The sequence below is a fragment of the Eriocheir sinensis genome, chromosome 11, assembly GCF_024679095.1.
Source record: "Eriocheir sinensis breed Jianghai 21 chromosome 11, ASM2467909v1, whole genome shotgun sequence".
Lineage (NCBI taxonomy): Eukaryota > Metazoa > Arthropoda > Malacostraca > Decapoda > Varunidae > Eriocheir > Eriocheir sinensis.
The window spans coordinates 14,963,808-15,107,986 of record NC_066519.1 but is presented as its reverse complement, the minus strand read 5'-3'; the positions used below and the strand labels follow the sequence as shown (position 1 = coordinate 15,107,986).

The window sequence follows — 144,179 nt, the reverse complement described above, 5'->3', positions numbered from 1 at the left end:
GAGACCGTAGCATATTATAATCACGTCTAATGCGGAGGAGATGAGCACCAATGTCACACAGAGCTATGTCGTGTGCCCTCAACGTAACTTTACATGACTTTGAATGCGTGAACTAACTTTATATAGGAGACAGTAGTATATTATAATCACGTCTAATGCGACGGAGATGAGCACCAATGTCACGCGGAGCTATGTCGTGTGCCCTCAACTTAACTTTACTTTAGGTGAGGGAATTTGCTTTGGATACGAGAGAGAAGTAAATCATAATCACTTCTAAAGCACCGTTTAAATATGGCTACACTTACATGGTTAAAATATGGCTTCACTTATACGGTTTAAATATGGCAACACTTACACGGTTGAAATATGGCAACATTTACACGGTTGAAATATGGCAACACTTACACGGTTGAAATATGGCCACACTTACACGGTTGAAATATGGCTACACTTACACGGTTGAAATATGGCCACACTTACACGGTTGAAATATGGCTACACTTACACGGTTGAAATATGGCTACACTTACACGGTTGAAATATGGCTACACTTACACGGTTGAAATATGGCAACACTTACACGGTTGAAATATGGCTACACTTACACGGTTGAAATATGGCTACACCACACGGTTGAAATATGGCAACACTTACACGGTTGAAATATGGCTACACTTACACGGTTGAAATATGGCTACACTTACACGGTTGAAATATGGCTACACTTACACGGTTGAAATATGGCTACACTTACACGGTTGAAATATGGCAACACTTACACGGTTGAAATATGGCAACACTTACACGGTTGAAATTTGGCAACACTTACACGGTTGAAATATGGCTACACTTACACGGTTGAAATATGGCAACACTTACACGGTTGAAATATGGCTACACTTACATGGTTAAAATATGGCAACACTTACACGGTTGAAATATGGCCACACTTACACGGTTGAAATATGGCTACACTTACACGGTTGAAATATGCACCTTACACGGTTGAAATATGGCTACACTTACATGGTTAAAATATGGCTACTTACACGGTTGAAATATGGCAACAATTACACGTTTGAAATATGGCTTAACTTACACGGTTGAAATATGGCCACACTTACACGGTTGAAATATGGCTACACTTACACGGTTGAAATATGGCTACACTTACACGGTTGAAATATGGCAACACTTACACGGTTGAAATATGGCTACACTTACACGGTTGAAATATGGCTACACTTACACGGTTGAAATATGGCTACACTTACATGGTTAAAATATGGCAACACTTACACGGTTGAAATATGGCAACACTTACACGGTTGAAATATGGCAACACTTACACGGTTGAAATATGGCCACACTTACACGGTTGAAATATGGCTACACTTACATGGTTAAAATATGGCAACACTTACACGGTTGAAATATGGCCACACTTATACGGTTGAAATATGGCAACACTTACACGGTTGAAATATGGCAACACTTACACGGTTGAAATATGGCAACACTTACACGGTTGAAATATGGCTACACTTACACGGTTGAAATATGGCTACACTTACACGGTTGAAATATGGCAACACTTACACGGTTGAAATATGGCAACACTTACACGGTTGAAATATGGCTACACTTACACGGTTGAAATATGGCCACACTTACACGGTTGAAATATGGCAACACTTACACGGTTGAAATATGGCTACACTTACACGGTTGAAATATGGCAACACTTACACGGTTGAAATATGGCAACACTTACACGGTTGAAATATGGCAACACTTACACGGTTGAAATATGGCCACACTTACACGGTTGAAATATGGCTACACTTACACGGTTGAAATATGGCCACACTTACACGGTTGAAATATGGCTACACTTACACGGTTGAAATATGGCTACACTTACACGGTTGAAATATGGCTACACTTACACGGTTGAAATATGGCTACACTTACACGGTTGAAATATGGCTACACTTACACGGTTGAAATATGGCTACACTTACACGGATGAAATATGGCCACTTACACGGTTGAAATATGGCTACACTTACACGGTTGAAATATGGCTACACTTACACGGTTGAAATATGGCTACACTTACACGGTTGAAATATGGCTACACTTACACGGTTGAAATATGGCTACACTTACACGGTTGAAATATGGCCACACTTACACGGTTGAAATATGGCTACACTTACACGGTTGAAATATGGCAACACTTATACGGTTGAAATGTGATTCCACTTGTAAGGAAAGCGGCGTTGAATCCCCTCCCCTTGTAACACGAATCCCCTCCCCTTGTAACACGAATCCCCTCCATTTGTGACGTGACGTGCCTCAGAGTCACGCTTCCCCCGCACTAACGTGAATCCACTTACAATAATGGAAGGGTAATCCCCGCTAGTGTTTCGCAAAGCAGAGGAAACAACTTGGTCGAAACTATACGTATACACACACACACACACACACACACACACACACACACACCGTCACTGAATATTTTAAGACACTCCTTCTCTCCTTCTCCCCCCCCCCCACAAAAAAAAAAAAAGGAACTTGCAGTGGGTCTTGAAACTGCAGGTCTGGCTCATGTTACTGCCGAGAGAGAGAGAGAGAGAAGAGAGTTTGAAGGAGAAAGGTTGAGAATGAGGAAGGTAATAGAGAGGAAGGGAGGAAGAAAGAAGGAAGAAGAGAGGGAAGGAGAGGAGAGGGAATAACGGGGAAGGAAGGTAATAGAGGAAGGAGCGAAAGAAAAAGGAAGAAGGATGGCGGTGAGGGACGTAGAGAGGAAGGAAGAAGAAAAGGAAGAAGAAGAAGAAACTGGGGCCATTGCGACAGAGAGAGAGAGAGAGAGAGAGAGAGAGAGAGAGAGAGAGAGAGAGAGAGAGAGAGAGAGAGAGAGAGAGAGAGAGAGAGAGAGAGAGAGAGAGAGAGAGAGAGAGAGAGAGAGAGAGAGAGAGAGAGAGAGAGAGAGAGAGAGAGAGAGAGAGTCTGAGAAAGGCAACAACCCACGCCTGAAAAATCTAAAAATGTCAACTCTTATGAAAACTCTGCACAATGATTTGAGGTTGTGTCGGCTTTGAGCAAACGCCTCCACGCTGCCCGTCACACCGTTGCCAGATTATCGTACTCAGAGCCTCGTATTTACCGGTTTCTGAGCCATAGCTATTGCCAAAAGACAGCAATAATTAACCATTTTAACGATAACTATATATAAAGGGAGTTATTGGGGACAAAGAGGCAGTTGTTGGGTCGGAAATGGGAAACACAAGAGGCTGCGTACGACAGTCAGGCAACGTTGGCCCGTCATCCCTACAAGATATATGAAGCTTGATCCTTTAAACCCAGCATCCAACACTCGCCTGGTATCACTGACCCACAAGCAATCAACACACTCCTTGTTTCTCGGTCTAGCACCACTTTTTTTTTTTTACAGCTAAGGAGACAGTTCAAGGGCGTAAAGAAAAAATATTAAAAAGAAAGCCCGCTGTTCTGTAACCCCTTTTAATTGCATCTACATCTTCCAGTTCCAGTTAGACTGAGACGTGTATTGCATGAGTTCAAATAGATGAGTCTTTTGTTTGATGATTTTTCCGTAAGTAGTTTGTCCTCTGTCATTTTTGTGTGTATATAAAAGGGTGTTCTGGTACTTCACTGTGTTTTGTGGATATGGTTGTGCTCTGTTTAGTGTACGAGTCAATATATTAGTCTTGTTTTTATATTTTTCCGTAAGTAGTTTCTTTCATTAGGAGCGTATCAGGACACCTCTCCTCTTAAAATTGACCTCTTTTTTTTGTCCACTTCTCTTAACTCTTTTTATAGGAGAACGTGATCTGCGTTTTTTTTTTTTTTCATTATTTTCCTTTTTTTTTTTTGCCCTTGAGCTATTTCCTTTACTGTAAAAAATATTGTCGGTATTCTTTTTCCTGTGTATATAAAAAAAGGTTTTCTGATACTTACTTCACCGTGATTCTTGCATATGGCGGTCGTTCGCATGGATAGGTGTGTCTGATGTCTTCGTCCTCTGAAAAAAAAGTGACAGGAAGAGGAAGGGTTTTTGGCCTCTTAGTAGTTTGGGTCTTTTAATCACCGAAAGGTAGGTAGCTTGTATGATAGGTAGAACGATGTAGGTACTCAATATCTGCCACTATGTTTATGTAAGGGTTGGATGGTTAATCGGAGGGTAGTTGCAAAGGACAGGTAACACGGAACAAGCTAAGAAGTGTTTGTTAAGCTATATATCGTATGTAGACTTATCCTGACCTCCATTTTTGTCAAGGAGTGTGTCTTGGATATAGGTAAAAAAATTCTTGAGACCTTCTGTGGCATGTTTTAGCACCTTTTTTTCAGGCTTATCGGGGGCTCAGAGTCACGTCACGACATTTGAAGGTAAGTTAGCTACCATGAACCATTCCCATTAACCATTACAAAGAGAAATGGCGGTGAGATCTCAGGTGCGCATTTTCACTCCGTTATGACTTCACTTCGCGTAAATGTTTCGGCCTAATCGTATGTAGATTCTGACCTCGTTTGTCCGTGCGGCGTGAAACTTGTGTTGTTCATTGTGCAGTCTTGAAAAGAGAGAGCGATTACCATGCACTTGTCGGAGAGTATAAGTCTTTAGGTAGGCGGTGGCTGAGTGGTAGCGTACTGGGCCCACATTCACCGTGTGATGGACGACGCGGGTTCGAATCCCCACGCTACCACCTCGGATTTTTCAGTCACCGCCGAGTGGCTTAAAACTACCCACATGCTGTCCTGAAGACCACCCATCAACCCGGACTCTAGAGGAAACCGTCCAAGTGAATCAAGGAGTTCCCGGGGTCATCATGAGCCAAGAGAAGATGGCACCACTATAAACACTTGCCTGCGCCATGACGGGCTGGGGCCGACTACCATCCAGGCCCCTCAAGAGAGCCTACCGGCGCAATAGGTGTTCACGTAAAAAAAAAAAAAAAAAAAAAATCTGATTACAATTCTCTTCTCGGTAATGATCAGGGTTACATATTTAGCTCCGGAGGTATTATTTGCTTTCCCAGGGCAGCTTGAAGGCGAGAGGCAGCAGCAGTAGATTGAAATTAGCCTTGCCTCCAGTCCATGGCTTGCAGGGAACAATCAGAATAACAGCGTCAGTTATTGCACGAGAGAAAAAAAAATATGCATAAAAAGAGTTCATTACACGCAGGTAATTGAAATGCATATAGTACATGGAATTAAAAGTCAAATAACACGGCGCGCGGCATGCTCGTATCGCAACCCACACGGAGGGAAGCATAAAAAGCGTAACTGTTAACATGCAACCAACCTGCCGACCACTCGTGTTGCAGGGAGTAAATTAGACGGTTTGATTCACCCATAACTCTAACATATAATTTCCAGCAACATATTTTCCTTGGATGAATATATATTACTACATTAAGAAAATATTAACTGTCTGTCTTGCACTCTGCCCGCCACTCAGTTTGTAGGGAGCTCATTAGGCGGTTTGATTCACCCATAATTCTGACATGTCATTTCCAGCAGATTATTTACCTTGGAAGAAGATATATTATTTCATTAAGAGAGTTATCGTCTGTCGGTCATGCACCCTGCCGCCACACTTCCTAGATAGCCATCCTCTCAGTTTAAAGGGGCTATTACACTGGGCAAATTTTCCGTGGATCTTCAGTCAAACCACGATTTTCGCTAGCGTGGTTCTCATTTGTTTCTTGTTATTGCTGCTGATGATGATGGTGAGTAATACCGTCGTCCTTTGGTGAAATCTAACGTAGCTTTGGAAGATCGTGGACACGTCAGAAAACCACGGAAATATGAGAACCACGCCAGCGGAAATCGTGGTTTGACTGAAGATCCACGGAAAATTTGCCCAGTGTAATAGCCCCTTAATTCATCTATAAATTTATCGTATAATTTCCAACAGCATTTTCCTTCTATATGATGATAAATTATTGTATTATATCAACTGCTAGTCATGCTTTCAACTCGCCACTCTCTAACTAATTAACTAACTACTATTTTCTAACTAACTAACTGAAGCATTTCTCTTCACTAACGTAATTTATCGGTTTATTTGGCAGTTCATTTTACAACTAGAAGCCCTGTGTGTGTGGGTGTGTGGGAAGTTGTGTTTGTGTGTGTGTGTGTGTGTGTGTGTGTGTGTGTGTGTGTGTGTGTGTGTGTGTGTGTGTGTGTGTGTGTGTGTGTGTGTGTGTGTGTGTTTAAATAAATATTGAATACGTGCAGTAACCGATGCGTCGCTGGTTCAAGCTTGTGTAGTGAATTTTACACCGAGCCTTTGAATCTTTCAGTAGGAGAGTAGCAAGGCATGAACAACTTTAAATTCGATGCTTCTATTTGACAAACACTCCTTCATGTCTTGGCAGCAGGTTACGAGCGTTCTTTTATATACTTTTTTCAGCCCTTAGACATTACCATGAAAAAATAGAATGACCATAGTTTTGATGCTTCTCTTGGATAGCAATTTTATATGTAGTTGTATAAAAAAAAAATATAGTATGTAGGTTATGAGCATTGTTTTCTATGCTTTTTTTTACAGCCCTTAGACTTTCTTTACCATGAAAAAGTAAAATGACCTAAGATTTGATGCTTCTCTTGGACAGCAACTTTATATGTAGTGGTATAAAAAATGTAGTAGGTGAGCATTCTTTTATATATATTTTTTTTCAGCCCTTAGACTTACTTTACCATAAAAAAGTAGAATGACCTTAGATTTGATGCTTCCCTTGGATAGCAATTTTATATGTAGTGGTATAAAAAAAATATAGTATGTAGGTTATGAACATTCTTTTCTATACTTTTTCATCCCTTAGACTTTCTTTACCATAAAAAAAAGTAGAATGACCTTAAATTTGATGCATTTCTTGGACAGCAATTTTATATGTAGTGGTATAACAAAAATATAACAGGTTATGAGCATTCTTTTCTATACTTTTTTCATCCCTTAGACTTTCTTTACCATGAAAAAAAGTAGAATGACCTTAAATTTGATGTTTCCCTTGGACAGCAACTTTATATGTAGTGGTATAAAAAAAATATAGTATGTAGGTTATGAACATTCTTTTCTATACTCTATTTTTTAAGTCTTATTCTTTCTTTACCATAAAAAAAAGTAGAAAGACCTTAAATCTTGGACAGCAACTTTATATGTAGTGGTTGCAGGCTACTAGCATTAATTTATATACCTTTTTCAACTTGTAGTCTTTCTTTACCATAAAAAAATATAGACGTTTTCAACCATTAGTCTTTCTTGTCCATAAAAAAAAAAAAACATAAAAACAATGACCTTAAATTTGATGACTCTTGGACATCAGTTTTCTATGTAGTGGTTGCAGGTTATGATCATTCTTTTCTATAATATTTTCAACTCGTGGTCTTTCTCTATCATAAATAATATAGACGCTTTCAACCATTAGTCTTTCTTCTTCATAAAAAAAAACTGAATAACCTTAAAATTGATGACTCTCTTGGACATCAGTTTTCTATGTAGTGGTTGCAGGTTATGATCATTCTTTTCTATAATATTTTCAACTCGTGGTCTTTCTCTACCATAAATAGTATAGACGCTTTCAACCATTAGTCTTTCTTCTTCATAAAAAAAAAACTGAATAACCTTAAAATTGATGACTCTCTTGGACATCAGTTTTCTATGTAGTGGTTGCAGGTTATTAGCATTCTTTTCTATATCTTTTTCAACCTTTGTCTTACTTTACTGAAATTGTTCTATATGTTGACCACTCTTCTATACTTTTTTTTATAAAGGGCAGTGATTAGCGATTTTTTTTCCCTGTTATTTTCTTTTTTACCCTTGAGTTGCTTCCTTTACTGTAAAAAATAAAATAGAATGATTGAGTAAATAAAAACTAAACAGAATGGCTTTAAATTTGATGTTTCTCTCGGACACCAGCCTTTTATGTCGGGGTAAGTGTACGAACACTCTTTTCTATACCTTTGTCAACCCTTAGTCTTTCCCTGCCGTAAAAAATAAACGACTAAAAGCTCTGCGTAAGGTGTTCGTTATATACTCCCGTGCAGTGGTTCTCCGTGTGCAAAAAAGACATAACAGGGTTTCCGGTCCGCGGCCTTTAAAAAAAAAACGCGTAAAAAAACATAAAAACTAACATTCTCCTCGCGGACACTGGAAAGGGTTGTTTCGCTAACAGAGTTTGCCTAACCCGATAACCGCGTGGAGGGCGAGGCAAAATGTCCATAGGTTTTGATGTTCTTTGCTATGGAGGAGGAAAAGTAAGAACAGAAGAACAAAAGTCGATGAAAAAGTCAAGTTATTGAATTAGGAAAGGCAGAGTGTTCATAGGTTTCTTGTTGCTATGGAAGAAGAAAAGGCGTTGAAAGTCACGTTATAAAGTAAGTAAAGGTAAACTGTTCATAGGTATTAATGTTCTTTGCTGTAGAGGAAGAAAAGTGAGAATAGAAGAACAGAAGTCGATGAAAAAGTCACGTTATTGAATAAGGAGACCCAAAATGTCAATTCGTTTTGATGTTCTTTGCTGTGAAGAAACAAAAGTAAGAGTAAAGGAACAGAAGTTGCTGAAAAAGTAGCGTTATTGAATTAGGAAAGGCAGAATGTTAATAGGTTTCGTGTTGCTATGGAAGAAGAAAAGGCGTTAAATATCACGTTATAAAGTAAGAGAAGGCAAACTGTATATACTTCACTACACTTCACTTCACATAGGTTTTAATGTTCTTTGCTGTAGAGGATGAAAAGTGGAAATAAAAGAACATAAGTCGCTGAAAAACTCTTGTTATTGAGTTAGGAAAGGCAGAATGTCCATAGGTTTTATTGTTATTTGCTGAGAAGGAATAAAAGTGAGAAGAAAATGCGTTGAAAGTCACGTTATTTAGGAAAGGCAAAATGTTCATAGGTATTAAGGTTCTTTGCTGGGAAGGAAAGTAAAGGTAAAATGTTCATAGGTTTAAATGTTCTTTACTTCGAAGGGACAAAAGTCGCTAAAAGTCGTGTTACCGAGTTCGGACAGAGAAGTACACAGGCGGAGTCACGGCCGGGAAAGAAAGGATGACGCGTGGAAATGTCTTGTAACAGAAAGGAAGGAAGACAGCAAGCGCGCCTCGTAAAGAATGCCAATAAGGGTCGGAGTGAACCGTGAAATCCTTGACAAACTTAACATTCTTGTCTGGCGCACAATCCAAACTTGGCCGCAATCTTCGTCTGTTCGCAGCGCCAATAAAAAGGTAAGAAGGAAAATGTAAGAATTGTGCCATTTGTGCCAGAAAGAATATTGACTGGCTGAGCAGAATATGTATTTAGTTCATTTATTCATCGACTTATATGACTTACTTAACACACAATACTTCGTCAATAAAATGTAAAAAAAAAAATAAAGAAAGAAAGGTAAGAAATGTGGCGCTTGTGTCCGAAGAATATTGATTAGCTTAGCAGGTTAGGTATTTAGTTCATTATTTATCGACGTATATGATTTCCTTAACACACATACTCCGTCAATAAAAAAAAAAAAAAAGTAAAAATAAGTTTGTCAGAAGAATATTGATTGGCTGAGCAGATTAGGTATTTAATTCATTTATTTATCGACTTATTTGACCTACTTAACACACACATACTCCGTCAATAAAATGTTAAAAAAAATGTAAGAATTGTGCTGTTTGTGTCGGAAGAATATTGAGTGGCTGAGCAGATTAGGTATTTAGTTAATTTATTCATCGACTTATTTGACTTACTTAACACACACATACACACATACATATAATTTCCTTTTTTTTCATTCATCCCTCATCCTTTCTCCTATCCTTCCTTCTTTCTGTCTCTTTACTTTTCTCTCTCTCTCTCTCTCTCTCTCTCTCTCTCTCTCTCTCTCTCTCTCTCTCTCTCTCTCTCTCTCTCTCTCTCAAACCCCCCTTCCCCCCGCCCCCTTCTCTCATACCACCATCTAATCCCTTATCATCATCATCATCATTATTATTATATCGATTTAACGTGTGGGCATAAACTTTTTCACCAGCCCTATAATTCCTTGTCTTCCATGGTGAATTTAATGATTATAGGCCGCGTCCCATCCCATTATTCGGAAGGAAGGGGGATGGGGGGTGCAGGAGCCGTGGAGGTGTGGGCTGGCTGCTTAAGGGGGGATGAGGGGGTGAGGGGTGACTTATGTGGGCTGGGGGCTGTGTAGGTATAGTGTAGTGTGCCCTGAAAGTAGTCTGTCGTGATTCATTAGAAAGTTGGGGCCCGTGCTTATAGAAAATGGGAGTATGGTACAACGCTAGACTTTATTTTCTTTCTTTCTCTTTCTCTCTCATTTTTTTCATTTTCCCATTCATTCTTTTACACTTTTTTCCTTTTTCTTCTTTCTCCAACTTTAACTATTTTTTTTTTTTTATGTCAAGGGTAACTATCTTGATTTGAACACTTCCTTTTTTTCTTTCTTTCCTGCCCTATTTCGTCCCTCCTTCCTTCTCTCCTTATTTCCTTCCCTCCAGTTTTCTTGTTTTTTCTTTCTTGTTTTATTCCTTTCCTCCTTCCTTCCTTCCTTCCTTCCTTCGTTCCTTCCATCCTTAAATAATCCCCTTCAGTATTCTTCCTATTCTTTTTCTGGGTCCTTGTTTTCTGTAGGTGCCGAACATAAGCTACAAAAAGGAAGTTAGAGAAGAAAGAAGAAATTAAAAAGAAATCAAAGAAGTAATGCTTTTGCGATATCTTTCAAGTCTTTATCGATATTCATGAACTGGAACTCACACGTGCACTTTCCACATGCGAGGCCCCGAGTGCGTCACGGCTCTTTGTACTACCAGGGGGAATAAAGGCTGTTTGCTGCCCGCCTGTTGACGTCCGCTCGAGTTCAGGCGTGTGAATAATCGTCTTATGCTCCTCTCCTCTCCTCTCCTTTTTACCTCTCTCGTCTCTTCTCTCGTTTCTAGCTACTCTCTTGTCCATTCCTCCTCTCTTGCTCGTTTCCTCCTTTCTCTCCTTTGTCTCGCGTCTCCTGATTATCTGCCCTTTCCTCCTCTTTCTCTCGTCTCTGCCTCCTCTCCTCCTCTCACTCTTTTACTCCTCTCTACTCCTCTTGCTCCTCTATTTTCTCCTCTTTGTCTCCACTCTTCCTTTTTGATCCTCTGCCCTTTCCTCCTCTTTCTCTCGTCTCTGCCTCCTCTGTTGTCATACTCTTGGTCATATCTTCCTCTCCTTACTTCTCCTCACCTCTTTTACTCCTCTCTTCTCCTCTTGCTCCTCTCCAAACCTCTCTCCTCCCCGCTCCTTTCTCTCTCTCTCTCGCCTTCTCTCTCTCCCCTCTCGTGTTCTCCTGTCCTTTTCGCTGTCATGTCCGTGCTGGCTGGTCCCTCCTTCCCCGCTGCCCGCCCGGACCTCCAGGCAGACTCAGCTTCAAGGCAGAGTGAAAATATTGTGTTATGTTTGAGATGCCAACACGTCAAAGGATCCCTGCCTGACCCCTTGGCTTATACACACGCCTGCTCGCACACTCATACACTTACACACACATTCACACATTTTTCATTTTTGTCATTTATTCCTCTGTCATTTCTCTGGTTCTTTCTTCTTTGCTTTAATTAATTATTCTTTTGCTTTGATTTTTCTTTTGTTCTTTTTACCTTCCTTTCCTCTTTTCCTTTATTTTTTTGTTCCTTTTTTTTCTACGTATCTTCTTTTGCTTCCTGTTTTATTCTTTGTCTCCTTTTCCCTCCTTTTTCCTTTTTGTCATTTTTTCCTCCGTCATTTCTCCGGTTCTTTCTTCTTTGCTTTAATTGATTCTTCTTTTTGTTTTGTTTTTCTTATCTTCTTTTTGCCTTCCTTTCCTCTTTTCCTTTACTTTTTGTTTCTCGTTTTCTTCCTTTTTTATTAGGTGCCTCCCTCCTTCTTTCCTTCCTCGATTCCCTCCCTTCAGTTTTCTTGCTTTCCTGTCTTCTCTTCCTTTCCTTCTTTTTCTTGCCATCCTTATATTTTCTTCCTCTCTTTTTTCATTCATTTCACCTCCCCTTTTTTCATTACTGCCCGTTCCATCATATTTCTCCATCCTTTCTTTTTCTTTTGCTCTCCTTTATTTACCGCGCCTAACCTTCTATATCTATTAATTTTCATCATCTTATCCCTTCTCTTCCATTCTACCTTCCTGCCGGTGTTCCCTTCTCCATCTTTCACATCTTCATATTTTCTCCCTTTTTTTCTTATTTCTCTTTCCCTTGCTTTATTTGTTCTTCCTAACCTCCCATATCCATCAATTTCCTTCCTTCCCTTTCTTCCCTTCCTGCCTGTTTCCCCTTCTCCATTCTTCACAGCCTTCATTTCCCTTCCTTTTTTTTTCTTTATTTTTCCCTTGTTCTCCTTTATTTGCCTTCCCTTACCTCCTATAGACATTAATTTCCTTCCTCTCAGCCCTTCCCTTCCATTCTACCTTCCTGCCTGTTTGCCCTTCTCCATTCTTCACAGCCTTCATTTCCCTTCCTTTTTTTCTTTATTTTTTCCCTTGTTGTCCTTTATTTGCCTTCCCTTACCTCCTATAGACATTAATTTCCTTCCTCTCAGCCCTTCCCTTCCATTCTACCTTCCTGCCTGTTTGCCCTTCTCCATTCTTCACAGCCTTCATTTCCCTTCCTTTTTTTTTCTTTATTTTTCCCTTGTTCTCCTTTATTTGCCTTCCCTTACCTCCTATAGACATTAATTTCCTTCCTCTCAGCCCTTCCCTTCCATTCTACCTTCCTGCCTGTTTCCCCTTCTCCATACTTCACAGCCTTCATTTTCTTCACATAATATCCGTTTTATCCTCTTTCATTTTCCTATCCCCTTCTTTATTTGACCTACCCAACCTCCTATAGCTATCAATATCCTTCATCTCATCCCCTCCCTTCCATTCTACCTTCCTGTCGGTTTCCCCTTCTCCATTCTTCACGGCCTTCACTTTTTTTTCCATACTCACGTGCACCCTCTGTAGCCCGCCTCCACCGCCGCCCTGTCCCCAGCTTAGCCGCGCCTCGCCTCCCGTCCCGGCCTGACAGAGATTTACTGGCTGGCCGCTGTAATGATAAGCCGAGATACTGCCGCGGGTCACGAAAGGCGGCGATGACTGAGCGCTTCTCATAGCCGGGACAAGATGACGAGGCCGACCGGCGTGTAACTTCCAGGAATTGCTTGTTCGTCTACTAGAAGAGAGAGAGCGACGGTGCGATGTCACGGCAGGAGTGTGGTAATTAGGTTAGGTTAAGTTAGGTATGGTTAGGCTGGGTTAGGTTAGGAAGGGTTAGCTTAGGTTAGGTTAGGTATGGTTAGGCTGGTTTAGGTTAGGAAGGGTTAGCTTAGGTTAGATTAGGTGAGGTTAGGTTTGATTAGGTTAGACTAGGTTAGGTTTAGGTTAAGGTAGGTTAGGTTAAATTTGGTAAGGTTAGGTTAGGTTAACTTAGGTTTGGTTGAGGCAGGTTAGCATAGGTTAGATTGGGTTAGCTTATATTAGGCTAGCTTTGGATTTGTTATGTTAAGTCATGTTAGTTTGGTCTGTCCCGGAACTAAACGCGTGGTGTCAGTAAATGTCTCTCGTGCGGTTAGATATGTTTATGGCGTGTTATGTTAGTGATGTAATGTTATGCAATGCTATGTTATGTTATGTTATGTCTCCTGGAAAAAAAAATCATTTATGTTAGCGTGTCCCCTGGAGTTTAGATCTGTTTAAAGCGACCATTATTCTTTTTTTAAAACCGCCAATCTTCGGGATATAATCACATCCTCTTATCAGCTGAGTGGTTTAATGTTTCTTTGTGTCCATATTACCTCGGGTCAATAGTTTTTAATCTTGTAATGTGTCTCGAGGGGTTAGATTTTTTAGGCGACCATAATTTCACTTCCTTGATGACAATAACACGACTAACATCATATATTAGAACCTAAGCGATTTATTCTTTGTGTTGGCATCGTGTAGAGTTAATAGACCGATGTGATGGGATACTGTGTTATTTTTTGTGTTGGCATCGTGTAGAGTTAATAGACCGATGTGATGGGATACTGTGTTATTTTTTGTGTTGGCATCGTGTAGAGTTAATAGACCGATGTGATGGGATACTGTGTTATTTTTTGTGTTGGCATCGTGTAGAGTTAATTGACCGATGTGATGGGTTGTTGTGTTATTTTTTGTGTTGGCATCGTGTAGAGTTAATTGACCGATGTGATGGGTTGTTGTGTTATTTTTTGTGTTGGCATCGTGTAGAGTTAATTGACCGATGTGATGGGATAGTGTGTTATTTTTTGTGTTGGCATCGTGTAGAGTTAATTGACCGATGTGATGGGATAGTGTGTTATTTTTTGTGTTGGCATCGTGTAGAGTTAATAGACCGATGTGATGGGATAGTGTGTTATTTTTGTGTTGGCATCGTGTAGAGTTAATAGACCGATGTGATGCGATAGTGTGTTATTTTTGTGTTGGCATCGTGTAGAGTTAATAGACTGATATGATGGGATACTGTGTTATTTCCATCGCCCTATTGTTTTCCTTTTCCGGCAACCCAAGTAATAATTATCAACACCTGGAATTTGCCATTATTATTATTATTATTATTATTATTATTATTATTATTATTATTATTATTATTATTATCATTATTATTATCATTATTATTAGAAGAGACGAAACAGGTAGAGAGAAAGGTGTGTAGATGCGATAACCTACCTGTGCACGAACCCCCAAACACCTGAGGCGCCGAGACAGAGAAATGAAAGTACAAGCGATGAGAGAGAGAAGGCGAAGGATGGCAAGAAAATACAAAAGATTATATATCGCTATGGAGTGACAGAGGGGAAGGGATCGTTCTTATATATTCTAGTTATACATTGACCTATATCCGTGTGTGTGTGTGTGTGTGTGTGTGTGTGTGTGTGTGTGTGTGTGTGTGCGTGAATGTGTGTATACGTGTTGACACCAAACAGGTTACTAAAAATATCACACACACACACACACACACACTTTCTTTGTCCGGGTTCAATATTCGGGCGAGGAAGGACGTGTGTTTTCTCGGAGGTTATTGATGCGAGTTGTTGTTGTAGACGGCGCAAACAAGTCCATCAGAACGCCCTCGACTTGAAGAGTGTCCGTAACAAGAGGTTATCCGATAGCCACCAGGAATTAAACACTGGCAAAAAGTGGACGCGTGATTTCTTCTTACGCGTCAGAACCTGTGATTTGGTGGTGATTCTCTCCGTCATGTTTGCTGTCCGGGGATAGTGAAGGATTAGACGGTTTTGTTGTTGTGTCGAGGCGTTATTTGTGTGTTTTGTTGTAATTTATGTTTTGTTTTTGAAGCAGAAAATGACTACGTTCGATCTGAGTTGGGTTGTTGTTTTTCGTTTTTGCTTTTTCTGTTTACCGTCAATCTTGAAATAGTTGAGAGTCCGGTCCAATTAATACATCTCTGCAGTAGTTAACGTCCCTGTCCTGGGTTCGAATCCCGGCGCTGGCAGTCACTGTGTAGCCCACCCCAACCATCCTTCCTTTCGGCTAGGTCAATAAATGGGTACCTGGGGAAACCTGGGGAAGGTAAACTATGGTAAATGTGAGCACCGCCGCCACACGAAGCTATGGCGTATGCTCCCAACTTTACTGGTCTTGTTCAGGGGCGAGGTTTGATTAGTTGCTGTCGTACATTTAAAGGAGGAGAGTTTTGTGTGTGTGTGTGTGTGTGTGTGTGTGTGTGTGTGTGTGTGTGTGTGTGTGTGTGTGTGTGTGTGTGTGTGTGTGTGTGTCCGGCCGCTCCCTGCACACACGAAATAGCGTTCCATACATTCGCTTCCTTTCTTTTCATTTTTCTTTTTCGTTCCCCCAACTGTTTTCATTCCACGTAGCAGAATATTGAACACACACACACACACACACACACACACACACACACACATACACATACACGCCATCGTCTCGTCCTGTACACGTCAGAGTCTCGTCCTGTGGTGCCTTGTGTGTCATGTCCCCTGTGTCCGTTGGGGTCCGTTGGTGTGTCCGCCGCGGCTGTGACAACGTTGGACAGTGTTGACCGAGAGCTGTCTGCCCAGGGAAATCACCCGCCGCAGGAACAGTCTTTGCATGCGCTGGGTAAACTGTCTGAAAAACTGTGTCTATCCGCTCTGGGAAGTCTGTCTGTTTAATTAAGCGCGAATATTGCCTTCATTCTCCTTCCCATCCATTCCTTCCTGTCTGACCTACCTCTTTCTTTTCATTCTTCTATTTCTACTTCTTTTTTTATGTTTTTCTTCTTCTCTCTTTATTCTTTTTCCCATCAATACCTTCCTGTGAGTCTTTCGTTATTCTTTCATTCTTGTATTCTTTCGACCACTCCTCTTTACTCTTCACATAGGAGCAGCGATTAGCGGTTTTTTTATTGTTTTGTTTTTTTTCCTTGAGCTGCTTCCTTTACTGTAAAAAATAAAATAAAATGAAATAAAAAAACTAGAACAAATATAGATAAGAACAAAGATGAATAAGAACTCCAGATACGATAAGTAAATAAGAGACATTACTTAAACAGATACATTAGGAACATAAGAATGGATTGACACTGGAATGAAGATAAATGAGAACAAAAACGGTGATAAATATGAATTAGGATGAAGGTAAATAAAAACAAAGATAAAATACTACTCCAGATAAAATACAAGATACATTAATAAGTAAAACACCTGGAACACTCACCTGACTTATTTTATTGGCACGCTACCTGGAAATCAACACTTTTTTTTCTTCTTTTTTTTACATCGAAGGATACGGCTCAAGGGCAACAAAAAGAGTACAAAAAAATGCCCGCTACTCGCCGCTCCCATAAAAGATAAAGTAAAGAATAGCCAAAAAAGACGAAGGTGATAGCGATGCCCTAAATATTTGACACCAACGTCCGTCATCGCCTCCGACCTCTTGTGGGAAGGCCAAAGAAATAGACTGAGCTTAAGCCTGAATTCCACTCCTTAACCTTTTCTATTTCTTCCTTCCGACCTTCTCCTGCCCATTTCTTCTCCCTTATTCCCTCGTTTACCCACTCTTCCTCTCTCCCTTCTACTCTCATTTGTCTTTTCTTACTCTCTCCCTTTTCACTTCCCTTCCTCACCGTTGAACTACCTTTTCCCATTTCCTTTTCATTGTCTTTCTTCCTTTTCTCTTCTACTTTCTCTTTTTTCTCCCTTCCCACCTTCCTTCCTTACCTTTATCATCGTTTCTCACCTCCTCCCACCTTTCCACCTTTCTCCTTCACCCTTCTCCTGTCTTCCTCTTCCTCCTCCTCCTCCTTCCTCACTCACCATCTGCCTCAATTCATTCAACCTTTCCTTCCTTCCTTCCTTTCTCTTCTCTTGATTTCCTGACGCCTTCACTTACTCTCTCCCTCTTCACTTGCTCTCTTACCCTCCCTTTGTCTGCTTTATCTCCTCTTCGTCTTCCCTCCACCTCTTCCCTCCTCCTCTTCCCTCCTTCTCTTCCCTCCTCCTCTACTCCCATCTCGTATACATACATTTCTTCTTCTGCTTCTCCCTCCTCTTCCTTTTCCTCCTCCTTTCGTCCTAATTATTTTCCCCTCTCTCCCTCCTTTCCCTTCTTTCTCCAATCATGCTCGCCTCCATATTTCTTTTTCCCTTTCTTTATTTTCATCATTCGCCTCAATATGTCTTCTTCATTACCCGATTTCCTTTTTTCTCTCTTTCTTTTCTTTTCTTTTTTACCTTCATTTGTCTTTTCTGCCCCCTTGTTTCGTTCTTTCATAACTTTTTTTTCTTTTCTTTCTTTCTTTCTTTTTTTCTTCCTGTTCTTTCCTTCTTTTTTTCTTTCTTTCTTTCTTTCTCTCTTTCGTTTACTACTCTCTCCCTTCATTCACCTTTCCTTCCATGCATCTAATTCCTCTTTCATTTCTCTCTTCCCCTATTCCTTTTATTTTTTATTTCTCCCCCAATTCCCTCTTTCTTTTCACTCCTCTCTTCATTTTTTGCTTTCCCGTCCCTCCTCTCTCTCTATCTTTATCACTGCTCTTTTCTCACTCTCTTCTTCTTTCTCGCTTGTTCCTCTTTATATTTTTTTGCATTGATTCTGTTTATTTTGTACCTAGTCTGTTTTCTCTGTCCCTCTCTGTGCTACCCTTTCATTCCTCTTTCCTTCTCTGCATCAAATTCGTACATCATATTCTCTCTATTTCTCTCTTCCTTATATTGCATTAATTTTTTTTTATTTTTCCTCTTTTCACTTTTTCACTCCTTTCTTCATTTTTTTCCTTTCATATCGACCTCCCTTCCTGCTTCCCTATTTTTACCACCTCTATTCTTTCTTTCACCTAACTTTTCTTCTTGCTCTCTTGTTCCTCTGTTTTTTTTTCGCATTTCTTTGCTTTATTGTGTACCCAGCCTGCTTCCTCTCTCTCTCTCTCTCTCTCTCTCTCTCTCTCTCTCTCTCTCTCTCTCTCTCTCTCTCTCTCTCTCTCTCTCTCTCTCTCTCTCTCTCTCTCTCTCTCTCTCTCTCTCTCTCTCTCTCTCTCTCTCTCTCTCATCTCTCCTTTTTCTCTCTTCGTGTTGATTGTGTTGGGGCGAGATAGAAGGCCTTTCCTCTTCCCTTTCCCTCCCTTTATATTTGTTTGAAAGGGAATCAGGTTTATTTCTCTTTATTTTAAACAGTACTTGTCCCGCCCTCAGGCATATAAATAGAACAAGGTATGGGATGATTTTTTTTTTTCGTATAACAGTGCCTGAAGAACGTGGGTGTATATATATTTTTTTTTTTTGTGTGTGTGTGTGTGTGTGTTAATGATCGTTGTATTTTTTGATCTTTTCTTTATATATTATCAATTGTGTTTTTTGCCTCCACACTTTCATCCTCGTCTCGAAAATGTGGAAGGTTTGCTGATGGCGTTATCATGCTGTGGTCTTCACTCTCTCAAGCTTTATCGTTTATTCTTTAGTTACATTCTTGCTTGGATTTTTTTTTTCAACAATTTCCACTCCCGCGGCAGGAGTCAGCAGGCCGGAACGTGCATCTTTTTGCCGCCGGCCACCAGAAGTTTGCTAAGGACGTGTAAATTTCAACCTCTTTTTGCCGACACACTTGTGGTCTTTTTCCTCCGGTATTTTCTCTCCCCTGGCAGGGACGTGAAACTCTAAATTATTTTTTTCTCACGTGGATGGGGCGCTCTCGCCCGACATATGTGTCCCACACAGCAGTAAGCGCGTGAGGAAAATGTAACAGCCGTGCATTATGGTAAGTACGACTATATTTTTGCCTGACGCGCTGTAATTAGTGTGTCGTGCCAGCCGAGTGTCGTGAGGCGGCGTGGCGTGACGCGCGGGGCGTGAAGGCAATGGCGGCGGCGACACGTGAGCCGCGGCTACACTGCCCGCGGGGGCTCGTTAGCAGGGGCTCGCCTACACTTACCGGCGTGTGTGTGTGTGTGTGTGTGTGTGTGTGTTGCCACGGGACGCACGCGGCTATGATACGAGGCGAGCTTGTCTGCACGAGCCTTTACTGTGCGCCGAGCTTGTGGAGTTTCATTCAGTTGAGGACCTCTACAGCGATAGGGGTTTGGGGCTGAAAAGGTCTTGACCTTATTTCATTACCTTGCTGTTAATACATTTCTTAATATATTATATTATATCATATTATATTATATTGTATTATATATATATATATATATATATATATATATATATATATATATATATATATATATATATATATATATATATATATATATATATAAGAAGAGGAAAACAGAACGCACCAATGATAGAAAAACCTGACGTGGTCAAATTTTCCCCCGAGCGGCCTCTTGTGTGGGTGAGCGTAATAAGATGAGTCGAGGGAAAGCCATAAATCTCTTGGAAGGAAAACCCGGAGAGTAACTCCATTCCGTTGGACAGCGGCGAGGCCCCGGAACAAAGACCAGCCTTTCCCGGCCATCATTTACGCGGCGGCCAGGTGAGGCCTCCGGTGCTCCTGGCCGTGACGGGCCCACAATGCCTCGGGCCCGGCACCACTTGTGAGGGGCGCCTCGGCACTACCTGGCCCGCAGCCTCCCTCCCGAGGGCGCCGGCCGATGATCAATAGCCGCGCCTCAGGCCCAGCAGCCGTGCCGCAGGCAGGCAGGCAGGCAGGTAGGCTGGGAGGCAGGCAGGAAGGGGTGCAGCGCCGCCGGAGAGGGAACAGGCCAGCAGGGAATAAAGAGGAAAGTGTCGTGACGCTTCAGAAGAATTAGATAAACGTTACAGAGAGAGAGAGAGAGAGAGAGAGAGAGAGAGAGAGAGAGAGAGAGAGAGAAAATGGGGGTTGCCTCTTCACCGTCTAATTCGGCCTAATTATTATATTTTTTCTCATCACTCTCCGTCGGAACTCGAACTTCCTAACTTGTCTACCGCTCAGAGGAACGCGTCCCGCCGCCCCGCTGATCCGACAAGCCGTCATCATCTCCGTTAATCACCGGCACTAAGGCGAGGATCTCCCGCCGAGACTGTCTGGAGTGTGGAGGAGAGAATAAAAAAAGTTTGTGATTATCCTTCCCGCGGGCACCGAACTCCTGCAGCGCTTTAGTTCAGGCATCTTCCTAGTGGATATTGATAATTCCTCTGATGTATATAATGCTGAACATCCTCCAGGCACTGAAACTACCCGCAACGTATCCACTGTACAACGAGAATTGTGATCTTCGGGACGAGCTATCTTGTGTTTCCTCAACGAATATGTGTAACCTACTAACTCGCCACCGACGGCACGGGTCAGCTAACAGACACCCTCAAAATAAGCTTGCTGGCATTATGCGACGGACATGAAAATAAAATAAAAACTGATGGATGTACAAATACCTTGCCAGTGACGAAATGTATCTACGCCTGGCAACGGAATGTCATATTCTTGGCGTTCTACGCGGTGGCCGAGAGACCCCTGGTGAAGGCGGCAGCAGCAGGCAGGTGACGGGCCGCGGAGGGATGTTTGAGGCCGGGACTGATGGACAAGCTCATGAGAGGTGTATTGGGCGAACCAGACTCTCCTAAATACTTGACAACGTTTAATAGACACAAGCTTGAATCTGCCCCACGGGATTATTGTTCACGATTTATGAGTTATCAAGATCAGCTAGGAAACTTTTTGGTCGTCTAAGAACACTACATCAGGAATGCTAAAGGCAAAGTTTTGTATCATAGAAGCTTCCTGAGTACCGACGGACACATCAAATCTTGCTTTTGTTCGTACTTTTTATTCACAAGGGAGGCAGATCAGGGACAAGAAACAAAAACAGGAACAAAGAAGGTCCGCTAGACGCTGATCCAACAAAGGTAAACGGAACGAGAGGTCAAAAGAGGTCAATTTCGGTTGGAGAGTTGTTTTGATACCCTCCTCTTGAAATGTTAAAGTAATATTTTTTTTTTTTTTTTTTTTTTTTTTACGTTGTTGCCTATTGCGCCGGTAGGCATCTTCCCGGTGGGGCCTGATGGTCGGCCCAAGGCTTCTTCCAGGTGGGGCCTGATGGTCGGCCCAGCCCGTTCTGGCGCAGGCGAGTGTTTATAGTGGCGCCATCTTGCATTGGCTCATGCTGCCCCCCCGGAACTCGTTCTTGATTCGCTTGGACGGCTTCCTCTAGAGTCCGGGTTGATGGGTGGTCTTCAGGACAGCATGTGGGTAGTTTTAAGCCACTCGGCGGTGACTGAAAAATCCGAGTGGTAGCGTGAGGATTCGAACCTGCGGCGAATGTGGGTCCAGTACGCTATCACTTCGGCCACCGCCTACCCATATTATCCCTATTATTATATTATACCCAGTTATGTTTACACTCCAAGGCAAAGGAACATTAGCCGAGGCAGTGCGTCCCGGCGTAAACACACTGAGAGGATCTACTGCTGAAATTTAAGCATGAAAACCGTGTAGGATGGCGAGGGTGACGGGACCCAGCTCATTAGGCGGCGGCGGCGGCGGAGACGGTGGAGGCGGCGGAGGCGGTGGGGCTTCATCACAGCGGCGGAGGCAAGCAGGAAGGAAGACAAAGAAAAACAACCAACTCCGCGGCGCGTCACGTAAAAAAACATTCTTGGCGAAGAAAAAAAATATACAAACTCCCTTTTAAGTCTCGAAAATGGGAAAAGAAAACTATCTGATGCATCTTTTGGACGGTAAAACGAAAGGAGAACTCTGATATTAAGATGAGAAGTTCCATTAGAGGTAAAGGTGATTAAGAAAGGTAATATACGTCGGGGATGGAAATAAATTGCATTCCGAGGTTTTTTCTTTCTATTAAACATCTAAGTTGAGTTGCTGACGACTAGCTTCGTTTCGCACTGACACGTATTTTCATCTTCTTTCCCCTAGCTGAGACCATTGTGGATTCACCCTCGCGCTCCGGGTAACAGGGCTAATAGCGACATCCAGGTTACCACAATACGTCTCTCACATGTTTCCCCGCGAGCTTGTCCATGTACAGCTCAAGCCTCATGGAAGATAAAGAGGTGGAGCGACTTCCTGGTTAACTCGATGCCTCGCCTCTCATGGATTTTCAGTGTGGAATACAGAACTGAAATACTTACTCATGACAACCAGACGTATCTCCTCTGTGGCCTCCATAAACGATCCAAAGAAGAGTCCCAAAAGTGGAAAATATACGAGCCTTAGCATCACCTGTAAAGCGAAATATCTATAATCTACGTAGTCTCTGGGGGCGTGGACACTTCAACAAATAGCTGAGGATTAAGCGTTTGCAGGTCAGGTATAATTAATGCCGGGGATGTCTCGTTAATCTGTCTTGATGTCAGTCTGTGTGCTAAGTGACCGTGTTCCTGCTCCGTGGGGGTGGCTTGCGGGGGAGCCGTTTATCATGCAAAGGCTGTAAGGCTGTCATATTGAGGCGGACAAATTCTGCTCAGCGCTCGGCCACAACTCCGAGCCGCACCGCTTCGTCGGGGTCGTCACGAGGCCTCGCATGTGCCACTCCATTCAGCCGCGGCCGACCCGTTGAGTGCTGACGCGAGGTATTGGTCTCGTCCTCTGTGAATGAAGCCAAATCTCGTTTAGTTTGCCGTGCCTCCCCGCCCCCTCCCCGCCCCCTCCCCGCGAAACGAAGGGTCTTCCAGCGAGCTGACCGCTGTCACCGCCCCAGCCTGTCCCGGCCCAGGAGCACCACAATATTTGAGAGAAGCGCGGGGGAAGGGGGGTGGGGGCGGCCAGCGTGGACACCCCTTGTATTTGCAGCCATCGAAGGGGAATTTTACGTTTTACCCGTTTTTTTTATAGAGAAGTATACTTTTGTACACTTTGTAATAGAGAAACATATATACCTTTTGCTATTTGGTTCAGGTCAAAGGGGTTGTTGTGTGACAGTGGCTACCGACCAGCTGCCGCGAAGGATGGGTTTGTGTGTACTCCACCTCCTTATTCTTTGTTAGATTTGAAGTTCCTGGCGGTGCTGTTTGTATCTACCTTATTGGCCTGTTTCCGGCGAGATAGATTGATAGATAGATCGACAGACAGACATAAATAGACAGAGTGAGAGAGGAGCAAGAGAGAGATAAACAGAAGTGATACAATACGAAAGTGAATACAGGCACTAGACACTTTTGTGCATTAGAAAAAAAACAGATAAAATATTAAGAAAAGGAAAGGTAGACAGATAGACATAAATAGATAGAATGAGAGAGCGAGAGAGAAAGATAAACAGGTGATACAATACAAAAGCGAAAAGAGGCACTAGATACTTTTGTATATTAGAAAAACCGATAAAATGGTAAGAAAAAGAAAGATAGACAGATAGACATAAATAGATAGAATGAGAGAGCGAGAGAGAGATAAACAAAGGTGATACAATACAAAAGCGAGTAGAGGCACTGGATACTTTTGTACATTAGAAGAAAAAAAACAGATAAAATAGTAAGAAAAAGAAAAGAAATTACCGCACGAAACAAAAATAAAATAAAATACATCGTTCCCATGAGAGCTTCCAACGAGTGTCCCAGATTTTGCAACCCTAGCAGTGTGTCGCTGCAGCATTTAGGTCACCTCCATCACATCCAGGTGTTATGCCGCACGAGACCAGACACGGCGAGCAGCACGATAATGGTAAACGTACACCTGCATTGGTCATCCTGTCAGGCGTTGCGGCGGGATGGGAGGCGCGTGGCGGGCAGCTGAAGGTAAATAACAGATAGTGAGTGACCGCTGTGAGAGGAAAATACCTGGGCGAGCAAAATGCAAACACTGACAGGAATGAAACCCGCTGAAGTCTATACACGTCAGGTTGAGATTCGTAATAAAAGGTGAATACAAAACAAACACTAGACAAGAACAGGATCAGTCTAATCCGGTAGGAGCGGGGACCATGTTTCTTAATGGTCCCTCTAAGCGAGAAAAATGAGAAAAAATCATCACTCACACAAACCATTTCATAATATATATAAAAGCAGTTGTGATCAGTTTATGCATCATCTATTTTGGGGGGTTTATATCATGGCTCAAATTTGACCCGTCGCTGCTACACGGTAAAGCCACAAATTTGGGCCGTCGCTGAGGTGAAGGTCTGATGATAGTAAGATACAATTAAACCATATGAAGTGTTAAGTATTCGTGTCAAAACAAAAACTGGACATGCATAGGATCAGTTGAAGTATCTGTATATGGGGCGAAGATTTGATGATGATAAGTTGTAGTGAAACCATGTGAAGCGTTAATACCTGGACGTCAGTTGGTAATGTAAAGAAAATCCCAAACCTTTCAAGATATAAAACCAAGTGAAGTGTTAATATCTGGACGTCAGTTGGTAATGTAAAGAAAATCCTAAACCTTACAGAAATAAAACCATGTAAAATGTTAATATCTGGACGTCAGTTGGTAATGTAAAGAAAATCCCAAACCTTTCAAGATATAAAACCATGTGAAATGTTAATACCTGGACGTCAGTTGGTAATGTAAAGAAAATCCCAAACCTTTCAAGATATAAAACCATGTGAAATGTTAATACCTGGACGTCAGTTGGTAATGCAAAGAAAATCCCAAACCTTACAGAAATAAAACCATGTAAAATGTTAATACCTGGACGTCAGTTGGTAATGCAAAGAAAATCCTAAACCTTTCAAGATATAAAACCAAGTGAAGCTCATGTTTTCGAGGCAGAGGCTTCATAATTAAAGGTAAACATGCTTCTAAATCATCCGGAATACGCGTGATCATTATTTTTTTAACTGAGTGAATTGCCAGCCGAGTAAAAGGAGAAATATCAAATCATCAAATATATTTCACTCCTACTAATTAAGACTGACATTTACGTTAATTATATTAGTTTGATCTTGACAGTGAAGGCAGAAAGACACACACCTAATACATTTTTTCAGACACTATATTGAGACTGACATTTACGTGGAATAGATTCGCCGGAATATTATCGAGAATGGAAGCAGAGAAACACACACCTAAAATGTTTTATCTATTCTTTATTATACTGACATTGAAATTGATTATATTTGCTTGGTCTTGGCAGTGAAGGTAGAGAGATACACACCCTATATGCTGTACCTTTACTGTATCTTGTTAACATTGAAGGCAGAGAGGCATATATTTTACCTGTACTGTTTTAAGACTGACATAGTTCATTATATTTGCTTGATCTCGATAATGAAAGCGGAGAGATACACACCTTATATGCTGTACCTTTACTATATAGAGAGTGACATTGAAATCCTGTTAACATTGAAGGCAGAATGGCATATATTATACCTGTACTGTATTTAGAATGACATAGTTCATTATATTTCCTTGTTCCTGACAATGAAAGCAGAGACACACGCCTCTCATTACATTTTTCCCTTACTGTATTCAGACTAACACATGAAGACAGACAGACACCTAATATGTTTAACCTCTGCTATATTTAGACTGACATTAGTTTATTATATTTAATGGATCTTATTTACAACAAAGGCAGGGATCCACACAGCTATTATGTTTTACCTCTGCTATATTTAGACGGACATTAGTTTATTCTGTTTACCCGAGCTTATTAACAACGATGACACACACACACACACACACACACACACACACACACCGCCTCGCTCACCTTTATACCTGCAGCACCTTTCCCTAATTAACGTGTGAGGGAAAATGCGGCAGCCAGGCAGTCCAGGATGTGCTTTGTATTGCAGATTTTGTGTTCCTAATGAGTGTGTTTGCTCGCCGGCGACCTCTGATGATACGATGCTTTCCCGCCAATGCTTTCCTTCTCGAGTGTTGTGCTGTGTGTTGTTCTTTTGCGTTGCGTGTTATGTTGGAGTATTGTGGGTGGGTGTTATTGAGTATTGTGTTGTGTTGTTGTGTGTTGTTCTTGAGGGTTGTGTTGTGTGTTCTTGTGTTGCGGTCTGTGTTGCGTGTTCTTGAGCTGTGTTGTGTTGCGTGTTCTTGTGTTTGTGTTGCGTGTTATTGAGTGTTGTGTTGTTATGTGTTTTTCTTGAGTGTTGTGTTGTGTGTTCTTGTGTTTGTGTTGCATGTTATTGAGTGTTGTGTTGTGTTGTTATGTGTTGTTCTTGAGGATTGTGTTGTGTGTTCTTGTGTTGCGTGTTCTTGAGTTGCGTTGTGTTGCGTGTTCTTGTGTTTGTGTTGCGTGTTATTGAGTGTTGTGTTGTGTTATGTGTTGTTCTTGAGGGTTGTGTTGTGTGTTCTTGTGTTGCGTCTGTTACGTGTTCTTGAGTTGCGTTGTGTTGCGTGTTCTTGTGTTTGTGTTGCGTGTTGTGTTGGCGGAAGTGTCTGTCTGTCATTATCCCTTACGACGTAAAGCCTGTAGCGTGTTAGTGCGCCAAACCACTATGCAGGACGAGGTGATTTATTTCCTGATACAGCTGCATTGTGTTACGACTTGAGGTCAGGAAATACAAGGCAACACTATCATATTTTCACAGTTTATCTTTTCTTTTATGTAATTAATTTCTCATGTGTCTTTACAATTCACTTATTATCTCTTCCACATTTAACTTATTTTCGTTTATACAATTCACTTATTATTTTTTATACAGTTCACTTCCCATCTCTTATCTAATCTTTAACTTTTTATAATTCAGTTTCTTTCATACAATTCAATTCTCATCTTTTATGCAGTCTTTTATACACTTCATCTCTTTCCTTTTCCACAATTCTTTTCTTCTATACAGTTCATTATTTTTTTATTTAGTTTAATGTTCAAAGAGAAGATATGGCGCAGCTTTACTTCCTGTAGGCTGCTGACGTGATATAATGGTGGGGATTAGCCTCGTCAGCGTTGGCAGTGTATGTTACAACGTATAGTTTAGCTTCCCTACGTCAGCAATGTCGATATATGTTACCGTAGTCTTCGTCCCCTGATGGTGTTTTATAATCTAACTACTTTGAGGTAAAAATAAAAACAAAACAAATCCTCTTTCTTTTTTTCCATCTGATTTGTTTGTCTGTTATTCCCTTCCTCGTCAGCCTCCTTCCATTTCTAGTTCCCTGATGATAATACATAACAATTAAGCTGCTTTGAGATACGAATACAAAAACACATCCTCTTTCTTTTTTCATCTTTTCCTCTGCCTGTTTATTCCGTCCTCGTCAACCTCTTTTCCATTTCTAGTTCCCTGATGATAATACATAACAATTAAGCTGCTTTGAGATACGAATACAAAAACACATCCTCTTTCTTTTTTCATCTTTTCCTCTGCCTGTTTATTCCGTCCTCGTCAACCTCTTTTCCATTTCTAGTTCCCAAAAGCTGCTTTGAGATACGAATACAAAAACACATCCTCTTTCTTTTTTCATCTTTTCCTCTGCCTGTTTATTCCGTCCTCGCCAGCCTCTTTTCCATCTCTAGTTCCCTGATGAAAATAGAGTACCATTGAGCTGCTTTGAGATAATATACAAAACACATCCTTTTTCTTTTTTTAATCTTTTCGTCTGCCTGTTTCTTCCCGTCCTCATCAGCCTCTTTCCACATGCAAGCACCACTTTTTGTTAGAAGTAGACGATACCTTCACCAAAACACATCGCTGGGAACTCCGAAGACACGAAGAGAAACAGAGTCTTTTAAGGCGGGGAGTCTGCAGGGAAATACCACAACACTGTTAAGCGCCACACTAAAGTAAACAACCCCGGCGGCAGCACTTGGGCGAAGGAGACGCCGTAACATTAACCTGCACGGCGCGGCGATGCGAAAACAAAGGCGCAAGACACACTAAATATTGAGTTAACTGCCGCGGCCGAACTCGTGTACTTTTATTGGTCTGGGCGTGCGGGAGTGTGTCAGGAGGGCGAGGCGGTGGCGGACGCTGTGTGTTGGCGGAAGACGAGGCCAGAGAAACACAAATAAGGAAAGTAAAGCAGTATATAAGCATACGAAGATAAATTGAATCGGTAAACTTGTGATGAAATGACGAAAAAGGAGAAGGAAGAGCAAGCCATATTCATAAACAAACAACACTAAAATAATATATATAATCAGTCTTTCTCTTTCTTTTCATCCCTCATTTATCTTTCCTTCCTTCTCGTTTCTTTATTTTCCTCTTAATCCTCCGGTTTCCTTACTTTCTTTCTCTTTTCTTCTCTTTCTTTTCTCTCCTTTAAGCGTAATTCACTTTCTACCTTTTCCTCACCTCCTCTCTTCATTTCCTTCTTTCCTTCCCTTTCCTTTTTTTTTCCTTCCTATAACCTCCTATCTCCCTCCATCCACCAACGTGAACAACCAAAAAAAGAAAAAAAAAAAGAAAAAAACGAAGCAAAGAAAAAAACGAAGCTTGGCCCTGTAACATTCTCCATTTCCTTTTCGTCGATGCTGTTGGGATTCAAGGTGGGTGAGTGGGTGGTGGTGGTGGTGGGCGTGGTAGGGGTGGGTGGGGGAGGGTGATAGTGTGTGTGTGTGTGTGTGTGTGTGTGTGTGTGTGTGTGTTACCTGTTTTACCTGTTTCTTTCTCATCTTCGTTCCTTATCGCGTTTTGTTTGGTTCATTTTGTTCCTCCTGGCAAACGTGATAAGATTTTGAGAGAGAGAGAGAGAGAGAGAGAGAGAGAGAGAGAGAGAGAGAGAGAGAGAGAGAGAGAGAGAGAGAGAGAGAGAGAGAGAGAGAGAGAGAGAGAGAGAGAGAGAGAGAGAGAGAGAGAGAGAGAGAGAGACACACACACAGACACATGCACTCGTACACACACAAACAACAATTTGGGACAATACATATTTGACTACCTGAACCGAACTTACTCTAAATATTTCTTTCTCCCTTTAACAGAAATAATCATAAAAAGAAAATCTAACCGCACAAACACAGCATTACTAAACCCCGCATCAAAGAACACCGGTAAAAAAAAAGTACTAAACTGAAAAGGAAAACGTACAACCACAATACAATACATCAGTGAGTCTAGGGAGGAGAAACCTAAGGAAAGGAACATCCCTGAATGGCCCTCAACGGGGGATAAAGGGACTTACAGGTCAGGGCTGATCCTCTCGGGAACGGCGGAGCTGGAGAGGTTGGGAAATATATAGCCAGACGGACGGAAGGACTAAGAGACAGAAAAACAGATAGGCAGACAGGTAAACGGGCTAACGGACAGGTAAAAAGGTAGAGAGGCAAATATATAGCCAGACAGACGGAGAGACTAACAGACAGACAGATAGATAGGCAGACGGACATGTAAAAGGTAGAGAGGCAAATATATAGCCAGACAGACGGAAAGACTAATAGACAGACAGATAGGCAGACAGGTACACAGGCTAACGGACAGGTAAAAAGGTAGAGACAAATATATAGCCAGACAGACGGAGAGACTAACAGACAGACAGATAGATAGGCAGACAGGTAAACAGACTAACGGACAGGTAAAAGGTAGAGACAAATATATAGCCAGACGGAAGGAAGGACTAAGAGACAGACAGATAGATAGGCAGACAGGTAAACAGGCTAACGGACAGGTAAAAAGGGAGAGACAAATATATAGCCAGACGGACGGAAGGACTAAGAGACAGACAGATAGATAGGCAGACAGGTAAACAGACTAACGGACAGGTAAAGTTCTGTAAGCTCCTACGTACGGTTATCGATATTTTGTGACCGTAATCCCTCTCCGGCGGAGCTAATCTTCACGGCACACTCGACGCATCAACGTTAGCCCGTAAGTCACGATTTGCACGCGTCTCAACCTGTGGACAGCGCGGCCCGTCATCGTCAGTGTGCATGGACGCTGCCTAATCCCTTTATCGGCCGCCCAGACCAAGACTAACATTGATTTTCACGGGACACGACGCACGCCACACTACGCCTTCAGAGCCTTGATTTGCACCCCGCCCTCTCACCCTCTCTCTCGGTCTTGTCCATATTATTAAAATCTGTTAGCATCTTCTTTCCCTTCTTTCTTTCGTTTCTTTCTTCTTCCTTCCCTTTCCTTCTCCTCCTTTCTCCCATTTCTTTTCTTCTTTTTCCTTTCCTGCTTTCTTTTCCTTTCTTCCTGCTTCCTTTCTTTTCTTCCTTTTCCTTAGTACATCTATTTCAAAAGGTTCTCACACACGTTGTAGGGGTTTCCTTGGGTTGTTTCTTTGCCATAGCGATAGTTCTGGAAGGCTTCTGTGCCGTGAACAGGAAAAACACTAATGGCAACGTGACCTATCTCTTCTGTGGGCTTCAAAATCGGTGATAAGAAGAGCCCGAAACATTTGCTAATACGAGTCTGGCTCCCTCTTCCGTCCCCCTCGCGGAGTTGGCAGACAAAGAGCAGTCAGCCGATGCTACGTTAAACACCAAAGCGAGACGCGCTTATCCTTGGTTTTACGATGCAAATTAGATTCTGAGCTCCAGGAACTCTCGCCGGTACTCCCTCGCCTGTCAGGGAACGCGGGGAAAGATCGGTTAACTAAGGTGGATTTTGTAACTGTCGGGATCGTTTGGTGATTGGCAAAACAAAGAGCAGGTGGAAAAAAATTTATATGACTGAAACTGACACCACCTCACCCTCGCCTGTCAGGGAACGCGAGAAAAGGATCGGTTAACTAAGGTGAATTTTGTACCTGTCGGGATCGTCAGGTGATTGGCAAAACAAAGAGCAGGTGGCCATTCTTTATAGGACGGAAACTGACACCACATCGCCCTCGCCTGTCAGGGAATACGAGAAAGAGATCGGTTAACTAGGGTGAATTTTGTACGTGTCCAGATTGCCGGGTGATTGAATGACAGAAAATGAAGATCAAGTTATACAATCTACATGTTGAGGACTATACCATTGCCATTAAGTTTGTAAGGCAATAATACAGTTAAAAGAGAGCGTTTAGGTTGAAAGAAAAAAAAAGAAGCTAGCATCGCCCTCGTCTGTCAGGGAACGCGAGAAAGAGATCGGTTAACTGAGATGAATTTTGTTCCTGTCCAGATTGCCGGGTGAGTAATTGACAGAAAACGAAGATCAGGTTTTATAATATGCATGTTGAGGACTATACCATTGCCATTAAGATTGAAAAGGCAATAATATAGTTAAAAGAGAGAGTTTCGGATGAGAGAAAAAAAAACAAGCCATATATGTCTTTCTTCGGTGCATTCCTGTTACATTGTCGTTAAGTTCGTCATGCAGTGAAGTGAAATTTGTAATACAGCAAAGTCTGTGAAACAATGAAACAGCGAGCGCTTCAACTGAGAGGAGGTCAAGCCATCTAAGCCCTTCTTATGGTGCATCCCTCTTACACTGTCGTTAAATTTGCAATGTAGTTTTTTCTCTTTGGGCCGCTCATTACTTTTGTCTTTGTGGGAACAGCGATTAGCGGGCTTTTTTTTACTCCTTTTTTTGTTGCCCTTGAGCTGTTTCTTTAGCTGTAAAAAAAAGTTAAAGTTTGTAATAAAGTTTGAAATGCAGTGAATAAAAAGCGTTTCAACTTTGGAATGAGATAATACAGTAAAAAAGAAAGCATCAACTGAGTAAAGATCAATCCAACTGAACCTTTCTCCGGCGCATCGCTGTTACTGTTAGGACCGATAAGCCGTAATACCCAGCGAGGCACGGGATCAGTTCAGCGGGCGGAGAAGCACAACCAATCACTCGCAAGACCTTTTTTCCGCCTCGTCTTGATTGCGAAACCCTCCTCGCATCCCCCAGTAACAACGCTATACCTCATTACGGCTCCGCTTCTCCTTCGGGACTTCATCAGCTGGCGGCCTTGACACGGGGAAGGAAGGGTCACCGAAACTCTTTGACTAATAGCACGTGGTGAGGAGGGTTTTTTCTTTTTTTTTTTTTACAGCAGAGGACACAGTGCAAGGGCGTAAAAAAAAAAAAAACTAACGAAAAAAAAAGCCCGCTACTTATTGCTCCTTAATAGAGTGGCCAAAAAAGGGAAATCAACTTGATGTCAGTGTTTATAATATGATTTTTTTTTATCATATTCATTATTTTTTTCTCTTAATGTGTCTGAGTAGCGGGCTTATTGACCTGGTGTGTATATATATTCCTTTCTCTCTCTTTGTCTGTTTGTTTGTCTGTGTCTGTTTGTCTGTCTGTGTCTGTTTGTCTGTCTATCTGTCTGTGGATCTGCTTCTTTCTTTTTTTTCTTTCTTTCTTTCTTTCCGTCTGGCTGTGTTTGTCTGTCTGTCTGTTTGATACACGGGAGCTTAGGTTCAAAGGAGCTGCCTTGTACAGGCCTACTGGCCTCTTGCAGACTCCTACTTTCTTATGTTCTTATGTTGTCCTTTCTTTCTTTCTTTCTTTCTTTCTTTCCGTCTGGCTGTGTTTGTCTCTCTGTCTGCATGTCCTTTCTTTCTTTCTCCTTTCTTTCCTTTCTTTGTCTCTATTTATCTCTATATATCTCACTCACACTCTCTACATTCTTTAAATTAAACGACTTGCTACATTAATGCAGAGAGAGGAAACGTAATTAATAGAGGGAATCGATTTCTCCTATAAAGACTAATTTAATCTCACCTCATTATCTTATTTCTTTGCAGGTATTGACGGAAGGCACACTCGTCCGGCACCGGGTGAGTACCATATCAATAAAGTAGAAAGGCTTAACCACCAATAACCAATGAAAAGGTAATTACAAAACCCGGAGGGGGACACAGTAATTAAATAGAGTGTCCCCCTTGCAACGCCTTCGCAATTAGGCTTAAAGGCAAAGGGGGGACAAGGGCCAATTCACGAGTGGGTCAAGAGAGCTGTACAACCGACCTTTCTTTCACTCTTCAGTCCCTCCTCGAACCGATTCCAGAGGGTCGTCGAAGGGATTAAACTCTACCTCCTCCCTCAAGTGCATCTAATCATGCATCGAGCGAGCGAGTCTGTGATCTCCGCCTCGCCCGAGAAGGAAGTGACAGGAAGGCAAAGTCCCCTTGGCTCGGCGTCGGGGGAGGGAAGTGTTGCGTTAGAGAAAATGCTTTGGGTGAATCTGGTGTTTTGGTGGTAATGGAGAGTGTCGAGATGAAAGGAAGAGGAGGAGGAGGAAGGGAGGTACTGGTTGGGGAAGAGAAGAAAAGGCTGGAGGGGAAAGGGGAAGGAAAAGAGAGGGGAAAACATTAGAAAGACCGGAGAAAAGAAATGAAAGGAAGAGGTTATGGAAGTGTTGGAGGAGGAAGAAGAAAAATAGCTTAAAACTGGAAGGGAAAGGCTAGATCGGAGAGGGGAAGGAAAAGATAGAGGGGAAAACATTAGAAGGAGAAAGAATATGAAAGGAAGAAGGGGAGGAAGAGGTTGAGGAGGTGTTGGAGGAGGATGAAGGAGAGTATCTTAAAGAGGAAGGGAAAGGCTGGAGGTGTGAGGGGAACGAAGAGAGAAGGGAAAGCATTAAAAGGAGTGGGGAAAGGAGACCAAGAGGAGGAGGAGAAAGAATAGGATAGGGAAAGGGGAGGAGGGGAAAGTGTAAGGGGAAAGAGGAAGGAACAATGAAACGAACGAGGAATAGGGAGAAAGAAGGGAAGGACAGGAAGAAAGAGGAAGAAACAAAGAAACGAACGAGGAATAGGGAGAAAGAAGGGAAGGATAGGAAGAAAGAGGAAGAAACAAAGAGGAACGACAACAGAAAAGGGAAAAACGAAGAGGAGAGGGACAAGAGGAAAAGAGAGGAAGAAATAAGATGAGGAGGAAGGATAATGGGGAAAGTATTGAGAAAAAGAGGAAGAAACAACGATAACAATAAGAAAAAGGAAAATAAGGGGCAGAGAATAAGAGAGGAACAAGAGAAAATGGGAAGATTAAACGAGAAAATAAGAGTATAGAGAAAAGAGAGAAGGAACAGAGACAGACCAGAACAGAATCGACAGCAACAGAAAATGGAAAGACAAGAGGCGAGGGATAAGCGGAAAAGGTAGGAAGGAATCTGTACGCAGTGTTTCCGTGGAGGTTGAGGGACAGCCCGACTGCTTAGGGAACTCGATCCTCCCTTTTGGCATCGAAGGCCTTTCCGTATTCCATTAGAGACGTCGCTTCTCTGATTCCTGTCCCAATGATTTCTAGGGTTTGGGTTTTAGTATGGAAATGGTGGTGTTGTTGGTGGTGGTGGAAGTAGTTGCAGTAGTAGTAGTAGTAGTAGTAGTAGAGGGGAAAGAAGAATAGTAATGATAAAGAGGAGGAGGAAAAGGAAGAGGTAAAGGAAAAGAAAAAGGGAACGGTGGAGGAGGAAAAGGATTAGAAGGAGGAGGAGGAGGAGAAGAAATTGGAGGAGGAGGAAAAGGAAGAGAATGAGGAGGAGGACGAGGAAAAGGAGGAAGAAGAGGAATAGGAGGACGAGAAAGAAGAGGAGGAAGAGGAAGGGGAAGAGAAGGAGACAAGAGGAGGAGGAGGAGAGAAAAATGAAGAAAAGAAGACGGAGACCAAGAATAATAAGAAAAGAAAACAAAAGAAAACGAATGAGAGAAAAAGTGCAAGAAAGAAAAAAAAATCTGAAGAAGAGGAAGCAAAACGAGTGAATAAACAAACAATGAAACACAAACAAACAAACAAACACACACAAAAAAACACACACACCTCCCAAGGCACCTACGAGACAACGAGGCAACTAATGCAACACAAACAAACACATAAACAAAAAAAACAGCAACACAAAAAAAAAATACACACAATGGCACCCAACAACACGGACGAGGACAATACACGACGCAAATTGGATCGTAAGGGTGGCTAATTAGTACGCATTGTCGACACAGCAGCAGTACCCACCCACCTAGCCAGTCGTGAGCATAGGAAGGAGGAGTGGAGGTCCCGCTTATGCCGTTTTTACTGTGACAACAACCGCCTTTGATGAATTATAATGACGGACATAATAGTGAATAATGGATGGAGGTTTGAGGTATAGTGGCGCAGATGGTAGAGGATAGATAGATAGATAGATAGATAGATAGAAGAAAAGAGGAAGAAGAAGAAGGCTGGGATGCAGAAGGAAGAATACGAGGAAGAGGAAGAAGATTGAAAGTATGAAAAATGGAAGAGATAGGAAACGAAGAGGGAGAAAAGGAGAGGAGGAAAAAGAAGCAGAAGAAAAGGCATGTGAGGAAATGAAGACGAACGGGCGGTTCAGTAAGAGGAGAAAACTGGGGAATGGAAAAGTGATGAAAGGAAGGGAAAGAAAGAAGAAAAAGAGTAAAGCAATCAAACAGAAGCAGCGGAGGAGACCGAGAGAAGGAAGAGAGAAGACGTAGCGAGTATAAAGGAAAGAGAAAGAGAAGGAAAAGAGAAGTAGGAGAGTAAGAAAAAGGAAGAGAAGGAAGAGTAGGAGAGTGAGGGAAGGAAGAAGAAGAATGAGAGAGTAAGTGGAGGAAGAGAAAGAGAAGGGAAGGAGAAGTAACAAAAGGAAGAAGAGGAAGCGTAGGAAGGAAGAGGAAAGAAAACTGGTAGAGTAAGTGAAGGAAGAGAAGAAGAGGAAGAGGAAGAGAGGAGAAGGAGAATTAACAAATGGAAGAAGAGGAAACGTAGAAGAGCGTAGGAAGGAAGAGGAAAGAAAACTGGAAGAGGAAGTGAAGAAAGAGAAGAAGAGGAAGAGAAAGAGAAGGGAAGGAGAAGGAAGTGTAGGAAAGCGTAGGAAGGAAGAGGGAAAAAAAGAAAGAAAAGAGAATAAGAATAAGAGAGAGAAGGAGAAGTGGAGGATATTCAGGCGAGGAGGCAAGGAGAGGCAGCTGGATACTGGAATGGATGAGCATCGTTGAGCTAAATCGAAGACGTCGTGTTGGAATCTAGTCACTGAACTCGACGCCTCGTTACCCTGATGGAGCTAAGGACCGGATTCTCAGGCGCTGTCGGCTCACAAACAAAGCTTTCCAGAGCCACAAAGGAGACTAGTCGGAAGAAATAAAGAGAAAAGAGCAGGGAAAAAACGAGAACGACAACAGGAAAGGGGAAGACAGATTGATGGCCTTACTGAGATCTATTCGTTTTGATCCAGGCGCTGTTTTTGTGACGAAAATGATGATGGTATATTAATGGTCACTATCCCAAAGAAGTCCGATGCAAGATATATGTTAGTGAATGATCAGGTAATATGTACAGCGTGCTCGAAAAGCTTCTGCATAAGGAAAAGGAAAGTTCACACATCGCATAAGGCTTTGTATAAGGTAAAGGAAAGTTCACACATCGCATAAGGCCTTGTATAAGGTAAAGGAAAGTTCACACATCGCATAAGGCTTTGTTTAAGGTAAAGGAAAGTTCACACATCGCATAAGGCTTTGTATAAGGTAAAGGAAAGTTCACACATCGCATAAGGCTTTGTATAAGGTAAAGGAAAGTTCACACATCGCATAAGGCTTTGTATAAGGTAAAGGAAAGTTCACACATCGCATAAGGCTTTGTATAAGGTAAAGGAAAGTTCACACATCGCATAAGGCTTTGTATAAGGTAAAGGCAAGTTCACACATCTCATAAGGCTTTGTATAAGGTAAAGGAAAGTTCACACATCGCATAAGGCTTTGTATAAGGTAAAGGAAAGTTTACACATCGCATAAGGCTTTGTATAAGGTAAAGGAAAGTTCACACATCGCATAAGGCTTTGTAGGTCATTCAGGGAGTCAATAATCTCTTAAAGACCTGCAGATGACCTGATGAGAAACACATTAGACTGGAAGCGACATTCTCTATTAATTACGCCTTCCAAAGAGATCCCATTAACTTAACTCAACAATAGTCTGTCCTAGTAGAAATAAATACCATGACGCCCTTTACAGTAATCATATTTCAGCTTCCCTCTACTTTTTTGTGTGTGTAAAAAGTAACTCACTCTATCGCTCATTCCCTGTAACTATTTTCCATTCTTTGTTGCTGTAGTTTCTGTGTTTAAAAATGTCTGAACCGTAAAAAAAATCATCCCTCACTAAAAGGTTGTAAATCAGTAAAGCGGATGACGCTCCCCGCAAACCACTCACCGATTATCGACGGCCGGAGGGAAAGACTCGGCCCGCGCTGCATAAAACTGGCGCTCCCATCATTCTTTAAAAGGACGAGCGCTAGTCATCTTTATAATTCCCCAAAGTTTAAGGATATTGTTCTATTATTCCCTCAAGTCTCTGGATATCGCTCTTTATAATATTCCCCCAAGTTTCTGAATACTGCTCTTTATAATTTCCCCAAGTTTCTGAATATTACTCTGATTTCCCTAAGTTTTCGAATACTGCTCTTTATAATTCCCTGAAGTTTAAAGATATTGCTCTATTATTCCCTCAAGTCTCTGGATATCGCTCTTTATAATATTCCCCCAAGTTTCTGAATACTGCTCTTTATAATTTCCCCAAGTTTCTGAGTATTACTCTGATTTCCCTAAGTTTTCGAATACTGCTCCATATAATTCCCTGAAGAATCTGGATATTGCCTATCATAATTTCCCTAAGCTTTCGAATATTGCAGGAGTTGAGAGTCTTGCCACACGTCGGGGAAATTAAATTAAACTCACTACCACACACACACACACACACACACACACACACACACACACACACACACACACACACACACACACACACACGCATCGGAAACACAAAAGCTGATGCTGCTTGTGTTATCCGAACCAGGAACAAGAAACTGACTCGGTGTTGTGAAGAATTTATGAGATGAAATGTGAAGGCTGATCTGAGCTTGTCTTTAAGTGGGAAAATTTTGCTGTGCCATTCGTCCCTTCAGTGTCCTTTCCTTCATTTCCATCTCTTCTTTTAATATTTTCCTTCCATTCTTCTTTTCAGTGTTGTATGTTGTGAAAATTTTAAGAAATGAAATGTGTAGGCTGGTCTGAGGTTGTCTTTAGGTAGGAACATTTTGTTGTGCCATCTTCCCTTCAGTGTCCTTCATTTCCTTGTCTTCTTTTAATATTTTCCTTCCATTCTTCTTTTCTGTGATGTGTGTTATGAAATTTTTAAGCGATGAAATATGTAGGTTGATCTGAGCTTGTCTTTAGGTAGGAAAATATTCGTTGTGTCACCCGTTATTTCATCTTCCTTTCCTTCCCTTCCTTCTCTACTTTCAATATATTTCATCCATTCTTCTTTTCAGCGATATGTGTGGTGAAAACTTTAAGAGACGAAATGCCTTGGTTGATCTGAGCTGTCCCTTCACCTTCCTTTCCTTCCTTTCCTTCCTTTCCTTCGAAATATTTCTTCCATCCTTTTTTATATTTTTATGTATTGTAAAAAATTTAAAAGATGAAATGTGTTGGCTGATCTGATTTGTCCCTCCCTTCACCTTCCTTCCCTTCCATTCCCTTCTTTCAGTCTATTTCAATCTCCTTTTGAGTGATGTGTGTTGTGAAAAATTTAAAAGATGAAATGCGTTGGTTGGTCTGAGCCTCCCCGTGCACACAGCTTGACAGGCCTCATACTTAATAGGTCTGCTCATCAATACTCCAGCCTGCCTGACACACTAACATATTAAACTGACCCGCACCTGTAGCGCATTCGTGTGCATTAGCAATTCACGAACGCGTCTTTAGGGAGGAGAATTTTGTTGTACCATTTCTGTCTTTCCCTTCCTCCTCCTAATTTTCGTTTCCTTCCCTTCTTTTAATGTTTTTTTTTTTATTCAACAAAGGAGACAGCTCAAGGGCACAAAAAAAGGAAACAATAATAAGAAAAAGCCCGCTACTCGCTGCTCCAAAAAAGAATCCAAAGAGGTGGCCGAAAGAGAGGTCAATTTCGGGAGGAGAGGTGTCCAGATACCCTCCAGGTAATGTAGTCTTTCCATCATTCAATTTTTCCTTCATTCCCATCTTTTCTCCTTTCCTTCCTCCTATTCCTCACAGTCCTTTTCCTTCTTTCTTTCCTGCCCCGCTTTTCCTTTCAATCCTTCCTTTCTTTCCCTTCAATTCTACTTCTTTTTCGTCGCATATTCTTTCCATCCACTTCTTCTTTGATTAATTTATCTTTTCTTCCTCCTATTTATCACATTCATCTTCCCTTCCTCCTATTCTCTTCGTTTCATCCCTCCTTTCCTTCTGTTCCTTCGTCCCATCTTCTCTTCTGTTTTCCTTTCCTTTTTCCTGTCGCTTCCCTTCCTCCTCCTGTCCCTTTCGTGCTTTTCCCTTCTATCCCTTCTTTCCTCCCTTCTCCTCTTCCTTCTTTCCTCCATTCCCTTTTTTTTATATCTTCTTCCGCCTTGGCTCAGAAAACTAAACCAAAAAATAAACTCGTGTACTTTTGAACCCTAAACATAAAGGAAAAGAATGGCACACACGACATTGTTCGAAAATATATATCGTACAAATAAAAAGAAAAGAAGAATTAGGTTACTGCATGTTATAAAAAGGGTCAAAAGAAATAATGTTAAAATATCTATTTTTGTACTGCTGTAAAATTGGGCCAGGCTGCAGAAAATTGAATAAAATAACGCGGAGTAGTGAAGAATTAAAGAAAAGAGAGAGAGAGAGAGAGTGTGTGTACCGTACTGTGACTTGTTCTATCATGTGTTCGGTCAAAGATTATAATTGATATTTTCGGTGCCGGAGGACAGACCACACAAAAGTGTTTATGGCGCGGGTCACGGCGTTTCATTAGCGGCAAATGACATGTCACAGTTGTTTTAATAACTCGCGCCGTAACTCGCATTACAAGCATAATCAACGCATAATTTATTTTGCTTTAATTTGTCGACGGCTGTTCCCAGAGCTACAAATTACACCAGAGAGGAAAAAAATGTGTTAACAATGAATTTTCACCGGAAATCACGCTCTGTACAACGCAATCACGTAATTGTCGTGGTAAATATAATAGAAATTGTGTTGCTAATGTCCAGGAAGAGCCTTTTCTCTCCTCGAGTCACGTTGATGCTTAATATAATAGAAAGGAGGAAGTCACACTGTCATTACTTCTTTGTTCGCCGTGCCCTCAATGTTGTCACGTGGGGGGAAGGTGCGTCAATAGTCTTGTGGGCGATGCTCTGGTCGGAAGAAGACTGTTAGTGTATCGTTGTGACCTTTGTGTCCTTGTGTCCTTTCCTCAGAAGAAGAATACTGGCCGTATTACTAAACATTTTGTCGCTAAGTTCGCCTATTTGACAAGGCTTTCCTAAGACTTTTGGGCATCTCAAGGAGTAGTTTTTAGACCCTGGTGGTAGTTTGTCCCTTCTTCTGTACCATGAACTTAAAGACACATTCATTAGAACTCAAGAAACGAATGTGTCTTATAATACCAACCTACGTGTGCTGGTGTGTACTTGAGCAGCCAGGGAGGAGGGTTACTCAGCCTTACTCACTCCTGTGTTCGTTGTATATGAACAAAACCCATTAAAGTCATCATTATATCCACCACATAAACACACGCGTAAAAAGTGTAGAAGGAACATAATGCCCTGTACTCTTTAATGTGAGCCTCTTACACCCCAAACACACACACACACGCGGCGCTGTTTTAGGAGCCGAGCCGCGGAAGTGTGGGAGAGGAGGGAGGGAAGCAGGTGTTTGCCAGTCGAAGCGTCCATACGTTTTCATAATGTTAGCCGCTTAAGACTCGAGGATTTTCCCGGATTGTCTGATAGTCCGTATTTTTCTTGTTGAGTTTGTTCGGGAAAGGAAGTTGCGAGGGGCACATTCACGGGGTAGGGAGGAGCAAGAAGGGTTTGGGTGTTCGTCAGAGGAAGGAAGATAAAAATATGTCCCCAGTTGTTTCACGTGAGTTCTGAATTGCTTGTCAAGATTCTTAAACTGAGCCTACTTTCCATATGACATTTTATTTTCTTCTTTTTTCCTCTCTCTTTCTTTCCCTCCGTCCTTCATTCTCTTGTCTTTCCTTCCCTCCCTCAATATCTGTCTTTCCTTCCGTCCCTTATTCCCCCTTTTTCCTCCCCTCCCTACATCCCTTTTTTTCCTTTCTTTCTCTCTCCTTCCCTCCGCCTCTCTCTCTCTCTCTCTCTCTCTCTCTCTCTCTCTCTCTCTCTCTCTCTCTCTCTCTCTCTCTCTCTCTCTCTCTCTCTCTCTCTCTCTCTCTCTCTCTCTCTCTCTCTCTCTCTCTCTCTCTCTCTCTCTCTCTCTCTCTCTCTCTCTCTCTCTCTCTCTCTCTCTCTCTCTCTCTCTCTCTCTCTCTCTCTCTCTCTCTCTCTCTCCTTTAATCCGTCAAAATCTCTCCTTCCCTCCCTAATTCTCCCTTTTTCCATCCCTTCTTCAATGTCTCTTCTCTGTTTTCCCTTTCCTCTCTTTTCCCTCCTCCTTCCACTTTAGTTTGGCCAGTTTTTCCACTTAACCTGAGCCTACTTTCATATACACCATTTTCCTCTCCACCGCTTTCTTACCTTCTTTCTCTCACTCCCCCTCTTTCCTTCCCTCCCTCAATATTCCCTCTCCTTTCTTCTATTCTCTCTGTTTTCCCTCCTTCCCCACTTCACTGTGTTCAATTTTTCCACTTTCTGTTCTTCCCTCCCTCATTCTCCCTCTTTCCTTTCGTCCCTCAGTACCTCCTCTCCTTTTCCCCTCTCTTCCTTCCCCTCTTTCCCCACCTCAGTTTATGAGTTAACATTAAAGGGAATTCACTCAGCTGGACTAACGACCATCAGTGTTTCCTTAACTTTAATTTCAAAGTTCACGTTAACTCGGTGTTTTTACCTCTTGGAATAAACCTGGAAGGGAGGGAGGGAGAGAGAGAGAGGCGGCAAGCAAGAGAGAGAGCCGGCCAGTTTGTTGAATTCACATTTTCACCAACACTCGCCTACAGGAATCGCTTTTTCTTGGACAAGTTACGCCATGCACATCGGGACCAGTGCAATGTCGACAATCAGGAAGAAAACTACTCGGGAAAATGAGCCACCGTCAATATAAAGAAGGTTAATGGTTGTATATATTGGCAATACTTACCTTTTGTACCATGGCTCAGTTTTGTAATGTAGTTTTTCCCCTGGTACAAGCTACTTAACCAAAATATCGGCACAAATTCAATTACTTATATCAAAATTAAAACTACTCGGGAAGGCGAACTATTACCAATATCAAGAAAGGTAAATACAAAAAAATCCTTGACAATTCTTTTTTTTTTGTACATTAACTATTTTACAGAGTACTTTTTCCCTTCGTATAATATAATTGGACGAGCGAGCACAAAATGGAATGGAAATACTCGGAAAAATGAACTAATGTCAATCTTAACAGTACTTATTTTTTGTACCTTGGCTCAGTTTTGCAATGTAGTTTTAGACCTGGTACAAGCTACTTAACCACAATATCGTCATAAATCCAGTTACTTATATCAAAATTAAAACTACTCGGGCAAATGAACTATTGCCAACATCAAAAAAGGTAAATAGGTACAAAGAAATCCTTGACAATTCTTATTCTTTCCAGCGTATCTTTTCCCTTGGTATAAGATAATTGGAGGAGCGAGCACAAAATAGAATGGAGATACTCGGGAAAATGAACTAATGTCAATATGAAGACGAATAATTGGTATATATCTTCACACTACTTATTTGTAACTCTTAGTTTTCCAACGTAATTTTCCTCCTTCGTAAAAGTTATAATCATGAACAATTGTCAAACATAAAGAAACCAAATCAAACTACATCTTGCCAATACTTATTTTTTAACCCAAACTCAATTTCCAACGTACATTTTCCTCAGATACAAGCTCTAATTGGAAGAGTGAAGCACTTTTTCCCTTTGTATAAGTAATAATTTAAGGAGCGAACACAAACTAGCGAACATTCTCTAACCAAACAATGAGCGCTGCGTTGTCTAATTGCGCCAGTCCCTTCCCACCCCCTCCGCCCCGCCCCTCTGCTTGCCGCGGCCGAGATGGAGTGCGGCGAATAATCTTGCTTAGGGGATCCTGAACGTCACGCTTTATCATGCCCTTAAGTTTCATCCCCCGAGCAGTGCGGGTTTGGAAAGGGAGGCTCGCAGTGGCATGCTCGTGCGGTGCGTGGGAGGTGCTGGAGGACTACCTACTCGTGTATGTTAGAAAAAGAAAGGTACAGAGTAGAAGAGGGCAAAGGCCATTCGTTTAAGATAATAGAAAAAAGATAAAGGATAGCGGAAGAAAATAATGTTCGCGAAATTTAGAAGAAACAAAGTCAGAATATGGAAGAAGAAAATAACTGTACGTGTGAGATAGAAGAAGAAAGAAACACATGTGGTTAAAGAAGAACAAAATACCTATTCGTTTAAGATAGAGGAAAGAGAGAACGAAAGAAGATAAGAAGAAGAAAAAATATTCGTGTACGATAGGGAAAGATAGAAGATAGAAGAAGACAATAACTAGCTAACTAATTAAATTGCCTTTCCTTTCTAAATCTGAAGTATAGTCCAGGAGCTTCACTACATGCATACGGGGTACTAGAAACAAATAAAACACCTCCACCCTCAGTCATTTAGATACAGCCAATGACCTACAACTTTAAGGAAGAACTCAAATCAAATTATCAAACACAATTCTTTTATAATTCAACATGAATTGACACTCGGGCAAAGTCAAAGGAAGCCTGACGAGGGCAGCTGCGCTTCCCTCCGTCCAGGCGTGGCTCAAAAGGCTCAAAAAAGGCCCAGAAAAAAGGCTTGACGGAGGGAATTGGCCAGCCGCTTTGGGGAGGGGCGCCGCGAAGGGTAATTATGGGCGGGAAAACATGACGAAGGTGATGGTCGGGGGGGCGGCATGAAAATTGAGAGAACGTTTACCCTGACGCTGAAAATTGGAAAGCTTTGCCAGGAAATTAGAAAAGGAAGGAGAAGGATTAACTCTACGCTTACCCTCCTCCTGTTTTCACATCCTCGTCTGTACTATTTGCTTCTCTGTTTATTTTGTTTATATATATTTCTCTCTCTCTCTCTCTCTCTCTCTCTCTCTCTCTCTCTCTCTCTCTCTCTCTCTCTCTCTCTCTCTCTCTCTCTCTCTCTCTCTCTCTCTCTCTCTCTCTCTCTCTCTCTCTCTCTCTCTCTCTCTCTCTCTCTCTCTCTCTCTCTCTCTCTCTCTCTCTCTCTCTCTCTCTCTCTCTCTCTCTCTCTCTCTCTCTCTCTCTCTCTATATCTCTATATATATATATATATATATATATATATATATATCTGTGTCACTTACTTGTCTGCTCTTTTTTTACAGTAAAGGAGGGAGTTCAAGGGCAAGAAAAAAGGGAAGATAAAGCACATGTGTCTGTTAGTATGTCTATTTCGCTGTTTATCTGTCTCTCTCTCTCTCTCTCTCTCTCTCTCTCTCTCTCTCTCTCTCTCTCTCTCTCTCTCTCTCTCTCTCTCTCTCTCTCTCTCTCTCTCTCTCTCTCTCTCTCTCTCTCTTCCTCTCTCTCCTTCCTCTCCCCAGCCATATAAGGAGGGCAATAACCTGTATCCTCACCGGTTCATTCCTGTCTCGTTCTCTCTCTCTCTCTCTCTCTCTCTCTCTCTCTCTCTCTCTCTCTCTCTCTCTCTCTCTCTCTCTCTCTCTCTCTCTCTCTCTCTCTCTCTCTCTCTCTCTCTCTCTCTCTCTCTCTCTCTCTCTCTCTCTCTCTCTCTCTCTCTCTCTCTCTCTCTCTTCCTCTCTCCTCCTCTTCTTCTTCCTCTTATTTGTTGTCTTCCTCCTCCTCCTCCTCCTTATCCTCTTCTGGTCTTTTTACTCTCCTACGCCTCTCTCATGTTCTCTTTCTCCTTATCTTTTTTTCTTGTTTCGTTTCGTTTCTCTCTCTCTCTCTCTCCCTCACTCCCTCTCCTCCTCCTCCTCCTCATCCTCTCTCTCTCCTCTCTCTCTCTCTCTCTCTTTCTCTCTCTCTCTCTCTCTCTCTCTCTCTCTCTCTCTCTCTCCCCCAAAGCCTCTCTCGTATTTACCATGTTCCTCCTCCTACTACACCTTGTCCCTCCTCCCTTCCCCCTCACTCGCTCTCTTCCTCCTGGTTTTCTTTCACTTCCCCTTACGCTTTTTCTTTGCCGGTCCTCGTCCCCCGCCCTCTCCGGCCTTCATCTTGCGTCGGCTCTGAGCGCTGGTCGTGGCGGCGTGTGCTGTTGTGGATGGCTGTCGTGATGGCAATGTCGATATCTGTATTCATGGTGACAGCTGCGTACATATTGAGGTTTTTCTCTGTATGACGAAGAGCAGACCCATACAGTGAATATTCCGGGAGCTTATTATCTTGGAAGGTTGAGGTAGAGTAGTGTTTCCTGCCTTATGTGGTAGATGAAAAGTAGTTTGTGTTATATAACGTGGATGCGGAGACGAAATTTGTAGTAACTGCCTTATCTGTGTGTGAGACTAAGAATAAATAAAAACAATAACCTCAATCAGAAACACAAAGACCAAAGTACAGCGATAAAACTCTGGGATGAATAGACAAACTTGCGCCGATATCAACTCAAAACATCTCTTCAAAGTACCGCAGCATGACAAACAAAGACTGACAACAATACCTCGCTCAGAAACACAAAGACCACAGTGCAACCTAATATCTGTGGCATAAAAAGACAAATCTGTTTCTCTATCAACAACACAAACCGCCTCATCAAAGTATCACAGCATGACAAACAGAGGATGAATCACAACAATACCCTTGAACAGAAACACGAAGAGCAAAGCACAACCATAAATCTCTGGGACAAAAAGACAGACTATATCGGCTTTATCATCAACACAAAACGTCTCTTTGGGGTACCACGTTATATCAAAGTAACAGAGATATTAACTTAGGCATGCGTGTGAGACAAAGACGGCTCATAGTAATACCCGCGATGAGAAACAGACATAAACTACGACCAAACTGTCTCCGGGATAAAAAAAGATAGACCCGCTTATCTGTCATCAATACAAAACGTCTTTTCAAAGTACCACATCATAACAAATTAACTTATAAGTACTCAGCATAAAGACCAATTCAGAATCACGACACCTCTCTGTGGAATAACAAGAAGACTCATCGCTGTTCCTTTACGCCAATCTTCACGTGTTTTAATAGTACCACAACATAACAAACCAAATGATAGGTATTCAACATAAAAAACAACTTTAAGCCACAACACCTTTCTGGCATAACAAGAAGACTCATCGCTATTCCTCTACGCCAACCTTCACGTCTTTTGATAGTACCAGAACATAACAAATCAAGTGATAGGTGTTCAACATAAAGACCAACTTTAAGCCACAACACCTTTCCGGCATAACAAGAAGACTCATCATTATTCCTTCTACACCAACCTTTCCGCCTCTTGAAAGTACCACGACATAACAAACCAACTCACAGATAGCAGACATAAAGACCAACTTGGAACCACAACACCTTTCTGGCATAACAAGAAGACTCATCACTATTCCTTTACGCCAACCTCCACGTCCTTTGAAAGTACCACGACACAACAAACCAATTCATAGATAGTAGACATAAAGACCAACTTCGAAACCACAGCACCTTTCTGGAATAACAAGAAGACACATCGCTATTCCTTTACGCCAACCTCCAAAAACGTACTCCTATGCAAGCCTCTAACGCAGCAGTCTCAGGCGGCGCAATAACCCTTTCAAAAGTTTCAGCGAGTGTGTCATTGTTGGCCTTGCATATTATTCCCTGGGGACACTTGGGGATTGGCGATCACTTGAGAGAGAATACGATTATGCAGTTATCTTGAGAGCAAAGTAATATTGATTCTATTCTTCTCAACTCCGTGCAGACACAAGGCTCGGTGGTAGAGATTCAGGAGCAGGAGCAGACTGTGAGAGGCGGCGACTTATTGAATTCCAGTATGTTGATGAGAAGATTTGTGGTATCGAGTTATAATTTGGCTCTTAAGGTTTGCTAGTGAAGGATATTGGGACAGGAATAGAAATAGAGGAATAGAGAACATGATTATTTTTTTATTTGTTTTTTTACATCACGGGAGGCAGTTCAAGGGCAAAAAACAAAGAGCATAGAGGCACACACTTAATAGTTTTTACTTATTACCGTCTTTTTTTAATCCTCTCTCTCTCTCTCTCTCTCTCTCTCTCTCTCTCTCTCTCTCTCTCTCTCTCTCTCTCTCTCTCTCTCTCTCTCTCTCTCTCTCTCTCTCTCTCTCTCTCTCTCTCTCTCTCTCTCTCTCTCTCTCTCTCTCTCTCTCTCTCTCTCTCTCTCTCTCTATCTCTCTCTATCTCTCTCTCTCTCTCTCTCTCTCTCTCTCTCTCTCTCTCTCTCTCTCTCTCTCTCTCTCTCTCTCTCTCTCTCTCTCTTCTCCTTCTCTTCCTTTGTTTTCCGAGAGACTTAGGGAGATAACGAGACAACCTCCAGGAAACGGCAGGAGACGCAGAAGAGATAAAGGAAAAGTCTTGAGCATCGTCTTACACGGCGATTCATAAATAATTTGACCATTAATCATAATTTCTTTTCCCTTCGGCTTCCTGTGGGCGGTGGGAAGGTGGGCGGAGGGGGGCGGGAGAGGGGCGGAAGTGGGCGTTTTGGGGCAATGGTGCGTGTACTCTCTTTTTCTTTCTTCCTTTCCTTCTGTTGCGAATTAATTTCACTTTTGGTTCCCTTTTTTTCTGTCGTTCCTTCCAAGTCTGTGTTTGTGTGTGGAGAACTGTCTGTTTGTTTTGCTTTCATAACGATCTGTCTCAGTGTGTGTGTGCGTGCGCGTGTGTGTTTGTTTGTGTGTGTGTCTATATGTATCTGCCTATTTGTGTTTGTTTGTGTGATTTTCTCTCTCAGTCTGTCCGTCTGTCTGTCTATTTCTTTGTCTACCCATTCTCCCTCTCTCTTTTTTCCTCCCCTTCTCTCCCTCCTTTTCCCTCTTCCTCTCACCCTTTCTCTCCCTCCCTCAACTTATCCCTTCCTTGATCTCTCTGTCTTTCCCTAGTCTCCCTCTCCCTCTTTCCTTTCCCTCCCTTCCTCTCTCATCCCATTCTACTCCCTTCTCCCTTCCTCCCTTGATCTACCTCATAAAAACCTTCAGGAATGATAAAGGTGACTCCGCTTTTTAATCCTTATGCAAAATTTCCCCGTGTAGTCATTCCCATTGTATTCTCTTGGTAATTCGGGTGATTCAGGACCTCATATGTATTTTTCTTCTTTCGCATAATATTTTTCTCGTCGTGGTGTTTTGTCTGTCTTACGTTTTTTTTCGGCGGTCCTTCGTTGCTAGAGCGTTAGGAGAATGGCGGCGTCTAGTTTGTTATTGTTATCCTTACGTCGTGTTGTTATGTCTTATGTTCATCCATTGTCTTCTTTTGCTTAACTATGTCTTGATACGTTTTATGGAGGTGATTTTTTTTCTTCTTTTTTTCATCTCGTGGTCGTTAGCGCTGTTGTTCTCCGCTGTTTTATATTTTTCGGTTTTGTTTTCTAATTTTTACGTGCTATTTTTTCCTATTAACATCCGGGAATCAGTGTTTTCCATGCATTTTTTAGTATTTTTATGATAGCTTTTTTATTCTTTTATATTCTTTTTTCCTCTCGTGGTTATTAGTTTTCTTCTTCGCGATTTTGCTTTCTAATTATCATGCCGTGTTGTTGTTATTTCCTGTGGCATCTCTCTGCTTTGAATACATCTGCCATTAGTGCTTTCGTTGCTAATTTCATTTTTCATGGTAAATCTTTTTTTCTTTTATCTCTCGTTCTCGTTAGCGCTCTTGTCCTCACTCGGTTTTATTATTTTCCTCAGTTTTGTTTTCTTAGTTTTATGCTGTGCTGTTTTTCTTGAGGCATTTTCTTTCCTTATAATTTCCTGCATTAGTGTTTTTAATTTTTATTTCTCTATTTTTTATGGTTCTTATTTTATTTTTTCCTCGTTAGCGCTCTTGTCCTCCGCTATTTTATATTCCTAAGTTTTGTTTTCTAATTTTTATGCCGTGCTGTTTTTCTTGAGGCATTTTCTTTCCTTATATTATCCGGCATTAGTGTTTTCATTCTCATTTCAGTATTTTTTGTGGTTATTTTCTTCTCTCTTGTTCTCATTAGCGCTCTTGTCCTCCGCGATTTTGTTCCTTAGGTTTGTTTTCTAATTTTTATGCCGTGTTGTTTCTTCCTGCGGCATCTGTTTTCTCCAAATATATCTGCCAGTAATGTTCTCCTTGCTAATTTAAGTTTTTTCATGGTAGTTTTTTTTTCTTTTTTGTCGTGGTCGTTAGCGGTCTTGTCCTTACACGATTTTATGTTTCTCAGTTTTGTTTTCTAATTTTTATGCCGTGCTGTTTCTTTTAGGCATTTTCTTTCCTTATAATATCTGGCATTTGTGTTTTTCCATTCTCAATTCAGTATTTTTTATGGTTATTTTCTTATCGTTCTCGTTAGCGCTCTTGTCCTCAATTTTATGTTCTTTACGTTTTCCATCTAATTCTTATCCCATTCCATTTTTTCTTTGTCATCTGCCTCCTTTATAACACCCGGCATTAGTTCTTTCCACTCTTAATTTTAGCCTTTCTTTTCATTTCTCCTTACTCGAACGGGCGACTTGCGTGTCAGCTCAGTATCTGCAGGACACGCGTGGAGGCAGGATGCTCGTCCCCCCTTGCTCTTATCAGCTCGACACGTGCATTATCAGCCCCGTCGTATCATGAATCGTCCATGATCATAGGAAATAATTAAGTGTGCTTAGAAGAACAGCTGTTGTATCGTTAGGCCATTAATGAGGCGAGTTTGAAGGGTGCGTGAGGAGGCCGGGGAACAGGTGTGCGGCACGCGAGGGAGATAAGGAAAGGAGGAAGGGAGGAGGGAGGAAGGGAGGAAAGAAAAGACGGGTAGCAAGGAAGGAAGAAATGAGGAAGACAGACAAAGTGATAAGAGGAAGAGGAGAAGGCGATAGAAGGAGACGGAGGTAGAAAAGAAAGGAGTATTACTAGACAGAAAAGTCAAATGAAAGATAGGAAACAGGGAGGGAAATACGGAAGGAAGGAAGGGAGAAGAAAAGGACAGAAGGAGCAAGAAGAAATTAATTAAGAAATGAAGAGAGAAAAAGAGAGAACTGAAGAGGAGAATATATAGAGAGAATGCTGGAGGGAGGAAGGGAAATGAGATAAGACGGAGAGAGGAAGTAAATGAAGAAGAAAGGAGGAGAAAGAGAAAAAATAAAAAAGAAGGCTGAAGAGAAAATAAATACAAAAGAGGTAGGGAAAGAAACTAGAAAGGAAAATGATGGAGAGACGAAGGAGTAGAAGGAACAGAAAGAAAGAAGAACAGAAACCAGTGAGTGAAAGTAACCAACCACCTGCCTTACCCTTTCAACGTGCACAGGTGAATGAGATTACCTTGGTATTAGCATCATTACCTGCCTGTACACAGCTTTACCTGGCTCTCACCACCTCATCGCTCCAACGTGTGCCTTTATTAAATACCTGGGCCCTGGATACCTAACCCTCTCACTCTCTCTTTTCATACCTGGTGGAGAAGAAAGGACGAGGATTAAGAAGTGAGATATATTAAAGTTGAAAATGGGATACAAAAACAAGGAAAGGAAACAACACAACAACGAAAAAAACTATGTGTGTTATTCTTATATTCAGTGTAGCCAAGTTAGTGGTTTTTAAGGTGTATTAGGTTTCTGGAAAGGAGTTTGTAGTATGTTGAAGGTATGAAGGGAATGCTGAGGGGATAAGTATAGGATGTTGAAAAGGTTATTAATATGTGGGAATGGCAAGTGGAAAGTAGATGTCATAGATGAGATAAGGAAGGTAAAAATGGAATGTGGAGTGGATAAGTGGAATGTGGAAAGGATCAGTGTGGTATAAGGGTGTGAGTGCGAGGTACCAATCTTTTTTTCTAAACAATAAAAGTGGAGTGCACAGAGAGTTGATGAGATGAGGATACTTAAGTGAGATGTATTTTTTTTTACAGCAAAGGAGACAGATCAAGGGCTTAAAAAAAGAAAACAATAATGAAAAAAAAAAGCCCGCTACTTACTGCCCCTAAAAAGATTGGAGAGGAGTGGCCGAAAGATAAGTCAAATTCGGGAGGAGAGGTGTAGAGGGATAGATAGAATGTAGAAAAGGTCATTGTAGGCTGGAGAATGTGAATGGAACGTAATAGTATAAAAAAATATCTTCACTTGTATAAGCAAAAAAACGGCGAGCCTGGATTCAGCGGGAAACGAAGGAGAAAGAGAGGGATAAGGAAGCCCACTGAGATGTATAGGGGATAGAGAGGATGTAGAAAAGGTCAGTGTAGGTTGGAGAATGTGAATGGAACGTAATAGTATAATAAAAAAATATCTTCACTCGTATAAGCAAAAAAAAAAAAAAAAAAATCAGCGGGGAAGGAAGGAGAGGAGAAAGGCGTAAGGAGGCTCGGTCACCTTTAACACAGGCTACGGTAACAGGAGAACCAACAAACAGCCATCACCAGCAGTTAACGGAGACAGTCACGCAGCTCACCCAAGCCTTGTCCACCTTATCCAAACTTTCCCGTATCACCGCTGCCTCTAAATACCCCGTGATTGTGAGCGCTCCTGCAGGTGAGTGAGGCCGAGGTCGTATATCTCCGGTGAATACGTTAAGATTATTGTATTTTTTATTGGGACATTCTTGCCGCCCTGTGTGTGTGTGAGATGGAAAAATACGGGAGTTTTATGCACGTGATAAATATTTTAGTGCGGGGAATTATGAGGTGCTTTGTTTTGGGAGTCCCTTGGGGGGGGGTGAAGGGAAGGGGGGAGGGTCATGGCCAAGGTGTAGTGTTGGTGGATAGACTGTGTTGTGGAATTGTAATTAAGTGATCATAATAGAGTAATACGCAACAACGAGTGAATAAGAGAAGTAAAGTGTTGCGGCGAATGTTATTAAAATATCATAATCAAGTACAACGCAACATTGACTGGATAATAGATGTTGAGTGTTGGGGAGTTGTTATGAAATGGTCAAAATAGAGAAATAGGCAACAGTGACTGAATAAATAAAGTTAAGTGTCGCGTAAATACTATTAAATTATTACAATGAAGTAGAACACAACACCGACTAGTTAAAAGAAGTAAAGTGTTGCTGAAATGTTATTAAATTATCAAAATCCAGTAATACGCAACACTGAGTGAACTAAAAAAGAATTAAAAGAGTGAAATGCTACATGACGTAAACATATTGGGTAAAATTAATAAAAAGTGCACGTAATAAAATGCTTCATGGGGTAAATAAATGAGATAAGCGACCAATGTGCAGCGTGGGGTAAATTAATAGACACGAATTAGCGGTTGATACGGTAAAGTGAACGTAATATAGTGAGAACGAATGAAAAAAATTAACATAGATTAAAATGATGTGAAATATTATTGGGAAACGAAAATGATCAAAAAAGACGTTAAAAATTTTCCCTTATTTGGCTACACTGAATTTAAGAGCAACACACCAACTTTTTACCCATTAGCGTTCTTCCCTTTTATTGTTTTAGTATCCCATTCCAACTTAATTTATATATATGCACGAGTGGAAATGATCTGAAATATTATTGGCAAACGAGAGTGAGGGAAAAAGTCTGAACGGTTCCCTGTAGTGACTAGCGAAGGAAGCCTCGAGGATGATGTTAAAAAATTGCGTTGGGTGAAAAACCGCTTGCACAAGGAAAAATGAAGTGTATTGCATCGAAGAAGACTGGAGAAAAAGGAGACAAAAGCCGTGCGAGGAGGGAGTGGGCAGGAAAAAGTTAAGGTGAGCGGAGATTGAAGCAGAAAAGGTTTGGCGAAAAAAGACTGAAGAAAGATTATGCAGGGAACTGAAGGGAAAGAAAGCGATTGGAACGAAGAATACTGAGGAAAAAAACACTTCCTTTGGCAGAGGCATTTAGGAACGTAACAGGGCAGGAGTAGGAACCATAAATGTAAGAAGCGCTAAGGACAAGGATAAAAGGAAGCTGTCGGTCAAGCAGAGAATATAATAAAGCGATAACAGGGAGAAGAGAAAACGCGCAACAGAAAATAAAATATGATAAAATGCAGGATAGAAGAAAAAAAAAGGGCTCAGGAAACACATCAAGCAGTTAAAACACGGATCCGGAGGTACAAAAAAAAGGAGAAAAAAAATAAGACAAGTGTAAAAAGAAAACACTGAACAGAAAAAAGAACTTAAAATCCACGGAAAAAACGATTAGAAATAGTTCAGTGAAAGTAAAACATGTGCAACCCTGATTCAGAAATATAAAAAAAGGCAAAAAGAAAACACTGAACAGACGAAAAAAATATATATAAAATGCACGATAAAAAAGAAAGCAAAAACGAACTCGGTCAACATTAAATAGTTCCAACACTGATTCCTATGTACAAAAAAGAGAGGAAGCAAGATTAAGGACAGACAAACAGTTCCTTGATGGCGTTACTAATGAGGCAAAGAAAGTGAAAAGAGGCGAGAAATAAAAGATAACCGTTGACAAAACAAAATAAAAACAAAATCGACATCAGTGACCCAGAAAATCAGCGAAGGGAAAAGATAAGAGGAGAAGCAACACGGCAACTCTGGCAAGCAAGGATTTAGTAGGATAATTGATGAGCCGAGGAAGAAAGGGAGGCGAGATCGACGCGACGGAGACTGACTGATAATCTTCGCTGTGAGTCTTCGGTGAATATGAGAACTCTAGTAACTGTAGTCGGTTCCACGAAAGTTGGGGGGCCTAATCCTTCAGGGGCGGACTCGCGGACTTGGTATCATTGCTTTCCAAAAATTTCGCCTCAGATTCGGACTATTTTTATTACCATTTATAGACCACGCAGGACTTCCAAATTTTTACATGAGGAGGACCAACTCTTTAACTCCCTACACATTAAAACTCATACTCCTAACTTGCTTCTAACCGAGCGAGAGATAGTAGGCTATAGTACGGCAGGTTAGATTTAGTGAACAACGGCCAGTGAGCAGCGTAGAGACCGTCACCCAAGCAATGATGCCAAGTCAGCGAGTCCACCCCTGAAGGATTAAGTTCGCCAGTTCTCTTGAAACCGACTATAGTCATTAACCCTTTGATTCTATTACACGAGACTGTACTCGATTCTACCCTTGGCGGAATGGAAAAATTTGGGCGGCTTTTCCGATACCCTACGCCCCTGTCCACCCAGCAGTGTATGGGTACCAGGTATTAATCGGGGGTTGTGTCCCGTCTTCTGGGATCTGTTTCCTTCTCCTATAATTCCTTCTACTTTTGTCTCTCACCGGCATATGACCACAGATGTTGCGCCGACTAGACGAAACTTTCCAACTTTCCGTGGCGGATCTAAACAATTTAACGGTAAAAGTTTATCTCAAAGGTAACAAAAATTTGTGAGCATGGCGTGATTGATTTTTGCTATTGTTTGTTTCAGAGCTGTAGCAAGGTAGACAAGGCATCGTGAATAGATAAATCCCTTAACATATTGATACTTCCGGGTGAAAAGTAAATGTTAACACTGAAATGCTATCTGGTATTGGAGCGTGTGTGAGAGAGAGAGAGAGAGAGAGAGAGAGAGAGAGAGAGAGAGAGAGAGAGAGAGAGAGAGAGAGAGAGAGAGAGAGAGAGAGAGAGAGATGCAGACAGACAGACAGATAGACATAAATGTCGAAAAAAAGAAAAGAAAATCCAACTAACCTAACCTACCTACTTACCTAACTAACTAATTAACTCACTCACTCACTCACTCGCTCACTCACAAACTAACAAACAGAAACAAACTCATAAAAAAACAGACTTACGAAAGAGACAAAAAAAAAACATATCTTAAAAGCAAAATAAAACAAACAAACAATGAAAGAAAAACAATCAAGACAAAAAACGAAAGGAAACAGAGAAAACAGATGAAAACAAGGAAAGAAAACAAACACAAAAAACAGAGAAAACACAGGTGAAAACAAGGAAAGAAAACAACCACAAAAAAACAGAGGAAACAAACGTGAAAACAGGCAAAGAAAACAAATTCACAAAAACAAAGAGAAAGCACACGTAAAAACATGGAAAACAAACACACACATACACAACACACGGAAAACACACGAGAAAAAAACACGCAAAAAACAGGAAAACACACACACACACACACACACACACACACACACACACACACACACACACACACACACACACACACACACACACACACACACCTGAAAATAGACCCGCCACGCTAGTTCATACACATTAATCTCTCTTCCCCGAGGCGATCACACACGGGCGGGGCGTTTGAGGAGCAGCGAGCGAGGCGTTGATGTAGTTCCGCCGTGTTTGTTCTGCATCGATCGACAGCCTCAGTAAACTTCATCCCCAGCCATTACAGAAGACTTATGCAGTGTGGTTATGATAATTCGGTTCACTGCTCCTGTCTGTTGGTTTGGGTTGGTTTGCTCGTGTGGAAGGATGGCTAAACACTAACTCTTCACTCTTTACTAACATTCTTTTGCTGCCTTTTCGCATTTCTTCTGTCTATTGTATGGGACCATGGGTGATTCTTGCACTCTTCACTCTTTAATAACATCCTTTTGCTGCTTTTTCGCATGTCTTCCGTCTATTGTATGGGTGGTTCTTGCTCTGTACAAACTTGGTGCCAATCACTAAGTCTTTACTAACATCCTTTTGCTGTTTTGTAATGTTGTTTTTCTTCTCCTTTTAGTTGTATGGGTAATTCTTGCAGTTACCAAACACTATCACTAACTTCCTTTTGCTGTATTTTTTTTTATATTTTCTTTTGTTGATTGCATCGGTAATTCTTGGTGTCAAAACTTTTTACCAAATACTAATTCTTTACTATCATCCCCTTTGCTGTTTTGTTTTCTTTTGTCGATTGCATGAGTGATTCTTAATGTGCAAAAAGGCTTATTAGTTGTAGGAAAGTTAACGTTATCTACACATCCGTTGTTCCGGCCTATAATGATGACACAGTGAGCCCCGGGAGGTAGTTTGTACATTCTTTTGTCTACGGCGGAAGTCTCGGCAGAGTTATTTTCCTCTCTTTTTAAACGGAAAGTTGTGGATTCATTTGTTTGGGTTCCTGGCGGCATCTCCGTCTTTAGAAAATTTAAGACTGTTAGGAAGTATAATTACTGCCGTAGTTCAAGACACTGTTTATCGGATCATTTCCTCCAGTCTACTTCGATGTGTAGTCAACGCCCTGGCGGTCAGGTGACACGCTCTCCCTCTTCCCTCCTACTCCCTTTCCCCTCCACACGCTCGGCCAGGTGATAATGACCGCGCTGCCTGCAGTAACACGCTACTTAACTCTTTTGTCCCTTTGTCTAGTCATCTTTGCTGTACATTCAATCGTCTTGGTGGAAGTCTGCTGACACGCGACTCCACTTGGGGAGGTAAATGTCCCGCAGGAAAGTGTGTGTTTGGAAGGGAGTTCGTGTGTGATTCCAGGCCAACTTTTACTGTAATGAGCTTAAACAGTTACCTTGGGCACTGCAATAACTTGGCCACCTTGACAACCCTCCAGCAGTGCATTTTCTTTTTAATTAAGGGTATAGTAAGAGGAAGAAATGGGCTAATGGGGAAGGTACAGGTGGGGGAGAAGGAAAGACAGTAAGAGTGTATAGTTGTATGGTGTAGGTACGCTAATTGTTGTGAGGTTTGTTAGGTTAGGTTAAGTTAAATTAGGTTAGGTAAGATTAGGTTTGGTTAAATGTAGTTATTGTTTATCAGACCTCATATGTACACCCCGGCACTCCTATCTAGTTGTATGGCGTAGGTTCGTTAATTGTTATGATGTAGTTATTGTTTATCAGACCTTATATGTACACCCCGGCACTCATATTTAGTTGTATGACGTAGGTTCGTTAAGTGTTATGATGTAGTTATTGTTTATCATACCTTATAATGTGCTTACCCCGGCACTCGTATCTAGTTGCATATTGTAGGTTCATTAATTGTTCTGATGTAGTTATTGTTTATCAGGCTCCTTATGTGTATACTTTCGGCGTGCTGGGGAGCGTGAGTCTGATTATAATGTGTGAAGCGTTGCGCCCCGCCAAGACGCGAGCCAGACCAGCCAAGGCCACTCGAGGGATGCTTCCTCTCCCCTCCCCTTGGGCTGCCTCGAATTCCGCCCGTGCAAAAGACCAATTACTCTTCCTTTCAAATTTCGTGACGGCAGCCTCGGCCCTGATGGCTAAGCAATTTCAAGCAAGTTTAAAGTCGCCGTGTTCGTTGTGTCGGTCGTATTTCCCGCAAACATTGAAATTTCGGTAATGGTGTGCAAATAAATAGAAGATAGGAAGAAACATGAGAGCGGACGGCGGCGCGGGAATACCTGAAGATCATTGTGGGACAGGTGAGTGTGCACCGGACAGGTGAGTGCGTGTGTTTGTGTGTGTGCTTGTATGTTTTTTTTTCGTGTGTGTATTTTTTTTTTACATCAGAGGACACGGCTCAAGGGCAATAAAAAGAGTACAAAAAAAAAAGCCCGCTACTCTCCGCTCCTATAAAAGATAAAAGTAAAGAGTAGCCAAAAGAGAGGTCATATTACTGCTTTGGATGGAATACGAGTGTGTGAGTAGAGAGAGCATTCATAACACAGTAGTATTCTTCGACATTGACATTACTAGCTGACTAATCTGTGGAGACGTGTAGAGACATCAAAGGAAGGGACAGCAAATGAAGCTCAGGTGGATGTAGTTTATATTAGTTAACACTCCGGGGTCCAAGCACACACACATATTTGACAATGCATTCGTAAGAGTCTTGGGCATTAACAAGGGTAGTTTTATAACCCTTCTGGTAGCTTGATCATTCTTCTGCACCATGAACCTAAAAACAACACTCATTAGAAAGCGATTGATCTTATTTTCGGCCTTTGGAAATAGTTGATATGAGAGGGGCGGAAGCTTGTGAAAGAACCGACATGTTTCTCTCTCTCCTCCCTTCAAAACAAAAAAAAACAAAAAAAACACCACGCTAGGGGAAATGCGTGATATTGATGGCCTGGGCACCACAATGGCCGCCCAGAACTCACGGCTCGTAAATATCTGAATAATAGTCAAAAGTTACGAAGTTTTTGATACTTTAGGACTTGTTGGGGGGCGGTGGGAGAGAGGGCCCTTTTCTCCAGGCACTAAGTCTACAAAGTTTCTGCTCAAGGTCCTTCTTTTGGGCCCACGTTGATAAAGGATTATGGCCCCATCGGAAGCTCTCCTAACTCCCAGAGAAGGACGTTGGCGATAAACATGAATGGTTAAATATTGTCTTGCAAATTCTCGAGGCGGGGACAAGGCGTGTAGCAGAGCGGCTTGTAGGGAGGCACCTCTTGTTGGCCGGGGCTTTAGTATCTGAGTCCTTCTTAATTAGTTAGATTTCATTAGGTTAGTGATGAACATGGACGTGTGGGCCTGCGAAGGAGTAAAACCGGCTTGTAGCACTAATAGGGTTTTTTTTTTTTCTTTTTTTTTTTTTCAGCAGAGGAGACCGTGCAAGGGCGTAAAAGAGTAAATAAAACAATAATGAAAAAAAAAAAGCCCGCTACTTACTGCTCCTAAATAGAGTAGAGTTATTCTTTCTCATTTGCTTATATAGATTTCATTAACATAGTGATAGATATTAATGGTTATATACATTACTATAGTCTGTTCACTCAAGTCCGACCCAAGCTGACAACATAAACCTAAGCGTGTTTGCAAGCTGAGTGCTGATTGGCTACTACTATGGCTTCCAAGTTTTCTTTAACCTCTGCTTGTGTTTATCTCACGCAACACTTTCTGTTAATCTGCTCTGTGCTTACGAACACGCTTAGGTTTATGTTGTCAGCTTGGGTCAGACTGAAGTGAACAGACTTTTTTTATATATAGCTGATGCATATTCTCAATCCAAGGAAGTGAGAAAGAGCAAAATTAACTGTTGAAGCCACGTTTATATTTTTACTATTTTTGCAGTTGCTTATATTGACTTCATTAAGTTAGCTATAAACATACATGGTTATATTTTGTCATGCAAGGAGGTGGGAAAGAGTAAGAAAAGAGTTGTAGAAGTCACACTTAAATACGTCTCCTTTCATTTCCTGCAACATTAAGTCATTACGTTGGCAATACACTTTAATGATAAAATATTGTTCTCCAAATTATCTAAGCGAGAACATGAGATGGGGCAAAAGCGAATTGAAGAAGCCATATTTAGTTTTCTTTCTGTCACTTATTTCGATCTCATTGCCTTGGCTATGAATGTGAATGCGTGGGTAAAATATTGCCTTGCGTATTCTCGAAGGAAAGGTTAACTCATTGACATTCTCGAAGCTAAAATAAAAAAAAATGCATGAAACTGACCTTTAGAGAGTGCACTTGTCATTTGGAGCCTAGATTTTCATTATAAGGATTCCATAACATTACATGCGCAGAAAATATCACTTTTGTTACGTTTCGATGCAAAATAAAGTCTAAACTACACTTTTATGCGTCACTATAAAGATAAAAAATGAACCCGCGATCAAGGAGACTGAGCGCGGCCATCAGACCCCTTTAAAGGCACAATGGTCTAGCACGCAGTGGTTAAACAAGAGCAGAGTCAAGTCCATTTAAAAAAGAAAAGCAAAACCATCATAAGCCCACACACAAACAAGGTACATCATTGCGCTATTAACATAAACCTTTTTTTTATTTCAACGGCACAACTCTCTCACCTCAGTCGCGTTCACGGAAGCCATTAAAGAGAGCATACCAGAGCACCCAGCAGCGAGTAATATAGTGCAAGCCTGCCTGCCTTGTCTCGCGTTATTATTGCTGGAGTACCTGCCTGTGCTTTGCTCCACGTGCATAGCCTTAGTAGCGGCAGGTGCGGCCGTGAAGGAAGTAGATGTTGGTCTGATTGCCTTGCACACACACGCACACAATGGGTAGATGGGTAGATAAATACATAAATAAATGGATAAATAGATAGATAAGATAGATAAATAGGTTTTTGGCCACATGAAGCCATACATAAGCTTTACAAATTACATAGATACGCACACGCACACATACACACAGATAGATACATACGTAGATAGATAGATAGATAGATAGTTTATTGACCACAACAGGCAACACATAAGCTCTCCTAACTAGACACACACACACACACACACACACACACACACACACACCACAACAACAGCTCCCCACGTGAAACTATCCCCCCATCCGTACAAACAAACCACACAACTTCAGACAACTCGATGATTTATCCTCACTCTCCCCGCCACCAATGACTCGCTTAACCCCGTCCTCCACTTCAAGGAATTTATCAGCTGTTACCGTTTAGTCCCATTGGCTCGGGGGAGGGGGGGGAGCAAACAGGGCGGAAGTAATTTTTGCAGGCCAGCGCTCTCTCCATCGCCTCGCCTACCCCGCCAGCCGTAACGCCCCTCAGCAGCGGCGCCGCGACCAATGCCATAACCGTCCTAGTTACTGTTACGGTGCGTGCGTGCCGGGCGGGTGAGTGAGTGCGTGTTGGGGTGTGACCGTGGGGAGCTGCATGGGGTGTGTGCTTGTGTGGGGGGTGGGGAGGGACGGGGGGGAGGGATATGTGTGGGAGAAGGGGCTGAGGAAGGGTGTATGTGTGTGTGTGTGTGGGGGTCTGTGTGTGTGTGTGTGTGTGTAGCAGTTATTGTCTGTCTGTTTACCTGCCAATCTGTCTACCTCCCCTCTCTCTCTCTCTCTCTCTCTCTCTCTCTCTCTCTCTCTCTCTCTCTCTCTCTCTCTCTCTCTCTCTCTCTCAATCCAAAAAACAAAAAGACAGATCCCAAACAACAGATCCCAAACAACAGCGTCAGACTTAATAGGAATCGTTCAGTCGTGCTTCTATTATTAAAGTTTGAACACACACACACACACACACACACACACACACACACACACACACACACACACACACACACACACACACACACACACACACACACACACACACACACACACACACACACACACACACACACACACATCGATACCTTATTGAACGGGGTGGTACAAAAATAGTCCCAATCATTCCATTATTAATTTTTCGGCTCGTGTTTGTTCTCTCTGTGTGTGTGTGTTTGTGTTTGTGTTTTTTTTATTATGTCTTTGTTCATGCGTGTCCTTCGTGTTTGTGCGGTGCTGCGTAGGGCTCTTCATAAGGTGAGTTTTTTTTTGTTTTTTTTTAATTCGCGTGACAATTGTTTTCCCGTATACATTCCCGTCCCTGTGTTATGTATTTCTTTATTTGAGTCTGCTTTTGTTTATTGTTTATTCGTTTCATTCATTTATTTGTGTGTGTGTGTTTGTGAGTTCGTATTCATTCATTATTTTATGCCTGTCTACATTTCTTTATATATCTATGCAGTATTTTTTTCTTTACTTTCTTCCCTTGTCTTTTTTATTCTTTCATCTCTACATATATATTCCGTTTATGATTATTTTATTTGCCTCTGTTTCTTTATATATCTATGCAATATTATGTTGCTATCTTTTCTTCCTGTATCTTTTTTCTTTCATCCTCTCATATTATATTCATACACGCTTCAATTCGTCTGTCTGTATATTTTTTCATGTATCCATTCTATATATTACGTAAAAGCTTGTGACCACGTCTTTTTACACTAGACAACAGAACCTAGGCTGGACTAAGCACACACCGCTGCGAAGAATCTAACATAACACCGCATATCTTCACTATACTAGAAACCAAGTCAGGGAGAAAGAAAGAGTGCGCCTTATTACACGCAAGGCGACACAGTGTTTGCATATGCGCCAGTAAATTGGGTCAGGCTCTCAGTAATCGTCGGCGGAGGTGCAAGACTGACCGGGCTTATGGTACAGGCCAGAAGATCAATGCCACGGTGTAACGAAGGGAAGCAAGGGAAGGAAATGGCTAGAGGAGAACGGGAAGGGAAAGAGGAAGCGGTTGAGATGGTAAGGGTAGGATAGTTTGGGGAAGGAAAGGATTAGAAGGGAAGGGTGAAGTTGTTGTGATAGGAAGAGAAGGATAATTTGGGGAGGAAAGGATTAGAATGGAGGGAAAAGAAGGGATGGAGGGGGAATGAATGAATGAAATGGAAAAAAGAATAGAGGAGGGAAGGGAAGAGAAGGGAAGGGAAGCTATAGATGAGGAGGTGAGAGATAGAAAGGGGCGGAAAAGGAAAGGGGAAGAAGAAAGAAAGGAAAATGAAGAAAAGTGAAGAAAATGAAAGCGGTATGAGTGGAAAAGAATTTACGATAATGGATAAATGGGAAGAGAAAGAAGGAGAACGAGGATAAAGGGAAGGAAAGAGAAGGAGGAGGAGGAAGGGAGAGAAAAGGGGAATTGAAAATGGAGAGAATATCACCTTTTTAATACACACAGAATCACACCCACGACATACACTTTTACCATTATCTTTTCACACCAATTTCAACATGCCTCAAACTTGCATTCATCACCACAAGACAATTATTCAAACAAACACACACGATCATTCATCGCGGGACCCCAACAGAAATAACCACAGGAAGGATACAACATGTTTATTAGTGACTGAATATTAACGTGTGATCGGGGCTCCTGTTAAGTGTCCTCAGGCGTCGTTAGAGCTTCGAGTGTCGGCGAGGTCAGGCGTTATCGATGTGTCAAGTTGAGGAGCGGAAGCGCCAGAACCGACCCAGGGAGAATCCTCTTAAACGCTTGGCCGCTCACACCCTCACCTTTGACAGGGCTTTCGTAGGCGTTTTGGGCATTTCCAGAGGTACTTTTATGACCCTGATGGTAGTTTGACCCTTCATCTGTACCGTGAACGTGAAAAACACCCATGAAAACCCGATTAATCTCCATTCTGGCCTTCGGAAATAGTTGACGTGGAGGTGGAAGCGTCTGAAGAAACCGACCCAGGCTGAGACTCTCCCGGCTGTCTCATATCACTTAGGCTTTGAAGAGGGAGAGAGGCATTAAATAAAGCCGATAGAAGATGAAGGAGAGAGAGAGAGAGAGAGAGAGAGAGAGAGAGAGAGAGAGAGAGAGAGAGAGAGAGAGAGAGAGACGTTTTAAGAGACTCGTTAAATAGTTTCTGTGAAAGATTTTAATTTTTCTTATTGCTAAATGATTAAATCACGAGAGAGAGAGAGAGAGAGAGAGAGAGAGAGAGAGAGAGAGAGAGAGAGAGATTGACCATATCTTAAAGCATTTTCAGGGAGGTAAGAAGCCAGACACGCACCGCAACGGGCGTGGGCCACTCCCGATGAGAGAGAGAGAGAGAGAGAGAGAGAGAGAGAGAGAGAGAGAGAGAGAGAGAGATCGGGCGAACATCCACCATAATCCTGTCTCTCAATATATTAAAACTCCCTCGCATCGCCATGAGAGAAACCAAAAGAACAACAAAAAAAAAAAGGATTAATCGTAGCAATGTCTGTAGAGGGCGACAGAGAGAGTGAAGAGCCACTGGAGATAAAAGGAGATAGAGTTAAATAAATAAACTGAGAGAGAGAGAGAGAGAGAGAGAGAGATAGATATCTGAGTGGCAAGCGGCGTGGAGAGGAGCGGCGAGCGGGGGCAGAGTAGGCGAGAAAAAGCACGAACGTTTCCCCGGACTGAACACAAGCGGGGCCGACTCAAGGCTCTCGTGTAGGCGCCAGATTGAGGAGATAACACATGCCTCGGGCCGTTGGGGCGCGGGTAACAGCACAGCCTCGTATTGTCTTCATCTTAACCCTTCCGCCAAGCCGCCTCAAGCACTGGTATTATGAGTGGCTCGAGTGGTGGTGGTGGAGGTGGAGGTCATGGTGGTGGTGGTGGTGGTGGAGGTGGAGATGATGGTGGTGGAGGTGGAGGTGGAGGTGGAGGTCATGGTGGTGGTGGTGGTGGTGGTGGAGGTGGAGATCATGGTGGTGGTGGTGGAGGTGGAGGTGGAGGTCATGGTGGTGGTGGTGGTGGTGGTGGAGGTGGAGATCATGGTGGTGGTGGTGGTGGTGGAGGTGGAGGTGGAGGTCATGGTGGTGGTGGTGGTGGTGGTGGAGGTGGAGATCATGGTGGTGGTGGTGGAGGTGGAGGTGGAGGTCATGGTGGTGGTGGTGGTGGTGGTGGAGGTGGAGATCATGGTGGTGGTGGTGGTTTGCTGCAGAGACTTAGATAGAGGAATGAGCGGCCACACACACACACACACACACACACACACACACACACACACACACACACACACAAATATACGTATATACACGCACGCCAACCCACCCGAACATACCATAGTGCAGTGGTTAGCATGTTCGTCTCACTACCAAGAGGTCCTGGGTTCGAATCCCGGGAGAAACAGAGACGGATGGGACAGTCTCCTTTAATCCCGCAACACCGGAAGGGTAGTGGCTGGCGATCCCGAGTCCAGCAAGTGATTAGGCCGTGGTGAGGTATTACAGTCTCTCTCTCTCTCTCTCTCTCTCTCTCTCTCTCTCTCTCTCTCTCTCTCTCTCTCTCTCTCTCTCTCTCTCTCTCTCCACACTGACACACACACACACAATTTGTTCATGCATAAGCAAACATTGTTGTTAAAAAAGTCATTACTTCTCTGTTCGTATTGCAAACTTTTTACATCGCGGACAGAGTTAGTTTGAGGCTAACTAACAATTTGTCCCGCACTTTTTGTCCATCCCCTTTCTCCCCTCCCCCTCTCCCCCTCCCCCCTCAACCTTGACGCGTTATTTTGGCTTATGTTCGCAGATTAATTAACGAAAAGTTGTCCGGCGGCGCAGTTTTTATTGTTACAGTTAAAGGCAATTTTCTATGATGATTTTCCCGCTTTTTATTTCACTTTCCCCTCTCCCCCCTCTCGTCCCTCCCCGCCCCTCCTCCCCCCCTCTCACCGACCCTCAGGCATGCCATCACCACGTGTTATTAAACCCCCAACTTATACAAACGTCAAAAACACATCAACCGACTCACGTACACACACACGCACACACACACACACACACACACACAGTTGAAAATACTCCGCCTCCCTTCTCCCTCCCCATAAAAAAAGAACTATTATAAAATACGAATTCATCTACCGCTTTGCCTTTGATAATTTCTTCGTACGTATTAATACCCTGCCTTTAAGTGCTGGCAATACGTGTGTGTGTGTGTGTGTGTGTGTGTGTGTGTGTGTGTCGTTATCAGACTGTCCCACTAAGCATATTGTGTTTAACGACCTTAGACCCAATCGCAGCCACACAGATAACGACATTCATCTTTAGTTATCGTCAAAATCGTTAATTATTGATGTTATTTGCAATATAAACATTAAGGGTCAGGTCAAGAAAGGAAGAGGTCAGAAAGAGGAAGGTGCAATGTTTTGAGTACGGGCATCTGGTAACGCTGGTGGTGGGCAGCGTAGGTGAGGTAAGCAGGGGCAGCGGAGAGCAGTAGTGCCGGTGGTGTCGCCCGATGCGCACGTGTGGTGACTGCCTCTCTATCCCCCCACATCGCCGCTGCTCCGCTCTCTCACCGCGCGGCCCTCGACCCAAACTCACCTCAGTGCCGCCGCCTTAGAGTAGAGGTGTTAGTGTCGCATCTCATACCTATTATCACCCTAGTTTCCTACGGGTCACGGGTCTTGGTGCATTTATGTTGATTTTATCCTACTGTATATCAGGATTCTAAAACTTGATTGAACTTGTGGGGAGCGTCGCGAGTTCCCGGCATGCAGTGAAGTGTTTGCCGTGGTGAAACCGACGAAACATTGATCTCAGGGTGCGGTGTAAGGGAATAGGCTGGTTAATAGTGACGTTCCTGCCATTACCAACAGCTCACGGCTTGCCCTGACGATGAAACATGGGCGCCCCGTGTTAATTGCCGCCATAAACAAGATTGAGCATCACCATCTGTGAGCCGCGGCTTCAACCTGACGAACGTACTATGCAGATTTTATTACCATGAGTGACGGCAACACATAGACAATCTCGCTCCCTCCACTCTCGTCTCTGGGGCCCACTTCGTTGAGAGATATCAAGGACGGGGAGCTGCCCAATCACACCCCTCGGCCCTCGCCATGTGTGGGCTCCTCCTGGCCCTGCTATTGGTCCTCGCCACGCCAGGTAGGTACAGGTGCACACTCACACCTGACCCACTTTACCTGTACTTGTATTTTTGTGTTGTAATTTGCTTAAGTCTAACTGTTACTCTTTTTATGCTCCGGATGTTGATCGTTGTAAAAGGTGTGATGGCTCCTGTGTGTGTGTGTGTGTGTGTGTGTGTGTGTGTGTGTGTGCTTCTGTTCTTGGAAAATATTATGCAGGTAATACACTGTAATTTGATGAGTTTTATCAGCGCCGGTATTTATGCTTCCTAAATATTGGAAACAATTTGCATTCTGAGTAGCCTGGAAATATTGAAGATATAAGCCCTCCGTACACACACACACACACACACACACACACACACACACACACACACACACACACACACAGGTACTATAAAAAATAAACACTGAGGGATTAAATTCGGGGATGGAAAAATATTATTAGATTTTCGTTTCTTTTTTTTATTTTGTTCTTAGTTTCACACGTACATTTTTTAATAGTTTTTGGTGCAGGAATTTTTTTTTCTTCGTTATTTCTTTATCCGATCAGTCACTAATTGTGTGTGTGTGTGTGTGTGTGTGTGTCGCTCGGTCTGTTTGACTCACTATTTGCCTGCCTGTCTCTCTGTGTCTTTCTGTCTGTTTTTCTGTCTGTCTGTCTGTCTCATTCTGTCTCTGTATCTATCTATCTGTCTATCCCTCACTCTCTCCACACCGGCACCATCAACAGCACTCACCTGCTCATTAGTCAAGCTGCAACACTTTTCAAGACTAGGCAATGGTTTCTGTGCTGCATCCCACCAACCCCCAATTTATCATCAAAGGAACCCGTCGCGTGCTGTCCATATTTCCCCTTATGCTTTCCTTTACTCTGGCTGCACAATATCTATCCTTGCATTCAAATTCGTGATATTTACACTGATCGCTATTTGGACTTCGATATTCATGCCAATGTGCTAGATGAGTAAATAATTTGGAGTAAAACGTGTATTAACGGAACAAAACAAAAATAACCTCCGAGCCATTACCGTGCAGTCCCTCGCTTTAGCATAATTAGCTGCTGCATTAGAATGTGAACACAACAAACGGAACCTTAATGACCAACCTCCAAAAAGTGCAACATTTTACGGCCATTGTAGGGGTGGGCGGAGCGGCACAAACGATCTCGTCTCCCTCTTATAAAGGACATAACGTGGCTGGAAATGAGGGAGAAATAATATCTCAGCATTTGTAGCGCTGCATTCAAGCTTGTACATGGTTTCTACCTTGAGCGACTTCTTTCTCCCACGACAGGTAAAACAGGTAAATGAAACTGTCAAAAGTGTATCCAAGAAAACAACGTCTGGGCCTAACTGATGTTCACACTTTGTCAGGATTAAAATCTACTCTTAATAATGTCTTAATACCCACTGTCAGTCTAAATAAATGAATATGTAAGTCAGTTTAATCATATCTAATATATTTTATTTCTCTTGTGTGTGTGTGTGTGTGTGTGTGTGTGTGTGTGTGTGTGTGTGTGTGTGTGTCAGGGATGGGGTATTAGTATTCGGTACTCGTATTCAAATACGTATTATATATAGTATTCGAATAAATATTGATAGAAATCAAAGTATTTTCATTCGTATTCGAATACAAGGGGAAAGTATTCGTATTCTGCGAATAATCTGACGAATACTTCAAAATTTATTATCAGAAGCTGGGCGGACGTGTAATCGTCGTGTATAGTACAGTCCGCAGACTGTGACAGTGACAGCGCGGCTGGAGTCTGACTCAGTTGCTTCTTTCCAGTGTGGACGCTGAATGTGTGTTCATGAGCTCATTTTACTGTTGCATAACTTCAGAACAGTTCTACACCCAGTTACGTCGAGAAGGTATTTTTCAATAAAAGTATTCATGAATGTATTCGTGAATACTTTTAAGAAGTATTGGAATTCGTATTCGTATTCGTTGGTATTTGAAATATTCGTATTCGTATTCGGATACACAATTCTTGTATTCACTCCATCCCTGGTGTGTGTGTGTGTGTGTGTGTGTGTGTGTGTGTGTGTGTGTGTGTGTGTGTGTGTGTTCCTGGGTAATCTCTGCACTATTTTGATCTATGTATTGGGGAAAAAAAGAATGCACACATATGTTGATGGACATTCAGAAAAGACAATATGGGGCGCCGTGCTCCTGTAAATCACTCAACCAGACCCTTCCCTCCTCCCCCCCCCGTCTGTGTGTGTGTGTGTGTGTGTGTGTGTGTTTTAGATATCTGTGATGTGTGTTTTCAAAGTTTTTTGGTGGGTTTTTTTCATTTCTGTGCATGAATTCCCTTGATTTTGGCCTCACTGTGTAGTTTTATATTTTTTGTGTGTTTACTTTGTTTGATTCTTCAATTGATCTTATTTCATTTTGTTTATTTTTTTTTTTCTATTTCCTGTACCTTTTTACATATTTTTTTCTGATTTTGATTATATGTTTATTTCCGTTGCGTTATCAATGATATATATATATATATATATATATATATATATATATATATATATATATATATATATATAAATATATATATATATATATTTGTCTTTGTGAATTAATCTATGTACATCATTTTACATCACGTTTATTACATACTTTGTTTTTCTAAAATGTGGATTGCATGCCCGCAGCAGTGTGTTGTACAAGCGCAATATATTCCATCGCTCTTCACAAATATTCCCCATTAAAAGGCTGTGCGTGTAAAGTATTTTCCCTCCCTGTGATTAGTGAAGGAACTAAATTGTTGTGATGTGCTCTAACTTACTAATTGTAGCGCTTCATCATATATATGATTTATCATCGTACGTTTTTTCGTTTTGATATACAACCTTCCTTCAGGCATCATTTAGAAACTTATTATGTTGCCTTCCTTTTTCACTCTCCTTGTGAACTTTTCATCTTCAGTAACTCTTTTTCTTATTCATCTCTTCAATATATTTCTCCCTCTGGCAGCAAAATATATGAGGCTAGTTATTTCTTATTCCGTATTATTAAACATTAATATAAATATTTGAAAAGTCTTTTAAATGTTCGCCAAGGGGTTTCACATATTTTTCCTCCAGTAACAAAAGCATCATTGTAAAGACTCGCAACAAACTACTGCAGTAAAAGACTAAAATTACACAGGAAAGAGGGCGGAGAAGGAGGAAATGAAGGAAGGGAAACATGAAAAAATGAACTGGAAACGATAACGAATCAGATGAATAAGTAGAGTGTGCAAGAAAATAATGGAGTAAAAGAGAAATAAGTAAAGTCATATAAACGTGACTGTAAATATAACGAAATATACGGCAAAACTAATATCATAAAATTCCCTGGAGCCGGCTGCTCGTTAGGGGGATTTTCTTTGTTTGTGTTGTGTGAAGAAAGAACCGTCCAATGGTTCCGCCTGTAACGCCAATGTCTTATTAGCAGGAGGGGCGACGCGGGAAATACTGAATGCAATCATGTGTGTAGCAAACGGCTTGGTGTTGGCCGTAAATCTGTGTGTTCCCTGAATGGTGTGTGCGTGTTTGCGACGTACACACACACACACACACACACACACACACACACAGAACCAGTGACAGGAATCGGATAAAAATAAATAAATAAGTAAATAAATGCAATAAAGAAAACGTGGATATAAAAATAAGAATAAAAATAAAGAGAACGAAAAACTCTTATTTCTTTCCATCCCCGAATTTGATCCCTAAATGTATGATTTTTTTAGTACCCGTGTGTGTGTGTGTGTGTGTGTATGTGTGTGTGTGTGTGTGTGTGTGTGTGTGTGTGTGTGTGTGTGTGTGTGTGTGTGTGTGTGTGTGTGTGTGTGTGTGTGTGTGTGTGTGTGCTCGCTTTTCTAATGGAGGGGCCGACTCTGCCAACAAAGAAACCCTCTATGTGTGTGCTCGAGGTCTGGGATACAGGAGACCATCAGGAAAAGGCGGTGTTATAAATTCTGCATAAAGCACCGCGACAGTTTTAGCTTTTCTTTCCCCTTCGAACTTCCGGAACAAATGTACAGGAAGTGAAGGCCCGGCCGGTGCGCGCGCGTGTGTGTGTGTGTGTGTGTGTGTGTGTGTGTGTGTGTGTGTGTGTGTCTCGTGCAGTTGTGAAGGGCGGCGCCGCTGAGCTCACACGGGGAAGGCTGAAACTGTGAGGATCCGTTGTTGACAGCAGTTTGACATGTTGGAAAGTTCGTCCGCATGCCATGAGATGATAATGAAAACTAGTTAATATATTGGGTATAATGTTCAGTTTCTCTCTCTCTCTCTCTCTCTCTCTCTCTCTCTCTCTCTCTCTCTCTCTCTCTCTCTCTCTCTCTCTCTCTCTCTCTCTCTCTCTCTCTCTCTCTCTCTCTCTCTCTCTCTCTCTCTCTCTCTCTCTCTCTCTCTCTCTCTCTCTCTCTCTCTCAATATGTGTGTGTGTGTGTGTGTGTGTGTGTGTGTGTGTGTGTGTGTGTGTGTGTGTGTGTGTGTGGAGGCTCGCCCTTGTCAGCCGTTTCTACCTATCGCATACCGAGGCAAACGGGGGCGGGGGAAGAGGCGAGGGAAGGAAGGGGAGAAAGGGACGGGAACAAGGGAAGGCCTCGCAGAATATTCAATAGCCTTTACCTACGCTCCAATGGCCGGCCCAACAAATAGTGCACACCTCACCCTTGAAAATATCTCCCTTTGCTTTATGGGAGCTGTAAAGGGAGGATCTAAAGGCTACACGTGGGAGGCTGCATCGTTTTGTCTCTCTCCCTTTGTGGTCTGAGTTCTGTTCGTCTCCTTCAAGCGTGAGTCTTCTTCGTTGTCTTTTTCTTCATTCACGTCTCCTTTTTCTTTTTCTTCCTCTTCTTCTTCATCTTCATTTTCTTCCTCTTACTATTAGTCTTATAGATCTCTAACTCTTTATATCGCTCCTAAGGTCGTTACTCCTTGATCTTCCATCCTTTGTAGCCCTTAGTTTTCTTCTCTCTTGGTCACTCAACTAACTACCCTCTCCCGGCATGGTTTAATCAGGCGTGTCTTTTTCCAGTTACGTAATCTCATTGGGGCGATGTTTACGGCTAATATATGCATAGCGGTCAATATGTGGTGGCTCCGGTTTTTTGTATATGGAAAGTTTGCTAAATTTAGTCTGGGTATTGAATGGATTTTTTTGTGGGGAGGGGCGGGGATGTCCAATATTTTTTTCTGATATTGGAAACGGGTTTTTTTTTTTCGTACACGCCGCAAGAGTTCACAATAGGAGGGAGTGGTTATACGTTGGTTTATTGAGTGCGAAGTGGAGTTCATGGAAAGTTTATAACAATAGTAACAATAACAAAAGTAACAACAACAGCAACAACTACCACCACTACTACCAACCACCACCACCACCACCACCACCACCACTACTACTACTACTTTTACTTTCACTTCTGTTACTTCTATAACTACTTCGATTAATACTATAGGAAGACATTAAAACTTTAGGAAGGAAAGCCACACACACACACACACACACACACACACACACACACACACACACACACACACACGCTTCCTGCGGCATGTAAGCTTACCGTCAATCCTCCTGGAGACTCTAATGCCGCTTCGTGTTTTAAGATCCCCTGACGTGCCCTTGACAACCCCCCCACCCACACCCCCGGCACGTCAAGAGGCCATAATAGTATTGCATTACAGGAGGTTTGAGGCGATGTCTTGCACTAGTGAGGGACGGGACGCCGCGAGGGATCGACCGGCTTCACGTAATGGATGGTTTTGACACCTTCTTCGCTCGCTAGCCGAGAGTGAGAGACTTCCCTCTTTCTCTTGGAACATGTCTTTTCGTCGCTCTTTTATTAGACGAGAGGGAAGCCTTCGTGCTTGCCTTGAAGAGATATTTTTTGATACGCTATTCTTTTCTTTGTTAGAGCGAAACCCTCGTTCGTTCTCCTCACACATGGCAGCTTATATTTAGTCAGTTGCATCGGTAAAGAGGAATTTTCATCCAGTATTCCTCAGACAAGTATCTTTACCTTCGACAAAGACGTGCTTTCAGTACTGCTTGGTGAAAACGTATATCATCGGCTGAGAAAAGAATCTATTGCATTTTGGGAAACGTCCGATAAAAACTGACTGGATCGCAGCGGATGAATGATAAAAAGCGAATGAATCAATGACTTTGGGCGGCCAGATGGAAAACCCTGTCTGGCCTCCAAGAGCAGACCGGGCGTGCGTCCAGGGCTGCCAGAAATGCTTGGGAGGTGGCGCTGTCCAGACCATGAGTACGCCTCCAGGGGGTACTCAGGGGTGTTGGAAGGTGGTAGGACTCTCACCAAGTTTTTTTTAGGTAAGCAGAACTGGTACTGTGGAAGTATAGTGCTTGGAGGAGGTTTGGGGTATTGAACTCCCTTGTTTATTATCGTTTATTTTGTTCTTTTACTTTTTTTCTTCAGATACTCTTTCTATGTGCCTGTACTCTTTTATTCAAGCATGTTGTTATTGTATTTCATTCTTATTTTCTTCAAGCATTCGAAATCCAAGCATGTTGTTATTGTATTTCATTCTTATTTTCTTCAAGCATTCGAAATCCAAGCATGTTGTTACGAAATCCAAGCATGTTGTTATTGTATTTCATTCTTATTTTTGTTGTTATTGTATTTCATTCTTATTTTCTGTTGTTATTGTATTTCATTCTTATTTTCTCATGTTGTTATTGTATTTCATTCTTATTTTCCATGTTATTGTATTTCATTCTTATTTTCTTCAAGCATCCGAACTCCATTGTTTATTCTGCTTCTGTAATTATTTTCAATCTTCAAACACTTTTTCTGTATTTTTCTTCATTTCAGTTCAAACATATTTTTTACTTCATTGCATTATTTATTTCTTCAAACAAGCACTTAACATGAAGAGAAAATTACCAAACTCAAAAACCCTCCTCACCTTCATGTTCCTTCACAGATATATACCCAACCAGTCTGCCACAATTGACATACACATAACCTCCATCTCAATATCTTCCATTCCCTTCTACTCTCCACATTTCACAGCACCCACACACACTGCACCCCACACCTTCGTACTCCACACCCTTCCAACTTTTGAAGCAGCGAGACACTTCCTTCCACTTCCACATTCCACATTTTTTCTTCCTCACTCCCCATGCCTCGTTGACTTCACTCCCACCTCTTGTTCTTGCACCCCGCACTTCTTACATACTCCGCACACACTCAACACCGCCGCAACAGCCCAGTCTTTACGCCCTCCGACAAAGGCTCAGGATAAAAGGGCGCGTGAGGTAGGCAGTGATGTGAAAATTTACGAAGACTTACACAGTTCACGGCAGCCACTTACGTTTGGTAGAGCACACTGATGGGGTCATAATTCAGACACGAAACACCTGCCTCGCTGCCTCCACCTTGCACCATTTAGGCTCGCGGGGCACGCCACACCTGCCGAAGACATATACCTGAGACCTTACCTACACCACTCTCGCTGATTGGCCTTATTGTATACCATCGCTCCTTGATTTGTTTTTAGTATCGGCAGAATTACATCGTTTTTTTTTTATTTTCTTTATCCGTGTTTCAGTTAAAGTCGCGCGTTTTGTTCTTTTGTTTTTAGTTTGCGCTATTGAAGCGGTTTTCTCTTTTGTGGTTTTTTCCTTTCCCTCAAGAGGCATTTACAGTTTTAGCAAGAGTTACGACCTATTGGAAACATTGATCTAACACTCTCTTCGATGTTTCAAGTCGGTAACAACTGCCTCTAGTAACTTATCGCCGCTTAGTTTCCATTTCACTTGCGTAATTTAGTTTTAATGCAAATACTAATAAAACGTAGCCAATACTCTTCCTATTCATTACATACAAACGCCAATACATAACCCAAGATGCAGATAGAGAGGATGAAGAATAAGATAGAAATAGAGTAGAAACAGTAGCCTGGGGAATGATAAATATGGAGTGGGAGGAGAATACTGCAGACTAGAGAAAGATAAGTGACGGGAAGACAGACAGCGAACACTACCCACGAGTACAAGACGAGAGACTGATGTGCCGCGCCCGAAGACCCTCTCCTTCTTTCCTTCTTCGCTCGTGTTTCCCGGCCAGTCGTGGGTCGATGGCGTGCACCAGAAAGTGGCTCGTAAATTTTCTCTCGTAAGGTCCGAGTCTTTTGATTGAGGGACAAACTGGTGGACGCAAGATTCATGGTATAGCGTGTGATTCCAGTCTGTCTGTTTGCCTGTCGGTTTAGCTGCCTGTGTTTGTCTTGTCGTCGTCTGGTTGTCTGTTTGTCTGTCTATCTGTCTCTATTTCTATATGAGTCTTTTTCTTTGTCTGTCTGTTTGTTTGTACCTGTGTCTGTCTGTCTGTATCTCTCTCTCTCTCTCTCTCTCTCTCTCTCTCTCTCTCTCTCTCTCTCTCTCTCTCTCTCTCTCTCTCTCTCTCTCTCACAGTTGATTTAAAGCAGCGGTGTTCTCAAAGAGGCCATTGCTTCCCAGAGGACCACGATAAATTTTTAAGGCTGCCACGAGAACTTATAAATTGAAATATATGTGTTTTAGGACGATTTATATTAACCCTCATAAGGAATATACTCGTTTTGTCCCTGTATATGAATTTTCTTATACTATGCTCTTGTTAACGTGGACTGGGTGGGTTTGCAGCGAGAGTTCAGGTGTGTCAATATCATAGAGCCTGCTAACTAGTGTGTGGCTTGCTGCAGGGTGGTTGAAAGGCACTGTTGGTTAGGTAACGCTTTCATTACCTGCCGAAGCTTCCGGGAGAGTTGCCCGTTGATGTGACCTTGGAACAGTTGGCTGGCGAAGTTGAAACGTTTATTACCAACCTGTGTATGACTTCTCGTTCTCATTTCCCTCTTGCATTTAATTAAAGTTGTTTTTGTATACGTGTTGGATGATATGTAAAATAGACCTACATATTTCTAAGGCTATAGCTAGAGAAATTATTGTATCCTTTGAGGTTCACTTACGTTAATTATTTATCCAAACTCGCAAGCATTGTTAAATAGATATGATGCAAACCATTTGATCCTCAGGGTGTCAGAATGGTCTTCTTAACCATACCTCAAAGTTGTTTAGGAGACATAAAAGAGGGAAAATATACAGTGGCTGAGTTTGTAAGTCGTTTGTCCTGATTTTAAATAATTCACTGTCGTCTCATTCATTATTTACGGTTATCAGCTTATCGGGAATGTTTGCCTCATTTGCACACTCAGCACCCTTACAGAATGCAACACCGTCTATTACCGAACTCGCTGTTTGTTTCAGTTACGTCTGATTTTATATAATTCATTGTCGCTTGTTTCACTATTCATGGTTATCAGCTTATCGGGAATATCTGTTTCATTTGCACACTCAACACCTTTACAGAGTGCAACGCTGTCTTTTACCGAACTCGCTGTTTGTCTCACTTACGTCGAGTGCAGCGCATCGGCCCTCAGCTAAAAAATCCATCCATTGTTTTGCGTCTGTCTATTTCCATGTTCCCCTGCCAGCTCCGGTTCATCGCTTCCCGGTTATATATTCTTTTATCCTTGATGAGAAGCAGTTTTTACACATTAGCGAGTCTGCCAACACAGCTTGCGTAGTGTAAGCAAATGCAGTTTATCGGCCGCTACGAGGGAAAAATGCAACGGCAGAAAAGATTAGTGAATGCAGCAAGATGAAAACAACAGAGAGAGAGAGAGAGAGAGAGAGAGAGAGAGAGAGAGAGAGAGAGAGAGAGAGAGAGAGAGAGAGAGAGAGAGAGATTAAAGATGCAGCAATTTAAATGCTTCAACATATTTTTCATCCCTAAGCGGAGGAATTCATGAGTACTTTCCTTGCTAACATAAATTTCTGATCGCCATTCCCTCCTTCTTTCTCCCTTCCCCTCCACGGTACTCTCTCCCTCCCTCTTCCCATCCTCACTCCTCCCTCCCTCCCTCCTCATCCCTTCTGTCCCCCCCATCAGCTTCCTCCTCTTCTTTTTCTTCCCTCCCTGCTTTCTCCTTTCCTCCTTCCTTCCTGACTCCTGACCCCCTCCGTCCCTCCCTTCTCGCTGCTTCCTTTCCCTTCCTTCCCCGTCATTCTCCTCCTCCTCCTCTTCCTCTTTTTCTTTCCTCCTCTCTCCATCGCACTCCACACTGCTTTCTCCTTCCCTCCTTCCTTTCTGACTCCTGACCCCCTCCGTCCCTCCCTTCTTGCCCCTTTTTCCTTTCCCTTCCTTCCCCCGTCATTCTTCTCCTCCTCCTCTTTTTTTTCCCCCGTCTTTAGTTTCCTCTGTTTATCTTGGTTCACTTCTGTTGGGGCGCATAAATTTTCGCTTGTCTCTGACCTTTCTTTCTTCCCCGCTTATTTTTGGGGGCCAAGTTTCGTTATCAAAGTATTTATTCGCTTGCCGCCGTAGAGCCACGCGATGTTTGTATCTCTCTGGTTTGTGTTCGTGTTTGTGTTTTCTCTCTCCCCCTCTCTCTCTCTCTATCTATCTATCTATCTATCTATCTCTGCGTGTGGATGTGTGTTGATCAATCAGTCTCCTTCCCGTCTGTCTCTCTGTTTATTTGTTTGCTTGTGTTTATCTTTCTGTGTGTTTGGCTTCCTCCTCTTCCTTCAACGTCTGTGTGTCTTGCGATTTATGTGTGTGTGTGTGTGTGTGTGTGTGTGTGTGTGTGTGTGTGTGTGTGTGTGTGTGTTTTATTTCGTCTCCTCCTCCTCCTCCTCCTCCTCAGTCTTCCATTCTCTCTGTGCGTGTGTTTGTTCGTGTACGAGTATTTCATCGAGTGTTTGCCTATCTATCTCTCCCTGGGCCTGTTTGTGTATGTCTGTGTTGTGTGTTTTCTTCTTTTTTCTTTCTCTGATTTGTTTTCTTTTCCTTTCTCTGTCTCGGTTAGTTTCTTTTCCCAGTCTGCTTGTCTTTCTGTATTTTTTCGTGTTTGTCTCCATCAAATCATTGTCTTTATGTCTTCTCTTGCTTATTATCTCCTTATATTTGTCAAAGTTTTTATGGTGTGTATTTTTTTTTTTTTATTTTTTTTTTGCGGTCATGTTTATCTTTCTAATAATGTCTTCAGCTTTCCCTTCCTCTGTCTCTTTCGCTTTTTTTCCAGATCTCGTTTTTGTTAAGTTTTAGTGTTATTGTCTTTTTTACACAGCCGTTTTTTTATGGTTATTATTCATGCGCTAATCCTGTATCTTGTTTGTCTGTCATTTTTTCTTTATGATGCAATCTTTCCGTATGTCTGTTATTTTTCATGTTTATGGTTCCTATGTGTCTGTCTTTTTATGTTTGTGTCGCTCCATCTGTCTGTCTGTGTTTTTTTTATGGCCCTCGTTCATATCTGCGTCTCATTCTCTCTCTGTCTGTCTGTCATGTTTGTCTGTCTTACTTATTTCTATGTTTCATTTAGTCTATTTTTTTATCCTTTTTTTCTGACTGTCTTTCTTTATGTTCGTGTCTCAGTCGGCCTGTTTCATGCATGTTTGTGTCTTTTTTTCACGTCCGTGTCTCTCTTTCGGTCTGTCTCTCTGTCGTTCTCCCTAAGAATGCAAATCATACATAATTGGCATCTTTTTTCCTCTCTGCGGGTTGAGGAGCGGCCCACACGAAGCCACTTAGCGCAGGAGGCCGAGAGGAAGCGGAGGGGAAAATTAGTTATTCTCTGCGTCTTCCATGTCATTAAGTTTTCAGTCGCCGTCACTAATATTTTTGAGATTTCATTCCTTCCATTCACGCATTCCTCCTCCTCCTCCTCCTCCTCGCCTTCTTCCCTTTTCAGTGTTTTCCCGTTTTCTTTAGAGTATATTCGCCTTTTTTCCCCTTTTGTCGTTCTCTTCATCCGTTGCTAATATTTTCGAGATTTCATTCCTTCCATTCACGCATGCCTCCTCCTCCTCCTTCTCCTCCTCGCCTTCTTCCCTTTTCACTCCTTCCCCGTTTTCTTTAGAGTAGATTCACCTTTTCCTCCCCTTTTGTCATTCTTTTCAGCCGTTGCTAATATTTTCGTGATTTTATTCCTTCCCTTCACACATATCTCCTCGCCTTCTTCCATTTTCAGTTTTCCTTCCTTATTCTCGTTTTCTTCAATAAGTATATACATTTTTTCCCCTCTTTTTAATATTGTCTGCATATTATTCCTTCATATCTCCTCGCCTTCTTCCATTTCCAGTTTCCCTTTCTTATTCTCGTTTTCTTCAATAAGTATATACATTTTTCCCCTCTTTTTAATAGTCTTCGTATCATTCCTTTTATTCGTCAGTAATATTTTCGTGGTTACATTTTCCATATTCACCTCCTCCCATTCTCTGTGCTTTCTCGTATTCCGTTTTCTTTAATAGGGTAGTTGCACCTTTTTGTTTAACCTTCCTGTCGTTAATGCTGTCCTGGTTTCATTCTATCTATCTATCGTATTTTCTGCCCATCCACCCACTTCTCTCCTGCTTTACCTTCCCTCCTCTTCTCTTTCTATTATCAGTGAACGCATTCTTTTTCCCAGAATTTTTTTTTTTTTTCCCCGAGACATTCCTTCATTAAGAATTCCATGAAAGGATAACCAAATGATTTTCGCTGTTATGGTGGAAGCTCGTGAATGAAGCAAGTTTTGTCTTTAATTATAAAGTTTTCAGCAGTCGTCCAGGAACATCAGTCATTAACGAAGATATGGATTGATGATTACATTCTATTCACCCTTAAAACAGAAGTAAAAAAAAAGTTAATGATTCGAAAATTTTATTGTACTCCTCGTTAAGTCGTAATGAAGCTCCACGGAACAGCAAACCTTCATAACAACGGCGCCTGATCATAATTCATCACGCCTGGAATTTCTTTTAATGGGTCACTTAACAAACGGCATTAGAGGAGTTTTTTCCATAGTTCGTGATGCACTAACAAAGTCTCCATGGGGCATTATATTTGTCAAAGCTCGTAATGGGTCAAGAAAGTACCCGTGGAGCTTTAGGACTACGTATAAATGCAGAAACTAGGCCGGTATTATAAGGCACTTTAGCTTCTCACATCAGCTATTTCTAAAGGTCAAAGAGGGGATCAGTCAGGTTCTAATGAGTGTTTCTTTACGTTCACGGTACAGAAGGAGGGTCACACTACCACCAGGGTCATAAAACTGCTCCTGGAAATGCCCACAACTCCTATGAAAGCCTTGTCAAATATGTGAACTTGGGCGACGAAATGTTCAGTAATACGGCCCTTATTAGTTATTCAGCCGTCTTTGTTTAGTTATTGAAGCCACGAGGAGACAAACACCAAACACGTGGATGGAGTTTTATCGAAATTTGTAATGTCTTCGCCAAGTCTCTACTAAACAATTTCATAACAACAGGCACTTTCTTTTAACATCGTCTTCCTCTTATTGTTATGGCTAAGAGATAGGACAAACAGTATAGAAGTGTGTGACGTTTTACTTAGTTCTGTAATTTGCTCATCCGGTCTATGTGGCAGTGTGACTTGATTATAACATACACCTCGATTTCCACGGCGTCTTCATTAAATGTCAAACGTATCGTGCGGATTGTAATGCAAGCAGTACACACCGGAGGGAAGGTTTGCCAAAGTTTGTAATATTCTTGACACGCCTCCACCGAGCATTAAAACTTCGCTAACACACGCCGTGTATTTTCATTAGGTATTTGCTAAGTGACGTGGCGCAGCAAGAGTAACGGTGCAAACGTGACTAGAATTTTACCGAAGTTTATGTGTTCACCAAGTACCCACCGATCATTAGGAAGTCCATAGTAACACAGGCATTCGGTCATACAAAACGTCTTGATAATGTGGTTTCAGCAAGACATACTTTTGGTAATCGAGTATTAGAATTTCATAGTATCACAGGCATTCCATTATATACATAACGTCTTGATATTGTGGTTTCAGCAAGACATACTTTTGGTAAACGAGTATTAGAATTTCATAGTAACACAGGCATTACATTATACACAACTCCCAGATCATGTGGTGTTAACAAGGCAAACTTTGGGTAACCGATCACTGGAATAGCAGAGTAGCACAGGCTTTCCATTATGCATAACGTCTTGAGCTTATGTTTTCAGCAAGACAAACATTTGGTAACCGAGCAATAGAATTTCTTAGTAACGCAGGCTTTCCATTATATACACGATCTTGATGTTATGGTTTTCACGAGACAAACTTTTAGAAAACTGTTCACGTTGGGTACGAGCATTAACACAGACAGCGTAACGAAACACAGCTGCTGTCAACGCGTCAGTCATCCATAAACAAACATTCCTGGGATGTTTTCAAAATATGTATTCCCTTGCGAGGGAAAGATAAATTTGCAGCACATGGGGGAAAAATGTTTTAGGTCTTCCTGTTCCTGCTTCAGCTCTGCCTTTTTTGTTTTTGTCCGTTTTTTTGTTTTTTGTGGAAAACGGAATGAATTATTACTTTCCCTAATTGACGTAAATGGTTTAAGTCGTAATAGAGGAGAGGGAAAAAAGACTTGAAGGTTGATAAGGTCACATTACGAGGATTTTGGTAAACAATTTGGTGTGTATTTCTCTCTTGTGGGAGATGAAAAGGAATTATTAGAGTTTCCCAAATGGTCGTAAATGGTTAAAATCGTAATAGAGGAGAAGGGAAAGAAGACTTGTAGGTTGATAAGGTCACATTACGAGGATTATGGTAAACAATTTGGTGTGTATTTCTCTCTTGTGGGAGATGAAAAGGAATTATTAGAGTTTCCCAAATGGTCGTAAATGGTTTAAGTCGAATCGAGGAGAAGTAGAAAAGACTTGAAGGTTAATACGGTCACATTACGAGGATTTAGATGACGAGTTGGTGTGTATTTCTCTCGTGTTAGTTGTTTGTTGCTGTTTGTGGGAGATGAAAAGGAACTATTAGAGTTTCCCAAATGGTAAAAACGTAAATAGTTGAAGTCGTAATCGACGAGAGGGAAAAGAAAACTTGAAGGTTAATAAATTTATACGAGGATTTAGATGACGAGTTGGTGTATATTTTCTCGTGTTAGTTTGTTGTTGTTTGTGGGAAATGAATTGGAATTATTAGTGTTTCCCAAATTGATGTACAGGGTTAAAGTCGGAACACAGGAGAGGTTAATAAGTTCAGAGGATTTGGCTAACGAGCTGGTGTAAATTTATTTCCTGATAGTTACGTGTCTGTTTGTTTTTATTGTTCAATCTCGTTTAACACTCGCCGATTTGTTTCATTTGTGGTTCGGTGTAGTTTTTTTTTTTTCTCTCTTCCTTTCGTTCGTGTATATTTGATTGTGTTTGTCGCTTTTCAATATTGTTTCTGGCTTTTCATTTTTCTCTTGCTTTCGTTCGTTAAAATGTGTGTGTGTGTGTGTGTGTGTGTGTGTGTGTGTGTGTGTGTGTGTGTGTGTGTGTGTGTGTGTGTGTGTGTGTGTGTGTGTCCCCACTCTCTTTTATCATCTTCAACTCCTTTTCTTTATTCTTGCTTTTGTTCGCGTAAATATGAGACTGATTTCCTACTCTCCATTATTATATTCACCTCCTTTTGTATTCTTATTTATTCCCGGGTAGATTTGTCCTTGTTTCCTCACTTTCTTTTATTGTTTCCATCTTTTTTCCTACCTTCGTTTGTGCAAATTTGTCTCTTTCCTCCTTTCTTTCTTTCTTTTTCTTCACTTCTTCATCATTTTTCTTACGCTCGTTTGTTTAAATTTTTTGTCTCTCCTCCCTATTTATTTATTTTTCTCCACTTCATCTTCTTTTCTCATGTTCGTTTGTGCAAATTTGTCTCTTTCCTCCTTATTTTTTTTTCTCTTCATCATTTTTCTTACGCTCGTTTGTTTAAATTTGTCTCTCTCCTCCCTATTCATTTATTTTTCTCCACTTCACCTTTTTTCTCATGTTCGTTTGTGCAAATTTGTCTCATTCCTCATTATTTCTTTCTTTTTCTTAACTTTTTCATCGTTTTTCTTACGTTCGTTTCTTTAAATTTGTCTCTCTCCTCCCTATTTATTTATTTTTCTCCACTTCATCTTCTTTTCTCATGTTCGTTTGTGCAAATTTGTCTTTTCTCCCAATTTCTTATGTTTTCTTCACCTATATTATTTTCTAGCTTTGTTTTGTGAATTTACGTTTTCCCACTCCTCCACTCCTTGTTTTCGCCTCTTCCCCTGCTTCAGTCCACCAACATCCGCTTTTGACCCGTCTTAAAACTTTCCCTATTGCCGTGTTTTCTTTCATAAGTCTGCCCACTATATATACACTCCTGCTCTCCGCTCTCACTCCTTCCCTCCTTCACTGTCTCCCCTTCCTCTCCTTCGCTCTCTTTGCCGTCACCTTACGCCCTCGTGCCTCCCCTTCACTCCTCCTTATGGCACTCTCCTCCTCCTTCCCTCTCACACTCCCTCGGCGATATGTTCTTCATCACTCAGCATTTACTTCGCCTTTTTCTCCCGACCGTTCTTTTGTTCCCACAATCTCACCTGTCTTTTGAAGCACGCGCCTGCATTACGACCTGGCACACCTGAGCGCTCCTCCCTCCCTCACCCTTCTCGACTGTTTTATGATTGCGTTCCCTGCGTCCTGACCGAGGGGGATTTGCATACATCTTTGTCGCCTTTCTCTCGACCTGTCACTCATTATCCCCTTCGCCATCACTTTCTCTCTCGTTTTCTTTTTATCTCTCTCACGTACACATACGCACACAAGCACACACACATAGCATAGTCATTGCAGAACGTCCCTCTTCACTGTTACCTGCTACATCTTTCTCACCTTTCTCTCGACCTGTCACTCGTTTTTCCCCCTCGCCATCTCTTTCTCTGTCTCTCTCTCACACACACATACAGACCCACTCACACCCAGCATAGTCATTGCAGAACGTTCCACTCCACGCACGCACTGGAATAATGTCCCGTTTTCAAGCTCAACACTTCCAACGCTAAAAAATAATATTGACTCGCCTCGAACAATTGCCCGTGTTTGCTCAGCTCCTTGTGTCGGCGGGTGATCGGATGGCTACACTTACCGCTCGGTGTCGTGCGTCAGGTTTCGTGTGTTCATGCTCGTAGGTAGGCAGGAAACCCTCGCTATCATTGCTGCTGAAGTGTGTGTGTGGGACGGAGTGTGTGTGTGTGTGTGTGGGTGGATGGGTGGGGGGCGGTAATTCGTGTTGTTATCAGTACCTATGTTTCCATGTCTGTTGATATTTCGCATAACTCACATACTGATCCCTTGATGTGTATTGGAACTATTGGCGCACCTCTTTGCTGGAGTTTTTAGTTGTTGTTGTTCATGCATTAGAGGATTAAGCGCAACTATAAGCCATTTGAACTTAATAGCAATAACAGTGATCTCATGATGTTAATGTACCCGAGAAACAGAATATATATTGCCCCTGTATACATATAGCGGCCTTTATTGTATTTATTTATTTGTTTCCAATGAGCTGCTTCCTTTACTGTGAAAATAATATAGTAAAGTAAAGGCAAAGTTAGGGACATACGCTGTTGCTGTAATCTCAAGGTGTCTGTCAAACGTGAACCCGAGTAGCAGTGTATCTTTTGACCTGGTATTCACACGGACAAGTATTAAACACTATTCTGACTTCCACGATTCAGGGAAGAGAGAAATGCGAGACTGCTCCCACTCATCACCTTGTCAAGTGAGAGATGGATGCAAGACTCACCTGGCCCCTGGGAACGCGCAGGTGCATAGAACGTGTGACTTACCTGAGGAACAACCTGGAGAGAGAGAGAGAGAGAGAGAGAGAGAGAGAGAGAGAGAGAGAGAGAGAGAGAGAGAGAGAGAGAGAGAGAGAGAGAGAGAGAGAGAGAGAGAGAGAGAGAGAGAGAGAGAGAGAAGGAAAGTGGAGGTATTCAGAGGTGGATGCAGACCTCACCTGGCCACTGGGAACGCGCAGGTACATAGAACGTGTGACTTACCTGAAGACCCACCTGGAGAGTGTGACAGACATAGGTAGATAGGATAGATAGATAGACAGATGGATGGAGAGAGAGAGACAAAGAAAGTGGAGGTAATCAGAGGTGGATGTAGACTTCAGCTGACTATTAGTAACGTACAGGTGTATATAGCTTGTGACTTACCTTACGAACCACCTGAAGAGAGAGATATATAGATAGATAGATAGATAGAAAGATAGGTAGATAGTTTGATTAATGGCTTGATAGAGAGACAAAGAAAGTGGAGGTATTCAACCCACTTGGTCCCTTTATTCAGAGAGCGGGGTAAGGATGCGTCTGTGTGGAGTGGCTCGCCGGAATCCATACCAGTGAACACTCGGCACACAGCATCGGGCATTTGGAACTGTTTACCTCCCCTTTTACTTCCTCTTCAGGCCAAACACTTTATTGTTAGCAAATATCGACTTCTTTCATGTTTATTTGAGGGGGGAGCGATCGATTGTGTCAGTTTAAAATTGCTCGCGATATTGAGTTCTTTTGAAACAGCAGAGTCAATATGTGCATTCACTTAGTAGGTTGATCTGTTATGTCGGTCTATGCAATGGGAGGCTTTTTTCCCCTTTGTTTTTACCCTTGAGCTGTTGGGAATACAAGTGAGGATAATATCTCTACTACCACATGAAGTATTCTGTATATGTGAACAAGACATGCAGATACTACCAACCAACCAACTAAGCTAATTCAACAGTCGTACACACAAATAGACAGGCAAATAACAATATATCTAAAACCACACACAGATACATTACAGATGAATATAAAAGAGGTACTAATACTGCCTAGCAACCTACGTACAGACAGTCAGACAGAGACGCTCAAATGGACAGGCAGACAGACAGACAAATAGACAGACAAATACAGGTATACGCTATTACGTCAATGGGTAGGGTTCAATAGTGCGTCAAGAGGTGTATACTTATGCATTCTAAAAGCAGGCAGCGTATCAATCCATTATGTCGATCATGCCAGCGTGTCTGGAAAAAGCCGGTTGAATGTATGCTGACAAGTGAATGCCTTTTTTTTTTTTTTGTGTGTGTGTGTGTGTTTATCAGAGGCAGCAGTAGGTTATTTGTGCACTCCGTGATAATATATATGGGATTTTCTGTTAATCTCTCTCTCTCTCTCTCTCTCTCTCGTCATGTAAGTCTGCAGCAGCTGATATCGTAAATGAACGTTCAGTATTTTATTCCTCTGTCCGTTATTCATGGTACAGCACAGTTTTTTGCTTGCTAATTACCATGCTGAGTGAGGTAATAATCAGCCTTTCAATATTTTTTTCGTCTGGTAAATTTCTGTGGTAATGACTATTGATTTCCAGTACAGAGGAAGTTGTTGGCGTGTGCATTGTTTATTGTTTTTATCTTTTCATCTTTTTTTATCTTCTTGTTTTTGTTTTCTTCGGTCTGTGCGTTCTGAATATTGCGCAAAGACTTCTTCACGACATCCACTCGAGTTATTAAATTATTTTCCAATCTCGTTTATAACTTTCACTCCCCTGAGGTAAAATAAATACATATTCATGACTCACACAACGCACAAGTTAGCGAATGAAAAAAGGATGCGCGAAGTTTTCCAATATCACTATGCGCCGTTGCCTGCCTACACATTTTTACAACGGCGGCAACTTTTTCATTTTCCGAATCTCCCTCTCCACCAAAATCGAATTCTTGCCTAAAATATCAGTGCATATGCAACGCTAGTCAATTAAAAGGTAAGTAAAAACCAAACAAAAAGGCCCCTCGCTGAACCTTTCCCCCGCGGCCAACACACGGCAGTTTCTTTCTAGCTGTTCGTTCTTTTTTTTTATATCACTCACTCCGCGGAAATCGAATTCCTACATGTCTTGTTCTGCTGCCACTTGCTGCCAGCCAACACAGCGGCCGGGAGGGAAAGGGGAGGAGGAGGAAGGAGGGGAGGATGGGGAAAGGGAGGAGGAGGACAAGAGCAGGGGTTGAGGCGTAGCAGGGTGAACGCACATGCACACATGCACACACACAACTGGTTTCAGGGTTTATTCAGGAAGTGTCACTAGCTCAGGGTGGAGTGACCTAAATCCACTTTCCACCGACCAGCAGCTCGTCGTGAGGTTGAAAAGTGGTGTTCGTGGCACTGCTGTTGTTGTTGTAATGATAGTGTGGTGCGGCGGGGCGTGGAGAGGCGGGGCGGGTGAGATGAGGATGTGGGGGAGGAGGCCAAGTGTGGAGGGGAAAAGTGTGTGTGTGCTTCCTGGGATTGCTGTTGGTGGTGCTGTCCCTTGTTTTCTTTTGCATTTCTAGATCATAATAGTAATTGCGGAGCGAGGGGAGCGTGTTGCTGCGGCTGCATCTTTGTGTGTGCTTCATATACTCTTGTACATTGCTCAACCTGGATATTGTGTTGCTGTTTTTATAATGAGGGGACACTGGCATTTGCAGCTAAAATCGCAATCTATGGTAACTTAAACTTCATGCGAACATGCAAAGTATATCATTCGAAAGCTCTTTAGTCAGAAAACTGTTCATTCTAGGAAGGCAGATTGTAAGATCAACCAAAATTAATGAAGAATCTTATTCATCCGACTGAACTTGACTACTTGAATAACAGTTTTCTGCTGAATCACGAGATGATCCACGGGTGAGCATCATGAAAAATCATCGTCTGCGTAAAAGTTTTCGAACTCTGAAAGAAGGGACGATTCAAGCGGTCTCTCTCTTGCTCTCTCTCCCGATCATTTGGTGGTATGGGAAGCCGGACTCTGCCTCAAATGACATCTGCCACATTTGTTTCCAGTTTGTAGTGTTTTCATCCGTTGGTGTCCAACTTTGTTCCGGTTCACTGTGGAGGTAACTGGCGGGGAGACGGATGCCGCGTCCCGTGCTGGCGGGAGGCGGGAAACAATTTTGAAATGGCGTCGGTGTGGTGCGGTTTGAAACATTTTCTTGACACGCGCTTGTTGTTTTTACGTGACGCTGCAGCGCACTCACTGTTTTGGTGTTCTTTCTCTTTGTTTTATCATTGTTGTCCTGCTTTCAAAAGTTGTCAGCGTGAGATGTGGCTTTGTAGTATGCTGATGTGTCTTCTATTACCATGTTGCCCTCTCGACCCATACAAGCCTGTTATAAGTATTGAGAAATGTGCACCTTCTCCTGTTTGATATTCGGCTATATAGTCATTTGTGAAGAAGGAGAAACACAGTAAGTTGCCTATTGTGATACACGTTGATATCCCTAATGTAGAGGACTCGCAGTGTAAGGGACGCATCAGTTCTGTGCATCAGCCAAACTGTCAGTGTACCCACACGTTGTTCACTCCCTGACGTGGCTGAGGCGTCTACCTCACACGTTATCTGGAAGGTCGCCTCGGTAGCTCCCTTCCACGTGTGTGTCTGCAAACTTTGGTTCTGTCGGCAACTCGCCTCAAGAACGTCATTATTGGATGTCGATGTTGTGCCGGACGCCGGAATTTGCTGGCGAATTCACAGAACTTTGCAAACCGCTGGTCGAGACTTTTGTCGGGATTCCGTAAATTCGAAGCGTGTGGCGATGCGATGCCATGCAGCCGAGCGAGGCACTGGCAGGCGAAGGCGAGGTGCGGAAAATCGAGGCGAAATGAGATGAAACGAGATAAGTGCTGGTGAGGAGAGGGAGTGAGGTAGAGGGGGACAGAAGCCAATGCACAAGCCCAGGGATGAACACCTTGTCTATAAACGTTCGTTTAGGTTAGATAAAAGGAAGTGGGAGGCTATTTTCTCCGTTATTCCGCGGCCGATGAGGGACATTTTGAGCTTTCCTTGTGACGCGCCAATAAATGAGGCCATATTTTAGGTGTTGTGGTCGATTCCCGTGCCGCAGACCCTCGCAGCAAAGCTCTGGACACTCGCTCAACCCTCACCGCTAAAGAAAACCATAAATAAATACCCTCCTCACATTACACCTCCCTCCGCTAGAAAGATGCGGTACTCTCTTTGCTGTTTCCATTTCCCTGATTGCCAATACCTGACCTCCCCGAAACGGTTTTATTTATGAACGTGCCACTTCACTTGATGAAACAGTGATAAAAATAAGACAGTACGCCAATAGAATGAAAAGGTTCTTGTTGGAAAAGCAGTGTCTGGCTCGCCGTGGTCTGTCTTTCCTTATTCACGTGCCCTGTACCGCTGGGGAACGTTACTTTACTTTACTTTATTCTACTCTCGTTTACTTCACTTTCCTCTCCTTTCTTGCCCTTTACTTTATTTTACTTACTGAGGACACCTTACTTAACTTTACCTTACTCATATATTTTACTTTACTTTACATTACTTTATTTTATTTTACTTGCCGGGGAAACTTTACTTTTTGTGTGACACTGATTGGTGAGGCCCGTTTATTTTGACAAAGTTTTAGACCTCACATGTTAACAGAGGCTTTCACACACACACACACACACACACACACACACACACACACACACACACACTGGTCATATTTGTCGCCATTCATATCTTTGACCATTTTCTTTCCCTTTGCTCTTAACGCTTCCTCTCTCTCTCTCTCTCTCTCTCTCTCTCTCTCTCTCTCTCTCTCTCTCTCTCTCTCTCTCTCTCTCTCTCTCAAAACATACTCTCTCTCCCTTCTCACCTCTCTTATCTCCCCTCGTTTCAAGACAAGCTCCTCCGTCTCCCTAATTTCTTCTCTTCTCCCTCTCCCTCTCCCTCAAAGATATGCTCCTCCGGCTCTCTCCTTTCTTCTCCCCTCTCTCTCTCCCCCTCTCCATCAAAACAAACTTCACCCTCCCAGCTCGTTTCTCTCCCCCTCTCCCCTTCCTCCTCTCAGTCTTCCTGTCGCCCGTCGTAATATTCTGTTCTCGTTCATTAACTTGATAAAAGAACGTGTTTAGCGTGTCGCCCTTTCGCCTTCCCCCTCCTCCATCTCCTCCTCCTCTTCCTCTTCTTCTTCTTCTTCCTCCTTCTCCTCCTCCTCGTTCTTCGTCGCCGTCACCATAACATATCGGTTCTTGGCGAGAGCAGGAACCCCCCCCCCCCACACACACCTCATCCCTCTCTTTCCCCTCTCCCTCTCTTCCTTCCCCCCTCCCTCCCCCCTTCCTTTCCTTCCCTCCCCCTCTCTCCCCTCTTCACCCGCCCTCCCCCCCCTGTTCTTGAGGGTCCAGGCCTTGAACACCATCCATTTTACCACCACTATCACCACCACCACCACCATCACCACCAACACCATCAGAGCGTTTTCTGTAATCCTTTTATGGAAGCATCCCCGTTGGTTTTCCTATTTTTCGTCTGATCTCTCCATGTTTTCTGCTGGGTTTTTTTTCAGTTTCATTTTTTTCTACGTTTTTTTGTATATTTTTTGACAATTTTCGTTTTTTTTTGTGATGTGTGCTCTGTTTTTTTTTTCGTGTTATTTTTTTCTCGTTTTCCTTCCTTCCGTTCGTATGTATTTTTTTTCCGTAATTTGCTTCCTCGTTTCTGTAATCATTTTCTAGTTTCCTCTCTTCCTTCCTTCCCTCTCTCCCTTCCTTCCTTCATTCTTCTTATTCTTTATTCTTCTTTCTGGCTCTTCTCTTCCTTCCTTCCTTCCTTTCTTCTCCCTCCCTCTAACTCTCCTTCCTTCCTTCCTTTCCTCTCCCTCCCTCCGACTCTCCCTCCTTCCTTCTTTCCTTTCTCTCTTCTATTCATTCTACTTTCCCTCTGTTCACCCTTCCTGCCTTCCCTCCTTCCTTCTTTCCGTTATTAAATTTTCTCCCCTATTTCTGTCCTTCCCTCTCTTCACTTTTTCCATAACCTCCGTCCTTTATTTCTACCTTCCACCCTTTCTTATTTTATTCCATTCTTTCTTTCTTTCTTTTTTTTGCCTTTCTCTCGGGCACACACCTGGCGGGGCTGAAAATTATTCTTATTCCTGACTTTCGCAGACGAGGAAACGTTTTATTTTGTCTCTGGAATACACTTTTTGTAACGTGTGTGTGTGTGTGTGTGTGTGTGTGTGTGTGTGTGTGTGTGTGTGTGTGTGTGTGTGTGTGTGTGTGTGTGTGTGTGTGTGTGTGTGTGTGTGTGTGTGTGTGTGTGTGTGTGTGTGTGTGTGTGTGTGTGTGTGTGTGTGTGTGTGTGTGTGTGTGTGTGTGTGTGTGTGTGTGTGTGTGTGTGTGTGTGTGTGTGTGTGTGTGTGTGTGTGTTTGTGTGTGTGTGTGTGTGTGTGTGTGTGTGTGTGTGTGTGTGTGTGTGTGTGTGTGTGTGTGTGTGTGTGTGTGTGTGTGTGTGTGTGTGTGTGTGTGTGTGTGTGTGTGTGTCTGTCTGTCATTTAAGCAACATAAACACGAGCAGAATCTTAATGGTCACAAACAAAGCAGCATTTAGAGCCATCAAGATCACTGAACAGGTCATGATAATACTTGCAAACAACAGAACCCTTAGGACAGTTTTATTGGTTATTTGGAGGCGCTGAAATATATTAGCAAGGAAAGAGAATGATCGAATGATCTATCACCTCAACAGAAAAGTCCCGATAAAAGTGAAGACTGAAAGAGGTATCGGGAACGTCTTTAGGATCAGTAGAGAGACAGAAGCAGTTTTCGGGACCAACAGAAGGAGCCGGGAAGACTTGGGGGATCAATAGAGTCTTTGGGGAAACCCTTGGGATCAGGTGGCGCGGGCGTTAGCGCGGACAGAGGGATGTCTCCACGTGCTGGTGTTGCCACGCGGCGCACACACACACACACACACACACACACACACACACACGCTGTTTGTGCCGCCTCAAGTTAAAAGGCGTTTTATCTTGATGGACTCAACACACAGCGAAATCCACGTGCAGGAAATAGTGAGGAACGTGCTCTCGATTATTTGGCAATTCTAATAAGTGTTTTTTAGATATATATAGTTTTTAACGTAGTGAATACTGTCTTCTTTTGATTTAGGAGTTTCTCGCACAACAGTTTGCATTTATTTTCCGTCCGTCCATCTTTCTCAATTGACGTCGAATACACAGTTCATGGAATGGCTGGATTTCCCTTGAACCTCCTCACAAAGGCAGTTCGTTTTCATCCCCTTGCAAACTTTCATAACAAGACGGATGTGTGATATCAGCTCTGCAGGTTGATCCGATACAATATAATATTTATCCTGGTACATCTCTGGAGTAGTTACAGTTATAGTTTTTACTTTAGTTGTGGCTCAGGCGAGTGAATAAATGAATTCAGTAATCTCAGGCAGTTACACACATCCCTTGGGATTTCACAATTTCTTTCATAAACATTTTAAACATCACCGGTTGCACATCTTCCTCAGGCTTCTCATCACTCACTCCGAAAGGTCGAGAGAAGAAAAAGTATGGCATCGCTCCTAAACCCTAACTTTTCCAAGAATATATTTCCCCGGCGGACGGCAATAACCAGCACGCCGTGTCGCTCCGCTTCGTTCGTCCTTTATATGGTAAAATACTCCTAACTAGTCTCCCCTGGGCCCCTCCCGCACATTTACGCTTTTTGCAACTCTCCCCTCGCGTCCCCCTTCTCGGCACCCTCGTCTTCCTCGCCTCGGGGCAACACGCGGCTCCCCGTCCTGCGAGGCACCATTGCAGCGGGAAAGAATTAAGTCAATTCACCCCTGAAGCTCTTTTTATCTCCGCCCTCCACTGGTGAGAGAGAGGAAAAAAAGCGGTTCATTTGCATCGCGAAGGAGAGGTGTGGCGGGAAGACAAAGTGCTTCCAGGGACACCGTTGGCTGCGGCGGAGGCGGGAAGGTTTTGTTGAAGTTGTTTTGGTCGATGGCAAGAAGGCGAGATGGAGTGTGTTTGTTCCTGGTCTCCTGCCTCCTGCATCTTGGGTCTGGTGGCACTGATGGTGGCGGTGGCGGTCATTATGGTGTGTGTGTGTGTGTGTGTGTGTGTGTGTGTGTGTGTGTGTGTGTGTGTGAGAGAGAGAGAGAGAGAGAGAGAGAGAGAGAGAGAGAGAGAGAGAGAGAGAGAGAGAGAGAGAGAGAGAGAGAGAGATTATTTAAAAACGGTTGATAATTCTAAAACAGTTCAGATTTATTTATGGAGGAGGAGAGGAATTGAAGAAAGGCGCATAATCAGGAGCTGCCAGTTGGAGCACTTCCGGGATCTTGCATTCTTCTCATTTCATTGTGTGTATTTGTGCCACGTTATTAATACATCGATTTCCTTGTCTATTATTTACACACACACACACACACACTCAAGACATCCCTAACTATGCCTTTGTGTATATAACTTTGCCAATCACACCGACAACTGGGTCTCTTCCTAACAAACCAAGAAACAGACATTCAGGAAGCAGCGTCTTGTATTGTGATCGTGTTGGCACCTGAGTCCTTCCTTCATTGCTTCACCTGACAGAGCGAACACCGGCCTGTCACGCCCTTAGCTCCACCCACCTGTGACTGACGCGTCCACCTGACATGTGTATAATGGAGTGTGTGATTATTATGTGCGTCAGGGGTTCCGGCTCTGTGCGGAATGCCTCAGGGTGTTAGTAGGAGTTAATGGAGGAGTAGGATGTAATCTCGGTCCGTGTCAACACAACTGAGGAATGAAATGTTTGGACAGATAGACTTCACTTACTCAGGCGTAGAAAGTCTTAGAATGTCGGTAGAAGTTTGTGTAAGATTAGGATAGGCAAGTTTAGTCCGTTTCGCCTCAAGACCTGCTCTGAAAGGCGTCTGATCTTGAAGGACTCACAACACACAACAAAATCTACATGCAGCAAATACTGAATGAACTTGAGAATGAGACGTTTGAAAAGATCGACTCCACTTACTCATGTTATTGCTTTGTGATGTAAAATATAAGCACACGTTAGTGTAGGATCGACTTCACTTCATCATGTCGTTCTTTTGTGATGTACGTAGAAGGCCTTATTATTTCTTTTACAGCAAAGGAGACAGCTCAAGGGCACGAAAAAAAGGAAACAATAATAATGAAAAAAAGCCGGCTACTCGCTCAGCTGAACCTAGTGTAGAGGATAAGAATACGAAATCATCAGTCAACATCGTAAGCTGTCCGATGATATTGACCACACATCATCATTCTTCGTAACGTTGAATGTCCTAGCGTGTTATGCCAGCAGGTGTTGGTTGGTGTTTGGTCAGGGGGCAAATTCTATCAATGTCAACACGGCGAAATTAACTTAATCATAAAACGTTTGAAAATATCGCCTGCACTAAATCAATCAGGCCATCCGGCGTTAATGCACCGTTGTGACCGAACAATGAAGGACCGTCACATTATTTATACACGAAACACTAATTGGATGTTTTTAGTAATAAAGCCAACTGACAGAGGCTCACTAATGCCCGTGTCATTCGGCTAATTCTGCGACATAAATAAATAACGACATGAATTATTGAAACCGTTGAACCACCACCCACGGCCGTTCCGAATTCGAGCGTCTCTTTAAATGCGAAATGGTCTGACTCTCCGTGTGGCCTTCCTTACCTAAATTTGCAGGTGAGAGAGAGAGAGAGAGAGAGAGAGAGAGAGAGAGAGAGAGAGAGAGAGAGAGAGAGAGAGAGAGAGAGAAATTGATTGATTGATTAATGGATGGATTTAATGATAGAGGTAAAGGAAGAAAGGAAGATTGACGAAACAATGGATGATAAAAAAGTAAAAAAAAAAGTTAAATTAGAGGAAAAAAATAACGAACTGACGGGTAAAAAAGATAGATAAAGATGGAATATGAAAAAAAGATCAAGACAAAACGAAAAAAAGAGGAAATAAAAGCGAAAAACAAAACAAAACAAAAGATTGCATCATATTCATTTTCTTTCCCACACTTCGCTCATCAATAACCCCCGGCCACTGAAAAAGAAAACGGGAAGCGAGGGAGTAAATACCACGAGTGAATGACTTACGGCCGGGCCTAATGAACCATCAATCCCTCCAAAGTCCATCGATCCCGCAGTGTATGGCTCACACTCTTAATTAAACGCTGTCATAGATTGCATTGTTGGACCGTTTCGCTTTCGGATTTGTGTTTCCGAATAAGATCGTTTGTTTATGTTTACGAAGAACGTTGTAGGGTAGTGTTTCGGCAAGATTATCAACCATTATATATTTCCAGATTTTTATTTTTACTTTTTTTTTCGCTTATAAATGCTAGAAATGGAACTCAACTGTATATTGACCCCTCTTTCGGCCACCTTTGGATGCTTTTTAGGAGCAGCGAGTAGCGGGCTTTTTTTTTTATTTATTATTGTTTCCTTTTTTGTGCCCCTGAGCTGTCTCCTTTGCTGTAAAAAAAAAATGAGTGTTTAGTTTTATTATATTAGTTTCCGTATAAGACTGCTTGGTTATATTAAAGAAGAATGTTGTGAAAATGAGTCCCCAGGGTAGCATTTCGAAAAGATTTTTTACTATTAATAATTTCTTGCCCTTTTTATTTATATTATAACGAAGAATAGTATAAAAATGGTCCCCAAGTTATTATTTCGAGAAGATTTTTACCATTTTTCATTTTTCGTTGTTTTGTCCCTTTTCCTCGTTTACAAATGCTGGTAACGAAACTAAATTGTATATGGGTGTTTAGTTTCATGATTTTTGTTTTCGAATAAGTCCGTTTGTTTATCTTAACGAAAAATGGTGTAAATTTGGTCCCCAGGGTGGCATTTCGGCAAGATTTTTTTTTTTTTTTTTTTTTTTTTTTACAACAACGGAGACAGCTCAAGGGCACACACACAAAAAAGAAAACAATAATAAAAAAAAGCCCGCTACTTGCTGCTCCCTACTGGTATTCATCTCCAGCCGTTCTTTTGCACTTTTTTTAATCTTTTTAAAGTGCCGAAAAATTACTGTATACGTGTGCTTAGTTTCATTATTTTTGCTTGAGGATTAATTCGCTTGTTGATTTTTTCGAGAAAGGGAAAAAACTGAGGGCTGATCATTTTATTTTGTGTTTTATTCTTCTCTTTTGCAAATGCTAAAATATATAGAAATGTGTGTTTGTATTTTATTATTTTTGTGTGCGAAATAATCCCTTTGTTTATATATATATTTTTTTTCGAGAAAGAGCAAAATTCAGTGACTGTTGCTTATGTTTTCTGTTTTAATCACTTCTCTCTTCTTTTTATGGCCAAAGCGCTCTTTTTGATCCCGAATAATTACGTTTTTTATTGCCATTTAGAAAGCCATTAAAAGTCGGCGTATTTTCCATCAATAATATTATTTTTCCCTCAGCTCCATTTTAGACTTACTCGGAAATCAGCGTTCACGGGCCGCATCAAACCATCATTCATTGTCTCCCCATAAAGTCGTTTCGTTATATATACCGTGGAAGGATAAAAAAAAATGCCGTCCCTAGGGTTGTATTTTTGCATAATTCTGGGTGCTATTTTTTTTCATCTCTAACGTCAGATATTTTTGGGGTGTATGGGCGTTTTATTCTGTTTGTTATTTTTCGTTTCCCAGTAGATCTGTTTCCTGTTAAAAAGCCTCCTGGGTGGTAATAATTTTGCTGGGTTGTTGCTGTTGTTATTTTTGTGCTTATCTCAGAAATCCTTGTTTGTTTTGGATTGATCTGCTTCATTGTTTTTGCTTTGCTGTTTGATCAGACGAAGAAGCGATTAAATAGTTCCCAGAATAGAACTTTACAGGACTATTACGTTTTTATCACTACTATTTTATTACTTTTTGGTTTATACGGAAAAGGGGGTAATTAAAGTTTCCAGGTTAACATATATCCAGGATTTTTGCTTTTTTTCTAATATTAATACATGGAAGAGTGTTTTGTTTCATTCTGTTTGTCCTCCAGTAAAGTCCCTTGATGGAAATGAAGTAGCTAATCAGGAATGGAATTATAAACGTTTCTGCGTGATGTTTTTCTGCCCATCTTAATTACTGTTGTTATACCGCGGCGATCTTCAACTTTTTCGCACTCTTCCTCAAATGCATGCTTTACTTCGTTATTTCCGGCTCTCCGTGCGTAAGAGGGATGGAACACAAAAGTCCCCGGAGCGGTATACGCATTTTTACATTTTCCCTTCATTACTCTTTATTTCGCCGTTCCCGGGATCTATATTTTTTCCTCGGCTCTTCACCGCGTTTCAGATGGCGCACTATATCCACATTTCGCTGCGGGCTTCCTTCCCTCCCTTCCCCCTCTCTCCTTACCGCCCCGACGCTGCTGCAGCCTCCGCCTTCAACCCTGAACTTTAATAAATAAATTCGCTTTCCTCGTCCGCTTGCTAACATATCTCACCTCTGTGGCGGACGCTCTAACTGTTATTTGCAAGCATTAATAACACTTTTCCTTCCTCTCTTCGTGTGATTATGAGGATGCATGAGGAGAATGGATGCCGTTGAGGTTTAGTATACTCGTAGGCGCTAGTGGGTGAGTTCCTACACCCTTGCAATGGTTGAGTGTCTTCTTGGCGTCATTTGCATACAGTTCTCGTGTCTCTGTCTCGATGCCTATGTGAGGAAGATGTAAGGAATGCCGGGGAAGCCTTTTAAATATTCTCGGATGTTAGGAGTGATCGGGAAACGTTTTATCCTCCCCTATTGGCGCCATTTCCATACATTTACACGTCCCTTTCGTCCGCCCCTATGGCTGTGCGTTATTCATGTGGATAGTGGAAGGCGTGGAGGGTTTTTGATGCTCGCAGATGCTGGTGAGTAATTTCCTACAGCCCGGCAGCGTTTCATCGAGTGCTATTAGTGTATATCAGTCCCTCGGCAGCATCCATCACCGTGCCCTGTTTGGGATTAATCCGCTCCTCGATATTGCACGAATTCCTCCCCTGCTCGCCGCGGCCAGGAGCACATTTTAGCGAGGCGCCTCACCCGGCACCGGCGCACAAAATATTCGCCGTCATTATATTTTTCTTGATGTACATGTTCGTATTTGCTGTGGCTTATTTCTCTGCTAAATTCAGCCAACAAATTAAAAGGGTTTCGTTAAATCTGACATGCACGGCCGCGTTCTCAAAATATTAGCAAAATGAATAAGATATTTCACCCCGGACTGTGTGAATACTTAATTCTCTGTTCATATTAAATATTTTTAGGAACCTTCCCTCCTGCCGGCATTTTATACCTGGAATGAGGTAAGCAAGGATGGTAATTACTCGTAAATTACACCAATTATTCGATGAAGGCAAGTTTTCCTCAGCACTCAGCAGCAGCAGCGGTCACTTTGCTGATCACCTGGCGCTCCTTGGCTTGCTTTCCACACCACAGAAAAATACGTAGAAAAAGGTCTTAAGAAGTGACTCCGAACTATATGGACTCTAGGTTCTGTTCTTAGTAACTTTCTCTCAAGCAGATACTTTCTTACTTTTCCTTTTCTCGATAAAATTATAGCTTTAATTTTCTATATGATATTATTATTGCTTACTGTATTTCATCCTGCGATACTTCTTAAATCCATGGTTATTGTTCATATGGTTTGGTATTAATCCATTCAGCGATTTCTTTAAGGCTCATGTTTTAGTGTGATGGTTTCTTAATGATCAGGATTCTTCGGACTGGAAGATTGAAGGGTTTGATTGGAATGATTGGGGTTGAAACAGGATATGAAGAAGGGGGCGTACTTATAGTCACACGTTAAGCCAAAAGGAATACAGCCACGTAATATTTTTTTCCACATTACTCGTTGTCACTATACGATGAGTTAAAGTCACACGTTAAGACATAAAGAAATACAGTTACGTAATATATTTTTTCACATTACTCGTTGTCACTATACGATGAGTTAAAGTTTACTAAATCTCATGAACCCAGGCACTCACAGTTATCCTCAAGAGTGTAACCTTTATTTACAGTTTCCTTGCTCGAGATTCAGGTCAAGTGCTCCATAATAAACCGAGAAAAATGTTCGCCAGACGCTGCTGCAAGGAGACGCGAGGGAGAGAGCCACAAAGCAGAGTTCATTTAGCTTCATGAGCCGCCTCCCGACCCTTGCCTCTCCGGACCTTCCTTCCCTCTGACTCTCCTGCCCCCAACAACCTCCAGCTCGAATCCTGTTCCTTCCGAGGCCGAAAATGTCCCGCGGCAACTGTGATCTTCCTTCCTTCCTTCCCTTCTCTTTTGGGGTAACTTTAACCTTATTGTGCGTAGTGTGGCTCGTTTGGAATATAGATTTGAGGTCCCATAGATACAGGCCTTTGATTGCTCTCCTTTTGTTTGTGTTTGTATTTTTTTTTTTTTACCTCATCTATTTCTTCTTTTTCCTTAACACTTTTTCTTCTTGTTTTCTTCTCCCTCCTCCTCCTTTTTTTGCTCTTGTTCTTATTCCTATTATTATTCTTACATATTTTTATCAGTATTCTGTATTTATATTGCTTGTTAGTGTTGTCTTTGCCAATTATTTTCTTGTTAGTTATTTTTATTCTTACTACCACCATTACAACTACTACTACTACTACTAATACTAATACTAATACTGCTACTACTACTACTACTTATACTACTTTTGTTTATGTCGTTGTTTTCATCTGCTCATAAGTTGCCTCGCCTTTCCGTCGCAGCAAACTCCTTCACCTGCTCATTGATTCTTCCAATTAACTCCAGCATTTGTAATTAAGAGGCAAATAACTTCCTTCTCTCTTCGGTTTAGACGGCTTGGCGGCTGGCACGCTTCCAGGACTGATGTCAAGAGCGGGTCCTCTCATACCACACCCTACCCCCCCTCCCTACCTTGTCCTCTCCCTCTCTCTCCTTACCTCTCCCTTTCCTTCACTCCTTCCTATTCTTTCCACCTCTCTCCCTCCCTCGCACTCTTTCGCCTCTCTCACTCTTTCATTTCTCTCATTCTTTAATTACTCTCTCTCTCTCTCTCTCTCTCTCTCTCTCTCTCTCTCTCTCTCTCTCTCTCTCTCTCTCTCTCTCTCTCTCTCTCTCTCTCTCTCTCTCTCTCTCTCTCTCTCTCTCTCACATCACCTTCAAAATTGAACTCACCTGAGAAATCTTATTTTCACACCTGCCCACGTTCACACACACACACACACACACATACACACACACACACACACACACACACAAACAAAAAAACAAAACAAAAAAACACAAACACATACACAGATAGATTGAAAGAGAACATGAGGGACAGAAAAGAACAAAAAAACATCAGTAGGCGGTGGCTGAATGGATAGCAAGACGGCCCCGCGTTCAGGAGGACGCGAGTTCAATCCCCGCCCGGTGCCACCAAGCTGGGATTTTCATCCGCCGCCGAGTGGCTTAAAACTACCCACATGCTGTCCAGAAGACCACCAATCAACCCGGGCTCTAGATTCTAGGATTAAAGATGAGCTCCGGGAGGGCAGCATGAGCCAATGCAAGATGGCGCCACTATAAACACTCGCTTGCGCCAGAATCGGGCTGGGCCGACCAACAGGCCCCACCGGGAAGAAACCTTGGACCGACCATCAGGAATTCAGGATTCACCGGGAAGAAGCCTACCGGCGTAATAGGCTACGACGTAAAAAAAAAAAAAAAGTAAACATTTGAAAGTTTTGTCCCGAGTTAAGCTTCAAGTGTCGGACACAGAAATTTGCCAAAGACAACACTGACGAAATGCAACTCTATGACTCCTCACCATCACACTTCTCTCCTCGTTTTCCTTCTCCTCCCACCTTTTTTTTCTCTCCTCCTCACACCTCATGTAGGCATCCCAAGACCCTTTCCCATTTTCTTTCTCTGAACCTCACCCTCAGTTCCCACAATCCCAGCGGCTTTACTGTGATTGATGTTATCGTTTTCATCATGTCTCGTGTAATTATCGTAAAGATTTCACTCCCTCCCTTGCCAATACAGTCCAGGAAGTTATGGATGGGGGCGTTTGTGTTCACTTTTTCTTTGTTTGTGAGTCTGTCTGTCTGTCTCTCACTCTTCTATAGTTTTATCTCTTTCCCCATAGTAATAACAAGGGCAGAGTTGGTCCGCTCGCTTCTACTGTGTGTCTTTCTTTTTCTCTGTCTCTGTTTATCTTTCTTTATACTAAGCATGTGGACAGTATTGACCCCATTATTCATGTTATTTTTTTGTGGATCATTTCTGCTGTCTGTCTCATTTTCTTTCTCTGTCTCTCTTTCTCTATCTGTTTCCTCTGTTTCTCTTTATTTCTCTCTCTCGATCTTAGTCATTTGGTCAGTGTTTACCCTATTATCCATGCTATTGATAATGGATCGCTTATTCTGTCTGTCTTTTATATCGCTTTATCTTCCTCTATAATAGTAATGTGGGTAGTATTTGTCCCATTATTTATGCGTTTGATAATGGATCGCTTCATTCCACCCTCCCTCTTGCGTCCTGTCACGTTTCTTAAGCGAGACACACATCAGCTGACGCCCATAAATCATCCACTAACTTTAAAATGCGCTGTTAATGCCTCACCTCCATTCCCTCACTCCCTCCTGTCTTTCCTTTTCCCCCCTGCAGGCACCCTTCTACATCTTTATACACCTTGTTTTGTTTCTTCCTCCCTTACTCCCTTTCCCCTCTTCACACTTTTCCTTACACTAATCACCTACTCACATATTCATCAGTTATTCTTTCTCCCTCCGTACGCTGGCTCAAAACAAGCTCGTGATTCTCCAAACTGTCAGGTCGTGAAAAATAGGTACCTTCACTTTTAGGTCTTTGATGTTTCAGTATTTTTGGGGAATGGATCTCCCGACACTGGCATCTAATAAAAGAAAGAGCAAAGATACATCCCACCCTGTGCAAGTTTTATCACTTTGGGAGGAGTAGTTATTCCAGTACAAATTGTCCTCTCGTACTCAGATATTGTTTTATTTGTTTTGTGGATACCAGAAGCACAGAGGGCACTGGTTTGTAATTAGAGAAAGAGCTAAGAGACATCCCAGCCTATGCAAGTTTTATCACTATGTGGCGGGCAGCTATTCCAGTAAAAAGTGTCCTCTCGTACTCAGAAGATGGTTATATTTGTTTTGTGGATACCAGAAGCACAGAGGGCAAAGATACATCCCAGCCTATGCAAGTTTTATCACTATGGGAGGAGCAGCCTTACCAGTACAAAGCGTCCTCTCGTACGTTAGAGGACAGTTATATTTGTTTTGTGGATTTCCGAAGCACAGAAGGAAACTTATTTGTCCTGAGTTTTAAGTTTGGAACACCGCACAAACCTTGCACATAAACCAAAAGAGGAAGAAACGGACAATTATCTTAACAGCTTTTTCGAAACAGTGTCACGCAAAACACCCGACAAGGAAGGAAACGAGTGGCAAAGTTTGCACTCCAATTTTACGGCGGCGCTGCGGCGAGACGGAAAGGCCCCAGGCATGCAAAACTTGTGACGTCACCCGCACGGACAAAGCGAGTGTTGGGGAGGTGAAAAATTAGGAGAGAAACTCATCCCGGACCTCATTCACGCGCCACACAATAAGAGTGTTATGGAAATGAAAAATGGAGGGATCGAGGCGGGAAACTTATTTTGGACTTCATTATCATGACGCTTGGAACTTGTTTGTCACTGCAAGCCGGGACTCGTCAGCCAGTCAGTCAGTCAGTCAGTCAGAACCAACCAGTCAGCCGGTCAGTCAGTTAGTCTAATGAAAAATAACCCCAATAATCGGTCAGTTAATAAGTCAGTCAGTCATTTATGTAGTCAGTCAGCCAGTCAGTCAGTCTTATCAAAACAAACTCCACTAATCAGCCACTTAGTCCGTCAGTCATCCAGTCAGTCAGTCAGTCAGTTAGTCCTATCAAATTAACCCCAACAATCAGTCCGTCAGTCAGTCAGTCTAATCAATACTAACCATAAGAGTCGGTCAGTCAATCAGTCCAATCAAAAACTTAGTAGTCAGTCAGTAAGAGCCAGTCAGTCAGTCCTATCAAATTAACCCCAACAATCAGTCAGTCAGTCAGTCAGTCCAATAAATACTAACCGTAATAACCGGTCAGTCAATCAGTCCAATCAAAAACTTAATAGCCAGTCAGTAAGAGCCAGTCAGCCAGCCAGTCAGTTAGCAATGGTCGGTCAGCCAGTCAGTCAGCCAGTCAATCAGTCCAATCAAAACTAACCTCAGAACGTAGTCGCTCAAGCAAACATCTTAAGCAAACCCAAGTATCAAACCCAAACAGGAGAATGCCGGAAGTCGCTGAGAAGGGCACCACCACCACCACCAACAACAACAACAACAACGACGACGACGACGAGGGCGAACTTTATTTAAGAACCCGTAACTTCGGCTCCCAAGTTCACCGCCGCCGCAAATCAACAAACTCCTCCCCGCGCTGCCTCGCAAGATAAACTGCCGCCCCAAACACTGCGTCTCTGTCCGCCACGCCGACCCGCGGAAAAAAACAAACACACAAAAATATGGAAATGGACCCCCACACGCACTTACACACACTCACACACACACCCACACGCACTTACACACACTCACACACTCTCTCACACACACACGCACACGCACACGCATTCCACTTTTCCATACAGTCTTTCTTCTTCATTAGTATTCTTTTGCATGTTTTAAGGGCATTTGATTTACACTTTTTTTTATTATCTCCCGTATCATGACTTTTCTGACCATTTCAACATTCTTTTCTCATTATTTAAGTTAATAATCTAGTTATACATTTTTTTTCCATACACAGTCTATCTTCATCATCATTAGTATTCTTTTGCATGTTTCAGAGGCATTTAATTTACACTTTTTTTATTATCTCCCTATCATGAATTTTCTGATCATTTCAACATTCTTTTCTCATTATTTAAGTTCATAATCTACTTAAACATTTTTTCTCCATACACAGTCTATCTTCATCACCATTAGTATTCTTTAGCAGGTTTCAGAGCCATTTGATTTACATTTTTTTTAATATATATATTGTCTCCCGTATCATGGATTTTCTGACCATTTCAACATTCTTTTCTCATTATTTAAGTTCATAATCTAGTTGAAAAAAAAAAATCTTGCTGTAAACCGTAGCGCCGAACACGGGGATGCTCTCAACCAAAAGCCTTTATAGCGAACACTTCACCAGCTTTGCCCACACACGCGCCGATGACTGTTGAACTTCTGACTTAAATATTTCACTTTCGTACCACCACAAGATAAATGCATTTCCCATTACATTTGAATTTTACAGTTGTCAATGAAAACTATGAATATACTTTGAATATTCCATAACGGATAGGTATTGAAACACTAAATTCTCCGGTATATGTTAGTAAATTTGCAGATGATACCAAGATCGGTAGAGTAATTGAGTCGGATCGGGACACTTGTATTCTCCAAGGTGAACTCAACAGATTATATGACTGGGCGGATAAATGGCAGATGGAGTTCAATGAAGGGAAGTGCAGTATTCTGAGTGTAGGTAGGAACAACCCCTCACATAACTATTGCTTAAATGACACTCTCATAAGTAGGAATGGGTGCGAGAGGGAATTAGGGTCTTAGTGAGCTCTGATCTCCGTCCAAGGGCACAATGCATTCAAGCTAGAAATCGAGCTAATAGGGTACTGGGATTTATTTCAAGGAGCGTAAGCAACAGAAGCCCCGAAGTCTTCCTCAAACTATATTTAGCATTAGTTAGACCTCATCTTGACTATGCGGTTCAGTTCTGGTCACCTTACTATAGAATGGATATCAAAATGTTAGAATCGGTGCAGAGGAGGATGACTAAGATGATTCAGGGGTTGAGAAACTTGCCATACGAGGGAAGACTCAAACAGTTAAACTTGCATTCTCTAGAAAGGCGAAGGGTACGTGGAGACATGATCGAGGTTTATAAATGGATGAAGGGCTTTAATAAGGGAGACATTCATAAGGTTTTGTTGGTAAGAGAACCGGGCAGGACACGAAGTAATGGGTTTAAACTGGATAAATTCAGATTCAACAGGGACATAGGCAAAAATTGGTTTACTAATAGGGTGGTGGATGAGTGGAATAGGCTTAGCAGTCATGTGGTGAGTGCCAATACAATGGTCACATTAAAAAATAGACTAGATAAATTCATGGACAGCGATATTAGGTGGGGTTAGATACACGGGAGCTTAGGGTCAAAGGAGCTGCCTCGTACAGGCCTACCGGCCTCTTGTAGACTCCTGCGTTCTTATGTTCTTATGTTCTTATGTATAATATTGAAAACTGTGCGAAACCAATCCATGTTTATTTATGTATCCCAGGTTCTACTCTACGCCACAGGACAACAAACAAAAAAATAAATCTTCCTCAGCGGTTCATCTTCCTAACAGAAATCAAAAAGAACAACATCAATTCAGTAACCAGACCACGATTTCCAGAGGACCTTCCACCCCGCCCGATGGTCCCATTTCTCTCACTCGTTCCTCCGAAAGGTTAAAGAGCAGCGATTCCGGATTACCACCATTTCCACGCCCGATTCATCCCCTTGACAGTCCCACTCGTCTCCGCCCCGGCAAAGTGTTCCCTTCCCTACACATGATTGACAAATTATAGGCCAACACCCGGAAGCCCGCTGAGCCGCCCGTGTCACCTGCCTCTCCGCACACACCTGCTCCGCCTTGATCCTGTACACACACAATCTGGGTGCTATTATACGCCCCTCCTGCTGCTGGTAAAACACGTATACTCATTCGTATTCACCTCCTATCTAAACACACACACACACACACACACAGACACACACACACAGGGAGATTAATTGACGTGCAATCACCGGTGAGTTTTAAGTTATCTCCTCGGCTTGACCTATATCGACGCCTCACCTGAAAACACACGTCCCAAAACACACACACACACACACACACACACACACACACACACACACACACACACACACACACACACACACACACACACACACACACACACACACACACACACACACACACACCTCGCCACACACGCGTCGGTCCGAGAAAACAACGAAAACAGAAGAAAGACAAAATAATCCTGAATACATTTTTAGTCCAACACGGGACGGCGCCAGACTATTCCAGCATTTAATCCGTCTGCCATTTTGCAAGTCGCACGAGCTTTAAATTTAAAGTATTATTTAGAAATGAGAGAATGCGAAATAACACTTTATTTTTTTGCCTTGTCTGACGCGTTGATCATTACTAAGCCGCTTAGTAGTTGAGGAAAATAACGTAAAAGCAGATTTGCAAACACGACAGAAACAACAACAACACTTTGAAATCTCCGTTTAACGTGTGGGCGATCTACATATAAAGGTTTACACATTTTTTTTATACTCGCGTGGATGTATATGCAGGTTTGAATGTATGCATTTACTCTGTGTACGGTCGAGCGCGCGCTACAGGCTTTGTATGAAAATTGATATAGAAAATTTGTCTCTCTTTCAGCCTCCATAAATGCCCGTAATGAAATGCAGGACAAAAAAAATGTGAACCGGATCCGTTGAACGCGAATCAAAATATGTGATGAGATACTCGCTAAACTGTTTGTAGCGATCATTGTGCTGCCATTATTTACGAGTGTTATCATTATTATTGTTATCATTATTGTTACTATTGTTGTTGTTTTTCTTGTTATTGTTGTTATTAATACTACTACCAGTGACAAAACATCATTTCAATCATAATTTTGCTGTTGTTTGATATATTTGACGCGCGCGCGCGCGCACACACACACACACACACACACACACACACACACACACACACACAGAGAGAGAGAGAGAGAGAGAGACGTATACTTTCCTTAAATAAAACCCTGTTCACTTTTTACCCTCCGTGGGCGCGTCGGGGAGAGTGGTCTAGGAGGTAATACCATTAATCCAGCAGGTTAGGCGCCTTTTGCATCGAATTTCCAATTAACAAAGTTTAACCCAATTTAGTTAGTGAATATACAGCGGCGTTTTTAATGGAGCATCTTTCCCGGCAGCTTTAGAAACGGGAGGATTACATAAGCAGGGAGAGAGAGAGGGTGAGGGAGGGAGATGGAAATGATGCCGTGGTAGGGGAAGGGGGGGGAGGGGGGGGTGCAAGAGTTGGTGTGTGGGGGGAGGGGGGGAGGGTAGGTGTGTGTGTGGGGGGGGGGGTAAGAAAAGTTCGGTACTGTCTCGTGTTTCCTTTCCCAAAAATGTTCTGGATTTCCTTTCGTTTTTATTCTGTTCCCAATGTTTCTTCAGAGTAATGAGTTTTTGTGTGTGTGTGTGTGTGTGTGTGTGTGTGTGTGTGTGTGTGTGTGTGTGTGTGTGTGTGTGTGTGTGTGTGTGTGTGTGTGTTTATTGGTTTCTGTTTGTCTCTATCTTCACACACACACACACACACACACACACACACACGTCCCCTCCTCCCCCTTCACACACACACACAAACAGATGGCGCAGAGGTAGCATTCTCAATTCACAACCAAAAGGTCACACGTTGGAAACTCGGCCAGGAGGTTCTGTGAGAAGATTTGAGCGTCTCTCCTTTCACTTTCACTCTCCCTCGGCGGCTTTCACCTGCAGGAAGTAAGTCGGATCAAAGTTACACTGAGGTGACCCCGATCTCAGGTGCGACAGGTGAGAGAGCGACGCGTCCTCTTTCAGAAGTAAACGGGTAACAAAAAGGAGAAAAATAGGAAATACAACTAATACAAGCTCTATTTTCTGTCCATCACGACTAGGTAAATGTACACACTGTCGTCTTGTAAATGTAAACAGGTAAAAAACATGAAAAAAAGAGACGATACAATTAATACAAGCTCTATCTTTCTGTATACCACGACAAAGTAAAGGACACCTCGCCCTCTTCTAAATATAAACCGGTAGAAAACGAGAAAAAAAGAGGCGAGATACAATTAATAGCAACTCCATTTTTCTGTAAACGACTAAATTGACGCACACGCACAGTTATAACGATGAGATTTAGTTCACTTTTTCCTGCAGTTTGAATGATTTATCCCTTAGGTTTTTACAGCTCGCAATTGTCTTGTTTCCTACTGCAGTCACACACATTACCGCTAATAAACGTTTGATCCCTCCCTCTACAATAATCCATAACATTACAGAACAACTGGAATAGAGGGAAAGGAAGGAAAGAAAAAGAGAACAGGAATAAGAATGACAGAATACATGTACGAAAAACGCCTGAGAGAAATAGAGGGAGAGGGAGAGTAAAGAAAAAGAAACGAAATGCGCAAAGGAGAAAAAAAACTACACTGTGAGAAATGCAAAAGAAAGAGCGAAGGAAGGGAAAAACAAACCAGAGACTGACAAGGAGTTAAAATGGAGACAGGGCAGAAGGGGAGAGCAGACTGACAGGAAATGTAGAGAAAATGCAGACGGAGAGAAAGGACGCGAAACACTCCGAAAAAAAGGCAGATGAGAGGCCGAAAGAACAGGGCGATGGAAGGAGACGGAATACGAAACAAGGACGTGAATGTAAAGCACAGAGAAAGAGAGAGAGAGAAGAGAGTAAAGAACAGGGGAGAGGAGAGAGAGGAAAGATAAATGGAGGAGGCGAGACGAAGATGCAAAGGATGGAAGAGGAGTAAGACAAGGAAGAGAGGAAAAAGAATTGGTCTAGTGCGAGTCCTCCTTCTCCTCCCTTGCGTCCTCGCCTCTTGTTGCAATTTCTCTTAAGTCTTTCGTCGTTGTAGTTTTTAGGTTTTCCAGAGAAGCAGATTTATGGGCAACTCTTACATAGACGAAAAACACGAATATACACTCTGTTCTTACTTGACCACATCCTCCTAAGTCCTCGCCTCTTGTTGCAATTCCTCTTGAATCTTCAGCCTTTGTAGTTTTTAGGTTTTCCAGAGAGGCCGATTTAGGGGCACCTGTTACTTTGAAGAAAAATAAGATGATGTACACTGTTGAAACTTAGCCACATCTTCTCATGTCTTCGTGTATGTGTGTATGTGTGTGTGGTTGATACTTACGAGTTTCATTTCGTGTGTGAGCTACCTCTCCCTATTTTCCCTCTTTTTATCGTCCGCCGCACCAACCACAAGTTTCATCCCGCAAGACACTTTCCCTTCCGGAGGCAATTACTCCTGCATGAACTACTGCGGCCCAACAACAGGTTAATCGTGGAGTTGATAACCTGAGCCTCGGAGCCAGAGAGGAGGAGGAGGAGGAGGACGAGGACGAGGAGGACGGTGACAAAAAGGAGAAGAAGAAGGAAGAGGATGGGGAGGAGGAGGAGGAGAAGAAGGAGGAGGAGGAGGACGGTGACAAAAAGGAGAAGAAGAAGGAAGAGGATGGGGAGGAGGAGGAGGAGGAGGAGGAGGAGGAGAAGGAGGACGAGGAGGACGGTGACAAAAAGGAGAAGGAGAAGGAAGAGGATGGGGAGGAGGAGGAGGAGAAGAAGAAGGAGGACGAGGAGGACGGTGACAAAAAGGAGAAGGAGAAGGAAGAGGAGTTGGGCTGAGGAGGATGGGGAGGAGGACGAGGACGAGGACAAAAAGGAGAAGGAAAATGAAGAGGAGGAGGAGAAGGAGGAGGAGGAGGAGGACAATGAAGAAGACATATGATTTATTGGTTGGGACGTTGGGACACAGTTCAAAGCGGGAATTAAACTGAAAACTTGTATATTTCCTTTTTTCTCACACCACCAGTGGGTCTAAATGTCTTCCGTCATCCTCAGTTAAACTAAAACAAACTTATATAAAGAAATAACTGGACTGAAAACTTGACACTGACGACAGAATATCAAACTAAGATGCAAAGAAAATATCAAGCATGCTAGTGAAGAAAAACTAACATCAGGGATATAGAGTTGCAGTGAGGGAGTTGACACTGCCTCTGAACATATATGAAAGAGCTACAATTCTGCCACTACTGTCCTGACACGCAATAGTCCTTGGTAGAGAACACGCAGATAGTCAAGTCATAGGTTGGGTGCTTTAAATGAACCTCTTACGGCATCTCCTGTTCACTGTTTGCAGGAGGAGTGTTGGAATGGGTTTTGTTCAATATGTATTCCCGTTTCCTCCTTGAGCTTCCTCCTTTACTGAATAAGATACTACAGAACGGTGGGAAGGCTTTCTAACACTCAATTATTCTCAGATATAAAAGATAGAGATGCCGAAAAAGTAAAGATATGCCCAAAATCCTAACATACAAGTATATAGAGAGCTGTGGAAAGACTGATCTCTATTTATGAACCTATCTTCAGCACTATTTCCTTATACATTAACACTACAAGACATTTCTCTCGCACAAAATCTTAACATAGGAGTAAATACGTGGCTGTGACAAGGCTTACCTATATATAAACTTATCCTTGTCATTATTACCTTATAGACTAAAACCAAGGACGCTTTTCTCTCACTATTATTGTCTGGGGAAAATACAGGATGCTCCTCAGGTAAAAACATGCACTGTCAGTCTCCCAGGCGGTGTCAGGTGACAGGGGCCCCGAGGAGCGGATATCAGAGTCCCAAAGAATGCAGCAGGAGGAGGTAATGCTTCTTTCTACACGGGAAGGGAAGGGAAGGGAAGAGAAGAGAAGGAAGGAGTAGGAAAGAGAATACTGGGAAATGAAAGGGTCATATTACCTGTGTTGGGAGGGGAGGGGGAGGAGAAGAAGGGAAGGGAAGGGAAGAGAAGTGTAGGGAAGTTAGAGGAAGGGAAGGGAAGGGAGGTGATTTGAAGAGGAGGGAAGGGAAGGGAATGAAAGGGAAGGGATTTCAAGGGAAGAGAAGGGGAAGGGGAAAGGGGGAAGGGAAGGGAAGGGATTTAAAGGGAAGAGGGGGGGAGGGGAAGGGAAAGAGGGGAAGAGAAGGGAAGGGAAGAGAAGTGTAGGGAAGGGAGAGGAAGGGGAGGTAATGAAAGGGAAGGGATTTGAAGGGAAGAGAAGGGAAGAGTGGAGGAAGGGGAAGAGGGGAAGGGAAGGAAAGGGAAGTGTAGGGGAGGGAAGGGAAGGGATTTGAAGGAAAGGACAGGGAAGGAAAAGGAAGGAAAGAATGATACTGGGAAATTAAAGTGTTATATATCTCTGTGGAAGCAGGAATGGGGGGGAAGGTGTGTGTGTGTGTGTGTGTGTGTGTGTGTGTGTGTGTGTGTGTGTGTGTGTGTGTGTGTGTGTTAGGCAAGACAAGTGGCCGTGAAGAGTAACGATGCTGTCCACACGAGCTAACTTTTGGGTTCCACTTCGGTCCGTCTCTTTTTTTTTTTTCCTTTCGTTTTTTTTCCCCACCTTCCTTTTGTGGTTCCTTTGTTTTCGTTCACCAGCGCGGAGGACTTTCTTTTTTTTTGTTTGTTTTTTCTGTCTCTCGTTGTTGCCCAGTGTTTTCTTTAGGCTCTTGTTGCTTGCTTTCTTTTTTTGTCTTGTATCCGCCAACCCTTTCATCCTTTTTCTCGTCTTTCGCTCTTTCTTTCTATCTTTATTTTCTTTATTTCTGTCTCTTTATTAATTTCGTTCTTTCCTTCTCTCTGTCATTCTTTCTGTTTGTCTCCTTCTTTCTTTATTTCGTTTTTTTATTTTATTTCCTTCTTTCTGTGTTTCTCTCTCTCTCTCTCTCTCTCTCTCTCTCTCTCTCTCTCTCTCTCTCTCTCTCTCTCTCTCTCTCTCTCTCTCTCTCTCTCTCTCTCTCTCTCTCTCTCTCTCTCTCTCTCTCTCTCTCTCTCTCTCTCTATCTCTCTCTCTCTCTCTCTCTCTCTCTCTCTCTCTCTCTCTCTCTCTCTCTCTCTCTCTCTCTCTCTCTCGCTTCGCAACATAAAAATCCCAACAATTAACATTTATTTTTATTTTTAGGACCCTCACCTTTGTACTCTAATGATCTTGCCACGTGTCTCCTACCTGTATTTCTTATAACATTCATAGCATTGCTCCTTCATTAATAGTAATTTGATAGTTATACCCAAATTACATATAGCTCGAGATCGTTTGGGGATACAGATACTACCTTCATTATTTCCTACTCTGTGTTCGTGAAATAAACAATAATAGATAGTGATGATAAGTAATACACGATAATTAACTAAAGCTAACTCTCTTCTTCTCTCTTTCTCACTTCCTCTGCACTCCTTCGACCTTTCCTTTCCTCCTTTCCCTTTCTCTTCGTCTCCCGTTCTTCTCTTATTTTTCGTTTTCTCTCCCTCTTTTAACTTTACCTCTCCCTACCTATCTCAGTTGTCTCGTTTATGTGTCTCCTTATCTTCATCATCTTCCTTGTTTCCTTGTTCTTATCCTCTCGTTCCTTCCATTCCTTCCCTCTTTTATTTACTTTATTCTCCGTCTCCTCTTTCTCTTTGGTCTCGTTCTTCCTCTCGCTTCCAATTTCTCCACTTTCTCCATCGTCTCCCCGTCTCCTATTACGGCCATTTGTTTTCTTCCTTGTTATCCTCTTTCTTTCTTTACCGGCGTCTCGTGTGACATCTTATTCTGTCGATATTTGCTTCTCTTCTATTCGTTTCGGCTTTCAACTTCTCATTCCTCGTTTCTCTAATATCTTCCCTCTTCAGCAAGCTCTCCCTCCTATCTATCTATTTGTTCTCCTCCTTGTAACCTTTTTTTTAGCGGCGTCTCGTGTGACATTTTATTCTGTCGATATTTGCTTTTCTTCTATTCGTTTCGGCTTTCAACTTGTCGTTCCTCGTTTCTTTAATCTCTTTTCCTCCTCAACAAGCTCTCCTTCCCATCTATCTATTGTTTTCCTCTTTGTAACCTTCTTTCTGTTAACGGGGTTTCTTGTGACAACTTATTCTGTCGATATTTGCTTTTCTTCTATTCGTTTCGGCTTTCAACTTGTCATTCCTCGTTTCTTTAATCTCTTTCCCTCCTCAGCAAGCTCTCCCTCCTATCTATCTATTTGTTTTCCTCCTTGTAACCTTCTTTTTTTTAGCGGCGTCTCGTGTGACATCTTATTTTGTCGATATTTGCTTCTCCTTTACTCGTTTCGGCTTTCAACTTGTCATTCCTCGTTTCTCTAATCTCCTTCCCTCCTCAGTAAGCTCTCCCTCCTCTCCCTCCTATCTATCAATTTGTTTTCCTCCTTGTAACCTTCTTTCTGTTAACGAGGTTTCTTGAGACATCTTATTATGTCGATATTTGCTTCTTTTCTATTCGTTTCGGCTTTCAACTTGTCATTCCTCGTTTCTCTAATCTCCTTTCCTCCTCTTTCTTTCACAAGCTCTTCCTTCCCTTGCTATCTTCCTGGCGGTCTCTTATTGCCTGTCTCTCCTTCTGTTTGTCATGTCTCTTTTGGTTCTCATATTTTTTGCTTTCATGTCAGGTCTAGTTGCTGTAATGTCTTTTCCTCCTTTTATTCTACAAGCTCCCCCTTCTTATCTTTCTTCCTGATGGTCTCTTTTTGGCTCTCTCTCCTTCTCCTGTTTGTCATATTTCTTTTGGTTCTCTTATTTTTTGCTTTCATGTCATTTCTCATCATTCATTCATTTCATCGACGCCTGCTCCTAGGAGCTCCCACCAGGGGATGGCCACGGCAGAAGAGCTTCCAACTTTCTCTATCCAGACACTCCCTCCTTGCCTGCTCAAAGTTTCTCAAAGATCTTTCCCCCCTCTTCCTAACTTACTCTTGCACCCTATCCCTCCATTTCACTGGAGGTCGTCCTCTAGCATTCCCTCCCTCTATCTCACTCACATACACCCTTCTGGTCATCTTACTCTCCTCCATTCGCTCCATGTGGCCAAACCACTTTAAAGTCTGTCGCTTCACTTCTTCCACCACTCCACACTTCTTCCCTTCACCCCTGTGACACATTCCAAAACGCTCGTACACACTTTCATTACTCATTCCATCCATTCTACTCACACCACAAGCACTCCTCAAATAACTCATTTCCACTGCCTGCACTCTAGACCTCTGGCTTTCATTCCAGGCCCATGTTTCACTTGCATATGTGAGGGTTGGTACTATTATTGTATTTCTCAAATCCGTCTTTACCTCCATGCTCACACTTCTGCCATTCATGATTCGTCCCAAAGACCCTACCACCCTTCTTCCTTGCAATGCCCTTTCTCTTGTCTCTCCCTCCATACCACCATGCTTACACATAACTGATCCAAGGTACTTAAACTCATTGACCTCCTCCATTTCTTCACCATTCAAAAATTATTTTGCATGTCATTTCTTGTTTCTGTAATGTCTTTTCCTCCTATCTTTACAAGCTCTCCTTTCTATCTCTCGCTTGTATCTCCTTTCTCTATTTATCACATTTCTTTTGGTTTTATGTCATCCCTAGTTTCTGTAATCTCTTTTCCCTCTTTTTTTACAGGCTCTCCCTTCTATCTGTCCTGCATGTCTCTCCTCTTTCCGTTTGTCTTCTTTTCTTTCTCTTTCTCTTCTCTTTTCCCCACCTCCCTTTCTCCCTTGCTTTTCCAACCAGTTTCTCCTTTTTTCCTCTTCCTTCTTCTCCGTCCTGTCCTTCCCTGTTCTCTCCCTCACTTTTCTAGGTTTCTCGTTCTATCCCTCTCTGTCATCTGGTTGTCTCTTCTTCCTCTCCCTCTCAGTTACTCTTCTCTCGGTCTCTCTTCTTTCTTTTGTTGTCGGCTTTCCCCGCTTCTTTCTCCTCTAGGCTTTACTTTTTGTCCTCTGGTTCCTCCTTCCCTCTTCCCCGAATCGCTTTTCATCTGTTGTTTTTCTTTGTGTCTTGGTGTCTTTGTGTCCTTCTCTTGGTTATTTTTTCCTCCTTCCCTGTTCTGTTGTCTATCTCTCTTTCTCTCTCCTTTTCTGTTCTCATATCTCTGTCTGTTGGTTCATCCTTTTCTCTTATCTATTTTTCCTTCCTCTCCCTATTCTGTCGCCTATCCCTCTTTCCCTTTCTGTACTTCCTTTGTTCCTTCTCTTCGTCTTCCTCGCCTGTCAATCTTTTCTATCTCCACATTCATTTGATTTCTCTGTCTCTCTCTTCATCGTTTTTAGTCCATCTCTTCTTCCACTCAATCCATTCTGTCCTTCCGTGTCTGTCTATGTTCTGTCTGTTTTGGTCTTTGTCGCCATTAATCGTATCTATCTCCCCAGACACTTAATTTTCCTGTCTTTCTCTCTCCATCATTTTCCGTCCATGTCTTCGCCCACTCAGTCCATCTTCTTTCCCTTCGAGGGCTGGTTTCGTTTTCGTATCAATGTATTTTCCTGTTAATCTATCTCCCCTGTCGCCTAATTTCTCTGCCTCTCTCTTCATCATTTTCAGTCAACGTCTTCGCCCACTCAGTCCACGTTATTCCCTTCGCAGGCTGGTCTTCGTCGTATACTAATCTATCTCCCTTGTCATTTAATTTCTCCGTCTCTCTTCATAATTTTTAGTCCATGTCTTCGCCCACTCAATTCCCTTTTTCCCTTTCGCAGGCTGGTGCTCGTGGCCTGCCGGACCCTCCTTTGTGGACCCTCCCGTGAACGTGACTGTGAGCGAAGGGTCCCACGCGTTCCTCCCCTGCAGAGTTGCCAACCTGGGCGACAGATCCGTGAGTGGCTGCCCGCCTGTTTACGTTTAACTCCTCGAGAATGTCACTTGCTTCTGTGTTAATTGGACTCTGGACAGGTAGAGAGGACGGCGGGATAGTTGCGTAGGAGGGAGAGGAAGGGGAGGAATGGGGGGTAGAGAAAGGGGTGGGAAGGGAGGAAGAATGGTATACGATGGAAGAAGAAGGTTGTCTGCATAGGAGGGAGAGGAAGAGGAAGCAAGAGAATGGGAGGGAGAGGAGGGGCAGGAAGGGAGGAAGAGAGAGGGTGTCTAACTAGGAGGGAGAGGAAGAGGCGGTGGAAGGAAAGGAAGGGAAAGGGGGAGGGTATCTTCATATGAGAGAAAGGGAGAGGGAAGAGGAGGAAGGGGTAATCTAAGGAAGGGAAGGGAAGGAAAGAAGAAACAAGGGAAGGGGAAGAGGAAAGACAGGATAAAGAGGAGGGAAAAGGGAGGAGGATAAAGAGGAGGGAAAAGGGAGGAGGGAAGATACAATTGAAGAGGGAAAGGAAGGGGGTAAGATGAAAGGAAAAGGTAGTCAGAAAGTGGGAGGGAAGGGAAGGAAGGAAGGCAGAAGGAAAGAGGAAGAGAAAGAAGAGAAAGGACAGGTGAAAAAAGGTAGTATGGGAAGGGGAAGGAAGGGTAGGACGGAGGGTTCAATATTAGATGCAGAGGAAGAGGAAGTCAGGGAGTGGGAGGGAAAGGGAGGAAGGAAGGAAGGCACAGGGGAAGGGGGAGTCACACAGGAGGGACGAGGTTAAGGGGGGCGTTCTCTGGGTTTACTCTCGTGTTGTGTCTATTTGCCTCTGCGCCTCGACTCCGTACAGTGTGTTTCCGCGTGACGCACCGCCCTGCCTTGTGTGGGGCGCGCGCTGCCTCCTGGGTCGCGGGGACTCACGGATGGGACAAAGATTTAAAAGTTTTTCTAGACTCCACAAGTTTTCCTGATATTTGAGTTTTAGGTACATATTCTTAAACATTTCGGGGCTCCCACACCCACATATAATAAGGCTTTCGTAGAGATTGCCGTGGGTAGTTCCATGGGTAGTTTTATGTGTCTATTGATAGTTTGATAAGGTTTCTGTACCATGAATGTGAAAAATAGTTCTGGAAATCTGTTTAATCTCCTTTGTGAGCTTTAGAAATAATAATTGTGGGAGCCAAAAGCGTCTGAGAATGTGGGCCTTATTTTTTGATCGGCTATATAGGCCTACTGTACCCGTTTGAAAAGTGAGTTTTTTTTTATCACTGTAACTAAATGTAACGTGATGGCCGTGTCTCTAAACTCGCTATTGTACTCTCTAGCGCCCACTAAATCTCATCTTTTATATCATATTAAAAGAAAAAACCCATGAATTCGTATATTCTGTAAGACCATAGTGGGACCAGCGTTTTTTTTTTTTTTTTTTTTTTTTTTTTTCGCTGGTGATTCTTTTTCTTTTATAAGCGTAAGTGAATTATGTACACGCACTGGACTCGACGTGTTGGCGTGTCGTAAAGCTGCTCTTTTTCCCACACCAGGAATGTTGCCATCAAGAAATATTGCAACACATACGTTAGCATAGTGTACAAAGCCTGTGCCCTTGAACTGAATGGCTTTACTCACGGATCCATAACACACAAACAAACAAACACACACGTTATTTTTGTTTAGCGTTTTTTGTTTGTTTTTCGTTACTTGTTTTAGCCCTTGAGTTGCTTCCTTTCCTGTAAATACAAACACAACACAACACACACACACACACACACACACACACACACACACACACACACACACTCACAAACACAAACATACATGCGCTCTTAGTGTTTCTAGGAGGCATTTTTTGTTTCTCGTTATTTATTTATGCCCTTGAGTTGCGTTCTAGGCTGTAAACACACACACACACACACACACACACACACACACACACACACACACACACACACACACACTATTCTCCCTGCTCTAATACCTCCCCGCGTCCCACACCTCATCCTGTCTTCCGCTCCGTCGCCCGCGTCTCTTCCTTCCCCCTCGCCATCAGCAGTTCCACCCTTCAGGCTCATTCTAGGCGCGTCGCAAGACCTTCTTCACCTTCCTCGCCACTTCCCTCAGGCCACCACACACGAGCCTCGCCTCTGCCCGCCCTAATGTGATGGGCAAGTGTCGTACTGGAGATGAAACGGACAGTTCGAGGTGCACTCCGTCCTGAAACCATGAATAAATTATCAAAAATGGCCGTACGGGGAGTGTGTTGGCGCTGTCCTGTTTCACCGAGGCAAGGGGAGGTGTGTGGGGGTGCGGGGGAAGGTGGTGGCCCTGCGTGGTGTTACCTGTCCGCCTTAATGAGACCCTCAACAAGACGTGCACACCTGCTTCATTTAGGCGGCCGGACGGACTCTGCAATGCTGGCTCAAGGTTAATATTTACTGGGCGGTTCATTTGCGGAGTTACATTTTTCTCTCTCACGGGGGATTTTTTGGTGTATTTTCAGGGATGTTTGATATTAAAGACTCTCCTGCGCTCCCGTCCTCCTCCCTTGCCTTGCCTCGCCGCGTCCTCAGATCTGGACATGATGAAATCCGAGTAAAAGTCAGAATTTCGTTTCTACCTCGCGCCCTTAATTGGCCTCTTTTCCTGAAACTCCGGCAGATTTATTTCGTAAGAGAGTAATCACATTTCGCTGCAAAATTCTAGTTACCAAAATTAATATATAAATGTTTTGCCAGCAGAAAAATACCAGTGCCTCTGTGTACTAAAAGCTATGCACGTGTTTGGATTCACAATGCTCGTTTTAGTTTTTATTGAAGTAATTTTGCTGTGATGTATTTTTAGATTAATTTCCAGTGGCGGGTTTAATTCGGGAACACGTGGATACCTTTTCCCTCCGAACGCAAACTGACCTCGCCTTGCTTAGCCTTATCTCATTTCCATGATATATCTGCGAGAGGTTAGTTTAGTTCAGTTTAGATTATAATATTCCTCCCCTTAACACTGCTCACAGACATGGAACATTGAAGTTGACCTCTGTTTTGGACTCTTCTGAACTCCTTTTTTTATAGGGGAAGTGTTTGGCGGGCTTTTTTTTTATATTACTTTTCTTTTTCCCTTGAGCTGCTTCCCTTACTGCAAAAATAAGAACATAGACAGAGAACACAACTGTTACACACAGAACACATAACATAGAACAGACAACACTGACATAGGACACATAACATAGACATAAAACATAGACATAACACACACACACGCGAACACCATGTAAGGACCACTGACCTCCCTCGTGTTATACTTTACCTAAATTAATCACTTAGGTTCCACTCCCGTTCCGTTGTTGGTTAATTGCAGCTTTAATCACCCTCACCTCCACCTTTCCCTCCCTCCATAGTCACGTGAAGGCCCAGAAAGAACACTGACCTCCCCGTGCTTTACTTTACCCTAATTAATCACTTAGTATCCACTCCACTCTGGTTGTTCGTTAATGGCAGCCTCAATCACCGAGTCTTCCGCTTCCTGCCTCGGTTTATAGACACGTGAACACCATGAGAGAGCCCTTCCCTTCTGCCCTTCCTTCCTTTCCTCTACCTTTTCCTCCTCTCCCTGCCTTTTAACTTGTCCTCTTCCCTGCCCTTTGCTCTGCCCTCTTGCCCCACCCTCTGCCTTTCCTCCTGTACTGCCTTCTGCCCTGTCCTGTTCTCTTGCCCTTCCCTTTGTTCTAGCTCCGCGTCAGATCAGATTGGAGGAGCTTTCGAGGTTGTCTTTATGTCTAGTCTAATGGTTGTATCCTGTGTAACTTTCCTGTTCCTTATATTTAGGCTGTTGGTTCTCTTCCCTGTCCTTTATACCTAAGTTGTTGGTCTCCTGTGTACCTTTTCTTCTCCCCCGTACATGGTAGTTCGTTCTCATGTCACCTTTACCTGTCCCTCTTGGGTCTTCCAGGTCCTCCCATTATCACTCTGTCTCCCGTGTTTCAGGTGACGTGGATGAGGCGGCGGAACCTGCACATCATCACGGCGGGGCTGCTCACCTACTCCCCCGACGACCGCTACAGGGTGAATAGTCCGCTTGTGCCTCAAACATACGGCGGGGTAACAGTGCTCAGACGCCGCCCAGCCCGCTAGCGTCCGGTACCTCACGCCGGGTCAGCTGGGCTCCCTGCTGTGCCCTTGCGTCGTGTTAGGTTAGGGTGTCTCCTCCGTATGACCACAAAAACAATGATGATGAAAGTAAGTGATAGGTTAGTCTCTCCCCTCCGTATGGCAACAGGAATAGTGATAACAGTAATATTAGTAAGCGTCATATTAGGTTAGGTTCTCCGTATGACAACTGAGACAAAAATAATAATGCTAGCGTTAGGTTAGGGTAGACTACGTTCGTAAGACAGCAGTTTAAGGATGATAATACTAATACTAAAGAGTTATGTCAAGTTAGTCTCTTCTTCGTATGAAAACAAAAGTGATGATGATAACACTAGTAATAACAATAACAAGAGTTGCGAGAGGTCTTTGAGGGGGAGATGATGGCACGACAAAGTGGATTCACCAAGGAAAAATTACCAAAAGGGACATTTTTTGCGCGAGTCGTAAGATGATGGCGGCGGTGTGGTCTGGGAGGGGACGGAGGAGGAGGGGCGATTGGGGCGGGAAGGGCGACAAGGGGGAAGGAGGGAAGGAGGAACGATGGGGGAGAAGGGTTAGGGAAAGGAGTTGGGGGTGAGGTCTGGGAGGGGACGGGAAGGGCGACAGAGGGAAGGGGGAAGAATGAAGGATATGGGGATAGTGGTTAGGGGAAGGAGTTCGGGGGTGAGGGTTGAGTGCTTGAGTCACTTAGCGTTGAGTAGAGCATGTGGGGCCGAGCATGATCCAGCAGGTCCTCCGTCATTCTGTTTGAGTCTTTTTATGAGGGCGGGGAAGTAGGCCAGACGAGGAGGAGGAAGACGAGGGTAAACTTAAGGAAATTAGCCATAAGGGAACGTTACGAAATATAAAGGGAAAGTTAAGGCAGGTATAAAAACTCAACTCATATGTGATGGAAGTCATGCGCCAAGAAGAAGAGCGAACGGTAGGGAAAACTTGCCTTATAAGAAAACTTGGGACATGGGGAGAGAGTAAAAATGTAAAAGGAAAGCGTTATTATTATTGCTATTATTCTAAGAGACAAGACAGGTTTAGAGGGGGAGAGTACGGACACTAAAGGTCATATTCTTAAACATTTCGTCGACTAAGCACACACAATTGACAAGCTTTCGTAGGAGTTGTCGGCCTTTCCAGGGGTAGTATTCTGACCCCTCTGGTAGTCTGTCCTTTCTTCTGTACCAGGAACCTAAAAACACACTCATTAGAACCCGGCTCGTCTTCTTTTCAGCCTTAGGAACTAGTTGATTTAAGTCTGACCTTTCTTCTGTACCAGGAACCTAAAAACACACTCATTAGAACCCGACCCATCTTCTGTTCGGCCTTCGGAATTAGTTGATTTAAGTCTGACCTTTCTTCTGTACCAGGAACATAAAATCACACTCATTAGAACCCGACCCATCTTCTGTTCGGCCTTTGGAAGCGTCTGACAGCACTGACCTATAAGCGGCCTGTCCTGCCCACCGTTGCCAGATTGTCGTACCCAGAGCATCGTATTTATCGGTTTCTGACCCATAAATAGTGCCAATTAAGAAACGCCAATAATTATCCATCTTACTATAACTATTTACCGGTTTCTGACCCATAACTAGTGATAAAAAAACACCAAATATTAACCATCTTACTATACTTACATATGAAACCAGTTACAGAGGTGGAGGAGACAGTTGTTGGGTAAGAAATCGGAAAACATAAGAGACTGAGTACGATAATCTGGCAACGTTGGGACTCCAGTCTCCTACGAACACCTGAGACAGTGAGAAAGATAAAATGAAAGTGAAGGCGATGAGAGAGCAGGAGAAAGAGGACGAGAGAATACCGAAGATTAAGAGAAAGTGAGGGGGTGGAAAAAGAGTGAGTGAGGCTTTTCTGCAACCAAGGGGCGAAGTGAGAGATCGCGAGATGACGTGATGACATATTGCGTCGCTCAAGGCTCCTAAAATTTCACACTGACAGACTCGACGAAGGCGCAAAGAGGTTCTAGCGAGACAAGGCGGGCACAGGTATTGGCAGGGAGAATCGGCTTTACGGGGAATGACAGACTTTGGAGCTCGTGTTTTGTGTTTTGTGTTGGCAGATTAATTTGATGGTGAAGGATGTTTTGATGTGTTGTGTTGTGTTGGTGGTGTTTGTGTGTCCCTGTTAGTGTAGGTGCTTTGATTATTCAGGTGTTTGTTTGTTTATTTAGTGATGAGAGGGAGTTTCAGGTATATATGGCGAACATTAGATACACAAACATCACTTCAATGTTTTATATATAGGTTACAATTGTTTTCATTTTTTTTATGCTTCAGGGAATTGTCGTAACCTCTCGTATTGATCCATCTTTCGCTCTTTTACACTATAGAATAGAACACACACACACACACACACACACACACACACACACACACACACCATACCACTCCACTCTCTCCTTTCCTCCTTCGCCGTACTGCGGCTGATAACATATTCATAGTTTTGAGATAGACTGCCTATTGGAGTCTGGGTTCCATTTCCTCCCTGGTATTTACTCCTTGTGGAATAGAAACATAGATTCGGGCCGTGTTGTGAACTGCCCCAACCAGACAGGAACACAGGTAAGCAGGGCAGGTGGCCGTGTATTGAGAACTAAGGATGAGGCAGGGAACAAAGAGGCAGAGAAAGATAGACAGGGACACTGGTGAAGGGGTATCTAGGACAGGATAAGGGATGAGGCAGAGAACGTAGCCCCATCAGACAGGGACACAGGCGAAAGGTAGTCAGGACAGGTGAAGGGATGAGGCAGGGAACGGAAGCCCAGAAAGACAGACAGACACACAGATGAGGGAGTATCGAGGATATGGGATGAGGCAGGGAACGAAAGGCCAAACAGACAAACAAGTGAAGGAGTTTTGAGGACGAGGTGAAACCCACTAAAATTTCCGCCTCCGTGTCACTCGTCCTTGAGGGGTTAAACAATCCTGCCTGCGCCACCACGGGCTAAGGGACATTCACTAACGGCCCCCGAAGACTGAACTCTAAGAAGGCAACAATAACCTCAGCCTCAAAAAGAAGAAAAAGATCAATGGCGCCAGAGGCAAACTTGTATTTTTTTCTCAATTCACAAAGTTCCCCAAAATTCCCATGAAAAGTTTCCCAGTTCAAAATTTCCTGGAATTTTACATCCCTGGTGGCATGCCTTGTGACGGGCTTTACTCAGGATTAATGTCGCCCTTCACAAAACGTCTTTTATGAGTATTTTGCGCAAATCCTCTTCTCTCAGTAAAAACAATGAAATCAGTCTTGTTTTTTTCATCCGCTGCAATGTTTCCTAAGCTTGTCAAAAAGGATTTGCCTCCGCTCTGACCAAACTTTTAAGGGTGACTGAGCCTTCCTTCATTTGTTGCTCCACGTCGCACGAAGCTTTTTGTTTATGGATTTTACTTCAGCATGCATGGACGCCGCGATGTAGCCAGCGCTGCGGACTGAATTATTCATTCTTTGGGTTCTTTCTCTTTTATTTTTTGCAGGAAATATTCAACTTTGCTGTTAAAGAACAATACATTTCATCGTTAATTATTTTAGTTTCTTGCCCAGACTTTTTTGTGTGCTGTACGTGAATATGTAGATAGAAATATAATTGTTTAAAAGGATGTTGAGGCGGGAAGTCAAGACAACTCGCAGCCCTAAAGCCAATACTGATAATTATATATTCTTCATGCGGCGTGTTATCATGATTATAATATGAGTCGTGGCAACGGCTGGGAAAAAATCCACAGCTTCTTATGATTAACCTGAAATATTAGACAAACACAGTCTTCTATGATGTAAGAAACACGATTATGATTAAAAAACCGGACAAACGCCTCCAGTCTGAGCGAAAGACGCGCTGCCTCCACGCTTATGGCTTGCAGAGACGTTTTCGAGGCCGCCAGACAACCCCAGTCCCCTGCTCCCCCTCCGCCTCCGCCTCTCCCCCGCCGGCCGCTGCCTTCACCGCCCGTTCCTCTGGCTGTATCCACGGCTGATTCCCTCCGCCTGGCAGTTACAAGCCTCAGCCAAGACCGCGCCGCGCTCACGACACTCACGTATTCTCGTATACTGTCGCGTCCATCCCGCGAGGCCCGTGTTATCGCGGCCTCGTAGTGCCGGCCCAGGGGTTCATTGGGTGCCTGGCGGTACCAATACACAGGCACTCCGCGGAGGATGTCTCGTCGAGCCATTCACTGTCTTGGGAGAGGCGCACGTATGGGACGCAGCCAGCGGTCACTAACATTCGGGACACAGAATGGGACGCAAGGATTGAACGTGGAGCAGAGCACTTTAGGTCTCGTAGAAATCATTGTATCTAACCATTGTAGAAGTTACGGACGGTATTCATTGAGTTTAGGGATACATTGTTCCTTTTAGGAGTTAATACCGAATTAGAGGTGATTAGATTAAAATAGATTATAATTAGAGGTGATTAGATTAGATTAGATTTAGAGGTGATTAGATTTGATTATATTAGATTAGAATTAGAAGTAATTAGATTAGATTAGATTAGAATTAGAGGTGATTAGATTAGATTAGATTTAGAGGTGAGATGGATTATATAAGATTAGAATTATAAGTGATTAGATTAGATTAGAATTAGAGGGGATTATATTAGATTAGAATTAGAGGGGATTAGATAAGATTATAACTACAGGTGATAGGAAAAAAAACAGCTTACCCTTAATGCCGTGACACAGTGTTAGTAACGTTGTGTGGGCCTTCCCTCTCCTCCCCCCCTCCCCTCAGGTGCTGCACCCCGCCAACACGGACGAGTGGACGCTGCACATCCGGCACGCTCAACCCGGGGACGGCGGCTGGTACGAGTGTCAGGTGAACTCAGACCCCAAGATTACCACGCCGGTGCTGCTCATCGTGCGGGGTGAGTGTGTGAGTGAGTGTGAGTGTGTGGATGTAGGTGTTTGCAGAGGTGGAATGGTAAATATGTGAGTGTGGGTGTGGGTGTTTGAAGGGGTGGAATGGTGAATGTGTGTGTGTGTGTGTGTGTAGGTGGAAGTGATTGTGTATGGGCGTGGGTTGAGGGTGAATGTGTGTTTTTGTGTGTGTTTGGCGGGTGTGTGGGTGTGGGTGTATGATAGGTGTGTGCGTGGGAGTGACGTGGGGGATGGGGTATGCGGGTGGTGGGTGTGAGTTTGAGGCTTAGAATGTTAAATCCCTCTCTGTAGAGCACATTACCTCTCTTGGACCTTGCTTTAAACGCTCTTCTCGCCCCGTGGCTGGCTGGCTAATGCAGTAACTCCGTGTTTATCGTCTGAGCGTGGCAGATTAAAATTCTAATTACCTGTGCGTCGTAAAAAGGAAAAAAGAAGTAAAAGTGCAACACCGCGCATTAAAGTTGTTTGCATACTCAGAAACACAAACACGAGCAGTGACTTCGCTTGTTTGTGTTGCGTCGTCACTCGTGTGAGGAGAACGCGAGGACCTGCTCTTTGTGTCAGGCGTGGAGCGGCGAGGCGTGAGTGTGAGCGTGCGCCTTGAGATAGCATGTGCTGTCTTGAGTGAATGTTAGAACTTACCTCTGACATCCGTTTTCTGTTATGGAGCGGCATGTTGCGGGTATTATGCTGTTTCCTTGTTTGTCGTGAGGTTTAATAAGCAGGTGTGTTATGGAAACTAAGAGTGAGTAAGCAGTGTGTCATGAGGTGTGTTGAGTAGGAAACGAGTGAGTAAGCAGGTAAGCAGTAAGCAGGTGTAGTTAAAAGACAAAGAGTGAGTAAATAGTGTGTCGTGAGGTGTGGTAAGCAGGTGTCTTGGTTGTGAGTAAGTGTTAGGATTCACCTCTGACATCTGCTTTCCGTAATAGAGCAGCATGTTGTGGGGATTATACTGTTACTTTGTCGGTTTTGGTCGCCTCATATACCGCGGAAAAGTAAATATTGGGAGTTCTCTCTGACATCTGTTTTCCGTAATGGAGCAGCATTTTTTTTTTACAGCTAAGGAAACACCTCGAGGGCATAAAAATAAAAGGTGCAAAAAAAGCCCGCTAATCGCTGTTCCCACAAAGATAAAAATAATGAGTGGCCGCTGTGTTGTCGCCTAGTCTGTTCAGCCGTCCGTCCGTCCCCTTTACTGCGGAATATTGATGTTTTGATTGAATTTTTTTAAGGAAGCTGCTCAACGGCAAAACAAATATAATGATAATGAGAAATAACCCCGCTAGTCACTGCCCCAATAAAAAAAGTACAGAAAAGTGTTGTTATAATATTGTGAGTCGCGTTATAATCTCCATTAAAAGAAACAACGTCGTATTAATCGTCAGTTAGTTGGGCCGCAAGTTATGTAATGGTCACTTTCTGGCGATGAGTGGACTTAAATTTTGTTAAGGGCGCATCACGTTATTACTTCGGAGCTATTTGTTTGACATCACCCGAGTCGTAATGATAACAAAATGGGTTGCCAAAATAAAAACTGCAAACGTAGAGTACCAAGCTAATAAACGCGTCTCTGGGGATGGAGTGTAAATCATTAATCAAGCGTCATGTTTACGTGTAGGTATAAAATTGTCGACCCGCGTTATGACCTCTCAAAACTACAAAATGGGTCACCAACATACAAATTGCCAACATATAGTTCCAAGCTTATAAAAGTGTCTCTGGGGATGGAGTGTAAATCATTAGTCAGGCGTCATGTCTATGTGTAGGTATGAAATTGTCGACCCTCGTTACGAACCCTCAAAAATTACAAAATGGGTCACCAACAAACAAATAGCAGACATATAGTACCAGGCTTATAAAAGTGTCTATATGGATGGAGTGTACATCACTAGTCAGGCGTCATGTTTACGTATAGGTATGAAAATGCTGACCCACCACGTTACGAAGCCTCTCAAAAATTATCATCCCCGCCCCGGTGTACAATTACTCTGCGTGACTAATGAGCGCCGCATGTGTCACAGCGGTGTAATTAATGTCCTGGGCTAAGCAGACGCGCGAATCAACAGGTGAAATGAGGAGACTAAGAGTGAGTAAACAGGTGTGTTGTGAGGTGTGGTGATTAGGCAGAGAGTGAGTAAACAAGTAAGCAGTAAGGTGCGATGAGATTAAGAATGAGTAAACAGTGTGTCGTGAGGTTTGGTAAGCAGGTGTATTATTGAAACTAAGAGTGAGTAAGCAGTGTGTCATGAGTTGTGGTTGAGAGTAAGGTGTGCTGAAAAGGAAACGAGTGAGTAAACAGGTAAGCAATAAGCAGGTATGGTGAGAAGGCAAAAAATTAATTAATAGTGTGTCGTGAGGTGTGGTAAGCAGGTGTATGATGGAAAGTAAGAATGAGTAAACAGTGTGGTTGAGAATAGGAGACGAGTGAGTAAACAGGTAAGCAGTAAGCAGGTATGGTGAGTAGGCAAAGGGAAAGGAAATTGGTATGTCGTCAGGTGTGGTTTAGAGTAAGGAGGTGTGGTGAGGAAGGAAAGATTAAGCAGATGAGGTGTGAGATTTTTTTTTTTTTTTACAGCAAGCGAGGCAGCTCAAGGGCAAAAAAACAAACAAAAAACAACCATAAAAAAAACCCCTCAAGACACTGCACCACCACCAACAACAACAAGAAAAAAAAAATATAACGAGAGATGTGGTTGGTATTAATCATGTATGTAATGTGAGTAAAGCAAAGGTAAATATGCGAAAGAAACAAAGATTGGGTAAACAGCTGGAGTGTGGGAAGTGTGATTCAAGGTTAGGTAAGCCATAATCAGTGAGAGAAAGTGTTCTGTATTGAGTAAGCGCGGTGAATACATAACATTATGGTCTTTTTCAAACCAAATATGCCCCCATGTATCGTGTGTTCAGACTTGGTTCCAGGGAATGTAAAACAAAACCTAAACTTCAACGAAATACGAGCAATATACTTCGACAGCCTGCATTTTTGTGTGACTCAGCCGAGAGGACGTAAGGTAGGAAGTAAAAACGAATTAAGCAAACGATAATACACTACACACAGGGAGCAAGAGTGTAGAATTGGCACGGGGGTGGGGGGTGGGGGGTTGATGAATGCCAGTCAGGGAAGGGAGGAAGAACGCGAAGTGACAATTCCACGCAGACTGTGACTCGGTCGAGGTGACGTAAGGTAGGAAGTAAAAAAACGAATTCAGCAAACGATAATACACTACACACAGGGAGCAAGAGTGTAGAAATGGCACGGGTGGGGGGTGGGGGGGGGTTGATGAATGCCAGTCAGGGAAGGGAGGAAGAACGCGAGGGGTGACAATCCCACGCAGACTGTGACTCCAATATCGTCTCGTTTTCTTTCCAGACAAGAGCTTGGACGATCCCTTCTACATGCACGAGCTGGAGATGACGGACAACAGTAAGTAACCGAGGACGAGGCGGGTAGGTTGGGTGGGAGACGCTGAGTGCCCATGCGTAGGAATAATTGAAATGGACCATCTCGTGATATTTATGTTGGTGTCTCCGGTTATTACTGTGTTGTGACTGAATGGTTATCTTCCTCCTTATGTTGTCCTTTTCGTCCTTTATTGTACTGAGTGGATTGCGTGACTTAGTGAGGTTCGGAAATGCACGGAAATCTGTCATAATCTTTTTTTTAATTATTTGTTTTTCTTTTACCTTCATATTTTCCTTTTCTTCTAAGTATTGTGCTCTTGTTTTCTGTATTCCTTCATTTTGTTACTATTTTATTTAAAACGCTGCTCACCTGGCCTTGCTCCGTCCACCCCCAGGTACACAGGTGCGCATCGAAGGAGCCCACGAGCGGTACATCCAGCGCGGCAGCATCCTGGCCGTCACCTGCACCGTGGACCACAAGGGCAGGTCGGGGCCGGAGCAGGTGGCGTGGTACCAGGGCGCCTCCAGACTGCATTACGACTCCCCCAGGGGCGGCATTGCTCTCCAGGTGGGTAAAGACGGCTGTGTGTCCCGGGGAAGCGTGTTGGCATTAAAGTACATACTCTTAAACGTGTTCGCCTCCCATCACGACTATTTTCCGAGGCCACAGAGAAGATTAACCTGGTTTTTATGGTTGGTTTGCTTGTTCGTGGTGGAGAACTCGTGTAAAACTATCACTGGCATCACAAAACAGTCCATGAACACCCCGGCAACTTCCACGGGAGGCTTTTCAAACAGGTGAATTGAGGCGCCGATATGTTTAAGAATGCGATCTCAGTAGTTTTGGCGTGTGTTGCCTTGGAAGCTTCGCAGTGGCGCCTTTTAGTGTATTGGTTTTATAAGTTGTCAATCTATGTCTTATCAGTGGTAATCATGTTGAATTTACTGGTGCAGCTTAATTCTCCTCGTGATTTTAGGATATGGAGTTGGTTTTTCTTATTTAGTTTCCTTGATATAATTTGCTGGCAGTCAAGAGAGGTACATATATTTTTCTTTTATTTCGTTTTCTTGATGTCCTTCGCTAGTAATGATGAGAGGTCCATAACGCCAATACAGTTTATATATTGAGTGTTCGTGATGCCTTTTGCTGGCGGTCAAGTGAGGTATATCACGCCAATATTTTTCTTTTATTTAGTTTTCTTGATGTCCTTCGCTGGTAAAGATGAAAGGTCCATAACGTCAGTACAGTTCCTATATTGAGTGTTAGTGACGCCTTTTGCTGGTAGTCAATATTTTTCTTTTACTTCGTTTTCTTTATGTCCTTCGCTGGTATTGAGTGTTCGTGATGCCGTTTGCTGGTAGTCAAGACAAATCCATAACCCCAGTCTCTCATTTATACTCAGACGGACAAGACGCCGACCAGAACGGTGAGCAGACTCAAGCTGTCGGCCGTCAAGCCCTCAGACTCCGGCCGATACAGCTGCCGGCCCGACACTGGCGGCTTTGCTTCTGTCACGGTGCACATACAGTCAGGTGCGTGCGTGTGTGTGTATGTGTGTGTGAGTGGAGGGGGTGCTGAGTGTGGGTGTGAATATTGGTGTGCGATTGGGTTGGGTGGGTGTGAATTCCCTTGCGTGCAGAGGTGGGTGTACTCCTGGGTGTGCGATCATGTGTGTGTGGTGTGTGTGCGTGTTCTGGCGTGGGTGTGTACATGTGCGCGTGCGTGTGTAAAGGGGAGTAAAATAACATTCTCTTTTTCTACTTGAGTTTCCAAATTGTTTTCTAAAATTACGCCGCTTACTCGGTGAAAAGTTAAAAAAGTTACACTTGATTGTTTCTGAGTACCCTCCGCGGGTGACCTTTCCCTTACCTGTCCCACCTGGCGGCCGTGTCATAACAACGCCTCACCTGCTGTCTCACCCCTGCACGCCACGGCCTCACCTCATGCTCCTCCCAACATTAGTGAAATTTTTTCATATATTTTTAAAGAAACATTCCCTCTGCTACATGATTCTCGTTGACGATTCTCCCAACATTAATGGACATTCTTTTACATTTTTTTTTTAAAGAAACATTCACGCTGCTACATGTTCTTCATTCACGACCCTCCTCAACATTAACGAACATTCTTTTTTTGTTTTTAAAAAAGCATTCATTGTCCAACACATTCTTCATTCACGATTTTTCCAACATTAATGGACATTCTCTTGTACATATATTTTGTAAAGAAACATTTATTGTGCAACTCTTTCTTCATTCACGATCCTTCAAGAATTACTGAAATTTTTGTTATGTATTTTTTTAAAGAAATATCACTCTGCTACATTTTCTTCAATTGCGAAACTCGCAACAGTTATGAACATTCTTTTTAGATATTTTTCAAAGAAACTTTCATGGTGCAACACTTTCTTCATTCATGAACCTCTCAACGTTAATGGACATTCTTTTATTATAATATATTTTGTAAAGAATCATTCACGGTGCAACACGTATGCTATTTCTCCTCCGAATTATCATACCAAGGCGTGATTACCCGGGCACTAGAGACGGCGATTATCACAGCTGTTCGCCTCGTTCTAAAACTATTTTGATGTTATGCAGAATTAAGGAGACTTCAGAGAGAGAGAGAGAGAGAGAGAGAGAGAGAGAGAGAGAGAGAGAGAGAGAGAGAGAGAGAGAGAGAGAGAGAGAGAGAGAGAGAGAGAGAGAGAGAGAGAGAGAGAGAGAGAGAGAGAGAGAGAGAGAGAGAGAGAGAGAGAGAGAGAGAGAGAGAGAGAGAGAGAGATATGAAGAGAAAATCAGCGTTGCAATCAAGTCATTCGGTGGAAACAAAGAAGAATTTTAGTGTACATGAGAGAAATCCCAAAATGCCTAACTCATGACTTTGTGAGGTTAAAAAATGCACGATAAAACGAGTCGTAATCATTTATTTTTTATTTTTGTTATTCTTTTACATTTATATTTTTCTTCTCCGCTTAGTATTATTCTTTCTCTTGTTATTTTTCTTCTTTTTATTACTATCATAACTAGAAATAAAAGTGTACAAGTATGCAGTATTTAGTCTCTTATTCCTTCCTCTCTTACTCTATAACTTTTGTCCAACAGTTTTTTGTCAATATAGTTCTCTCGACACATATAGTCCTCTCTCTATCTAACTATCTCTCTTTCGTCTGACTTCTTTTGTCAATATAGTTTTCCTTGCCACTTATAAATATTCCTCTCTGTCTCTGCCTAACCATCTCTGTCTGTATATCTAATTAGCTATCTATCTATCTATCTCTCTCTCTCCTGGCAGTAGTTCCGAGTTAAGTTCACGTCTAAAGAAGCTTGGTCATGTTTCCTTGTGTTTGCCTTTCGCTTCGTGGCCGCGTTACGTGTACTCTTTCGTGATGCAGAATATACCGCCGCGCTGCTGCCGCTCGGAATACAAAGCAGGCCGTTCTTCCAGGCTGCGGCGGCCCTCATTCCTCGCTTCCTGTGTTGCTCTCTCGACTTGCTACACCGGCTCCCTTGTTTTATTTGTAATTTGCTCTTCTCTAAAAAACACGTGTTGCGACAGCCTTCACTCACTCTTCGTTTACCGTGTTACTTTTTTTCTACTTTCTGTGTTACTTTCTCTACTTTCTGTGTTACTTTCTCTACTATCTGTGTTACTTTCTCTACTTAATGTGTTACTTTCTCTTCTTTCTGTGTTACTTTCTCTACTTATTGTGTTACTTTCTCTTCTTTCTCTGTTACTTTCTCTCCTTTCTGTGTTACTTTCTCTTCTTTCTGTGTTACTTTCTCTGCTATTAGTGTTACTTTCTCTTCTTTCTGTGTTACTTTCTCTACTATCTGTGTTACTTTCTCTTCTTTCTGTGTTACTTTCTCTTCTTTCTGTGTTACTTTCTCTACTTATTGTGTTACTTTCTCTTCTTTCTCTGTTACTTTCTCTCCTTTCTGTGTTACTTTCTCTTCTTTCTGTGTTACTTTCTCTGCTATTAGTGTTACTTTCTCTTCTTTCTGTGTTACTTTCTCTACTTTCTGTGTTACTTTCTCTTCTTTCTGTGTTACTTGCTCTACTTACTGTGCTACTTTCTCTACTTACTGTATCACTTTCTCTACTTTCTGTGTTACTTTCTCTACTTTCTGTTTTACTTTCTCTACTTACTGTGTTACTTTTCTACGTTCTGTTACTTTCTCTACTTTACTTACGGTGTCACTTTTTCTGCTTTCTGTGTTACTTTCTCTACTTTCTGTGTTACTCTCTCTACTCACTCGCGCACTGTACTGTACTTTCCTTACTTGCTACGCCGGCTCCTCTGTTTTACCTCTAATTTGCTCTTCTCAAAAAAACACAAACTACTCCAGATGGTTTCCTCGTGTGCTGTCCCTCGCCCAAGAGTAATGAGTAATTTCCTTGCGGTTGCTGAGTCGGGGCGTGTGTTTTTATAGCGTGTTCCAGTTATTTTTTTTTCTGTTGTGGTTTGTTTTGTAAAGTTCATCTCCGCTCCCGCACGAGGTTTCAGTCTTCCCCGCGTCGCATTGTCAACAGGCGGACACAACGAGGAGTTATGAACCGGCGTATGGAAGTTTTTCGCTTTTCCTCGCCCTCTCTCGGGGCCCCAATTAGCTTCCCCAAAGTTTAAAGTCCCGTAAGTCCCATTTTCCGGCCCCGTAGTCCCGGTAATCTCCGACGTGAGTTTGTCTTCATTTTTCGTCCATATTCCAAGGCTTGTGTTTCAGTTCTTCGGTTGACTTTTTTAAAGGTGCTCACACCGTCCTCTGCGTTCCTTGGTTAACGCTTTGTAGTAAGGTGGTGTGTGTGTTCCGCGAAACTTTTTAAACGTGGTCACGGTGTACTCTCCTCTCCTTGGCTAACAGTTTGTAGTAAGGTGGTGTGTGTGTTCCGCGAAACTTTTTAAACGTGGTCACGGTGTACTCTCCTCTCCTTGGCTAACAGTTTGTAGTAAGGTGGTGTGTGTGTTCCGTGAAACTGCCCGGTGCTTCGTCAAATCCCCTTTCTTTTTTTTCTTTCAGTATGATAGTGTTTCCTTTAAACGTAAAATGTGGTTAAAGAATTGTTGAAGACTTGCCTTACCTCACAATTCGCTCGCTTTAATTCATGTATTTTCGGTTCTCCATTTCGAGGCGTTCACATTCTTCCGATAAGTCCCACAACTTAGAGATGATTAAAGGAAGACGAGCCTTGAATTACCTGCTGATATAGATTTTTAGCTCATCTATTCGTGAACTCTCCAAGCCTAAATAAAGTTTCATTGGTTCCGGACACATGTAATCGTGGCCTGTAAAGTTTCATTAGTTCGGACACATAAAATTTTGACCTGTGGAGTTTCATTGGTCCTGGACACATGTAATCCTGGCCTGTAAAGTTTCATTGGTTCCGGACACATGTAATTCTGGCCCGCAGTTTCATTGGTTCCGGAAACATGTAATCCTGGCCTGCAGTTTCATTGGTTCCGGAAACATGTAATCCTGGCCTGCAGTTTCATTGGTTCCTGACACATGTAATCCTGGCCTGTAAAGTTTCATTGGTTCCGGACACACGTAATCCTGGCCTGTAAAGTTTCATTGGTTTCGGACACATGTAATCCTGGCCTGTAGAGTTTCATTGGTTCCGGACACATGTAATCCTGGCCTGTAAAGTTTCATTGGTTTCGGACACATGTAATCCTGGCCTGTAGAGTTTCATTGGTTCCGGACACATGTAATCCTGGCCTGTAAAGTTTCATTGGTTTCGGACACATGTAATCCTGGCCTGTAGAGTTTCATTGGTTCGGACACATGTAATCCTGGCGTTCATTGGTTTCGGACACATGTAATCCTGGCCTGTAGAGTTTCATTGGTTTCGGACACATGTAATCCTGGCCTGTAGAGTTTCATTGGTTTCGGACACATGTAATCCTGGCCTGTAGAGTTTCATTGGCTCTGGATACATGTAATCCTGGCCTGTAAAGCTTCATGACCTGCAAACGCCGCCTTCAAGCAACAAGAGTCGTAATACTAATCATTTCCAGTTGGCAGCGTAAAGACCTTGTTGCCGGAAGTAAGCGTGGAGTCGAAGAATCACAGTAATTGCCCGAGTTACGCGCGCGGCGAAAAATGTCTCGAGATGTCTGGCGGCGATGAGAGTGTGGCGCCTTCTGAGTAACTGTTTGTCGCAATTTTTCCTGGAACTGCGCGAAGAAAAATGTCATGGTTGAGAGTTCAGCAATGCGTTCGTCAGAAGTCATGTCAGAGGAGAGTTTTTTGCTCGTCCCACAATACGCAGAAGGAGAGCAAGGATTTTGTCGTTGTTGATGTTGTAGTATGCTTATAACAGACAACATACCAGACACGATTATCTACCTTACATCGTGTTTGAGACAGGGCAGCTGCAATGAAACACACTACATACCAGATATGATTACCTTGCAGTGCTTTACTTTGTCTGAGAGTGAATTTCTAGAGTATGAAAGCAATTATCTTTTACTCTGTTGCTGCACCGAGGAGTGACTGGTGTGTGTCCGCCTCCACCCTGAAGGAAAAGCGTTCTCTAACTGTCCCCTACGGGTGCAGCGTGTCCCTGACGTGTTTCCCCCTCCCCCTCCCCACAGACCAGCCCCAGGCGGCGGTGCACCAGAGCGGCCACAGCTCCTCCCTGGCCGCCGCCGCCCCGCTGCGCGTCATCGTCATCCTCGCCGCGGGTCACCTCCTCAGCCTCTCCCACTACCGATGACTCCCGCGGGGCGTCGGTCACCGTCTTACCTGAATGTGATATTAACCTTTCACCCTATGGTTTGTGCTTAAGATTGTAGATACTATTTTTGTATATAATTTTGGAAGATGTTGCAATAAAAATGTATTTTAGTGTCACACTTCACAAGGTTTCTCTTCAACACCTGGACAGACACGTGAGCAGGTAGGTTACCTGTGAGGCATCCTTTCGATACCTGCTTTTTTTAATCGTAAATTTGGCGTTCTGTGAAACGAGGGAGTTTTTTTTTTTTTCTTTTTTTTTTTTTTTTTTTGGTTGTTGCATGAAAATAAAGTGAAAAGGGACTCCTAAGCTAGATTTAACAAACATTAAAACCAGAAAATAAACAGATTTTTAGTTTATTGTACATAAAACAGTGGTTTTCCACGTAAAAAATAGTTACGATGTAATACCGAACAGAATATTCCGTAGATTTATAGATCTATTAGATTACTCCAGTCTGGGCGTGTCGTTAGTGAGCAGCACCCGGCACCATCCCGTCACAGCCCCGCCACGCACAGCACCTCTCCGGGCAGACGCCAGCACCAGGAGCAGCAGAGTGACGAGCGGTGCGGCAACAAGTTTTCCCAATTTTTTACTGTATTCGTGATTTCAACGCAGCTGAAAAGTTACAGATGTAAAAATGCAATGAATATATACTTTTTTGTTGGCGGCCTTTCCGGCATCCACACGGCGCCGCGGGGCACGCGATGGTGTGTTCATCCCGATTGGACGATTTTTGGGTGATTCCTTTTTTTTTTTTTTTTTTTTTTTTTTTTTATTCAGTAACGGGGCTGCGGCGTGTGGAGTATTGACGGATAAAGACGAGAGAGAGAGAGAGAGAGAGAGAGAGAGAGAGAGAGAGAGAGAGAGAGAGAGAGAGAGAGAGAGAGAGAGAGAGAGAGAGAGAGAGAGAGAGAGAGAGAGAGAGAGAGAGAGAGAGAGAGAGAGAGAGAGAGAGAGAGAGAGGAGAGAGAGAGAGAGAGAGAGAGAGAGAGAGAGAGAGAGAGAGAGAGAGAGAGAGAGAGAGAGAGAGAGAGAGAGAGAGAGAGAGAGAGAGAGAGAGAGAGAGAGAGAGAGAGAGAGAGAGAGAGAGAAAGTTAATTGGTACCTGCCACAGTCTTTGGCGCTGTGAGCCTCGCAGCAGCAGGACACCCAGAAGCTATATGCCCGCTCGCCTCAGCACCAGGTGAGTGTGTGTGTGTGTGTGTGTTTGCCAAGGGAAAGGATTTGAGACAAGTTATTGGGATTTTTTTTTACTGTTGGGGTAGAAATAACATTCTGGGTATTGTACAATAAAGTTTCAGGACAAGTTGCTGCCTTTTTCTAAAATATCCGTAAAGTTTTATTTTCACACTTTGGTTATGGTATATTCAGGGGAACTATGTGATGATACCTAATCGTAGACAGTTCACATCCTAATAATATATTGAGTATAAGGAAAATAGCATATCTAAATCCCAGCGTAAGACAGAGTATCACTTTATATCGTGGAAATCAAATTCCTCGCCACAAGCAGCGTGCTAGGTTGCGGCGCGGTGCCGGGCGCGGCGCTGCGGGCAGAGTTGTGTTGTCAGGTGGGGTGACGAAGGCCTGGCAAGGGACGCTACGCTGTGCGGGCGTCCAGGGCAGGCGCCGTGGTGCAGGGGCCACAGTGTGGTGCTTGTTGCCTTCGGGAAGCAGGAGGTTGAAGAGGAACAGCCACGCGTCGAAGGAATGGCGTGTTTCGTCCCTCCCGAGCACCGCAGGTGAGTGGGCAGTTGCCGCCATTTACAGCGTGTGCCGCAGGGCAGGGTGTGAGGGCGCCCGCTGTACCGGGGGCTGTTCGGGGAAGTCCATCAGGCGTATGTGTGTTTCCTTTCTTTACGTGTAACTGAATACCTTTCCGCGTCTACATCTGTCATAGATTTCAAGAAATCCTACATGTTTATACTTGCCAGACGTTACCAGATACTGCGACTTTGTTAGATTAGACATTGTGTGTCCCTGTGTATTCCAGCAGCCTTAATTGGTAAGGGAATATAAGAGGCAGAACTTTGTTGCCTGTAAACTCATTAGTAAACAATTTTATTCGTCACACACACACACACACACACACACACACACACACACACAAACACACGGCGGATGTGAACCCGGCTCGCGTTCGAAACCATGAATGAATCTTTGAAACTGTTAGTCCTGCAGTATCCATTATTTTGTTGTTATTGTTGTTTGTGTGGTGGTGCTGACCCTTTGTGCTGACTGAGGTCCTGCGAGGCGACCAACGTACCGTGATCCATGCTGCGGCGTGGACCGTGTGTGTGTGTGTGTGTGTGTGTGTGTGGCAAGGTGCCGGCGCCGCATGGTCCCGTCCTAAAGAATATTCGTGCGTGCATAATTAGCGTGAGTAATCTCCCCGGCGCGCCGCTCCTCGCCCCGCCATTACCTCGTCCATCCCGTTACCCGCGTCCTCGCCGCGTCCACAAACGGCGCCATCACTCTCCGGGCGGCGCCGCGGGATGCCCGCGATAGTCTTTCCTAGGCTCATTCCATGGCGCCCTCGCTTTCCCTCAACCAGTTCCCTCATTTTACATTTCTTTATCGTGTTAAGCTTACTGCCACGCCAAAAAAGTTCAGATAATACATAAGATAAGACATTAGTTTTTCCTTCACATTATATAAATTCGTGACAAATTTCATAACGGAAGTGGATAGCTGTGGCAACTAAGAATCCATTTTATTCTAACTCTGAAATTCAATCGATGGCAAATTTTAAGTTTCCATTTCGAGAGAAGTAGCAATTTTAGCTTCCATAGTTATTTTTTCCCGATGAATCGAAGCGTTGCTGCGTGCTCAAGACTTAACCAGCAACATGCCTTAAAATGCCGTAAAGCAGCGTTCTTTAAAGGATTATCACTGCGGCATCATTACATCATCATTACCCTCAGGACGGATCTGCAAGCCGCTAGACAGCTGTAAGACCTGTGTGCTTCTCGCCGACTGGAAATTTTTTATTCGAAACTGGTGACCCAAATTGCGAGCCAGTACCGGCCGGGGCGCGAGGCATCTTTAGGTAACCTTCCCGTGAGTGTCCCGCGAGACCCAGCCGCCCGCACCTCGCTCTCCTAATGTACTGACTAATTACGCCCCGCATGCAATATTAATGGCGAGGGAATTATAATCGATGGGGAAGGTGAGGCTCAGGCGGCGGTGCAGGTAATGAGTGGCGTCGCCGAGACTTGCTGGCGACGTGAGGGAAGTACGCTTGGCTGCCGCTGTCCCGGTGAGGGGAAGACCTGTGAATGTCTGCACCTTGGTATCCTGAGGGTAGACTGGAGGTATAATTGGAGAGAACACTCAGTGTTGAAAACTGATGAATGAAATACACTGAGAAGTGAGCAGATGAATGGTGAAAACGTGACGGTGCTGGCTAGGTCTGATATTCACCGTCGCGAAAGCGTTGCTCTTGTGCGGAGTCTCAAGCCGCGCCTCGTAACGCTAGGACACGTAAGGCGCCAGCGTGTGTGCAGCGGCCTCACCTGGCCGCCGCGTCATCCTAGCTGGCAGCACTTTCTGCGAGGCGAGGCGGGACGCTGGACAGTAAATCTCATGAGTGGGGCAGCGCGGCTTGCCCTGTGTACACACGCTGGGAGGGCGGCGGACTGTGTGGCCGCGAGGGGGAACGCCGCCCCTCTCTTGCTTCCTCCCCCACGGCACTCCCTTGGTGAGGGGCGACAGACTGTGAGCCTGTGAAGGGGCGTGCCGCCCCTCTCTTGGCCCTTCCCCTCAAGCATTCCCTCAGCGAGGGGTGACACATAGTGTGCCGTGAGGGGGCTCGCCGCCCCTCTCCCCAAACATTCTAGTGGGGTGGAAGTCTCCGCCACTGCTAACAAACCCGCCCATTCGAGCAATGTAACGTAATGCTCACCGCCTGACGTGATTCATGAGATAATGGACTCCATCAACGCGGCAATCAATGTAATCCCGCGGGTAACAACACTTACTCCCCCTGGGTGACATCAGTGTAATCCCCCTGGCCACCAATCGTGCCAGGTGAAGTAATGTCATCCTCCTAGGCAGCAACAGCTCACTCCCCCGCGTAACAGCCCCGACCATTACAGCAATGCTCCTAAATACTCCCCGGCTGACGTGAGTGACGAGGCTTTGCACTTCACTAACGTGACAGTCAAGCTAATCCTCCTGCAAGCCGCGAGGTCACGACAGGCAGTCCGCGCCTGCCGTGAGCTAAATTGTAGAAAAGTTTCTGAATCACCTGAGAAAACACACACGTGTACGCGGCTCGGTACATACAGGGAGCGTTTGCCCAACTAATCGCTGTGTCCACGGAACCCACGCAAGGGACGCGGCGACGCACGGCGGTGCATTGTAGCTGCGGTGCGAAAGGAAGGACGGAAGGCAGAGAGCAGCTGTGCAAACAGGTATTTACACACAAAATCACGAACACCGATACTCTGCAAAGCGGCTTAACGCCCGCACGTTTAAACTTAATTATTTCAGCTTTTAAAAATTCTGATGAGTTTGGAAGAATTATCGGAGGCCCTAAACAAGGACTAACAATGACTGTCGAAAAGATTGTCAATCATCAATAATGCATGTGTCCACAGGAAGCAAAAGCCCATTAGATTTTATTGGAAAAGTTAAACACTCCATTGAAAGGCTGGAGGGCATTATAACGTGACTCCCTCCTCCTCCTCCTCCTCCTCCTCCTTCTCCTCCTCTCCTCTCTCGTTCTCCTCTTCGTACTCCTCCTCTTTGTTCCCTTAATCCTCTCTCCACCTGCCGTCCTTACTCCTTTAATTTTAATTTACTTCGTACAGTCTTATTCAATTTCCTCCTCCTCGTCCTGTCACCGTATCCGTCCCACTTTCTTTCTCTTCCTCTTGGTCGTTGTTGTCTTGCCGCTTTCGTCCTCGGAGCTTCGGGAGTAAAAAAAGTAACGCAATAAAACACAAGACGAGGAAGCAAGACCGAGCGATGCGGGGAAAGAACCAGACTGAGCAGTGAGACGCAAGACATTTTCATCTCTCGCACCGGCCTCTTGCAGACTCCTTACGTTCTTATGTTCTTATGTTCTTGTGTTATTTTTACGAAAGCAGCATTTTAATCCTTTGCAACATCCCTATACCAACGAACACAGATACTCACGAGCACACACACACACACACACACACACACACACACACACACACACACACACACACACACACACACACACACACACACACACACACAGAAGAAAGACTAAAATCATGTTGAGAGATGTACATAAAGATTGATAACGATATATAAAGAGGAATAATTTACGTTCTTCCCGGTTTTCCTTTTTTTATCAAGACAAGTAAAGCATATTAACCAGAGCAGCAAGTAAGAGCCGAGTAGTAGTAGTAGTAGTAGTAGTAGTAACAGCAGCACCAATAGCAACCGAGCATTCTTACCTTTTTATCTTACTCTCTCTTACTTTCTTATTTTTTCTTACTTTTCTTTTATTATTTTTACTGATGCATCATTTTAATATATCTTCTACCATTCATATACCAATTATCACCATCCTCAGCATCAAGGACAACCGTATAAGTGTTCCCATCACCATCATCATCATCATCATCGTCAGCGTGTCCTCGTGATGCTGCAGGGCGAAGTCTTGGCACCAACTGATGAGGGCGGAGGAGCTAATATTCGGGAACGTTAAATTATCTTCCATCAGTAGAGGACGACGTGCCACTCTCCGCCCTGGCCTGTTATCTCCGTCCCTCTCCTCTCCTCTCCTCTCCTCTCCCTTCTCCCTTGTCTTCTCTCCTCTCTTCTGTCATTTTATTTCCCCTCCTCGTGCGGTTACTTAATCAAGGCTCGGGCCGCTCCTCCTCCTCCTGGTCGCCGCTCTTTCTTGCCTCAATTATTCCACTTCGAATCATTTTCATCACATTCTCTCACTGTGCGCATCGATCAGTTCCCCGCTGGCGTCCCTCTCATCGCCGACTCTTTTGTTCGTTTTCTGGTTGTTGGGCTCTTGTCTGTTTTCTCTCTGGTTGTTCGGTGCTTGTATATGTTCATTATCTGGTTGTTTGGTACTTGTCTGTTCTCTTTTTGGTTGTTCGGTGCTTGTCTGTTCTCTTTTTGGTTGTTCGGTGTTTGTCTGTTCATTGGTTGCTTGGTGCTTGTCTGTTCATTGTTTGTTTGTTGCTTTTCTGTTCATTATCTGGTTGTCGGGGGCTTGACTGGTTCTAAGGGGGTCGTTCCTATATTTACAAAGGGGTCAGGATGCCACTTTAAGGAAGGCTAAGTAGTTATTTGAGGAGACTTTGTTACTATCCATGTGTTTGTTTGGTTATTGTTCAGGGCACCCCAAAACGACGTTACTTGGGACTCATCTTGTGTTTTATCGCCAAGGAAAAAGAATTACCTCAGGTCCGTTCTTCAATCCTTTTATTCCCTAGTGTATTGTCTAAGGTACCGATGATATGTTTTGGCTTAAGGTTGTGTGGGTAAGGAATCAGCTTGTCATGCTTATAACCCGTGTGAACGCATCGATGGTTCTTTTTTTCAGTTATTAGAAGGATCAAATTTTTATCTTAGTGACCGTGTGAGGGGGGAGGTTGGAGGGGGGCGAGAAGGGGAGGGGAGCTTCAGAACGGAGAAGAAAACTTATTGTCACGGAAAGAAAAATGTGAGATCTAAAACTTATTGGAAAGAAAAATATGGATAGATAAAACTGAGATAAATAAAACTGTAATAGATAAAACTAAAATTGAATACAGCAAAATCCAATATTCCAGACCAAACCTTCTTCTTTCCTCTTAAAAGTGAGCGAGTTCTTGAAAAACTAAAAAAAACAGGACCTTCATTATGTTTCCTCTCAAAATCTTGGTCCTCGGGCGCGGCAGTAAAGATAACGAGGGGATAAAGTTGTCTTAGGGGCCGGGTGATGCATCGGGGCCGCGGGAGCATCGCCGCCAACACTCACGAGACGGGCGGGGCGGCGGCGGGAAGTGATGGATGAGGCCGCCGAGACGACCCCCTTAAGTGGTGGCGGCGGGGGAGTGCACGGCGAGGGCGGGCAACGGAGACTTACTGTGGGGACTGACGGGGACGTGGTGGCCGCCAGTAGATGCGTCGTGAAGTGCCGTTGATGATCGTTAGGCTCCCCTAGTTCTTTTTAGTGTAGAGTGCTCTTTTTTTCTCTTTTTGCTCTCTTTCTTAGTGTAGAGTGCTCCTTTTTGCTCTTTTCGCTCTTTTTCTTAGTGTTGAGTGCTCTTTTCTACTCATTTTGTACTTCTTTTTAGTGTTGAAGGGATCCGTTTGGGTTTGCGAGAAGTCTATCGGTGTTGGAGAAGCATCAAGCGTCTTTGGTTGTTCCTGTTTATTCATTGGTTTTCCCCTTGAGCTGCCTCCCATGCTGTAAAGGAAAAGAATAGCCTGTATGTTTACCTTGCTTCCGTTCAAATTACACTGTCTGGTCCCGTACATTTTTCACCGAGTATTGATGTATACCTTTACTTCCCATTATCGCTCAGCTCTTAAACTTTGTGCTGTCTAGGAAATGGCGAACACTTTTTGTTATGTTTGTGAAATATTCCCTTCCCTTCCCTTCCCTCCTCCGTTGCTATTCCCCGTATCAATATTTCAAGTGACCTGGTTTCCTGTAGCGTGACCGAGTTTTACGTTGACAAGTTGAGGCTGTGTGAGTGTGACTGGTGACGCTGTGATGGAATGTCTGCGCCGTCATACCCACCAAGGCTGTCTGTCTATCTGCCTGCAAACACCGTGGGGAAGCTGTCTATGTGATTGTTTGCCTTGGGGAGTGAGGAAGCTGTCACTCTGCCTGCCAGCACCTCGGGGTACTCGGCGATGCAACACTTGGCCGCGCCGTTGAGATGCGTGCAATCAGAAATGAAAGTGTCCCTCGGGGGAAAATAACGCGGTAAAACATTGTCACCTTCGAGCGGCGCATCACGGAGCAGTGGCGCATGCTTCTCTGGGCGTTGTGAGGCTGTAAAGCGAGGTGTTTGTGTTTAAGCTTGAATATAACTTTAGCTAAAAATACACGTAACCATAATAAAAGTCTCCCTCCTTTAAGAATATCAAAAGGAGACACACATCCCCTAAGCATGAATGACACGAAGCAACAGAACATAAAAAAGGGTAATGCAATCTACTTATGATACGCCATCGAGTGATTTTCTTTTTAGTTTTTGTTTAGAAGAAGAAAAAAAAAACGGGGAAAAACAAACGCCCAAAAACACCACCATCCCCAAAAGCGGCTCCCACGATAAGAAAAAAGTCCATAAGGTTGAGTTTCAAAGTTTCATTAGATTAAGAAAAAAGTATGGAATTAATTTTGCTGGAACTTGTGCATCTGTGTAATCAGCGGTTAGTGGAAGGGGCGGCGAGGGTTGGGGCTCATAAGAATCACAAAGAGAGGAGCGAAAATCTTAAACTATGGCAGTGGCGGAAAAAAATATTTGTTTAGGGATGAAAGGGAAGGCTGATTAAATATGTATGTAAATTAACTAATAACAAAAGTGGCGTGAAAGTCCAGTGGTAGCTGACTAAGATATGAAACTAATTGAAACTAATATATATGAGTTAACGAGCGATACAAGTGGCATGGCGTTGGTAATTATAGTGTTGTAGGTTAATTAGTAGCAGTATTAGTAAAGGCAGGATAGTAATTGTCCTGAAATCGCTTGACGTATTACAGTGAAGATAGGAAAAGGAATACACTGAACAACACACGTCAGCTCCCAGAATGTTGATAGCAGACTCCATACAGCAAAATGACTAAGAGAAAGCCTCGAGAAATAAGAGAATAACCGTTTGAACTACTAACTCGAGGAAGTGCGAGAATACAAAGATAGAACATTTTTAATCAGGAAATTGAGAAAGAAGTAACATGAAACTGAGAAACTAATTACACAATTTTTAAAGGAAGCGACATCGAAGAGAACGAAGAAAAAAATATGGTGGAGACGGAATAAGAAAAAAAGATGGTAAATAATTAATATATTCTAGGAACAAACAGAGAATACGAGTTTGTTTGCTAATTAATTAAAGTTATCGAGCCGTAATCTACATTTCCGAACACACACACACACACACACACACACACACAGAGCGCGCCTCATACCTAGTCAGTAGTCCTGATATTACAGCGAATTAATTATAAAGTTATATTAAAGAGGGAGTGAACGGCGAGGCTTCATAACGAGGAGGAGGAGGAGGAGGAAGAGGAGGAGGAGGAGGAGGAGGAGGAGGAAGAGGAGGAGGCTGCAGCAAGGGTGGAAAAATTAAAATGGGTGTAGATTGAAATGATTTTTGCCACGGCGACGAATTGTGATGAAAGACGCTGAAATACACTTAATATCTTGCGGTATGAAGGACTGTGAGTAGATTAGGGAAGATGTTTGTTATGTAAGACGCAAGATGTGAGTAAGACGGGTTTTTCTGTGGCCAAGTACAGAGTGATAATGTAGACTGACTCCTTTCGTTACAGCTCCGTCGTTAGCAAGATAAGAAAAATGTAAAAAAAAAAATGGCATGACATAACGTTTCGGGCAGAATTTTTGTTAATGGTTGCAGAGTTTCATGTATCTCCCTTTTATCAATATCTATCTGTTTTTCCATCCGTATCTATTCAATTAGTTATATCCTTTTAACCTATGTATGTTATGTTATCTATCTGCCTCGTCTATGTCTGTCTTTTCTTATCTCAGTTTCTCCATGTATACACCTCACATGTCAGGTATCTTGCACTTGGCCTCCTCCTCTTTATCTGTCTTCTTCTCCTCGTCTCGTTCCTTCCTTCCTTCCTTCCGTTCCTGCATACTCTATCTGTCCCTCCACACTTCTGTCTTCTTGTTCTCCTCCTGTCTCTTTCTTCCTTCCGTTCGTACCTGCATGTTCTATTTATCCCTCTTTATCTCTGTCTTCTAGTCCTCCTCCCGTCCCCTTCTTCCCTCCCTCCGTCCCTCCCTGCATGTTCACTTCTCTTTCCCTTGCCGGCGTTTTTCGGAGCGAGTTTACGAGTCGCTCCTCAAAACGCGACTGTCACGCGCAGCTTCATTCAATATTTACCTTTAGTGTTGAAGGGAACTTGTGCTCGAATACCCGTGTCTTTTGAGAGAGAGAGAGAGAGAGAGAGAGAGAGAGAGAGAGAGAGAGAGAGAGAGAGAGAGAGAGAGAGAGAGAGAGAGAGAGGAAAAAAACAAAAGCTCTCCCTGCAGACATACTCAGGTCGGAGGTAAAAAGTCGTTCTTCTCATCTGATACGAGCGTGGAGTGCAATGCTTTCCTCCTCCTCCTCCTCCTCTCTCCTACTCTCCTCGCTTCTTCCTCCGGTTCAAGCAGACGAGACTCAAAGAAAAAGAAATATGTATATATAAACGCGACTGAGGAATTGGTCCATATTTTACTTGTTGGTCCCGCGAGAGCCCTTTGACCCGCGCCCTCCTCCTTGATATGATTCATGGCGACGCAGCTCCTCCGCCTTACCCGTGAACCAGTCAATGAAAGCCTCTTCCCTGCCCTTCCCTGCCATTCCCCGCCCTTCCCCGCTCTTCCCTGCCTTTCCCCGCCCTTCCCTGCCATTCCCCGCTCTTCCCCGCCCTTCCCTGCCATTCCCCGCCCTTCCATGCCCTTCCCTGCCCTTCC

The 144,179-nt window shown here is 43.0% G+C and overlaps 1 protein-coding gene across 1 annotated transcript; it reads left to right on the top strand.

Moving 5' to 3' along the window:
• Nucleotides 1-65,534: 65,534 nt before the first annotated feature.
• On the top strand, nt 65,535-133,649 carry LOC126996932 (basement membrane-specific heparan sulfate proteoglycan core protein-like). The gene is made up of 8 exons (XM_050857876.1): nt 65,535-66,219; nt 114,276-114,391; nt 118,345-118,422; nt 123,247-123,379; nt 126,763-126,816; nt 127,190-127,362; nt 128,198-128,327; nt 133,391-133,649. Exons 1-8 carry the CDS (start codon nt 66,174-66,176, stop codon nt 133,510-133,512), a joined length of 852 nt encoding a protein of 283 aa, XP_050713833.1. The 5' UTR covers nt 65,535-66,173; the 3' UTR covers nt 133,513-133,649.
• The last annotated feature ends 10,530 nt before the right edge of the window (nt 133,650-144,179 follow it).

What these genes read in the sequence shown, in the direction of transcription:
- LOC126996932 (XM_050857876.1), top strand. Translation starts at nt 66,174, where the DNA reads ATGTGTGGGCTCCTCCTGGCCCTGCTATTGGTCCTCGCCACGCCAG. An exon ending in CCAACCTGGGCGACAGATCC is followed by an intron (nt 114,392 to 118,344) that starts GTGAGTGGCTGC and finishes CCCGTGTTTCAG; the next exon opens with GTGACGTGGATGAGGCGGCG. An exon ending in GCTGGAGATGACGGACAACA is followed by an intron (nt 126,817 to 127,189) that starts GTAAGTAACCGA and finishes GTCCACCCCCAG; the next exon opens with GTACACAGGTGCGCATCGAA.